Source organism: Vulpes vulpes, chromosome 11 (assembly GCF_048418805.1).
Source record: "Vulpes vulpes isolate BD-2025 chromosome 11, VulVul3, whole genome shotgun sequence".
Classification (NCBI taxonomy): domain Eukaryota; kingdom Metazoa; phylum Chordata; class Mammalia; order Carnivora; family Canidae; genus Vulpes; species Vulpes vulpes.
Window position 1 is genome coordinate 5,619,501 of NC_132790.1, and position 125,790 is coordinate 5,745,290.

The window sequence follows — 125,790 nt, forward strand, 5'->3', positions numbered from 1 at the left end:
AGGTGCAATTAGAATAGACAGGACTTGGGAAAACATGAATTTAAAGCTACTGTAACAGCTTCCTCAGGGGACTGCAGTACAGAGGGAGGTCCCAACTCAAATGCACTGGGGCGTAGACCACACCTGGACGCCTGAGGACCCTCCTCCACCTGTCACTCATTTGCATAACCCCCGCCCTTCAGATGTAGGATGTCCTTACTCATGAAAGGGGCTGCTTGTCATGCAGCAGCAACTACGCAATGACTAAGCATCATTCGTTGTCTGCCTCCCGCATAAAAATGTGATTTATTTATTTATTTATTTATTTATTTATTTATTTATTAAAGATTTTATTTATTTATTCATTCATGAGAGAGAGGGGGGCAGAGACACAGGCAAAGGGAGAAGCAAGCTCCATGCAGGGAGCCCAACATGGGACTCGATCCCTGGTCTCCAGGATCACACCCTGGGCTGAAGACAGTGCTAAACCGCTGAGCCACCAGGGCTGCCCTAAAAATGTGATTTAAAAAAATCTGATTGGAGCCTCTTTCCTGGCTCCTCGGTTGTCTATACCCCATGAAGAAGTTCATCCCTCAGGAAAAAAAAAAAAAAAAAAAAAAAGAACCTGTACTGTCATCTTGTCATCTTACCTTCTTTTCTTCCTTGTGGCCCAGTTCCTTCATTTTCTTTTCATCTCTGATTTGATAAATACATTCTAAGGAAAATGTTCTGGATTTAACAGCTCCTTCTTTCTTTCCAGAGCTGGGGCTTCTGCAGAGGTCACGAGAACCATGAAAAACACATGAACCTAAAAAAAAAAAAGAAAGAAAAAATAAAAGCATGGATGGAGGGATTTCTGGATTCACCACCACTGATTGACCAAGGAAGAGGGATGTCTGCCAGCAAATCGGAAGCCAGAGCACTGCCTGCAAGTCAGTCACCGTCTCACTCCTACATTCATTTAACAGACACATTATAAATGTTGATAAGCAGGACACTGTGCTCGTTACTGACTCGGACACAGAGATGAAAAAGACACACGTCCTAATTTACAGAGACTTCCAGTCTGACAAAAAGAGGCAGGCCTATCAACACATATCTATAACACAAAACCCAAAGACATAAAATATGGGCTAGAAGAGGGGCGTGGGTGGGGGAGTGGATGAAATAGGTAACGAGGACTAAAGAGTACACGTATGATGAGCACCCACTAATGTATAGAACTGCACACCTGAAACTAATACGACGCTGTATGCTACCTATGCTAGAATTAAAATGTAAAACTTAATAAAAAATAAAAAAAAAACAAACAAACAACTCTGCGATAGAGGTAACAGCCACATACTATGGAATATAGAGAGCACCGTTGATGTGAGCCTCCAAGCAAGAGCCCTGGTTGCATGCATGGGATGCAACCCATCCCATGGGGATGGGGAATGGAGTGCGGGCCTGCTGGGCTGAGCAACCAGCCTGGCTGCTGGGCGGAAAGGCTGCCCATAGAAGAGTCTGGCCAGGGCACAGAATGTCAGATCGCTGGGTGCTGTTAAGTCAAGGTGTATGGAAACGTCTACTAATAACTATCTTCGTTTCCGAGGGCTTCTGTAACAAGTCAGCACCAAGTGGTTAACTATAACAACAGGAACTTATTCTCTCACAGTTCCAGAGACCGGCATCCAAATTTAAGGTATTGGCAGGGCCGGGATCTCTCTGAGGGCTCTAGGAAAGAATCCGGCCTTGCTTCCTCCTAGCTGGCAGTTCTTGGCATTCCTTGGCTTGTATCTGGATCGCTCCCATTTTTGCTTTAGCCTTCATGGCTGTCTTCTCTCTGAGTCTCTGGTTTCTCTGCTTCTTTTTCTTATAAGGACGCCAGTCAAAAAAAAAAAAATTAAAAAAAATAAAAATTAAAAAATAATTAAAAAAATAAGGATGCCAGTCATTGGATTAGGGCCCCCTTAATCCAGTAAGACCTCTCCCTGACTAATTACATCTGCAAAAAAAAAAGAGTATTTTCAAATAAGATCACATTTTGAGGTTCCCAATGGACATGAAGTTTAGGGGAATACTATTCAACCGGATACAGTAATCGATATGATTTAGCATTTTTGAGGCGAAGGGTAGGATAATGTGTCACGGCTCCAAATAGGCAAGCTTTGTGTCTAACTTTTCTAGCTAACAGCTTCCTAATAAAGATAAGTTCAACAGCTGTTTTAAAAGTAGCATAGACTGAATAGCCAGGCAGATTTGGAAGGATGAAGAAAGAGGACCGATGACATCACTGCAGGTTTCCAGGAAAGGTCGATAGCGACACTTGATGCCAACGATAACACCACCAAACATTTGTTGAGTGTTGCCTCCGAGCCAGGCATCCTTCAAGCTGCAGGTACATCGTTAATGCTCGTAACAGCCCCGGCAAGAAAGATTTCACCAGATTGCAGGTGGTAAACTGTTTGCCACTTGGCAAGTCTTAAAACTGAGGCACAGAGCGCTTAAGTGTCTTGCCCGAGGACTTGGGCACGCAGCGCATCATTGTGAGAGCTGGAAAATGAAGCAGGGAGTCCAACTTCAGAGTCTGTGACTTCCGCCACTGCAGTAGAGCTGCCTCTCTAAGATGGTACGTCCTTAAGCCAAGCAAATTAAGGAGAAGAGTTCTTATTACAGCAGAAGATGAAGAGCGGAGGCAACAAGCTCGGCTGGAAGCATAGTTAAAGAAATGTTCCTCCCAGCACTTACTTAGGAATCTGAATTGTATTTGGTGCATCAGGATGCGCCTCATACCTCCCTAACAAGTCTCGAAAAATCCAAATATGCAGAATGAACACCGTACTACAGAACAACAATGCAGTGCCTCAGAACGTTGCAATAAATTATCAGAGGGGGAGACTAAATGTTGGAAAACACCCTTTTGCATTTCTCTTTGGACTCATTAGTCGTCTTTATCTCCAGGTCAGTCTGAGTCAGGGCCTCTGTGCTCTGCTCCTCCGTGACTCTGGCGGGAGGCTGCAGAGCCCTTGGGCCCTGGGATGAAGCAAGAGGGCATCGTGCCCCAGATCACCTTATTTCCTTCCTTGCTACTGATACTGCACAGCCAGATAATCACTATAGAGTGTTTCATAAGTTGCATCTTCATTAAAAAAAAAGTCTTCTTTTTTAAAATAAATTTATTTTTTATTGGTGTTCAATTTGCCAACATATAGAATAACACCCAGTGCCCATCCCATCAAGTGCCTCCCTCAGTGCCTGTCACCCAGTCACCCCCACCCCCCGCCCACCTCCCCTTCCACCACCCCTAGTTCCTTTCCCAGAGTTAGGAGTCTCTCATGTTCTGTCTCCCTTTCTGATATTTCCCACTCCTAAAAAAAGGTCTTCTTTAGGCATAGATCATCTTTAATTAGCAACCACTCTCCTCCTTTTACAATACCCCCCCCCCTTTTTTTTTTAAAAGTCACTTCTTCTCATTCTTTTTGTTCCTTGACTCTACACTTTTATCCACAGGAATCTGGACAACGATGCACTGCAATTGCCCCTGCCTGTGTTGCCAGTGATAGATCTGAGCGTGGCTTCTGATACCAACATCGTATTTGACAATCTTGACCTCTCCTTCCTTCTTGAAGCATCCTGGTTTTATTGTGGTGGTTTGGAGGACATTCTCCCCATTCCTGTTTCTTTCTTACCTCTATAGTTTCTCATGTCCCAGTTTCTCTTTTGATTTCTCTGCCTAGAATTTAAATCAGTGATTTTCAAATAGGGCATTATGATCACGTTGTAAGGGGATGTGATGGTAATGAGAATTTTGATAGGCAGCCTCAAAGATGACACCCGTGACTTGTTCCTCATGGTATTTATCCTTGTATGATCTCTTCCTCTCAAGTGCAGACCGGATTTACTCACTCATTTCTAGTGAATGGAATGCTGCAGATGACATGTGACGTGTCTTTGAGATCAGGCTATAAAAAGATTGTGCTGGGGTGCCTGCCTGAAGCATCTGCCTTCGGCTCATGTCATGATCCAGGGGTCCTGGGATCCAGCCCCCACTTCAGGCTCCCTAAACAGTAGGAGGTCTGCTTCTCCCTCTCCTTCCACCCCTCCTCCCTGCTTGTACTCTGTCTTGTGCTCTCTCAAATAAATAAATAAAATCTTAAAAAAAAAAAAAAAGACTGTGGCTTCCATCTTGAAAGAGTCCTCTCTTGCTCTCTTTGGATTCCTCAACCTGGAAGAGCCAGCTGCGAGGTCATGAGTGAACCGTAAGAGAGGCCCATGTGATGAGAGACAGACAGTGGTCTGCCCAAACCCAGACACGTGAACTTGAAAGAAAACATTCTTTTGGTCAAGCCTTCAGGTGAGACCACAGGCAAGACCAACAACTTGGTCGCCAACAACCTGAGAGACCCTTGAGCCAGAGGAACCCAGCTAAGCCTCTCCAGATTCCGGACCCAGAGACACTGAAGTAACACATGTTTATTGTTTTATGCTGTGAAATTGGGGGGTAATTTGTTACGCAGCAATAGAGAACTAATACAGGAAACTTGACTGATAAGCTTCACTGACTACCCACCGCTCCCTCTCCTACCACCGCGGTCCTCGCTCACAGCCTCCAGCCTGCACAGCCCCCTTCTCCGCCACTGTCAGAACCATTCAACCAGAGAAGTTCTGTCTTGATCTCTCTTATAAATTTATTCTTTATACAATTTTATTGTACTTACTGCACAACTTTTTCCCCAGCTAAAAATTGATTGGAACGCCAATGTTCTCAGTGTGGGTGTTTCTCAGGGTTCCATCCTTGGCATGTATCTCTTTTCAGATTTCCCACTCTCCCTTAAAAACCACACTTAAATCCATATCAATAACTACCTTTCTCTACTTCTATAGTTCCCAAAGGCACATTCCTAGACTTATCTCAAACCTTGACTCATCATTGGTCATCTCTGTTTGTCCCCCAGGCATGTGAAAGTCAAAATGTCCAAAACCGAACTTAATAAACTTTCTTACAAAATATGTTTTTCTCCTGTTATTTTCCACTTTAATTATTGGTGCTACCATCACTCAGGTCATCCTTAATTTCTTGTCCTCACTCCCCACCATTCTTTCAACAAACATTGAAAATCCTATAAAATCTCCTTCCTTACTGTGCCTTGGATCTATATCCTGTCCCTCCATTGTCACTCTTACTTTCAGGCCACCGTGGTTTCTGCCTGGATTATTTCAACTCTCATCAACAATCTACCTATATCCACACAACACAGGGGTGGAGAGCTCCGGTTGATGTTTCAGACTTATTTCTAATCTCAAATCATTTGAATTCCAGCTCTGAATACTTACTCACTGGGCTATATTGCATAAATCATTTAATCTCTCTCCTTGTAGTTATATCATCTATAAAACAAAGATAATAAGAATACATGCCTCAGAACGTAGTTCTAAATGCCTTAGGAGACTCATATGACGTGTTTAGACTGCTGCCTGGCATAGGGACAGCTCTCAATAAATGTTAGTGGTGATTATTGAAGGGCAAGCTAGCAGAGTGGCAAGGGCATGGACAGCCAGCCTGATGAGTTTGAATTCTTGTTCTGCCATTTATTATCTGAGTGGACCGAGGCAAGTTACTTTAGCGCTCTGTTCCTTCGCTTCTTCATCTGGAATACCAATACTAATCAACACACAAAATTATTATAATGTTAGCGCATGCTGAACACTCATCAAATGTTTCCTATTATTGTCCCTATTGTGCCACTTGTAGATCCATGCATTTCTCTACCAAAATATTTCTCAACCTCAGGTCTCAACATCATGACATTTCCCTGCTCTTTGAAAGTCCACCCATTACTCCTTAGCACAGCATCTTGCAACTTTCGTGATTTGGCAAACATCTCCAGCTTCATCCCTCTCCATTCTTTTCCACTGAAACTTAAACTCCAATCAGACTAAGATATTGATCTTTAAGTATTCCATATTCTCGCGAGTCTCGCCGTCATTGCAAATGCCATGCCTCCTACCATAAAGACCCCTTCTACACTACTCACCGGGCTAACTGCTACCCATCCTTTCAAAATTTATCTGATAATATCAAGTTTTCCAGGAAACTTCCCCAACTACTACTGATACCCCATGTAACACACACATACACGCACCCCAATACACTCACGCATATTGGTCAATCTTCCATGAGTGCCCATAGTTCTCTCTGCACATTTCTATATCTAATATCCAGAAAATCGTAACTAACCTTGTATATTTATGACTTTCCAGTAGACATGAGATGTGTGCTCCAGCAATGAGCAGGGACATATGGAACATTATAGGGACACAATAAATATTTAATCAATGAACAAATGAGGTCTCTAATCTACCAAGTCCTTTTTTTTATTTTAGAGAGTGCATGAACTTTCTGTATTATGTTCCTACAGTAGACTTTTGATAGAGTTTGGAAACAATTAGAGAGAGTCTCAGTTTGAGATCAAAAAAGTACATGGACTCTGAACAATGAGGAACCCCAAGAGGCTCCAGGGACTGTGTACTAATGTCTTCAACTGAGCCCAAGTGAATAAAGTCTTAACAATCTCTCTAAGCCTGTCTATTCCGTAGCTTCAGGCAAGTACATACCTGGTTAGAGTCTGCTATCTTTTACTCCAAAATTTCACAATACTTTTTATGAAATTCAAAGTTTTTGAATACTTCAGTTTCAGACCAACAACTCCAATAAGGTAGGACTCGTGTCCCATATTTTAACAGTTTTCTAAGTACAATTCTCTAAGTCAGTTGCTTAAACTGGGGCTCCATTAGCCAGTGTATTGATTTCCAATTGGTGGGAGGGCCAAGGTGTGAATCACTTCACTAGAGTGCCAAGAAAGGTAACTGAAGAGACCAAAGAGTTTCCTGTCTTTTTAGGTTTAATCAAGGAACTGCTAAGTTCCCAATTCTTAAAAATATGTAAGAATGAGGAAGCTATGCTTTTTTTCTTCCTATACAATTTTCTCTTTTGATATATCCTGAAGAAGCAAAATAACTATTGAGAAACGACAGGTTCTGCTGATAGAAATGGAAGAAATGGGAGAGATAGTCTTCAGGTCTCAACACAAACAAAAATGAGCAGTATCCATGTTACTAACGAGATCTCCTCCTGAACCCACTTATTTCATAAAGGGTCTAAATATGTGAGATGAGCAAAGATAGTTTTCTCAAACAGAACATTTTCCTGTAGCTAGGAAAGAGAATTGGAGGGAAAATTACACCTATAAAACTGATTGAGAGGATAAAGAAAGAACTCTTTATATTTCTTACATTTCTAACACAGAGAAATGGAATCATTTTTCCAGAATGTGTTTTCATTACTGGAGTAAGGCAGCAATGATCAAGGTAAGATTGAGAGTTTTTTTTTTTTTTTGTAATGTATACCTATGGGGATGTTTGGCATTTCTCCTGACATAAATAATTTTTCCAGAAATTTTGGCTGGAAGTTTCTGTGCTGCTGCAGAAATAGGAACTAGAAGAAATAAACAAGTGATAGGAATATGTAAGAATATAGAACCTATAAAAAGTAATGACCAATAACAGGCTAAAGTCTTGACCTGACTGGGAAAAGAGATGTCAGTTTCAATTAACAACTGAGAACCTATGTGTCTGCAAATGTGGGTCCAGTAGGGTATATCCAGGGCTACAGGGTGTAAGCTAACTCACCTTGTGCCATAAAACCACTCTAGACTTCAGAGGGAAAGTAGTAATGCTTTTTAAACAAAACAAAACAAAATAAAACAAAACAAAACAAAAAAAACTGCTTCAAAGTCTATCTTCAAACCTGTGATATATCCTTGTTAACTGATCTCTTAGTAGAAGATAGTGACTTTAGGGGCACCTAGGAGGCTCAGTTAGTTAAGCATCTGCCTTTGGCTCAGGTTATGATCCTGGGGTCCTGGGATAGAGCCCTGCAAAGGGACTCCCTGCTCAGTGGGGAGCCTCCTTCTCTCCCTCCCACACTGTGCACTCTTTCTCTCTCTCTCTCAAATAAATAAAATCTTAAAAAAAAAAAGATAGTGATTTTATGAAGTTATGTATTAACGAAAGCCCATCTTGTCTAGTAGAGGGTTTTCCCAAGATACTTACCTGCCAGGGGACTGATATCAAGGATGATAGGAAAAAAAAAAAAAAGCAGTGGAGGGATAGACAGGCCTTTGAATAGATAGACCACAAGGGAGGCCCATAGGCACAGGAAGGAATTGCTCATTAGGGAAATGCAAACTAACCAACAATGAGACGCCATTATGCACCCACAAAACACACCAAAACCTAAAGGAATGACTGTACTAAGTGCTGGTGAGGATGCGGAGCAACTATGACTCCCATAGGTTGTGGGAATATAAAATGATACAATCACTTTGGAAAAAAAAAGTTCTGATAGTTTCTCCTAGTCTCTGGGGGATAGTAGGTGCCCAAGTCTGGCGAGCACGAGCACCTTGCTACAAGTTGCAAGACTACATCCTGCCATAAACATGTGGGAAGATTGTTCTTCCTTCCAGTTAAGCCAATTAGCAAACACCAGGGAGCCTGGGACTTGCCCCGACTGCCTTGTAGTACTTTTCCCCTCGCTTCCCCCACCACTTAAAACCTCTGCCACTCTTTGTTTCAGTGGAGTTGAGTTGGGACTGAGTTCCGGCCCCTCTCCTTTATTGTTACAGCCTTTAAGAGTCATCCGCCTGTTCAAACTTTGTCTGGTCCATATGGGGTGACTGGGTGACGGGCACTGAGCGGGACACTTGATGGGATGAACACTGGGTGTTATACTATATGTTGGCAAATCGAACTTCAATAAAAACAAACAAACAAAAAACTTCACTCTCAAAAAAAATAATAGAAAAAATAAACTTTGGTCCTTTTTTTTTTTTTTTTTTTTTTTTTTTGCATTGGGTAATTGTTACACAGTCTTTCAGAGTCACCTTAATTGTCTGCTTTTTTTTTTAGGAGCTCCTAATGATCTCCAGGCTACTTTCTCACGCAAATATTTGGTTGTCATTCTTCTCAACTTCCACACCATGGGGGAGGTTCACACCTCAAATAAAACATGTTTCTCTTTGCTTATGTGTCTCATCTTCCAGAATGGGAGTTCCTTGATTTGTAAGTATGTCTTGCATCGTATCTCTAGCTTCTAGAATAACCTTTAATCCACAATGGACACCAATTAATGATGGTTAGATGAATTAATAATCAGATGGACAGAGATGATATCAGGTCCAGATCTTGCCATAAGATGAGGTTGAGCAAAGCATGGCCAACAGGCTACCTACTGCTTAAAGGATCTGAGGCAACCATGCAGAACTGATTATCTGATAATGTAACACACAAAAATCTCTATTAAGCAAGCGAGAGAATATCCCTCTTCCTCCTGGAACATATCTCTGTTTATGTCCTCAACTAGTTTCTAGCATTTGGGGATCTCAAATATCTCCAAATTCATTCAGCTAAACCGTTACCTTGAGAAACATAACGATGCTATATTTTTTTCTTTTGGATAAGGAATAACCATATTCCTTAACTCAACTGTGGAAACTGTAAATTTTGTGAGCTGAATGTTAGAATATTGTGAGTTTCATGTCAGCCTTGGCACTGTTTTGCTGAAAAAGGAAAACCATAATCTTGCTCTTTTATGCGTCAAGGCCTGTACATGCAAGGGCAAAACAGACCTCGGGGTTTGTAGAGCACTTCGATTCACCACCTGCCTGAGGAACACAGCTACCATTTCTTGGGTGCTAATTAGGGAAAACACATGAAGCTAACCACTCTGCAAGCGTTGTTTTATTTAAATACCAATTCTGTACTTGAGCTATTGTAATTATTTCCACTGGCCAAGCTCATCTTGTTGAAATCTCCCTTTGCCCCTTTGTCCCAGCAACATGACCTCCTTTCTATCTTTGAGTTTCCCATCTCAGAGCTTCTTGAAATTAGCTGCTTCCTCCATCTGAATTCTTTTCATTTCAAGTCTCTGCTTGGTTGGTTCCTTCTCATCCTTCAGGTGTCAGCTTAAATCTCACCTTCTCAGGGAGGCTTTTCTGGACTATCCAAGCTAAAGCCGCTGTCTGCCCCGCCCCGGTCACTCTCTACCTCTTCCTCTTGACTTATTTTCCTTATAGCGGCAGCTCTCAAAGGGTACTCTGCAGGCCTGTGGGGATCTCTGAGATCCTTTTAGGGACTCCCTGAGGAGAATGATATTTTCAGAATAATACAAAGATGTCATGTGCTTCCTCTGCTGCATTGACATTTGCATTAATGGTGTAAAACCAATAGTGGATGAGCTCCTTGGTGTCCTAGTATGAATCGAAGCATTGGCACCAAACTGTACGAGTGGTCATTGTACTCTTCCATACTATGCAGTCACAGGACACAGAAACAAAAAAATGAAAAGAAAAAAACAAAAAAGTCACTTAAGAACATCATTAATGAAGCAGTAAAATGTATTCTTATTAAAACTCTACACTTCAATATGTGCTCATTCAATAGTTTATGTGATGAAATGGGAAGTACTCATAAGGCACTTTTGATGTGTACCAAAGTATGATGATTATCTATCTCAAAGACATGCACTAGTATAACTGAACTGGAAACAGAATTAGCTAGTTTTGCATGAAACAGCACTTCAACTCAAAAGAACAACCGCGAAACTTGGTTGTTTGGCAGATATGTTCTAAAAAATAAAAAAAGTGAGCCTGTCACTTCAAGGAAAACAACTAACAATATTTGTTGCCAATAATAAAATTTGAGTTTTCCAGGAAAATTAGAATTTCAGAGAATTTCTATGTGCCATCAGGAGCCTGAAGGCTTCCAAATGCTGAAGACTTTTCTGATGAAAGTTGTGGTAATATCAACAAATGTGAATTTTTAAAAAAAATATATCATGCTATATGCCAATACTGGGGAGATGCACATGACTCGGTGAACCAATATTTTCCAAATGATCAATGCAATGCATGATATGACAATATCATGAACAGATGAAACCTCCATTTGAAGTGCCAGACCGGTGGCTTTTTCGGCAATGGTATGCCAAGTTCATGTATGATTTTAGATTCTACATCACCATGAACATTCAAGAATTTACCACTTCTTAAGTCCTCACCAGCTTGCATTCTAGTGTATATTTTTCATTATTGATTATTGTCTATACCTACCCATCAGATTGTTGGCCATGAGAGATGGACCTACCTCTGGCCTGTTTATCGACGTCTCCTGTGCCTATAAGAGTGGCACATACTAGGTGCTCAATAAATATTTGGTTGCATGAATAAATCCCTATTTGAAAGATGAAGAAACTTTAGTCTTAAAGACTTAAGGTTAAGTACCCAAGGTGACAGACATAGTGACTAGCTAAAGGATTCACATTCGACACGAATGTCAAAGCTGATGCTCTTTTTTAAAAAGAAATATTTTATTTATTCATGAGAGAGAGACACACACACATACACAGAGAGAGGCAGAGACACAGGCAGAGGGAGAAGCAGGCTCCATGCAGGGAGCCCAACGCAGGACTCGATCCCGGGTCTCCAGGATCACACCCTGGGCTGAAGACAGCGCTAAACCGCCGAGCCACCCAGGGATCCCAAAGCTGATGCTCTTAATTGAATCGCTGCACCAAACTGCCTCTGCAGCGAAGATTTATTAAGTGGTCTTGTCACATGGATAGCTAGTTTTAATATCGAAGGACTTCTAGCCTTTGTGAACTTTTCCAGTATCTTATGGTTGGAGTGAAATCATTATATTTCATTTTTTATGATTTTAACATTTATTTTATTACAAAAATTTTTTAAATTTATTTGAGAAAGAGAGAGAGCAAGCATGAATTGAGGAAGGGGCAGAGGGAGAGGGACAAGCAGACTCCTCACTGAGCAGAGAGCCCGACAGAGGGCTCCATCAGGACACTGCACTTAACCCACGGAGCCACCCAGGCACCCCTAACTGTTTTTTCAGTAAGCTCTACGCCCAACATGGGGCTTGACCTCACAACGGCATGATCAAGAGGCACGCACTCCCCCTACTGAGCCAGCCAGACACCTCATGTGAAGTCATTTCTATAGGACCCCTTCAAGGGTATTTCATCCAACCTCTCGCAGACTTAGCCCGGGTCACAGAGTTCCTTATTCATGTAGCTGGGAAACAGCCCTCGAGCTTCCATTAAGGCAATAGGTGAAGGCAATAGGTGTGGCACCACGGCCCGTGGAAATCACGGGAAGTTGCTCTCCTTTCTCCTGCATCATCCCCAGCACTTTCTTTTCTAAAACCCCAGATGGCGAGCAAGGAACCAAACAAAACAAAGGAACAAAAAAATCAAGAGGCGGTGGGGTGGTGAAGGAGGCCTGGCTCGCTAGTTGAGGTTGAGGGCTTTAATTTTCTGACCACAGCAGAAATTTTTCCAAAGTTGACAACTAGGTCACACGTCTTTCAGACTGACGTCCAGCTACACCCGGCAGGCCCCAGGCTATCCAGACTGCAGCACCTGAAGTGGGGTCACATTCGGGCATTTCCAGCACTTGGTAGAGGCTGCAAGTCTTTCCAGAACAAAGGCTTCGGAAAGCCCCTTGCCAGGGCCTTTTTGTAAAATTTAATTACTTTTCCTTTACTTATGACACTTAAGCCAACAACAGAAACACTTTATTGGTAAATCATTTAAAATGCTGCAAAGCAGATGTGACATCAAACTGTCACTCAAGGATCTGTTCAGGGGTGTGTTCGCAGGTAGCACAGCTGGGGAGTTGGCCAGGGACCTAAAAAGGGGTCATGCCTCCTACACTTCGCCCTAACAGTGCTCAGGGCCATACTTCTCTCACCCCAGGCCCAGTGCTCAGGGAAATTCCCTTGCTCAAGCCGTTCTTAAGTGCTGAGTGGCTACTTAGAGCGCTAAGCTCCCCAGCTTCCAGCACAGAGCAGATGATCAATACATAATCATCGAATGACTAATTTTCCAAAATGCCAGTACGTATTTCAGGCATTTACCGTGAGTACGGTTCCTCTAATCTGGAAACGTTATGGCTGTAAGGAAGACCGAACAAATCCTGCTGCCTGTGGCACAGAAGGTTAGATTTATAGATCAGGTGGTTTTATACACTTCTATGATATTTTGCCTTTAGAGAGATCTTATGTCCAGATCACAGCTGTCAGATGAAAATAGTGTCTTAGCCGACAGCCCAACGACAAAATGTAAAATATAACATGTATTTCTTCCGGAAGAAATGCAAAGGCAGTATCATTTAGTGGGGTGAGGAAGATATTAAAGAAGCCAGATACTTGCGTTATTAATAGAAGGCTTAAAATTATCCTAAATAATGCATTTGCTGATTATTTATTAGCCATCTGTGTTATATTCAGACACTGTCACAAAATAAGTGCTTAATAAATTTCTGTGCCATTCATTCACTACAGTGATTCCCAAAGTCTAATCTGAGGACTCCTGGAAGCAGTGGTGTGCTAGGGCAGCTTCTCTCCTCTCACAGACACCGAGGTTTGGAGAACTTTCTGACTCCTTGTCAAATATCATCTTAACATTGATGATATCAAATGATATTGTCAAATATCATTTCAATAATTACCATCTAATTATTAACATTAGATGGTAAAAACATACAATTAAACACATTATATTAAAATAAGGGTAATAAATACTCAAAACCCGTCACTTCCTAAATATTTTACTACATTTTACTATCTCTAGGTTATTCCCATCTATCGTATTTATATGGAAGAGACGTCATACCCTGGTATGCCTCCCTGCATTTCCTCCCGGCCCTGTGTTATCAGCCATGTGAAGAATATTAACACCAGGAAAATTGGCAAATGATGCACATTGGGTCCCCCGCACCCCCCGGGTGAGTTGGCTATCAAGATCTTTACTGGCACCCTTCTGAGGGTTCCCCAAACTCTCTCAGGCGGCCTAGCAAGTACTCCCCTTAATGTGAGAGGCCGGATCTTCTCCATGGACGCCAACTAAAACATCATAAAAGATTGAATGCAGAAGTAGCTATGAGTTAACTGCAAACCAGATCACAGTTTTCAAAAAGTGTTAAAACTATGCCCTCCCGCTATTTTCTTTCATCTTTTGCACAAAAATGTACCCTTAACATGTGCTCTTTTTATCTCTATTTTTAAATGGATCAATAAATATTTTTATTCTCCTAAGTTCTCATGATAAATATTGATGGATATGACGCACAAAAGCAAAAGCTCTCTGGCGTCCTTAATAATTTTTTGACCGTGAAGGGGTGTGAGATGAAAAGTTTGAGAACCCCTGATTGAATGGAGTAGAAAATCCCATATAGTGCTTTTTTTGACTTAGTGCGGCCCAACCAGAAAAGAAGGTCTGGATTCCTAGGCCTTTGTGAACCAGGGAAATGAATTCTTGACCTCCTCAAATCTTTCTTTTTCCCTTTGAAAAAACAGTGCTAGACAAGATGATCTCACCGAACCGTTTTCTAGCCCGTAGATTCTGTAGGTCTAAGAATTATACATGAGCTTGGCTCCTACTTTGAAGGCAGGAGAAATGTTGGTGCTTTGTCATCGTTTTCATACCTCCCGCCCAGGTCATCCCCGTCTTTGATAATCTTTTCCACCTAAGCTCCTGCCCCCCAAAGGACTTCCCTTCCCATAACATCACTGTAATTACAGAAGTCGCTGTGTCCCAATTGTCCAAAAAACAAAAAACAAAAAGAATCATACCAGTCTTGAACTAAAGTACATGCCTTGCAGCTGACCCCAAAACGCAGTGCAGACCCACAAACTGCCACGGCTGCGTGTCCCCCACCCGGTGGGTGGAAAATGAAAAGCCTGAAGCGGGCGAGTCTGACGTTAACACAGTGAACCGTCCTGGGGGGCCCGCTCTGCACCCCCACGGCCGCCCAGGAAAACGCAGGCGCTGGGGCCAAGGCCAGGGTGCGCTGGGCCCGGGAGCCCCGAGGGGAGGCTGAGCGCCCGGGCCAGGCCGCGGCGGGGCCCCCGGGGCAGACACAGGCCCCGGCCCCGGCCCCCCGCGCCCTGGGAGTCCGCGCCTCCGCCCGCCCCGCAGCCCCGAGCTGCCAAGGCTGCGGCCCCCCTCGCCCCCCACCCACCGCGGGGCGCCCCTCCCCCCCACCCACCGCGGGGCGCCCCTCCCCCCTCCATAGCGGGGTCCCCTCCCCATCCCCCCACCCAGCGCGGGGCAGCCCCTCGCCTTCCCACCGCGGGGCACCCCCTCATCCCCCACCCCAGCGCGGAGTCCCCCCCATCCCCCCACCCCAGCGCGGGGCATCCCCTCGCCCTCCCATCGCGGGGCCCCCCCCTCATCCCCCATCCATCGCGGAGTCCCCCCATCCCCCCACCCCAGGGCGGGGCATCCCCTCGCCCCGCACCCACCGCGGGGCGCCCCCATCCCCCATCCATCGCTGGGGCCCCCCCAGTCCCTCCCACCCCAGCGCGGGGCATCCCCTCGCCCCCCCACCGCGGGGCGCCCCCCATCCCAGGCTGCGGCCCGATCCCCGCCCGCAGGAGGCCTGGACGTTGCTGACGGGGCTGCCAGCCTCCCGCCGCCACGCCCCCGTGATCCTCCCCCCGCCGGCCCCGAGCGCCACGTGCACCCGCGTCGCCATGGCAACCGCCTCGCTCCCCTGCCCTCCCCCGCCCTCCCGGGAACCCCGGGGTGGGGGGCGCGGAGCCGTCCCGCCGGGGGCTTAGGTTCCTGCCGGGGCTCGGGCCCCTGTTCCCGAAGCTACAGAACCTGCGGGGCTCAGGGCAGGTCGCCCCAGGGCCCGGGCGGGGTCGGGACCGGCCTCTCCTGGGGGGGGGACCAGCTCGCCTCAGTGCCGCCACCCACCTTGGAACCCTTCTCACCTTGGGGGCCTCGGCTTGCTGTTTAAAAAATATTTATTTATTTATTTATTTATCTATCTATCTATCTATCTATCTATCATCTGTATTTTGTTATTGGAGTTGGATTTGCCAACATATACTGTAACACCCAGTGCTTATCCCTCCCGCAGGTGCCCCCCTCAGTGCCCCTCACCCAGTCATCCCCTCTCCCCCCCACCCACCTCCCCTTCCACTACCCCTTGTTTCCCAGAGTTAGGAGTCGCTCATGTTCTGTCTTCCTCCCTATTTCCCACCCAGTCCTCCTCCTTTCCCCTGTGATCCCTTTCACTGTGTCTTTATTCCTGGTATGAGGGAGACCAGGTGAGGATTGTCCTTCTCCGACTGACTTCACTCAGCATCAGGGACCCTCCAGGTCCCTTCACACCGAAGCAGACGGTGGGTGTCCGTCCTGACGGCTGAGGAATATCCCACTGTGTACACGGCCCACAGCTTCTTGATCCATCATCCGTCGGTGGACACTGAGGCTCCTTCCAGTCTGGCTACTGTGGACATTGCTGCTGTGAACATTGGGGTGCAGGTGTCCTGCCATTTCACTGCATCTGTATCTTTGGGGTAAATCCCCAGCAATGCAATGGCTGGGTCGTAGGGCAGATCTGTTTCTAACTCTTTGAGGAACCTCCACACAGTTTTCCAGAGTGGCTGCACCAGGTCACATTCCCACCAACAGTGCAGGAGGGTCCCCCTTTATCCGCATCCTCTCCAACATTTGCTGTTTCCTGCCTTGTTAATGTTCCCCGTTCTCACTGGTGTGAGGTGGGATCTCATTGTGGTTTGATTTGTATTTCCCTGATGGCCAGTGATGCGGAGCATGTTCTCATGTGCGTGTTGGCCATGTGTAGGTCTTCTTTGGTGAAATTTCTCTTCACGTCTTTTGCCCATTTCATGATTGGATTGTTTGTTTCTTGGATGTGGAGTTTAATAAGTTCTTTATAGACCAGCCCTTTATCTGATAGGTCATTTGCAAATACCTTCTCCCATCTGTAGGGTGTCTTGCAGTTTTGTTGACTGTTACTCTTGCTGTGCAGAAGCTTTCTATCTTGGAGGCTTCAGTTTTAAGAGATGCAAACCCTCAGTACCATTATTATATACGAAAAACTACATGAGTACCTTCGAGCTCTCTGCCACCTGTAGTTAATGTTTGAAGGTGAAATAATCTCTCTAGCCATGACCTCTCCGGGTGCCCAGCAGAGTGGCATTCAAGGAGCTAAATGGATAAAAGTGCTATTCCTTTCCATTGTGAGTGATTACCAATAATGACCCTGAAGGACAAAATTGTGTGTGCTCATTAACAATCGAAGAAAACGTAAATTAAAATAACAAAGGTGTGCTATTTTCTAAGGATTTTGTTTGTTTTTAATAATAGCCAGTGCTGACGAGGGTGTGGCGAAACATTCATAGGGCTGGTGGATGAATGGATTGGTACCATCTTCCTGGAGACATTTTTTTCAACAAATAATTAGACACTTGAACAAAATGCAGCTACATAATGCTCGTAGCAGCAATGTTTATAACAGTTTTTCTTTAATCCAGCTAAATGTAACCTAGATGATTGGATAAATCAATACAATGAAATAAAATAAAATGAAAGAATAATTTCTAGAAAGACACTTTTAATGATGTGTTGCTACGTGAAGAGTAGATATCAAATAGTGATTAATTTATCCTATTTTTATTTTATCTTAATGTATATAACAAGGGAAATGTTAACAATGGCTATCTCTGGGTGATGGAGTTACAGGTGACTCTATTTTGTTCCTTACTCTTTTGGTGACAGTGATAAGCATTATTATCTATTAACAGTAAAAAAACAAAACAAAACAACATAAAACAAAACATGTTGTATTTTTCATTGTGTCAGCAGGTCCAATCTATTTTATAAATAAATATACATATTTATAATAATAGAATTATAATCTATTTTCACATAGACAATTAAATATATTTTTCTCAAAGGAAAGTGTGAAAATTTTAATAGAGAAAAGAGCTCTGGGTCAATCACTCCGATCATTTGTTTTTTTCCCTTCCGTACTTACATTTGGTTTGGAAAGGAAATATTTCTTTAATTCTTTATGTCTATCAAAGGAAACAAAAATGGATTTCCATTTAAAACATAATGATATTAAGGAATACAGTCAAAAACATTTTAGTAAAAAAAAAAAAAAGAAAAAAAACCATTTTAGTATCATAAACCTTCATTAAGGATTAAGACTTTGATTTTGTTCTCATTCTCTGGCTGTAGCATCACACATTGAAAGGCAGTTGTTGGGGATCCCTGGGTGGCTCAGGGGTTTAGCGTCTGCCTTTGGCCCAGGGCGCGGTCCTGGAGTCCCGGGATCGAGTCCCGTGTCGGGCTCCCTGCATGGAGCCTGCTTCTCCCTCGGCCTGTGTCTCTGCCTCTCTCTCTCTCTCTCATAAATAAATAAATAAATAAATAAATAAATCTTAAAAAAAGAAAAAAGAAAGAAAGAAAGGCAGTTGTTGGTTTAAAGTGAAAATTCTTGAGTACTGCCAAGAGGGCAGGCTTCAGTGCAGACATGCTCATGATGGAATCCTTCCAAACTACCTTCTCTGCGGCCCCTGCACCCAGGCCCTGGGATAGCGGGGAATGGCCCGTCATCTCATTCACACATGAGGAGTTGATCCTTCAGGGAAATTGCTCTCTTCCTAACCTGGTGAGAATGATGCAGGCTGCTGTCAAGGAGTTTGTGGCGAGCTGCGCATCAGTGCACTCAAGGAACCTCATTTCAGAGGAAAGCTCGAGAAGAACCCAGGCCCAAAGGTCACAATGAAATCAAGCCTTGTGAAAGCTTGAGAACCGCTCCCTGTGAATTATCCTGAAGAAAATAAGTCATAGACCTGGGCAAAGACAGAGTTACAAGACTGTTTATTTTTATACTATTTTATAACAGTAAAGCTTTGGAATGTACGGAAATGTCCAGGAATTAGAGAAATCATATTATAGCTGGATGATAAAACTGTCCGCAGCTGTTAAAATTGAAAATAGAGAAAAATATTTGATGATGCAGGAAAGTGCTCACACTGCAGAGTTAAGTGAAAAGAAAGACGTGTTAAATATAGAATATGCAAGAGATCCTGCCTTTATAAAATTACAGTACACACAATATTTAATGTATTACATGCATAATTGAAGATTTAAGCTAAACAATTATGGATTGTCAGTTTTGTTTGTTTTTCTCTTGTCGTCTGTAATAAATCCATTAAAAATACGCTGTTAGGGTATTAATGGAAGACATACGTTTTATTAGAAGCCAGAGCAAAGTACTACAGATTCTGATCACTTTTCAAGTATGCATTTTACAGGCACCTGGAGACTCTTTCAAAGCATACATTTTATTAGCTCAGCAATTAAAGGATGATAAATCACTTGGGTCACATTACCCACTTCACTCTGTTCATCTGAACTAAAGTTCTGGACCCTGTCTTTCTCTCCAACCTAATTGTTGGAGCAGGTAAGACACCGTTCACCTTAGGGCATCTGTTCACAACACTGGAAATATCAGATCAAACTAGAGATTGCCCAGGCCCCGAGTAAGCACATGCTATACATTCTCATAAAATATACATGCTCTGCATTCTGGTCTGATTTTCCATAAACGTATCATTTATAAATAGAGAAATGATTGGCCACATGACCCTCTGATGGACAATCCATAAGGGCTAATCCCTCAGGGCGCATGGCCAAACTTTGCAGGCTCGAAATGCCTTCACTGCCTGCTTCCCAACCCACTGGAGCCTCAAGTCCCACCACACCTTTCCCATGTCCTGTGTCCAGCCATAAGGAGACTACAAGAGCTGACACAAATGGAATCCTATTATTTCCTGGACATTGTTCTAATTCTGCTATCAAACCTATGGGGTATTTTATAGATGAAGAAACTGAGGCACAGAGAAGTTAAGCAAACAGTTCCCATGATCCACAGTCAATAAGTATTAATTGATGAACCCAGGAAGCCTGGCTCCAGCCCTTAACTGTTATATTCCTGCCCAGATATGAAGTTTGACAAGTAAGTCATTAGCTTCAATTAATCTCTGCCTCAGCCCAGCTCTTCCCTGTATAGAAAGTCTTCCACTTAGCCAAATCCACGTTCCTTTCAAAATACAGGTGCAAAGTCTTCCTCAATCACCTCAGGCAGGCTTAAGGATTTTCCTCTTTGCCCCCATGATTACCTCAGTCATGGTACTTAACACACGGCTGTGAGGCGCATTTATTTGTTTGCTTCTACCACCAATCCACCAGGCCTTCAAACCAGGGTTCAAATTTCTGATAATCTTTATACCTCCAGTGCCCACACAGTATCTGACACATAAGTAGTTCTTAATAACTAATGAATGTATGAGTGGTTATGAGGAGTACTATCTAGTTCTGCTTGTCCAAAACTATGGTCTTCAACGTCCTACCATGACAGCCATCACCTCTCCATTAAGAGTTGGTGCTATGTAGGCAAACACTGGGCTGGTAGCCAGAGGACTGGAGAAATGCCAGCTCTGCTCCACAGGTTCAATCTGGGCCCTGCTGAGACTTTAAATGTTAAATTTGGACCTATCTTTGGGGAGGGAAGAGAGAATATCAAAAAGATCTCTTAAGGTATTACCAGGTATTAATTTTGACTATTTGCCAGCTGTTTTGTTAGAAAAGAGGGTCCCTTTTGGGATGGGACAGAGGGTGGCTAAGTCTGATCAAGGACTTGGGGCTCAGCATGTGGCCAAAAAGGTGCACACCTTGATGAATCCGCATAGTTGGTAGCCAGAAAATATACCAAGGTCTCTACTTTGGGCAGTTCCCACTTTTACCTCAGAAGTTTCATCAAGACAGTCAAGAAAATATGGTCATCCATGTCAATGTTCTTGAGTAGTAAAACATTATTTTTGCTGGTTACACAGTCCACTGTTGGGACAGCTTGAAGCAGTGGAAGGAAACTAATATTTCTGCATTAAATTGATCCATAATGAGTAACATAAAGTCATGTTTGTGTTTGCATCCTTCTTACTATTTGCACCAACATACTGTTGTGCCTGCATTTTATTAAGCTGTCTCAAATCTCTTTTGGAATGAACCTGGCAATAAATATATGCATAAGCTGAAAACAAACATACTGCTGATTCACTTTAAAAGTCTGTTTTGAACTTTGCTTTGAGCTTCTAGGTTTATGTGTGACCACATTCTTTGGGGAAGGTAGGATATCTTCAGAGATACCAAAACAAATGCTTTGAAAGAAAGCGCCAAAAACCCAGGAGCCTCTTGTACACTCATTTGGAGGGAAATAAAACCAATTTTACCCCAAAATGTTTCCTAAATTCTATTTATACATGTTGACGTTTGGCTATGTAGAGGTTCATTTGGCCATCATGGAAAAACTTAGTTCATGCTTAGTGCTATTGCATTTTTAACTATGAGTTCTTTTTTGAAGTTTTGCAAAGTTCTCATAGATATCTAGTGACTCCTTGTGGAGTTTTCTCTCTTCATGTAACAATTCACTAAAAAGTTAAGAAATCATAAAACATCAAAATTGAAGGGGCCGTGGAAGCATTTGAAGCTAACTCTCATCCAGGTGGGAAGCTATTTAGCAATAACCGTAAAAAAGGGTTGAAACCTCCTGTGACAAGAAGGCATCTTTGGATTCCTGCTTCCTTTCCTCACTTATGATGAAACAGACTTACAAACCAGATTGTAATTTTCTTGGGATTTTGCCACAGAGGTAACCATTTCAAGAGGGCTCAGAACAAAAGCAAAAAAGGGAAAGAGGAGAATTATATATTGGCCGAAGTCTGTAATGCTCATTGGAATTATCTGGAGGAGCTAATTCCTCAAGACAGTTGGTCTCATTTGGTGGCCAAGTAAACAATGTTCCAAATACAATAATGTGTCTCTTAAAAAAAGAATCCCTCTTATTCTGAAATTTCACCATGACTATATATTTTTGGGGTTTTAATTAATATCCAATAACCTTGATAGTAAGCATTTGTCATTTGGGTCTCAATATCTAGTGTCTTGCCCTGAAAGTACTCTATTTGTTTTTTGTGGAACAACTTTTTTCCTACATCGTGTGTAATCTATGTGAGATGCTAAAACTAGTTGTCTACTTCCTACTTTTTAAGGCTCAGTATAGTCAGGTGGTTATCAAAACCTACTAGACAGTTTTTTTCCAAGACATAGAATGTGAGGTAAGTAAGCAACAACCCAAGAAGCCCATGTGAGACTGCCGTGGCAGCAGTGGTGCCCCACCAGAGTCTCTCAGCTGTGAGCCATGTCTTCACCCTACAGTGCTATTTTGGATCTTGACTTGTTCCAAGTCTGGTTTCATCATTTCTTGACATCCCTAATATCGTTCTAATATATTCTCCTTTCTAAAAAAGTTATCCAGATTCTAAAATTGTGGTGATGGTTGCACAATTAGGTGCATCTACTATAAAACATTGAATCATGTACTTTAATGGCAGAATTATTTGGTAGATGAATTATACCCCAATGAAGCTCTTATTTCCCCCCAACAATAAAAGTTAGCCAGAGTTGGTTTTTCCACTGCTTGAAATATGGCAAAATTTAACTGATACAATCCTCCTGTCAAAATGCAAATATCTAAGCTATAAAGGATTACACATTTTCAATCTCTTTAACATTAAGTTTACCAAGAAAAAAATAATGGGCGCTAGTTTTGATAGGGGTTGAACAAGTCTAACAAATACAGTGCTATTCCAAGAGGGCAGGCAACAATAAAGCAACACATGGGGGGGGGGGTTGGTGTTCAGAGTGGCACAGAGGCATTGAATGTTGGGATATTAGAGACAGAGGTGGGTGTGAAAATGGGTAGTGGTAGTCCATAAGGCAAGTAAGCTTTTCTGTCACTGGTCCTAAATCCATATTTATCCAATGTCATAGACTTAACACTAAGTTTATTACCCCTGTCCTGCAAATCAATTGTTATCTACCCCATATTTTTAATAACAGGTGTTGTAAATGGGCATCCAGATCCAGGAAACAGAGAGAACTTTGATCAAAATCAACAAAAGTAGGCAAGCACTAAGACGTAATTAAATTTGCAGAATATAATGATAAAGAAAAATATCTTAAAAGCAGCAAGACTAAAGAAGCCATTAACTTATAAGGGAAAACTCATAAAGCTAGTTGGAGATTTTTCAACAGAAACATGGCAAGCCAGAAGGGAGTAGAATGATATATTCAAAATACTGAATGGGAAAAATTTGCAGCCAAGAATATTCTATCAAGCAAAGCTATCATTCAGAATAGAAAGAGAGGGACACCTGGATGGCTCAGTGGTTGAGCATCTGCCTACAGCTCAGGGCATGATCCTGGGGTCCCTGCATCGATTCCCATATCGGGTTTCCTGCATGGAGCCTGCTTCTCCCTCTGCCTGTGTCTCTGCCTCTCTCTGTGTGTCTCTCATGAGTAAATAGATAAAAACTTAAAAAAAATAATAGGAGAGATAAAGAGCTTCCCAGACAAATAAGAACTAAAGAAGTTTTTGACCACTAAAAAAGCCCTGCAAGCAATATTAAAGGGGACTCTTTGAATAAAAAAGAGAGACCAAAAGTGACAGTATAAGGCAAGAAACACAAAAGCAGTAAAAATGAATATTTCTGTAAAAAATAAATCAGGGAGCTCACAAAAAAAGACATAAAATATAACAATTTATACCTAAAATGTGGGGAGAAGAGGAGAAAAGAATGGATGAACATGGATGTAAAAATTCTCGATAGAATACTAGCAATCCAAATGCAACAGTACATTAAAAATCATTCACCATAATCAAATGATTGATTCCTTGATAAGTCAAGGGATTTATTTCTGGATTTCAAGAGTGGTTCAATATTCACAAATCAACCAATATGGTAGGTCGCATTAATAAAAGAAAGCATAAGAACCATATGATCATTTCCATAGATGCAGAAAAAGTATTTGACATCCATTCATGATAAAAACTCTCAACAAATGTTTAGAGGGAACATACCTCAACATAATAAAGGTCATATATGAAAAACCTACAGCTAATATCATCCTAAGTGGGAGAAAAGTGAGAGCTTCTCCCCTACATTCAGGAACAAGACAGGGATGTCCATTCTCCCTGCTTTTATTCAGTATACCATTGAAAGTCCTAGCCACAGCAATCAGATGACTAAAAGAAATAAAATATGCCCAAATCTGCAAAGAAGAAGCAAAGCTCTCACTGTTTGTGACATGAAATATTCATGAAAATCCCAAAAGACTAAGAAAAAATAAAACAAAATAAAACCCCTGCCAGAACTGATAAATGAATTTAGTAAAATTGCAGGATACAAAATCAACATTCAAAAATATGTTGCAGGGATCCCTGGGTGACTCAGCAGTTTAGCGCCTGCCTTCAGCCCAAGGTGTGATCCTGGAGTCCTGGGATCAAGTCCCACATCAGGCTCCCTGCATGGAGCCTGTTTCTCTCTCTGCCTCTCTCTCTCTCTCTCTCTCTCTCTCTGTGTGTGTGTGTGTGTCTCTCATGAATAAATAAATAAAATCTTAAAATTCTGTTGCATCTCTATACACCAATAGTGAAGCGGCAAAAAGAGAAATTACAGAATCAATCTAATTTACAATTGCACTAAAAACAGTAAGATATCAAGGAATAGACCTTGCACAGAGGCGAGAGACCTGTACTCTGAAAACTATAAAACACTGATAAAAAAAATTGAAGGTGACACACACAAAAAAGGAAAGACATTCCCTGCTCATGGATTGAAAGAACAAATAGTTAAAATTTCTCTACTAACCAAAGCAATCTATAGATTAAATGCAAATACTTATCAAAATACCAAGAGCTTTTTTCACAGAACTAGAACAAACAATTCTAAAATTTTTATGGAACCACAAAAGATCCCAAATAGCCAAAGCAACCTTGAAAAAGGAAAACAAAGTTGGAGGCATCACAATTCCAGACTTCAAGTTATATTACAAAGTTGTGGTAATCAAAAGATTATGGTAATGGCACAAAAATAGACAAATAGATCAATAGAACACAATAGAAAACCCAGATATGAACCCACAATTACATGGTCAATTAATATTTGACAAAACAGGAAAGAACATACAATGGAAAAAGACAGTCTAGGGCAGCCTGGGTGGCTCAGCAGTTTGGCGCTTGCCTTCGGCCCAGGGCGTGGTCCTGGAGTTCTGGGATCGAGTCCCACCTCTGGCTCTCTGCAGGGAGTCTGCTTCTCTCTCTGCCTGTGTCTCTGCCTCTCTCTCTCTCATGAATAAATAAATAAAATCTTTAAAAAAAAAAAAAGGAAAAAAGACAGTCTCTCCAACAGATGGTGTTGGGAAAACTGGATAGCAACATGCAAAAGAATGAAACTAGACCACTTTCTCATACCATACATAAAAATAAATTGAAAATGGATAAAAGACTTAAACGTGAGACCCTGCGATCATACAAATCCTAGAAGAGAACATAGGCAGTAACTACTTTGACTTAGGCCATTGCGATTTCTTTTTGATAGGTCCCCTGGAGCAAAGTAAACAAAATCAGAAATAAACTATTGGGACTACATCCAAATTAGAAGCTTCTGCACAGCAAAGGAAATAATCAATGAAACTAAACGGCAACCTACTGAATGGGAGAAGATATTTGTAAGTGATATATCTAATAAAGTGTTATTATCCAAAATATATAAAGAATTTATAAAACTCAGTATCCAAAAAATGAATGATCCAATTAAAAAATGGGCAGACAGGGGGTTCCTGGGTAGTTCAGTCAGTTGAGCATCTGACTTGAGGTTTCAACTCAGGTCATAATCTCATGGGTTATGGGATTGAGTCCCATGTCAGGCATCATGCTCAATGGAGGTCTGCTTGAAAGATTCTCTCCCTCTTCTCTTTCCATTCATACTCTATCTCTTGATTTCATAAATAAATGAATAAATAAATAAATAAATAAATAAATAAATAAATCTAAAAATTGGCAGAAGATGTGAATAGACATTTTTCCAAAGAAGACATCCAGAAGGCCAACAGACACATGAAAAGATGCTCAACATCACTCAGCATAAGGGAAATGTAAATCAAAACCACAATGAGATACCACCTCACACCTGTCACAATGGCTAAAATCAGCAACACAAGAAACAACAGATACTGTGGAGAAAGGGGAACTCCTATATCCTATACACTGCTGGTGGGAATGCAACCTGGTGCAAACACTCTGGAAAACGGCATGAAGCCTCCACGAAAAGTTAAAAACAGAACTACCCTTTGATCCAGCAATTGCACTACTAGGTATTTAGCCAAAGAATACAAAAATACTAATTCCAAGGAAGACATGTACCTCCATGTTTTTAGTGGCATTACCTACAATAGTCAAATTATGGAAACAGCCCAAGTGTCCATTGACTGATGAATGGATTTAAAAAAGGTAGTATATGTGCAATGGGATATCAGCCATAAAAAAGGATAAAATCTTGCCTCTTGCTATGACATGGATCGAACTAGAGTGTATTATGCTGAGTGAAACAAATCAGTCAGAGAAAGACAAATACCATATGTTTTCACTCCTAAGTGGAATTTAAGAAACAAAACAAAAAGCAAAGGAAGGGGAAAAAAAGAGAGAGTGGGACAAACCAAGAAACAGACTCTTAACTATAGACCAAACTGATTCAAGTTACCAGAGGGGAGCGGGGTGGCGGGTGGGCCAAACAGGTTATGGGGATGAAGGGGTGCTCTTGCTGTGATGAGGTGTTGTATGGAAGTGTTGAATCACCATATTGTAAATCTGAAACTAATATTACAGTGCATGGTAATTAACTGGAATTTGAATAAAAACTTACTTTCTGTGTGTCTCTGCCTCTCCCTCTCTCTGTGTGTGTCTCTCATGAATAAATAAATAAATTCTTTAAAAATAAATAAATAAATAAGTAAATAAATAAATAAAAACTTAGAATAAAGCGAAAACTGACAAAATTACAAAATGGGCATGCACACAGTAGGCATTGCCCTCTTCCTTCATGGTGTTTGGGTGCTTCGTGAAGGTTGGCCGGGTGCCCTCCATCTCCTTGGGGCCTCATCCGGGGAAGCTGGTTGGGATTGTCCATGCTATTGGTCAGAACAGGGCTTGGGCTGATGGACCTTGCAGTCTGGTAAGAAGACAGGTCATGCCTTTCAAATCCATGGAGCTCACTGACTTCATTCTCAACTTCCCACACGGCACCGGCCAGAGGTACGTCGGACAAGCCTGGCAGAAAGCAGAGATCAACACAAAATGGGCAGCCACAAGATGGGCCCTGCAGACTGAAACCAGAGACAGAAAAGCCGAGATGACAGATTTTGATCATTATAAAGTCAGGAAGGCAAAGAAAATGAGGAACAGAATAATCAAGCTCGATGTCAGGAAGCTGCAAAAAGCACCAAAAAAGCACCCACTGCTCAGGGTGCTGCTGCAGCAGCTGCTGCAGAGTTTCCAGCAAAAACGATGGTCGCTTTTTTGCCTGCAGGCCAGCATGCAGCACCTCCGAAGTCTCAGGAAGGTCAGAATGCTCCAGCCCAGAAAGCACCTGCTCCAAAGGCATCTGGCAAGAAAGCATAAAAGCCTAAGAGGCTATTATAAATACGTAATAAGGGCTCTTTCTCTTTTGTACATGTTTAAAAAAAAAAAACTGACAACATGACAAATTTAAAAAAAAAACACGTAGAATTTGAAGATAGAGGACACTCGTGAAAAAGGCATAATCAACAGCTAGCATCCATTGCAGACCTCAGGATCATAGCTTTCTGTTTCTTGTACTTACAGCTCATAACAACCTTGGAATTTCAACTTTGAACTATTTAGTGGTTTTCTCAAGGTTACAGAGCCAAGAAGTAAAGGAAATGAAATTCAAATGCAGATCCAGCTGACTCCAAAGGGCATGCTTTCCCTTCGTGCCAAATAGAATGCCTGCTCTTTCAGCGTTCTGAGGTGTAACCTCTCAATCACAACTGCAGGCAAGTAGAAATATATATGTATATGTATATATGTCTACTAATAAAATATTAATTTTCCATTAAATCTACATGGTGAAAGACTTTTTTTTTTTAGATTCTCACCCGTGTGTGTGCACATGTACACACACCCCCAAGAAGCCCCATGTTTTCTAGGAATAGAAGATTTATTTAATCTGTTTCTAAATTACCTCTTAGTCTTATCTCTTCTTCCTTATACTCCGTATAACATGAATTATTTAAACACCACGTTGACCGAACTTTATGTAGACTTTCCTCTCTGTTCAAAGTACCAATCCTCGGGTGCCCCATTTTTGCCTAATCATTTCAAGGAAAATGGCTCAGTTCAACCTTCCCTCAATTAAACCCTAACAGTGAATGAACTCAATACTCCCTATCTTACAGACTTCTGAAGTGTCCCGTGTCTACCTCGAACACAGGACACTTCAGGCTGGATTACATTGGTGCCTCACATCTCTCTGCCACTAAATGGCAAATTACTTGAGTCTAGAAACTGCATCTATTTGTCTTTAAGCTTCAGTCCCTACCAAGTTCCTGGAATATATTAAGTACCCAACAAATGCTTGTTGATGAACTAAACAATCATTCAGGAGTTTGGAAAACTGAAACATTTTTCCCCCACATCTAATAAACTCAATTTAGTGTATGATAGGATGTTCTGGTTCAATACATAACTTACTTGAAAGATTATCTATAGCATAAATATTATCAAAGAACCATGATATCATGGGATATCTGAAAACCCCACTAAACATAACAATTTAATATTTCCTTGATGAAATAACTTTGGTTTTTATGATGGGGGCGTCATAGGCCCTTATGGGTTGTCATCAGTAATGATGCTTCAAAATCATTTAATAAAGAGATCCGGTTAGGGTGTTAAAGGCCAAGGAGCTTATACACAGTGGTGTCACTGTTTTTATTCCAAATATTGATCCAACAGTATTTCTAATCCTAGGTGTAAAAGCTTCTTTTGGAAATAACTGTAGAAACCATATTCAGTAATTTTCTGGCCATCTTAATCTCCTGATACTGTCACACTGGCGTACTGACCTTGACAAGTATGTCACCAATATTAAAGTTATCCTAAGCAAAAACTCATGCTTGGAGGCTAAGCCCATGACCTCTTGCCTATGTATTCCCAATTTACCAGTTCTATTTTTAACATCCATGTCCCATTCTTGCTTTGATATCCTGACTTGATACCCCTATCTTGCCTTTTCATGTTATATAACTTTTCAGACTCTGTCCCTGGCATTTAGGACTTCAGCAATCAGAAGGCTTGGGGCTATAGCCCCCCTTTAACTTTTACTGTTCCCTATTGCCTGTGGTGGGGACCTGACTTCAGCTCCCAGTGGACTTTCCTTCACCTGGGCTACTCCCCAGCATCCCCTAGAGAGAGTAGAAGAGTAGAGGGACTAGACAGACAAAATTTTGACAAGTTTGCTATTCCTCTTTGCCACCACAAATGTTATGACCAGCCCTTTATGATAGGGACCCAGTTGAGACTTGGCAATTTGAACAACAGGCATTTAACAGTGAACTTTGTGTGGGGAAACACTGGTCTCAGCATTTCCTGAATTCTGATCCTTACATTGAACATTGTGTGTGTGCACAGGCAAGACAGTTCTCTTTGGTGTCTCAAAGTCCCTATCTATAAAACTGATTGTAAGAACTGGGTGACAGGCACTGAGGGGGGCACTTGATGGGATGAGCACTGGGTGCTATACTATATGTGGACAAATCAAACTTCAATAAAAAATATATTAAAAAATAAAGTTCATATTCCTTTCCAATCAAAATAAAATTAGTTTAAAAATGAAACAAAACAAAACAAAACAAAAAAATGAAACAAAACAACAACAAAAGAATAGTCATCTCTTAAATAAGTTGAGACCTAGATCTAAGCTTTTGTTTGCAAAGAGTTATACTAGAGTTAAAAGGGCCTCTATCTACTAAACTGATGGTTTTCCCCTGTTTTACTTGGGGGAATACCAGGAAATCTTGATGGGATTTTTAGTGTGTTGTGTGCAAATGTGTGTAGTGCATAGAATGTTTATATATTAAATTATGTCATTTGAACTAGACATGATTTTTAGTAGAAATATGACTTTATTATATGTTTGCCATAAATTCACAACTCTGGGTGTCCTAGGCTTGGGAGTGGGGGCAGACAGGCAGTCAAAGCAAGCATGCATTTCCATTTCTCAGTTTTCCTGAATGCTTGTTTCTCGATCATTCCTTTTTAAAAGACAAGCTGTAGAAAGTATCAAATATCAAGAAATATATATGGAAGAAATTTTAAAATGTGAGCCAATACTTGTCTCAGAAAAATCATTGCTCGCTTTGGAAGCAGAACACTCCAGCTTGGTTCACGGAGCTCCTAATCTCCAGACCAGCATAGTTTCAAAACCACTGTGCTCACATCTCAAGAAAAGCCTCTAAAGCAACTGTTCCCCCCTCATTTTTCCTTAAAATGAATTGCAAGTTAAAATAAGGTGGTTTTGCCCAGATGGAGGTTGAGATGTTAATATTTCCAAAGAGAATGAACCCAGAGTTTAGCATAAATACATAAAATGTACATTTCTCATTTCTAATAATCTTTTACATTTTGACATAGACCATTCACACTGCACTCACTCATGGACTCGGTGCCTAATTTGAAACATATTTTCCATTGGAGAGATGATTTTATATGGAAAAGGAAATAACTCCTGTAGTCCCTCTGTGTATATTGAAAAAGAAGTCTGGAGCCACTATATAGTTTATGCTTAAGTTTTGATTAAAAGATACCATGAAAATCCCATGAGAGCTCAGGCCAAGGTAAGGGATTTGATTTGAACATATTGAAAAAAGATTGGGTGCCCAAATACCAGTTTTAAGTATCTTTTCTTGCTGAACTATATAATAAACAATCCACATGAATGTAAAAACCAGCAACTTCCTGAATCATGGTCACATCTGTTTTCCAGCCAAGCTTAAATCCCCTATCTCTAAATTTAGTGAATAATTCATTTTAGATCTGGAAGAGAATTTAGTCCAATTCCCTTCATATTACAAATGAGGAAATTGAGGCACAGAGAGATTTCTCCTCCATAACCCCGACTAATCCTTCCAGTCTCAGCCTATGTGACTCCTTGGGGAAGCTTTCTCTGATTCCTGCCACCATCAAAAATGAGGTGTCCCTGACATATACTCACAAATTCCTTTGTCTTTTTCTTTCAGAGTGTTTAACATAACTCGTAATTATGCAATTGTTTTTATGGCTTTTTGGTTTAGAACGTGTTGTCACGACGGAAAGCTCCATGAGGCTCCATGAGCTGGATGCTCATTGACTAGCTCAAGCCAGGCACAGAGAGCCAGCCCAAAAATACTTAATAAATCAATGTCTAAGTGGCATGCAATGACACAAATATATGTAGTACTTCATTTATAAAATGAGAGGACAGCCTAGATGATCTTTAAAATTTATACCAACCAAAATAAAATTTATGAATTCTCGGTTAGGTCTCCTGTTCTTTCCGCTCTGCTAGTAATGTCAGAGAAGACAAGTCTTGTTGCTATTCATAGTTTCTCCATTTCCTGTTGGCATAACTTGGGACAAATTTTTCTCTACACTGAAGCTCAATTTCTTTAATAGAAAAATAATAATAAAAATCTCTCTTCCAATTCATTTTTTAATTTTGTTTTTTACCTGTGGTAAAAATACAGGTAACACAAATTTTACCATTTCAACCATTTTTTTTAAGATTTTATTTATTTATTTATTTATTTATTTATTTATTTATTTATGAGAGACACATACAGAGAGAGAGAGAGGCAGAGACACAGGCAGAGGGAGAAGCAAGCTCCATGCAGGGAGCCTGACATGGGACTCGATCCTGGGTCTCCAGGACCATGCCCTGGGCTGAAAGCAGCGCTAAACCACTGAGCCACCCGGGCTGCTCCCCATTTCAACCATTTTTAAGCATACAGGTCAGTGTCATGGAGTACATGATCACTGTGGCCCACTGATCGCCACCATCCATCTCCAACATTTTTTTCATCTTCCCAAGGCATTTATATTTATACGCCCACCTTACCAACCCTTCCCTCTTTCTCTGACCTCCAATCCATTTACCTTTCCTCACCATCCATCACTTGTCCCAATTATCTCTTGCTGTGTAACCGACGATGTATTGGGCTCACAATTCTGTTAGCTGGTTCCTCTAGTCTAGTCTGGGCTCAGATTATCTTACCTGAGTTTGTGTGGGGGTTTGCAGTCAATTGGTTAGTTGGCTGGGCTGTGGCTGGTCTTGGATGGCCTCACTCACACGTCTAGCAGTAGGATGGCTGTTGGCAGGTGTGACAAAAATGACCATGTAATTTTCATCCTGCAGGAGGATAATCAGAGCTTATTCATTCTGTCGTGATGTCAGTATCCCAAGAGCACCAATAGGTCGAGGCCCAATGCTCAAATGCTTTTCAAGCCAAATGGCCATTTTCAGTGTGGAGGAGACCATGACGTGGGGACATTGCTACAAAAATATATCACACCCTTGTTAACCAACTGGATTCCATGCTCTACCACATGATCATTCATTTCTGTACATTATCAACTCTCTTCTTAATCCTCCCTCCAGTTTGGGAGGAGATACACACAATCACATGGATTTGGTATCGTTTCTGGTATCTGACAAGACTTGCTAATAGATTCATGAGGGTCTAGTGAGAAAGAGGAAACAAGAGTGACTCCCAGGCACTGACTTGAGCAACATGGCTAAATGCCCTTATCAATGGAAGAAAACCAGAAGAGAGATGAACCAAAATACTCAACTGGAAAAAAAATCCAAACTCTGGCCAAAGCTAACAATCTGCCTATTCCGTCCTGCATTGGAGCAATTTACATGGCTGAAAAAATCACCCAAACAGGCTGGAGATGCAGTCGCTTGTAATCATGACTACAGATCCCATCTGGACCCTGAGGTGTCACTTACAGGTCCCACTTACTTTTCTGACTGATTCACTTTGTTATTGTCCTCGAGGGTGATCTTACTTCATAATATCTGTCACATAGACACACATGGGGAGGGGGGAGACAGAATGAGAGAAGCATGAGGGTGTTTCCTTCTCTTGATGATAGACCTCTCCCGCATCTGAGAGCACAGTCCTCGCCCTCCTTCTAGCTGCCTCTCAAATCGATTTCTTCGGGCTTCATCTGTTTCTTGTGCTCCCTGCTGGATGCCCAGCTGCCTCCCTGGCACCTCACTTAGATGTCTGCCAGGAAGCTCACACATGACAGGCCCAAACAGAACACTGGGTTCTGTTTGTTTCTTCACCATCAGCCTCCAACGCACAAAGTTCATCTCTCTTCTGGTTTTCTTCCATTGATAAGGGCATTTAGCCATGTTGCTCAAGTCAGTGCCTGGGAGTCATTCTTGTTTCCTCTTTTTCACTAGACCCTCATGAATCTATTAGCAAGTCTTGTCAGATACCAGAAACGATATCAAATCTGCGTGATTTTGGGTATCTCTGTTTCCAGTGCCCTTGCCAGGCTACCATCGCCCCTCATCACCTGCGATGCCTTCTTACCCACTCTCTCCGCTCCCCTTGGACACTGCAGTCTACTCTCTACCAGAATCTTTTTAAAACACAAATGATTATACTGCTCCTTTGCTTAAAATTCTCTAATGGCTTTCCACTACTCATTGAATTAAATCCAATTTCTTTATGGTTGTCTGCAAGGCTCTGATACGGCTGCAGCTACTCCCTCCCCAGCCTCACCTCACATTGCTCTTCTCTGTGTTCTTAAGCCTCAGCCAGTCTGGCCCACGTTCTAGGGCTTGAACACACCAGGCCTTTTCTTGCCTCAGGAGCTCTGGCACTTGCTGTATTCTCTGCCTGGGGTGTCGTTCATGTGGTGGGACTTTCACGTAAATCAGGTCTCACCTGAGATGTCACCTGGCCATCCTTTTTAATGCTGTTTCCCCTTCACCTCCTCCTCACACCTCACCATACATACCCCTGCTCACTCTCCATCACATCACACCCTGACTTTTTCTCATAGCGTTTGTATTACTTGAGATTTTTTTTTTGTTTATTATCTATTCCACTAGAACATAAAATCCTCCATTGCTGAGGACGTGCTCATTTCGTTCAGTACTTTATTTTCAGCTTTTAGGACAAAGTATGAAAAATAGTAGGTATTCAATAAATACTTGCCTTAAAAGGAGAATAGCTAAGTCCTTTACATTGCATGGTTTCTGTGGAATTTTTTTAATGCATTTGAAACACTCTAGTGTATCCTAGTCACTCAATCAATGTTGATCATCTCTTTCCTCACAGTTGAAAATGAATATTTTTTCCATCTTGTTCCCTTGAGACCTTGTAGTTTCTAGAAATAGTATGCATGTAATGGTTTTTTTGTGTGTGTGTGTCACATCAATGATTCCACAATAAATGCACTAACTTTGGTCACTATGGATTCCATAGGATATTTTGATCAAGATATTTTTGGTGACAATGAACAGAAATCCACTTAAACTAACTTGTATACAAAGGAGTAATCATCATAAGGGTAAAGGTGTCATCTTACAGAGGTGCAGGAAGTACAGCCGTGACCCCCCTCAGGCTTGGAATCCGGAACTAGAAAATTGCCATATACAGTGGTTGTTTCTCCAGAAGTGTCATGACATTTCTGTCTGGATCATTCACTCTCTGCATTTCAAGTCTTTCTAGTGTTTCAAAAAAATTTCCAACCCCCAGCCCTGGCATTATATTAGCTTATAGTTCTAATGACCAAAAGGTAGTAAACTAGTGTCTGAGAATTAAATTTCCCATTCCTGTGAAGAACATCTGACTTGTCCAGATTGGGTCAGATACTCTATTCAAACATGTATGGCCAGGAGTCATGGTTATATATTATCAGATGACTTCAGAGGTCCACACCTCTGTGTGTGTATGTGTGTGGAGGTGGGGGGAGGGTAGAGTTTTCAAAAAATGAAGAAACAGAGGAATGGACAAATTTGTCAAAATGCATTTACCTCTCAAGGTCCATCAGTTCAACCCTCAGAGCAGTGGAGACTCGGTCTCCAATGGCAGCTTTGGTCTTCAGATCTCAGCTGATTTTCCTTAACCATGTCCCATTCAAATGGTGTAAAATACATTGTTAGGGAAACTTGGCCTAAATATATGAGGAGAGTTTGCCTTGTTTCAGCTACTAGTGGGACTACACACCCTAGAGGCTTTCCAGTAAATTGATATGTGTAAATTATAGGTTGTGATCCTGGGGTCCTGGGATGGAGTCCCACATCGGGCTCCCAGCAGGGAGGCTGCTTCTCCCTCTGCCTCTGTCTCTGTCTCTCATGAACAAATAAATAAAATCTTAAAAAAATAAATTATAAGTCAGACACACAAAGTACTCACAATATGGGGGCAAGAAGTCTTGTCTGATAATGCTGAGCAAACAAATGTAATTGGCATTTTGATCAGAGTACACAGGTTCCCAGGAAGACCCATTCTGAAGCAAGCTACTGAGTAGAGATTGAAACTGAGATGCAGAGACACGATTTCATCTTTGACCCCCAGAGAAACGTGATTTATTAAGAGTGTAGGAAAACAGAATGATTGGATTCCTGGTGTTAGCATGGGCATTGCAGTAGAATCATGGAAGGAAAGGCAAGTGGATTTGTTTTAATCTCTTTTTGCCTCACCCTCTAAAGGCAAGCCTCCAGGTCTCCCATGTATAAGAGAGAAGTGTTATTGAATTTTAGGACATAGTCCTTCTACCTGCCACCCCCCATTCTGTGACTCCTCCATGAAAAATAAATACCCTTTGAATTGAGAGGTAGGCAAGAGTGAGAAAATGGTGAAAATTGGACTGACTTATTTGAACATGGAATAAAAGTCAGAAAGATAAACATAAGGACATGCACCTGAATGCTGCCTTGTATTTTAGACAGTCCAGATTACAAGGAAAAAAAAAATTGTTACGCTCTTTAAGTCAAGTCCAGCTATATTTTAGCAATATGAGGGGGGATAGGAATTAAGAAGGTACAAATGTTGGATCTGCAAAGGCTACCTCTGCCGTGAGCAAAAAAAAGAGAGATTGTAGTATTTATCACTCATTCCTCAGATTCCAAACTTTACTTCATAACCGTGTATTAAGACCTGATGTCGGGCTAAGTCGGTTAAGCATCTGCCTTTGGCTCAGGTCATGATCCCGGGGTCCTGGGATGGAGCCCCAAGTTGGGTTCCCTGCTTGGGGGGGGATCAACTTCTCCCTCTCCCTCTGCTGCTCCCCCTGCTTGTGCTCTCTCTCTCTATCTCTCTCTCAAATAAATAAATAAACAAAATCTTTAAAAAAAAAAAAAAGACCTGACATTATGGACCAGGGCAAAAACAGAATGTACACCAGACTCCATTTATCATTTATCTGATGTGCCATCCAGCCAAATCCTTTGGGCTCCCCCATGCCAGCCATTTTGAACAGTCCATATATCAGCTCTTTGCTGGCAACTACATTTTTATTCATTTATTCTTGCATTTCTTGACACATTCATTTTCCCAAAAGATTTTTTGAGAACTTTTCAGATTTCAGGTACTGTTCTAAAAATATAGGCTATAATAAGGCAAAGAAGAAGGAGGAGGGGGAGGAGGAGGAGAAGAAGAATTAATCAGGACTTTGCAGAGTACTTTGTTTTGCTGAGCACTTACTCTGTGTGGTAATTTTATGTGTCAGGTTGCCTAGGCTGCGGTGCCCAGTTGCTTGGCCAGACACCAGTCCTGATGTTGCTGTGCAGGTGTTCTATAGTCTATCATTTAATATGTAAAAGATCACCCCTGATAATGTGAGTGGGCCTCATCCAATGAGTGGAAGGCCTGAGGAACAAAAACTAAGGTTAACTGGGAAAGAAGGAATTGCCTCAAAACTGTAACATAGAAGCCCTCCCTGAATTCCCAGCCACCAGCCTGACCTACCGACTCTAGCCTGAAGACTGCACCGTCCCCTGTCTTCCGAGTTTCCAGCCTGCTGACCTGCCTTGGATTTTGATTTGCCAGCCTCCACAATCATGTGAGCCAATCCCTTAAAATTGCCATCTCATCCCCCCACCCCTCCTCTCTCTTTCTTCTCTATATTGAGCACATTCCTAAAGCTTTATATTTACTTAATATGGCATGTCATCTCTGTAACCAGAGGCGGATCCAGATATTATCAGGCCCGAAAGTAGTCAATTTGGAAGGCTCTTTTTAAGGAAAAACAATACAAAATTACAAATACAAAATTAGATACTGAATTTGGAGAAAATTTGTATAAGCGAAGCCTTGAAACTTATCCTTTATTAATGTCGTGGTAAAGTCACCTCTCTTTATAACAAACAACCCACGAGACAGGCACCATTATTTTTATTTTTCCCAGCTGACATACGGGGGAATTGAGATTTAAAAGAATGACTTGCCCTGTGCCTTACAGCTTGGGATAAGAGAATGTAAAATTCTAGAATAAATCCTACGTCATGCTTGAGGCTTAAGACAATTTGTGTACGTATATTAGGTACCATTGCAAACAGGAAGTTTCTATTTGGGGTTGAAGAGAGACAATTCTGAGAGGTCTGTACTTTCCAATTTAATGTACTTTTTAAATTTCTAGATCCAAGTTCTACCACCACCACCACCACCGCTGACCAAACACAGAAAACAGAGCAACATGCACCATGTAATCAAAGCTTTGAAACCCACATGGTGCTGGCATATTAGGATGATTCATGGTCACAAAATAGTAAAAGTGCATTTAAAAAAATGTACTAGGGGCGCCTGAGTGGTGCAGTTGGTTGGGCAACTGCCTCTTGGTGTTGGTGGAGGGCCTGATCTCAGGATTGTGGGATGGAGCCCACACAGGCTCCGCCCTTAGTGCAGAATGTAAGACTCTCTCTCTCCCCTTCTGCCCTTACCCCTGCTTGCACTCTCTTTCTAAAATAATTAATAAATCTCTTTTTAAAAAGTGAAGCAAAATGGAGTGCTTTTAGTGCTTATGGATTTTAAAACATATTTCCCTTTTTTATTCTTTATTCTCAACCAAATGTCATATATTATATTCAGGATACTGGCTTAAAAACAAATCTCAGGGATGCCTAGGTGGCTCAGTGGTTGGGTGCCTGCTTTTGGCCCAGGGCGTGATCTTGGAGTCCCAGGATCGAGTCCCACGTCAGGCTCCCTGTGGGGAGCCTGCTTCTCCCTCTTCCTGTGTCTCTGTCTCTCTCTCTCTGTCTCTCATGAATAAATACATAAAAATTTTAATTAAAAAATCTCATTGGACCTATACTAAGCTGCTGCTTCTTCTTCTTCTTCTTCTTCTTCTTCTTCTTCTTCTTCTTTTCTTCTTCTTTCTTCTTTTTAGAGATTGGGAGAGAGAGAGAGAGGCCAGATGAAGTTGAGAGAATCTGAAGCAGGCCCCATGTCCAATATAGAGCCTGACATGGGGCTGGATCTTACAATCCTGAGATTGTAACCTGAGCTGAAATCAAGAGTCAGATGCTTAACTGACTGAGCCATCCAGGTGCCCCCAAACCTATAATAAGCTTTAAACAAATCTTAATATTTTGCCATATTTGCTTCAGATTTTTAAAATAAAAATATTGTATGTAAAAGTTAAGCCACCATTGTTTCCCTCCTCAATCACATCTCTCTCTCTACTTCAATATTTACTAGTAGAATAAATAAATAACTGAACTGATGAGCAAATCCAGTTGCAATAATATTTTCTTTCCTTTCCTTCTCAACAAAACCATAAGTGTTTCTATCCTATACTCTAAAAAACACCAACAAGCAAACATTCCATGAAGATTTGAGTGAAGAAACTAGAGATGAGTATTCTGATCCACCTAAAATGTCAGTAATGTCATTGGGTAATACATTGAATTGGAATGGAAAACCCTGAATCAACTCAGACTTAGTCCATTCCTTAATCTTTTATATTAACTTACAGGCACTGGATGCATCTGTCTTTTAAAAATTTCTATCAGAATCTCTCCACATCCATTTTTAGAATCATAGAATCACTTTTCTTTAATTTCTAGTGAGATCTATAGCTTTAGGCGAGGACTAACACCACCAAAGTTAATGAAAAAATCAGCATCCATATGTGAAAGTCACTTTTAGCATGAAAGGTGTGATATTTTATACTCTGTTGGAAAGAGAGAAATGATATAGACGTAGGTAACAGAATCACTTCAAAGTTGTGTGATCTATAACATCTAAAGAATTCCTGTCTTTGAGTTCTGCTCTGGCTTTCTTCTTCATGGCTTGTAATCTCTGGCTGGCCCTCAACACTGGGGAGAGAGAGAGGGGAACGCGCTGTCCCCCCAACCCCCAGCCCCCAGGGTTCAGAATTCTTCTGCTCCCTAAAGGGAAATAGAAATCTGGTCTTCAACTGAAAAGAGACATTTATTAAATTAAATGTCCCTAATAGTCAATAGCTCAAACTAAGCTAGGCAAGCTTGGTTTGGTAACCAGGCTTTTCACCTTACTCATTGTATGAAGCCTGAACAAGTGACCACTTCATTATAACTTTGTTTCTTTGTCTATAATATGGAAATAATAATAGTAACTACTTCGTTAGGTTAACATTTAATGAGATATATCATCTAAAGTTTGTTGCATTTTGCAAAAAAACATTGAAGATGTGTATCAAAAATATGTACCTTTTTTAAAGATTTTATTTATTTATTCATGAAAGACACACACAGAGAGAGAGAGAGAGAGAGAGAGAGAGAGGCAGAGACACAGGCAGAGGGAGAAGCAGGCTCCATGCAGGGAGCCTGATGGGGGACTCGATCCCGGGACTCCAGGATCACGCCCTGGGCCGAAGGCAGAAGCTCAACCGCTGGGCCACCCAGGGATCCCAAAGGTATGTAACTTTAATTATTAGTATATATATATATATACTTTAGAGAGAAAGAGAGAGCAGGGGAGGAGGAGCAGGGGAGGAGGGAGAGACAGAATCTTAAGCAGGACTTGATCTCACAACCCTGCAATCATGACCCTGAGATCATGACCTGAGCTGAAATCAAGAGTCAGATGCTTAACCAACTGAACCACCCAGGCACCCCAATTAGTATTTTTATAAACCAGGAACTGAACTGTCTCTCCAACTCCCAAAGTCACTTCAGGAGCCACCATGTGTATACATTATGACCTTACTCCCTGACCACAGTTGATGGCTTTGGGGTGGGCATCTGACCAGTCCTTTCCTAGTAATTTTGGAACTTGAACTGAGAGAAGCAGACTCTCTTTGAATAAGTTCTGCCAAAGATATAAAACTCAGAAGTTTACTTCTTGGGCAGCCATGATCATCCATTATGAATGAAAAGCTGGTGTTTGGTGGAAAGGAAAGATAATGTCAACATGCAAATGGAAATAGATATGAAAAGCAATAGTGTCTTAATAGCATTTGAATTTCTAATTGCAGTTGGTCCTGAGATGCAGTCACACCCCTGCCCTCTGTAAGGTCTTCACGTCCTATACATCTCAATAACCTTCCAATACATTGCCCTTTAGACTTAAATTAGTTGAAGTTGAATTTCTATCTTTTGCTAACAATGGAAGTACTTCAAATACATTATCTCATTACTTTTCAGTAATGTTGACAGTAAAAATTTTTACTGATAAGGAAACTGAGGCCCTCAATTTTCCTTGAGTGGCTAATCAAGGTCAAACCACTGATGAAAAGTTGAACCCGGTTGCAACATCTTCCACCTCCAAGTCTTTGTTCCTGCTTCTCTCTTTGGTCCATCATGTTCTTGTCTTTTCTTTGTGTTCTCCTCTCTCCCTTCACCCAACTTCTCTGTTCTTCAGGTACCAGCCTACCATTCCTTTAGGAAATTCCTCTTGACTCGAAGAACAAGGTAAAGGTTTTCATCCTATGCTCGATAGCATCTATGCTTCTCCTTATTGTTGTATTTATCAACTTGTGTCCTGTCTCTCTTCCTTTCTGTAAACTGTCTAGGAGGAGGGGCCTTTTTTCCACCTTTGTATCTCATGACAGGCATAGCCTCTGGCATAAAGATCCTGTATACATGTACTTGGAATTGAATGAGTAAAGGATATATTTACAAGAGGAAGAAGAGGAGTTCCCCATATCTCCAAAATCACACAACTGAGGAGGCCACCAAGTTTCTCACATGGAAGATCAGTCCAGCAATCAGAACCTTCTTTTCCTGGGCTAGAAGCTCCTATCTCATAAAATCACACAAATCAACCTTTTGCTTAACAGTCCCTTCTTCCACACCTCCCCCATTTCCCTGCAGCTTTGCAGCTCTGCTCTAATTGGGAGGTGAGAGTGAAAATAGCAAATAAAGACAATTTAAAAACTCTGAGCTATCACATGGCAGTTCTACAGCATGGAAAAATGTATCTTGGGCTAATAATGTTCATAACATTTCTGGCTTTAAATGCTGTCCTGGTAATCTCCAGGAATAGAAGCTGTGATTTTTCATTAAGCTTTACTTCAGAATGTCAAAAATTATCTGGTTTTCATATTTTTTTCTTGACATCCAAGGAAATATGTGCATAACTGTAGCATGCATGCGCACACAAATACACACACACATAGAAAGGAATTTACGTTTTAAATAAAATAATTAAATCTAACTATGAACCTAATATTTGATCTAATAATTAAATCTAAAATAATTACAATACTATCAAAGATTCTTCAAAGTTGGATCAATCATAATGAAGAAAGTTGAAAGAATAATATTTACAGAGGTAAATTTTTAATGAGCATGGTCTGCACCTAATTAAACTTTTCTCTCCAGAAATGATCTTAGGTGAAGGAAGACCAATTGGAATTGATGCTAAAATGAGCTATCAGATTTAAGACTTTTTTTTTGGTATTTGACTTGGTGAGCCTCATGTCTCAGCTTGATAGAGAAGACAGCATGCCTTTTTGTAGAGACCATACTGAAGTGGTTTTAAATTATTAGGGCTTCTGGGAGATTGTGCCTATTTTGGACAGGTGAACTGTTCTGAAGCAGTGAGTCTATCATCATCCTCATTAAACAAAATCCTGAAAGATCAAATCCTCACGCAGGTTGGGTCCAGAAGCTTTCAAACAGCTCCTGAGCAGTGAGGGGTCTACTTTGTGGCATAGCCATCCAAGTTGTTCTTTGAAAGCATTGTCTCCTAAGCAGATGGAAGGAAGGGGACAAGAGCTCTTCAGCACTGCAGAGGACACAGCAAACAAAAAGATACATAGTGTGAGTGCTTTCAGAGTAGTGCAGTTTAGCTCTGGAACATGTAAGACATTGACTTTCTTCGTGCAGGATGAGGGATGGGGAACGGAAGAAATCACAGAAGCAGAGAGGGTTAACACGATTAAACCAAAGCCCCCATAATGTGGGGAATCGAGTTTGAGTAATGGAACATATTCCTCAATCACTGTCAAAACTATTTTCCACGGGAAGCTTTTTGGTTCTCAAGCCTGTAAGTCCTATTGCATTTAAAACCTTCTATGGACTATGTTCACCACCAATGAAATTTTTTTTTTTTTGTGAAAGTTGCTATTTCTGAATTTTGGTGTGATGGAACAATCTGTTCAGCTGTAGCTCTTCATTTGCTGATTATAATAAGGAAAGGGTTAGTTGTTTCACAAATACAATTTATCACGAAAGGTGCGAACTCAAAGAGATAAATTAAATTGATGTTTGTATTTATTGCCATGAAGATGAAAAGAGTTACTTGGAAATAAGCTGCAAACCCGTTTCAACCAGGATGCAAGTGAAAATCAATAATTCATTCTCATACATCTTCCTGCACTTTGCTGGCAATTGCAGACAAAATTAACAGCAACTCTGACAACCAGAAGGAATGGCTCTACCATGTTTCCCCAGGAGGGCTGAACCGTTTCAGTCCCAGTGACACGATGAGCAATTGGCTTTGGGATTTATTGTAGTTAGAGGGAGGGGCCCAAGTGAGAGTTCTCAAACAAGGTCTTGCATGGTTTGGACTTCCCACCAGTGTCAAGGGAGGGAGTGCCTGGGCTTTCCTACCAGCCTGCTGAGATGTGGAGCAGAAGAGAAAGGAGGGTGCTTGAAAGCTACCAACAACCAAACACTAGAAATGCAGTCAGATCATCTAATACACTCTCCATCTCCTATTGGGCCCCAATACTCTGTGGTCTCAGACTCTCTCTGCACATCTGCTGCTTAATCTTCTTTAAGAAACTGCTCTCTCTCTCTCAGGTTCTAGTTTTTGTGTGTGTCTTTGGGGCCCTGTTAGGCAAAAACTGTAGCCATAAGTTTCAATGACCTGTTAATGTTAGTGCTTATCACCACAGAAATGACAAAACCTCTTTATCTAAATTCAGAAGTGAGAGAAAGAAAGGGAAACAGGGAAATAAAGAGGCAAAGATGGAGGGAGTGAATCCTCTGTTAGGATTTCCCCTAGGCAAGGTATCTACTCTGGCCCATTTAATTCTGTCCAGTAGGGTTAAGTCATATGGTCCCAACACGGCTACTTATGGCTACTCAAATGCCCTCTCTTTAAAGGTCCTCTGATTGAGGTAAATGTTAATAAAAGAAGTGCTGAAAGGAGACTATTTTGGCATCTTTAATACACTAAGTCAACACCAAAAACTGCATTGTGAGATGAAATCGGATGAATGTTATATGAGTATTGATCACAAGAGATGGGAAAATAGAAAAAGATATGGTCAACTAAGGGCATGATGATTCCAAACACAACATGATATGCTGTACAAATTAAGCTCACAGATAATTGATCGATTGTTGATTGAATGAAGTCATAAATAAGCAAAAGTTAGTCATATTAGTAAAGAGAAACAGATCCATCATTCATTTGTTAAATGCTAATTGAGCACCAACTATGTTCGAGGTATTGTTCTAAGCACTAGGGATACATCCATAAACCAAATGGAAAATAGCTTGCCTATGTGGAGCTGTGGCCAGAAAAGGGGAAAGAAAATATATAATTTGTAATATAATGTGTCATAGTGATAAAAATATTTTTATAAAACATAGATAACAGAATTCTAGGTAAGGCTAACACTTTGTTTATTGAGCACTTACTACATACCAGGCCCTGCCCTAAATCCTTAGTGCATTCTCTCATATTCAATCTTCACAACCACTCTCGTGTGACTGCTCCGATTATCCCTGTTTGATGAAGGAGGTTTCTGAGACACCAAAGAGGTTTTCTGCTCAAGACACATGGCTTTGAAGTGGCTGAGTTGGTAAAGGAGCATGAGTCTACTTGACAGGAGAGACGATGTGCCTAAGTTCTGCATTCTCTTGTGGGTCAAAGAAGGTGTCAGTGCACATGTCAATTACCAGTTCATCCTAATGAAAAATGTGTGGAAACTCTTAATCAGGAAATATTCTCTTTTCCAATGGGGACTGGATTTCTCTTCTTTATTCCCATTGTTTTTGCAAAAAAAAGAGCCACAAGACTAATTGTGCAATTTCTCTTGATCATGACTTTACAGGTGATACCATTCACATCAAGTGGGTTTGAATAATGGCTGAACTTTAAACTGTCTGTCTTAATCAAACCTTTCTTTTAAATATATGCTCTTCTCTAGCTTTTGAAGAGCACATGTTGCAGTGGTGGGTAAGCTTATCAAAAGGTCACACCAAGATAAATTACAAGTGGAAAAGGGGAGAAATGGAAAGGGAGAGGAGTGGGGATTTGTAGCAAAGGGAAATAGCAGACCCAGCAGGAAGACCTTTGGATCAGTAGGGGGATAGTCAGGGTTGATGAATGTAAGGAGGAAAGTAATCTAATTCCTACAAATGCCCTATAAAAAGGGCAGGTCCAAAGCATAGTCCCTCCAAAGAAGCCTTTCTTGGAGTCTAGGCAAGGATTCTACTTGAAAAGACTCTAAATCCCCCACATTAAGTCCTATCTGTCCCTTACCAGACAAGGTGTTGCTTGGGAGGAGCTGCATCTTACCACAATCTGAGGCTTTGAGTAAGAAGCCTGGCAAACAGCAGTCTTGCCATTGGGATCCTGGCTACTTTATGCATTATGCCTGGATTTCTCTGAATCTGATGGTTAAGGACTTTTCTCTCAGACACTTGACCACAGCCAAGTTAGCTCCTGCATCTGTCCATCTGAGGATCTTTTCGCCTAGTGAGTAACTCATTTCAAATTCACAGCAAGAGTCAATATGGTTTAACCAACTCCATTTATCAATGTAGAACAGTATTCTGAAGAGTTCCTTCACTCACTCAAGACTTTCAAAGTCATCAAATCCACCTCATAGATTTTTTTTTTAATCAAGAAAGGCAATTTTAACATAAGTATATCCAATAAACTCTAAATAATGCACAGTCTGGATTTAATTTTAAGTTTTTTTTTCCTTTTCCACTACTGTTAGTTCTGGTCCTACCTGATTCCTTCTGGTTCTTTCTCTTCCTATTGCCCAGCATCTTTTCAGTGTTTTGTCTAATGCTCTTTAATTGCTAATGCCCACCCCCTCCTTTTTTTTTTAATAACAGAAATTTTAGTTGCCTATGTGGTCACCCAGGTAAAGACTACATTTTCCAGCCTCCTTTGCAGATATGTGTGGCTGTGTGATTAGGTTTGGACCAATGGAATTTGGTCAGAGCCATGTGTTTAACTTCTGGATCATGCCTCTTCCTGTAGACTGGCATATAAAAGTAGGGGAAGGCCATCCATGAACATGCAGATAAAGGCAACACTCTCAAGACTGAAGGGCAACAAAATGAACAGGCCTTGCTACTCAGTACTGTCAACTCATCCTACCGGCCTTGGACTCCTTTCTCTGAGATGAGACGCAAACTTTAAACTTGTTTAAACTATTCAACCCACTATGCTTTAGAGTCTTTTTCTTAGAACAGGTAAGCCTACATTCTAACTACCATACTCTGCTCATGTCAAATCATGAGCTGTAAATAAAACTGACTCCACCTGGGATCCAGGGATAAAACCTAGGTCTGGTTAATTAAAACATCACATTTTTTTTTCTCCAAACAATTATTCAAGCAAAGGAGAGTCTGTGTAAGAGTGGTTAAACCCTAGAAAAAGCAGAAGAAATCTAAAGCAATTTGGGTTAGGCTTCTGTCTCTTTCAACAGAGTCCCAACTAATAATAAATATGGAGACAAGCAGGGAGCAATTCAGGTTTCATCGATTCAAAGAGACATCACCCCAGAAAAAGAAAACAAGACAGGGTCTAGGAAAGAGCAGAACATATAGAAAATGAACAGATTTTTAAAAATAAAAGTATTTCTTTTTTTACTGAGCAATGCAGTAAACTCAAAGAATAAGGCAAAAGAGGAAGCGTAGTGGATCAAGTCTGTTGTAGAGAAGATAAAGTCTCAAAGTCGGTCCAGTAGTTAATTCCAAGGTTATTGAATATCTGCCATGGTTTCCTTGTATGAACAGCCAGAGAAGCTTCACCAGCTAAAACACAGGGACATTCCTTCAAGTGTCAACAGAGCTACTTTGTATATTTTTGTGGACAGATTAGGTTTTCTGTCTCAGGTTACAAAAAAATGTTTAATGGGGTGACTCAGTTTACCCTGAGCAAAGGTTGGCAAGAAGATCAGTCACCAAATGACCAGGTAAAAATGATTTCCCAGAGAAAGCTGTGGAAATGCAAAGTGGATTCCCTCCTGCCATCATCTCTGTGCATAGATACATTCCTGGGTCGTGGGCTTGGGAAGGGCTTTCTTCTCATGTAGACTCCCAGGAGAAGGGGAACAGGTGAGAGCTGACACTTAAAATCCGGCTGATATTACCTGTAGAGTGTTTAAACCTTGATGAAGAACTTGTCACATTACTTCTTGATTACGCAGGAGGTGGGAATGTATACCTTTGTGGTGCAACACTTTTTGGTTCTTGGAAAACCATACAAAGGGGTCATTTGCTTATGCAAGTTCTTCGTAGTAATTATAATCAGAAATAGAGACGTCTTAGAAGCTGTGGAATTAAGGTGCCAACCTGCTTTGACGGGCTAGCGTGAATGTTTGTTGATGGCGGGCATAGCTACATCTCTGAATGTGAGGTTTCCTTCAGAGAAGGTCAATTTCCAAGCATGGATTTAGAGCGTTGTGCCTCCAATATATCTTATGGAGGTCTACATTCTCCCTTTGGACTCTTCTGTCACAGGAGGACATTTGTCAACATCACCAGCAATTTCCAATGTTGTAAAATCTAATTATCAATTTCTGACTTCTTTTAAATTATAAATAGTAGACTAGAGTGGAATCTTGTAGTCAAAATAATGTCATGCACTGCTTAAGGCAGGGCAACCAATCCAACTACTGAGTCAAGGGGAATGAGATTATCCTGAAACATTCATACTAACTGGGGTACTTTCTATGGGGTGAAGTCAACCCCACCCAAATTTTACAACCGTAGTACCAAGAAAAAGGGTGAAATTGATGATGGTTAATCAAATACAAGCTTACTCAAATAAAATTTTGGTGAGATAGTCTCCTATCCTCCCAAATCTATCTTAGTGTTTATCACTGGCTCTTCTCTGCTATTCAAGCTATAATTTTTTTTCCCCCACAGGCTGTAAATATTGGATGCTCCAAGGCTTGACCCTATTCTCTTTCCTATACCCTCTCCCTGGCTGATCTCACTTTCTCATATTTTTAAATATTATCTATTGGTTAAGGACTCTCCAATTTATGTCTCTAGCCCTGACCACAGCTTAATCTTTGGTCTCATTTTTCCATTTTTTTAATGTAACATTTGCACTTGAATGTCAAGTGAGTATGTCATATTTAGTATGTCCAAAACAGAATTATTCATTTCTCTGCTTTAAACTTTTTCTGTTTCCCACTTACTCTATTAACTCAAGGTAGTTAACAGCATAATCAGCTACTCAAATGTGCAAATTCCTTGATTCCCTCTCCTCATAATCCAATCCCTCAAGAAACTTGTCAGCTTTGGCTTCAGAATATTTTGCAACTCTGACAGCTTTTCATCTTTTTTGTGGCTACTGTCCCAGTCCAAGTCCCACCATCTATTCACTGAATACTGCAGTAATCTGACTAGTTTCTTGCCTCTAGTCATGTTTTCCCTACAATGTCCTCAGATCCTATTCGGAAATCTAAGGCTGGTCATGTCACTGCTCACTCAAGAACTTAAAATGACCTTACCATAGGATTTACACAAAATTCATACAGGTCTTAGTTACCCATCTACTTCTCCAGCTACATTTCACCCTGTGCTCCACATTCCCACTCTACTCCAGAAACATTGGCCAAGCTTGTTCCCATGAGCCCTTCCTTCAGCCTGAAATACTCTTCCTCTAGATATTTGCATAACTGGCTACTTCTTACTTCCAGAGCCAAGCTCAAATATCACCCTTGATTGTGAATATGGTGGGTGCCTACCCATATTCCCTTTGCTATGAGGGTGCACCCATCCCCAATTGTTGGGTATATTCGTTATTAACAGCTCACACTTGCCAACTTTTTCAAAGAATTGTCCTCAGCTCCATGGCTTAAAAAGGTCATGCTCTCCTCACCAGGGGGAGGACTGAAGCCAGTGACTGACAGACAGGGAGATAAGACCAACCCTCTTGCTTCAAGGTGGCCCCAGTTGTGTGGTGTATTCATGTTCTAAAGCTCTGGTGGGACTAAGCTGAAGGGCCCCACATCTGAGACCACACCCCTGTTTCACTTTCCGTGACCAGCCTCTTCTTCCCCTAGCTCCCCTTCCCCTAAAAACATACATTCAGTAAATCACTCAGGAATCCCAATCTCTAGTCTGCTTTGAAGAAATTCTATTTAAGTTTCCTCCTCAGAGAGGAAACTTTCTTGACAACCAAGTTTAAGGTAGAACTCTACCCTCCCACCATTCTCTATCTCATTACTCTCTTTCGTTTTTCCCTAACACATACCATTCTGAATTTATTTTATTTGTTTATTTGTTTGCTTATTTATTTATTTATTTACTTTTAAAAATCTGTCTCCTAGATGTGCAATAGACTCCATAACACAGATCCATATGCTTGGAACAGTACCTGCCTGTGCTTGATCACACAGTCAATATTGGTGGTGTGAATGGTATACAGACTTTAATGGATGAGGAGGGAAATGCTTTTTCTGTCTGGACTTCAATCTCTAAAGGCTGGCCTCTGAGGTGGGTAGATGCTTTTGAGCACAGCTGCAGATGAAGGGGGAAAGATGATGTATATCAGTGGGATATAGACTAAGGGCATGGCAGGGACTTATTCCTAGATCTTGCTAGTAAGTCAGGCCTGAATGAGTGTGAGGCACCTTATAAAAGAAGCTTGAAGAATTCTCAAGTCACACAGCCTCTAAATTGCCAGCCAAGAGACTTCCAAGTGAGAACCTCAGGGCCAAATTGGCTTGGAGACATTCTGTTTAGCTCACATTGCTTGTTAATTTGCCATTATGTTTGTATTAAAAAAAAATAATTCTGCAATGCCACATAGATATCTCAATTTTCTGACTCTCAGAGAAAGATGGCACCATTTCCACTGGGCCGCAATCAGCTGGAACTGAGGAACTGCTGTGCCCCTTCCATTGGGTGGGAATTCTCTGTGTCACCACATCCCCACCAGCCTTTATCCGTCTTTTGTGTATTATGCTTAAACCCTGTAGGCCTTTGAATAGTAATCCTAAGTAGTAATCAGTTGAAAATCTTCTTCTATAATCCTGGATTCCATCTTTGATCAACCTTTGTAGAATCTTCAGCTTGTTTTGAGCTGTATGGTTACGGAGGGAAAGACTAGAGTGGTAAAGGGACAACAGGTCCAGGTGCAGGGAAACCCTGGGGCTGGAACTCTGTGCCAACAACTGAAAGGATGGTGTCCTGTTCAAATCTCCCTCTTTGTAATTCACTGGCAAAGGGCAGACCACATGTAGAAGTATGGCCATGAGAGAGCAATAGGGCCTCAGGCTGGCAAGGTGGTAGTGGGAGGAGTCCCTGCCTGAAGCTCTCAGAGTAACATTATGTTATGTGATCTCATTAGGACCAAGAAGCAGAGGGACCTCGAGGGATTCGTTTTTGTTTTTGTTTTTGTTTTTTATTTTCAGGCAACTTTATCAGTCTCACATACTCTGCAGGTTTCACATTGAGATATGTACAGTTGGCTCGTGATATTTACTCCAAATAATAGTTCTACCTTCTGCAATGGCTGAGGTTGCCATTGCATGGAATAGATCCACTGAATTTTCTGAGTAATGTTAAGCCTAGAGTAAGATGAACAGCCAAATGGAAAAAATCAGACTCTTGAGTGATTTGGGATACCGGTCACACAGCCAAGTACATTTGTTTTATGCCCTCGTCTCCGGTGCTCATTTCATTTCTTGCCCTTTGATCTAGGTCTTCAGCCATCTGATTCTTGAGGGGATCCACAACGTGTCTTATCAGACTGACTCCTTGTCAGCAGAATGGCCATGTAGTGTCTCTGTGATGTCTTCCTCATTGTCTGGAATGCGTGTTTACTCTCCATTTCTGGCCATGTCGGACAATCACGTTCCTATATGTCTTGGAGAGAATGTGAGGTGACCAATGCCCACAGTAAGCCAAGGGTTATCACATTTTGCAAGTCTTTTATTACCCATACTAACTGGAAGAAATAGAGAGGTTATTAGAATAGCTGCTTCGTGGTCCCCAACGGAACAAGCTCGTGTACACTGGTAGATTTTTAGGTTCTCTTAGGGCCAGAGGGAGGTTGTCATGGCTTGAATTATGCACCTCCCCAAATGTATATGTTGAAATCCTAACCCCCAGGACTTTAGAATGTGGCCTTATTTTCTTTTTTTAAAAAACAATTTTATTTACTTATTAATGAGAGAGAGAGAGAGGGAGGGAGGCAGAGATACAGGCAGAGGGAGAAGCAGTCTCCATGCAGGGAGCCTGACGTGGGACTTGATCCCGAGGTCTCCAGGATCAGGCCCTGAGCTGAAGGTGGTGCTAAACTGCTTGAGCCACCGGGGCTGCCCAGAATGTGACCTTATTTTCAATATTACACCTACACCTACCTGTAAGTGTAATGAGTTTGGTGAAGATAATGTCATAGTGAACTAAAGTGGGTCCCTAACCCAATATGACTGGTATCTTCATAAGAAGAAGGGTGCATAAAAAGACAGATCATTCGTTAGCACCTTTTGCAAGACCATGGCCCCGCCAACACCTTGATTTCAGGTTTCTGGCCCTCAGAACTGTGAAACAATAAATTTCTGTTGTTCTAAGTTACTCAACTTGTGATATTTCTTGGGACAGTCCTAGGCAACTAATATAGAGGTGTTTTGAGCTTCCCTCCATTTGATTCTGTATTAGGTGAGAGGAATAGTTTGGGGCCTGGGAAACCATGAAGAGAAATAAAACATGATTGCTTCCTTCAATAACTTTGCTGGGGAGCATAAATAATAAGACAAATAGAAATAAAGGTTATGTGAAAATAGAAGTAACTTGTGTCAGTGAGCAAAACAAAACATGACGCCTCACGTTTCCAGAACCATTCCCTTCCTTTTCAGTGCCCCTCTCTCTTCACCCCATACAGGGTCTTCATGTAGTCATGCTCCTGCCCACCCCTAGCAAAGAATGTCCTACTAATCCTGACTTCCAGCCCCGGATTGGACAAAGCAAAGACTAACCCTGGGTCTTGATTTCTTTTATTTGAAGAAAATGAGAATAATGCCCCTTTTCCATTTTGTCTCATAGCATCAGAGTGTGGATAAAATTAGGGAGGATAACTGAAGGCATTTTGAAAACCTCTGATCTATCATAAAATATTCATAGTTATTAATGGTCTAATATGTTTACATCCAGGTAAATATGTCCCTCTTACTGGGAGCTATTTGCAGAGCTGCTACCTTTCACTCAAATGGAGAAACTCGAAATCACTGCCTTTGGTTAGCCCCTTCTAGAGATTTATGCAGTTCACCAATCAAATCATCTGACTTAATTTTTATCACAATTTAGTGAGTTATGCATTTTATGCCCATTTGGAAAATGAGCATACTAAACTCAGAGAAATGAAATGGTTTGCTCATAAATAGTTGGAAATATATGAGGCCAACTCCAACATTGCATTTGGCAACTTCTAGTAAGGGGGATACTTTGGATCGCCCATCCTTTTCTGTGCTTTTAAAAATCAACCCTTAATGTAAGCAACTATAATGTCCACCATTACTGATGAAGAAGTGCGATTTTGATTTTGAAAGCCCTCTGGCGATACTTTAAGATTTTATTTATATTTCCAGACATATCATAAAGAATGATGTTCTAGCAAGAAAAAAGATTTGTTAAAGAAATACAGTTTTTAAAAAGCACAGAAAAGGATAGAGTACGGTCAAAACTTAACTTGAATCTACCATTTGAATGAGCCTATTGTTCTCGGAGTTGAGTGCATCAATTTCTTAGAGAAAAGAAACAATTTGAGGTTACTTCTGGAACAAATATGCTCCGAGATATGAGAGAGAAAACAAAGCCAAAATTGAGACACTTTGTCTTGTCCTTGTGAAGAACCTTGAGTTTCAGATAGGATTTTGAGAGAGAAAGAGAAGAAGTATTATCTCATAAATAATTGTGCCTGGTTCGTTCTGTCTAGAGTTGTGAAAGCCAGGGACAAGTGGATCACTCTGCCTTGGACTCCTTCTGCAAGGTGCAGAAAGCATGAGTAATGTATTTGTCAATATATTTTGATTACCCACATCCTGCTCTTGGGTTTGAGTTGTGAGTAGGTGGATATGAAACAATGGAAAAGCCAAGCTTTTATCTTAACATCTAGAAAGATACTGAGATTCCCAGAGTACATCACCTTCCCCCCACACCGTGTCTGCCTTGGCCCTCGTGTGCAGAGCCTGCTTCCCGCCCCTCCCCAGTCCTGTGCCACATCCTCTAGGATGGAAATGCTCACTCAGGCTTCACAAAAAATTCCTTCAAATACAACAACATCTGAAAAATGTAGTCTTCCATCTGAGGCCCGGCGTGGCCAGCCTAGTCACCCCATCCTGCCTCCTGCCTGTTCCCGAGCACACTGGATAGTTCATCTGCACCACCTTCTCCCTCCTCCAAACACAGCATGGTGGCCACACCTCCATGATCTGCCAGTGATGTGGCCTCTGCCTCTGTGCCTTTCCGCCCCTTATAAGGTGGGCAAACATCCATTCCGCTTTCAAAGTATAGTTCAGTGTCTTCTCTCTGTCACTGACTTCCCTTCCGACAAGAATTAATTTAATGAGGAGGATAATGTCGTTCTGTTTGCACATCACCTATGACCATGCAGTCTGCCATCGATTATTTGAAGGATTCCTAATCTATATCAGGCCTGGGGTGCATGATGGAGAGCAAAAGATATACCTCTTAGGACTTACAGCTTAGTGGGGAAAATGAGTTAATATTAGAGTCACCAACAAACATCTATGCCTAATTGCCAGTGGTGATAAACCATATGTAAAAAGTGAAACTGTGCAGTGGTGGCTCATGCCAGGAATGACTGTGAATGTCTGTTGATATGTAGAATTTGCTGCCCATATGAGAGGTTCTATGTACATGAAGTTCTTCCCTTCTTTTTTCTTTTTGCTCTGAGGACGTTCTTTCTATAGCTCTTTCTATTTCTATTTGTCTTCCCTTCTAAACCACGCTCTTCTCAAGAGCAGAGACTATGCCTCATTCATTTCTGTATCACCATAGTAGAACAAAAGGCCGGCATATAGCTCAATAGATGTTAAATGGAGTAATGAATGGGCAAGTCTTGTAACTTCTAAAAAAAAAAGTTTTAGTATGCTAGACGTAAGCTTAGCCGATTGGCATTTCTACATATTAAATAAATCTCACTTATTCTGTGTGCATATTCACTAACATTTAGGTAGTGCTGAAATACTAAAATTGATTACCAGGCTCTTTCCACCTTAGGGTCTTGGCACACACCATTTTACCTTTTTGAAACATTCTTATCGTGCTCTGTCAGCCTAACTCATACTCACCTGTGAGGGCTCACATTTTATGTAAAACCCCTGAGAAAATTTTCCTCCGTCCATAGAAATGGTCAAGTCCCCCATTAGAACTTTTCAAAGTACGGGTACATCTCTTTCATGGCATCTGTCAACAAACATAAGTGATTTTTCTGTTCATTTCTTTATTATCAGTCACCTCCATGTATTAAGAGCTCCAATGAAGGCAGGATCCATTTAGCTATTTTTCCCACCATACTTCTAGTACCTGACACGTTACATGTTCTTCTTCTTTTTTTTAAGATTTATTTATTTATTTGACAGAGAAAGAGGGTGAGCACAAGCAGGGGGAGCAACAGGCAGAAGGAGAGGGAGAAACAGGCTCCCCACTGAGCAGGGAGCCCGACTCTATGCTGGATTCCAGGACCCTGAGACCATGACCCAAACAGGAGGCAGATGCTTTAACTGACTGAGCCACTCAGGTGCCCCCAGGTAGTACATTCTCAATATATAGGTACTTGACAAACTGCTTAACTTACTGAATGAAAGAGTGGTTCTTCATTACCTCAAAAGCTCTGTTGTGAATCCCAAGATGTAGGTTAACATTACCCTTCTGCTACTGACTAGCCGGGGAGAATTTGACCAGTCACTTCATGTTTCTCGCTGAGCCTCCTCATCCATAAAATCAAAGGGTTTCGAGCATGTGTTTTCTTCCTTCCCAGTGCCAGGAATATAATATGTCCCATTAAACCGATAAGTGACCTATTATTAGAAGGTAGACTTGTGTTTTTCACCCAAGCATGTCAACTCTCTGCAGGACATTTACTGAATAAGGGGTTCCCACAAAATTCCCAAATCCAAAGTTTTGTAAGGATATGTAAGGTGTTCCTTAAAAGAATCAGAAAGAAAGTAGAGTCACAGAAAGAAGCCCCCCCCCCCCCCCGGATGAAGTGAACCTCCAACAACCGTCAAGATTTTAAAAATGTTAATAGGAATGTAGGCAGAAAGTCAAAATTTAGGGGCACCTGGGTGGCTGGGTCAGTTGGGTGTCTTCCTTTGGCTAGAGTCATGATCCCAGGGTCCTGGGATCCAGCACAAGGTTGGGCTCCCTGCTCAGTAGGGGAAGCTGCTTCTTCCTCCCCACCCTTGTCCCCCCACCCCCACTTCTCATGCTCACTCTTTCTGCTCTCTCTCTCAAATAAACAAAATCTTAAAAAAGAAAAAAGAAAATAAAAATTCAGTCTTACATTTAACGGAATTCTGAGAACAACTTTACTTCTTCAAGTGGACTTGAGGAACTCAGCTATTTGTCAGTAGGAATAAAGACAGAAAACTTCAGGGCTTCAGAGTCAGAAGGATCTTTAGAAACCATCAAGACTAACAAGTTCCTTTATTTTCCAGACTGGGAAGCTGCAGCCCACAAAACTGAGATGACTTGCCTCGGATTATGTAAAGAGGCAGTAGTAGATTTAGGGATTCAATCCACATAATTCTGATTTTTCTACGATCTCATTGCAACTGGAACGGAGGATTAATATGCCTTTAGAGTAATGGTGATATACTAATTTCCACCCTGCATTCAAGGAGCTAGGTATCTTCCTCAAACCCCTTTTTTAATCTTTGAGAAGCAGTCCAAGAAACTGATGAGACCTGTCAGAAAGAAGGCTTTCATCTGTGACATTTATTCTCATGCACACTTTTGTTGGCTTTGTGCCCAAGAACTTCATTTGGATTCATAAACCTGTTCATAAATGTGTATAATTCTACCTTTATCTTGGCTTTATAAAGTAAAAACATTTCTCCCCAAGCTGCTGCGTTAAATGCTACGGCTTTTGAAAACTGTCAAATGCTCTGGAAGATCATGACAATATCTTCATTGGCAGCCCAAAGATTTAAAAAAAAAAGCAACCCTGAAGAGAAATAAAAGACTTGTGTTCTCTAGGGAAAATATCATATAGGGTTTGTTTGTTTTATATTTCACAATATAGAAAATTGTTTGAAAAATTAATAAAAAGCCATATATAAACCCCAGAATAAATAGATATTGGTATTTTATCATATTTGCTCCAGATCATGTTTCGAATTTAAAAATGACAAATTTGAAGTTTCTTTTATGCTTTTCCCAAATCTATTCTCTTTCTTCCTTTCCAACTACAACTCCTACAAATACTTTTGTGTGTTTTCTTCCCATCCATGTCTTTATCCTCTTACTACACAATATACCATCTAATAAATATATATTTATCACAAAAAGCATCCTATGGTGCCAGTTATTCTGCATTTGTTTTCTGTCACATAAAGTTGATAAGCTATACATAGAAAAATAATTTAGATAATCACTGTGATTTAATTCACTTTTAATTTTAGTAAAAATAAACTTATCTGCCGATAGTTTCCCAAATGATCCGCTGTGATAAATCTGACATGGAGTTTGTACTTGAAGAGTCAATGCCTTGTATTTCTGTAACATGATGGGCAAAAGTGTAAGCAAAATGACCCTTGCTAAACACTAATGTGCAAGTTTTTGTGCTGCTAAGCACTTTATCTGCTATTTTATTTATTCACAATCCCAGCTACAAATTAAGTATCAGAGTACCACATTACTGGTGAAAAAACCTGAGCTTCAGAGAAATTAAATTCCTTCCCAAAGTGACACAGCTATTTAGAGGCAGTGAACTGTAGGGATGATGAGTACAGGATCTAGAGCCGGAGGGCTTGCACTCACATTCAAACTTTACTCCATAAATTGTAGGATCTTCAGTAAGTTACTTCACTTCTCTGTGCCTACTTCCCGTGACTTACAAAATGGAGTTAACAATAGTATCTATACCAAGGGTAATTTTGAAGGTTTTTTAAAAAGATTTTTATTTATTTATTTATTTATTTATTTATTTATTTATTTATTTATGAGAAAGAGCGAGAACTCACACATGAGCAGGGGAAGGGGCAGAGAGAGAGGGAGAGAGAGAGACAATCTCAAGCAGACTCCATGCTACACGGGCCTTGACCTCAGGATAATGAGCTGAAATCAAAAATTGGTCACTCAACCGACTGAGCCACTCAGTTGTCCCACTAAGGGTTATTTTGAAGGTTAAATGAGTTACAGATTTATATGCAAAACCTGGAGAACCCTTGAATTTCATATTTCTATTAGCATCATTATCATTATCAGATCCCTCTCTCATGTCCTCCTTTAAAATAAAATCAAAGGTAGTAACACCTAAACAAACAAACAGTGAGAACCGGAAACTAAATGAAAATGAGGGAGATAAAAACAGCAATGGAACCAAACAGCGCGTCTCTAAGCTTCTCAAGGAGACAAAGAAGGAGACCCGCAAGCCCCACGTCTTGTCGTTTCTAATTGCCCACGGTGCACTAATGAGTCAGGAAAAGCATCCCTCAAACTCTCAGAAATGCAGGGATCTGTATCTAATGCATATTAAGCAAAGTAATAAAACACATCCTTAAATGCGATTTAACAAAACTGAAGAGGTTTCTTCAGTTGGTTTGCTCTTGCTGAAATCTGATGGTATCAATCAATAAAAGCTGCTGAATTTGGGCAAAGCACAGGGTAACAGGTCCAGATCCTGGAGCCTTTAGGTGCCTGGCTGCATTCGTGAGAAAGCTCAGAGAAGCCTGAGCATTTTAAGGGACTGTGTAGCACAAAGCAACCTTCACAAATGAAGGGTTTCTGACAAGAGCTGAATAAAAAAATAAATAAATAAATAAAGTCAGGTTTGAGGTCTTGTGTGAAGATGGAGAAAAAAGAATTAAAAAAAACAAAACAAAACAAAAAAAAACCTCTGCTCATTATATCACCCTGGTAAGAATTAAATTTCAATAGCCACTACATGTTGTTAAGACTGACAAGGCAGTGTGTACAAGGAAAAAAAAAAAAGGAAAGATAAAATGTACAGTTCATTCGAAACCCAGGGGAGGAACAGAAACAGAAAGAACTGTGAAGACCTGGGAACTGAGCTGAGAGGTTCAGCTCATCCGTCTCCCCATCCGTCTCCCCTCCTGTGGACACTCAGGCCCTGGGGGGAGCAGACGCTGATCCTGCTGCCACCTGGCCTCCCTGCAGCGTGGGGATCTCTAAGGCTGAGAAAAGTCTCCTACCTAAAACTTAAAAAAAAAAAAAATTGACATGGGGAGCACCTTGAAGGCAGACCACGTTTGGGAATTTGGAGGATTAAGACAAACCTTTTCTCGAGGAGGGGCTGGTGTTAACGCCTCTTCCCTTCAGTCATCTCTGCATGGCCTGTTCGGGCAGCTGGGGGTTCTGCAAACACCTCTGGGAGGAGATCGACTTCAGGATTTAAAAGAGCAGGGGCTGTTTTCTCACCACGGTATCCACGATGACTTGCACAGAGTCGGAGCTTAATAAACATTTATTGAGTGAATATGTAAATTAGCAAATGAACCCCAGAAAAGCCCATTGCCAGCAGCACTCTTGGTAGACAAACAGGAATGAGAAGCTAGGGACAGGAACTTAAATATCCATCATGATTATAGAAATTAAAAGTGCATATATGTGACTTTGCATTTCCCAAAATCAGCCATGAAAGCAGAAAGTTAAAGGGGAAACGGTGCAAAGATAGAATTTTCATAATCAAGGTACTGGATACATAGATTAAATACAGCTCATGCAATAGAGTGTTAGACTCTGGAACTCTATGGTTCAAATAGAAAAATACACATGCTGTATTGTTAAACAACAACAAAAAAATAGTTTGCAACAGTAGATGAGGTATGACTTCAAATTTGAAAATTGCTAAATAGTTTCTGTGTATTTTTCTTATGAAAGATGCCAGAAATGTTAAACAGTGCTTATCTCTGGATAGTGAGATTATCATTGCCCTCATATTTTTTTTAAGATTTTATTCATTTATTCATGAGAGACACAGAGAGAGAGGGGGAGGCAGAGACACAGGCAGAGGGAGAAGCAGGCTCCACGCAGGGAGCACGACGTGGGACTCGATCCTGGGACCCCCAGGGTCACACCCTGGACTGAAGGTGACGCAAAACTGCTGAGCCACCCGGGCTGCCTCTATTCATGGTTCTTAATACTGTCTTTAGCTAATGAAGCTCCCCTCCCTCGAACTACCTTTATAATCGGGAGAGTAATACAGTGATTTAAAGATAAAAATAAATCACTCTTGCTGCAGCCAAATGGTCTGTATCTTATTCTAATCCTGCCTAGGGAACCTTTAGGAAGTTAATTACCCTCTCTCACCCCCACTTCCCTTCCTTGGAAAATACAGCTACTAATATTGATATGTGGCCTTTCAATTGTATAAGGCAGCTGCGTGGATGCAGTAGGGGTAATGCATTAGAGAGCATTTTGCAAATTGCAGACTACCTCAAACATGAAACACGGCAGATGGGGCTAGGCATCGGGATGAGGAGGAAAGGGAGGGAAAAGGGTGAGTGTGCAGAGAAAGGGAAGGGGTGCCTGGGTGGCTCAGTCAGCTCAGCTTTGGACTCCTGCCTGATTCCAGCTCAGATCAGGATCTCAAGGTCTCAGGATCGAGCCCCATCTAGGGCTGTGAGCTGAGTGCAGAGCCTGCTTGAGAGTCTCTCTCTCTCCCTCTGCCCCTCTCCCTGCTCCTGCACTTTCTCCCGAAGGAAGAAGAAGAAGAAGAAGAAGAAGAAGAAGAAGAAGAAGAAGAAGAAGAAGAAGAAGAAGAAGGAGGAGGAGGAGGAGAAGACAGCCAGTGGTAATATCTGGAGACATTATTAGAAGATTCTTTTACAGGAACTGTAAATTTTTGCATTATCGAATTGGGGAAATTATAAAGTATTAGTTCCAAGACGCTTTCATTCCTGCCAAAGTTATGCACGAATGGCATGTGGGGCCCCAAAAGAATTAGGCTGAGTCTCTGGCTGTTGTTGCTTTGTGCAGAGAATTTCAGTGAGAGAAAATACATTCCCTCACCTCCCACCCCCCCTCCGCACACACTCTGAGCTTGTGTGACTCGTGGATATGGGGTAGTGATTGAACTGATAAATAATCTTCAGTTAACTTCCCAAATTAAGCCCTGACTAAAAAAAGAAAACAGAAATAAAAACAAAGCCCAGCTTATCCTAACAACTTCTTCCCAATTCCGTAACGTGCTCTGTGTCCTCTGGATCCAGTTAGTTTCTCCTGTTGAGGCTCGGTGTCCTCGTTAGTTATGTAGGGAGTGTCAGCTAAATCATCCCAAATGCTTTTTTGAGCAGCAAAATCTGGAATCTCAGATTCCAGTGCTATATAATTATGGTCTTCCCTTTCTGCACATCTGTAAAGTCAGGAATCAGAGGGAAATGATCACTTTTCCAGTGACACAGACATTCCATTGGCTGCTACGTTGATAAATCCCGCTCCCTGCTTGCTGGTTTGGCCGACACGTTATAATATAATGACGTTACTCTATTTGACCTTGGGAAAGTTATTTAATCTTTATGAGCTTCAGTTTCTTCCTTTGCAATCTGGGAATAAAGGGGATACCTACTTAGGGTCGTTGTGGAGTCATATGAGACACTCTACATAGAATGGTTAGGACAGCGTCCCCCACAACCTACACACAGAGTCTCAATTAGATGGGTGTCCTTGACCTGATAACTTTTTAATTTTTTCCTATTTCTTTAAACTGAGCACACAAATCATGAGAAGACTCCCATCGAAAGATAGAGTTTGATTCAGAGACCTATTTCTTGATGTAAAACTCTGTCCATGGACCCATACAATCTAAAGGGTGCCATGTTCTTCCGGTAAATCTCAAGTAGCTAAAGAGGTTATTATCCTTGAACCTAGATTTGGCTTCACGGGAGCACACAAAAGCTACGTTTACATTCAAGCTGCAAACTAAATAAAATAAACCCAAGTTAAGGTATTATATTTTTACAAAAGGATAAATAGAGCATTTTATTAACACTTTTTCTTTTTGCAGCAACAAAATGGTAGTCCACATCTTCTCATTCAACACAACAAAAGCTATGATCACATTAGATCACTTTGAGACACAAAGCAAAGGATGTTTTTATTTTCTTAAGGTCAGGGATGGTTTGCATCTTTAAAACAAATGTCATGTTTTCTATTTGCAGTAGCAGGGCTTCCGGTCACTAGCACAATACAATGAACAGATCAAATATCCAGAATAGACAAATACACCAATGATATTTTGCATTGAATTGGGAAATGCATTATTATCATTTAGAACATTATAAAGAGGTCTGATGTTAACTTTTCAAAAGAAAAAAAAAATCATTCCAACCACCCAGACAGCTACCACAAGCAAAATGAAGGTAATATACAGACAGGAAATTGTATGCATTGCACTTATTGCTTGGAACACAAATGTTGCAATTCCTGTTGAGATATATTAAGAAATGACAAGCAAAATGCCTCTGCCCCATCTAAAATTCTAGACTCTATGAAAGTAGAAATTGCAGTCCCCTAACCCAACATTAGGTGTATGCTATTTTTGGTTTTTTTGTGAAGATTGTTTATTATGTTTTTGTGTATGGATATGTATAAGATATACAGATATATATAGGTATAATTTTAATATAATTTATTGTCCTATATATTTAAGACAAATATCTTTTAAATGGGACTTTAAATAATAAAATTGTCTACTTACAATATCTCTATTAAGTTTATCTTTTCATATTATATATAGCTCTGTGGCACAAGTTCCATATAGTATTTAGGAAGAAGAATATCTAAACCATTTTCTATTTCTTTTGTTGTTAATATTGCATTTTAAGGGCTATATCTCCATAGTAAATTTATTAGATTCTTTATGGTGTATGCATCTTTTTTTTTTCTAATGCAAGTTACAACCAGTACAAAGTTGTAATAAAAAATACATTAAAGTCTATTTACTTTTTAAATATTTTTTTGCAAAAAAGTTATGTGATATGCTACATGAAAAGTCAGGTTTTTGTTGAAATATGAAGTGTTTTATACTGTTAGGTAAATGAATGGAAGAACATGAAGCATACCCCTCACTTTACAAGTTCTCTTTCACAGATATAAGTATATGTGCACGAGCATTTCATATAAAACACTGCAAGATATTTCTTTTCAGAACCAACAAAATATTTCACATTATGTAATGACAATAATTATTTAGTACACCTTGCTAGTTGCTAGCCCACAATAGTCTTCTCTATTTGAGAGATATATCAACTCCGTAATTTATATTCAATAAATGTTGCACACACCTGATGCAGCCAACATGACATCTTCAGGTTTCTTAACAGGATTTCTGCATGATATCTTGCAATACAGTGTAACAAATATATAAGTGCATTTTGCATGATCAAGTAGCTTTGGCTTCCTAACCTTTGTAGGATGGGATGTGCCAACTGTTTTAGTTGTGCTTTATTAAATGGTGATGAGTTTTAGCTCATATGAATCCAATGAGTAACTACTCGCTTCTACAATTTTGACCAGTCAACCTTTAAATCACAAACGCAAAAATGGATGACCTGAATGGAAATGGTGGCATTTCACAACTTCTACAGATTGCACTTGATGGTAACTTCATGAGTTTGTTTTGATTCATTTTTACAGCAAGACTTGCCTGGTTGATATGTTTATGTGTTTACACCACTTTTTTTTTTTAATTTTTGTGCAATCACAATTAATTTAATCACAAACACTAAAAATAAATCCAGCAATTAGCTTTGTTATGAATAATCATTTCGGTCCTTATAGGTGTATGAGTCTTGTACTTCTTCTTGTACAAATTCCTCTTTCTTTTCCCAACCATTGGGCCAACCTCCATTGGCCTGTGTTGTGGCCCCGTAAGACTTGGTAGTACCATAATTTATATAATTCTGAGTAATGTCCCCTGTTTCTTCATCAAGCTCATCTTCATGGATAAATCCACACTTTTCTTCACTTGTTTCCTCAGGGTCTGCCCAGGGTTGCTTCTCTCCTGAGGCAAATATTGCATAAAATATAACTCCGCCGTAGTGGACCAAGGCAGCGATCAGGAAAACATACTGCCACTCTTCACGTGACTGCAGTGACAAAAAGTGGCACTGTGAAAACCAACTCCCCTTGTTTGACAAGCATAACCTCTTCTTTGAATGCTCCACCATCACACTTTTCATACAATGCTATCTTTAGAGGAAAACCCTGTTCTGAATATATAAAGCAAATACTGTCATAAAAACCTTCCATAATCCTACAACTTTCATTAATTAAATTTCTTTAAATCTCAGGTTCTGAAATAAAACTCCAAGTAAAACTCTGTGGTCGGCTCATCTTTAAAATGCCCATAATCTCTCTTTTAATTTCCATTGATTGATATATATTTTTCCTCCTACTTCTTTTGTTTATTTACTTTGGGTGAACACGAATTGTGAAGCTCTACCTATAAGGACAAATAGCTAATAATAATATCCTTCCATTGATGACTGCAGAGTCTGAATTGACATTTCCAAATTAGCTCCAAAAACTTCTACTTGGGTGTTCTAATAAGCTAAGAGAAAAAAGGTTTGCTGTTACTGTTTTACCACACAGCAAAACTACAAGAAATATTAAAAGGTGTTGAAAAGTGCTTATTGGTTGGGAAAGAAGACTTCCTTGGAGTTCTTAGAGATTTTCTTGTGAGTCTCAATTATCTTCCTTACTCAGAGATTTGGTGGCTGGAACTCAGAGATGGCCCAAACAGAACAGAGTAACCCTTCTCTACCACGAGACAGTTCACAAAACTGAGCATTTCTTTTGCTTCATCTTACCTTATTCTTTGTCATTGCACCAACAATTATAGGACAAACCATTCCTGACAATGTGCCAACACCATTTGAAATGCCCATTAAGATACTGGCATATCTCGGAGCAATATCCAAGTGGTTAACATTGAAACCTGAAATAGACACAACAGCTTAAAGTCAGAGAATCCTAAACCCCTTACAAGTGGGTGATTGTGGAATATTCTCTACCACATTCACCACCCTCCTCAGAAGGTACCAGATATGCAGCATGTGCGCGGTAAGTACTTTTTGATAATTTAGCTCAGGGATATGATTAGAGCAGAATGCAGTATGGTTTCTTATCCAGTACTTAATATGCGATGCTCAAATCACAGAGAAATGTTTTCTTAAAAAAGAAGAAGAAGAAGAAGAAGGAGGAGGAGGAAGAGGAGGAAAATGAGTAGCAATAAATCCAAATATCCAGCAAAAATAAGGACATTACATGTATAAATTTTAAAACATGTATCTTACCAGAAATAGCAAATCCACTGAATCCCACCGCAAGTACCAAGAATGAGATAGCTACCCCTCTGGTATGAGAATAGCCAACCACCAGAAGCAGTGTTGCTTCCATGCCAAAACCTTCAGGAACAAACAAATGGAAACACTTAGAAATTTGTGGGCATTTTTCCAGTGAGCCAAAACTGCTGAGACTGCTTATGCTCATCTGACCTAGCAAACCTCTTCCAGGAGTATATCTTAAAAGCAATAATAACAGGAGCATCTGGGGGGCTCAGTCGGTTAAGCTTCCAACTCTTGATTTCAGCTCAGGTCATGATCTCTAGGTGGTGAGATCAAGCCCTGCATGGCCTTGCACTCTATGCTCAGCAGGAAGTCTGCTCAAGGTTCTCTCTCCCCCTTTCCCTCTGCCTCTCCCCTCCTTCTAAAGTAAATAAATAAGATCTTTAAATACGAATAATAACAATCATAATCTACACATAGAGATTACCAAATCCTTCCATTTTAATAAAATCATTGAAAACAATCTTAAGTTTCCATGGTGAGCAGGGACGAGTTGGTTATAAAGTTATTTAACACCAGGAGTTATGAAAATTGGAAGATAGAGAAATGATTATAAATGAACAATGAAGACACAAGTTTAGCTGCATCTCTGGCATGCACAGTAGAAGTTACTCACTCACATAGGTCAGCACTTTGTGAGCCAAAATCATGTCCTTCACGTCATGTACTTACCACCACAATTCATGATCTTTCTCACTGTAGTAGTTGAAAGAATTTGCTTGCTTCTTAGAAAATCTGCAATCTGCCCTCCAATGGGCACAATAATTGTCATTACTAAGTGTGGCACAGCAGATAGCATGCCAACCTGAAGAAAAAGAAAAAGAGGAAAAAGAAAAAAAATGGTCTTGGTTTTTTGAATCCATCCTAAATTCTTCATGGAAAAAGAGAGAAAAAAGTACTATCTCCAAATGACCACTTACTTATTCCTAGAATAAGCAACAATATCCACAGAAATAAATGAGAAAAGCTAAGTATGTTTACTTTTTATCTTTTAGAAGAGAATACTTTTTTCTGTGTAATAAGTCAGTAAATTTTGAGTTTATGAATAAACTGTCCTGAATCTTAACACAGAATGATTCACATTTATCCCATTTTATATTCTTAAATATGTTTGCAAAAATTCATCATTAGTGAGTGAGAGACAGAGACTGAGTCAGAGGGACAAGAAATATATTTGACAAGCCTTGAAGAGGCTGTATTTTTAACTTTATTTTTTTAATTTTTAAGCAGGCTAAAAACCTTAACTGGATCTTAAATATGTATCTCTTATAAATTTTATATTTAGTTTCTAAGTTAAATTAACCCAGAAAATGCAGATCAGTTCTTCAATTTTAGGTATTTTCTATGTCAAATATCAGTATTTGGATACATTGTCACACAGTGGTATAAAGTCTCTGTATTAATTTCATACGAAAAAGCTCAACTTAACATCTAACCTACCAGCATCAATTCAACACACACTTTTTGGGCAATAATTATGTGTAAGACACTCCTCTAGGCATCATGAAGGCAGGAAATATGAATAAAATGCATTTTTTACTGTGTAAATAGACTTAGATTTTGAACATAGACATCTAAGGAAGTTTTTAATTCCTAAGTGTAATTAGAAGTACACTTCCTGGCAAATTAGAAGTACTGGGAAAATGTATTATTTGTATATAAAAATGTCTTCCAAATTAGATTATTGAAGGTTTGAGACAGATTGCTTGATTTTACAATGGCATACAGCATGGTGCCATGCCCCCGGAGCTGAGCTTTCACCACAATTAATTAAGTAAGTGAATGACTCCTAAGTAGCTTACACATCTCAGTTATGTAATTTTCTCCCTTTTATCCTGATGAAAGTTTATTATATTATTACTCTCTTGTATTGATGAATAAAGTCTAATTTAAAAATGATTTCCAGGACCAAATATTGAGCCATTTTTACCTGAGTCCAAAAACGGGGCTTTTGACCACTATGCTTAGCTCTACCACCATGTGAGAAAGAAAAATCAAATAAAACCAGATAATGCATGTGAATGTTCTTGATTTAGTTCAAAACCTGGTATTTAGTATAGGCTCACCAAATGTGAGCTAAGTAAAAGTATGAGGTAAACTGACATTATTGCTTTTCAGAATAGCGTCTTGAAAGAGCAGAGTGAGTGGTTCTTCATTCTTAACTATAGAAGATCTCTTTAAAGCAATCAATCTGTAGAAAGAAACCATCAGACAAGAAAATATCCTGAAATATGCCATGTTAGGATTTGTGTAGAATTGCATATCGTGCATTTGATAGAGGCAAAGAAAGCCTGAGAATGACCTGCGTTTCCTAAGTCCACAAACTGGCCTGCATCTTGACTCAGTGTTTGAGATATCTGAAAAGTTCATAAATCGAACATACTTTGCTATTCACTGTCTACTCACATAGACATTTTAATTCCTTTGGGTAAGTGAAGAATAAAACTATGATTATTAGTTATCACTTCCAACGAAACACAATGGGAACTGCAAGGAGCTAACAATCTGGAAGTTAAAGAGACAGACGTTGGGAATATTCTAGCCCACTGACTTAATACTTGCAGTACTGAATCTCCCAGGTCCCTAGGCAATATGTGGACATATTTGAATGTGATCTCATCAGGGTCAAGTTGCAGAACTTTATGAAAGTTATTCAACTATCTTCTTAGCTTTTGGTGACTTACCATAATCACTTGTGATCACATGTGATCAGAATGCTCAAGACTTTTGGGGAGAATCATCATCTATGATAATCACACAGTACTTTGCTCATTATCTTAAGGTTTTACAAGAGTTAGGCTAAGTGTGTGGAGCCTATAACTGATGGACTCTTCATAGAAACTCTAGGTCATTAGACTTTGTGCACCCTCCTCTTTGCTTCTCTGGGTCACACTCTGCATTTCCTCTTTCCCCACCCGTGTCACATTCTGTTTAGAAATTGGCAGGCTGTTATGCAACAAAGAGAAGCCTCTCAATATTTCTCTTCTGCCCCTAAATGTAAAGCTCAGAAGAATTGAATGCCTTCTCTCATTTGGTTGTCTCTTGTAACCTCTCAAAGTGCCAGTTTATCCAAGGTCATTTGATAGGTCATTTTAAAAAGGCTAAAAATGTTTCTTTATAAGCATTATACATATAGATATTATATTAATATATTTATTATAATTTATATAATTTTTAAGTTATACAAAATATTAAAATATAATTTCTATGTTATATAGAAAGATAGATAGACACACACATCCCTCTGTATATATTTCTGCTTTAACTGGGTCAGTCTACCTGAAATGAAGATTGTGGTTTAGTCTGCAGGATACTCAATTTAAGGTTGGAGAGAACCATCCCCCATTTAAATATTTTAGTTTGCTTACACTTTGCCGCAGTTCTGAAAGAGGGCATTAATACCATTATTTATAGAAAAGAAAATCAAAGCTGGCAATTATTCAAAAGCCAGCCCCAGGCTACATATCAATAGTCTATTATAGAGCTTGGATTCGGAGCCATGCCAGCCTGGATCCAAAGCCCCTGCTCTATTTCCTTTACTACTTCCTTTATACGTTTTTCAAGTAAGTCAGTGATTTTTTTTTTTTTTTTAACCAGTATAATCAAAATCTTCAAGCCAATCTGCGTGTGCGGAATATATCTACAATTGTAGTTAAAAATATAACAAGTGAATCAAAACAACCCATCTGGTTATTATATTTGGTTTTTGTGAAATATCATTGCTTTTACTCATTTTCAATTAAGTGGAGCTACAGGGTCAGAATGGCCACACAGTTTCATTAACATCAGTTGGCTCCTTCACTTCCCCCCTATGAGACCTGACTTTATTAATAGCCTCTCAGTGTCATATTTGTCCTAGATTATGAAAATGGACTCACACCTCCAGCAGCCTTTGTTGAGAAGTATAACACCTCTCAGAGCTCCCAAAGGCTACCCCGCAATGTTTGATCAGCTCTAGAGAGAAGAGCCCTATGGAAAGCAGCCATTCTTCTCAGGAATGGAGGAAACAGTTTCCTTAGAAACAGGGACTACAAAAGAGCTCTTAGAATAGCTTCTCCTAAACTCAGGTTTTCTTCAATTCCAGGCCTCAGATAGTCTTTCAAGTAGAGACATAATATGAATAGGGAGCCCAGCTGGATGTATGTAATGACATGAAGAGAAATGGCAAGTCCATCGCTAGCACAGACAAGTGTATTCAGTACTCAGCAAAGGGCTTGGCAGAGATGGTATTCAACAAATACTTGCTAAGTGCTTAAATGAATATAGGATCTACCTGAATTTGAATAGCAGAGTAAAGGGAATTGAATCATAAATTAAAGAATCGGGGCTTAACCTGCTTCTGGCATATATTACCCTTGGCCCTTAGGCAATTTAAATACCTTCCCTAGTTTGTTTCTCCATCAACGGAAATGATGAGAGTTATCCAGCTGGTCAACCAAACAAGGTTGTTCATGCATATGAAAGGACCCTGTGAATTCCAAACTCTTCTCTAAATATAAAGTAGTATTTTTATGGTCATCTTATCCTTATAGAAAACCTCAAAATGATCACATCTTCACAACTATGAACAAATGTCTGTAGCGTTTTGCATATTGTGCTGTAACTGGCAACTAATTGCTTTCGTCTATGCCACCAAGCTGTGAACTCCTGAGGACAGGAACCACATTTTTATTTCTGAATCAAACACAAAGCTTCATATATCCTATTCAATAAATGCTTGTTAAGTGAATAAATTGAATAAATTAAATGCAAGAATGTTTTCAGATTTTTTTTGCTTTCTCAAATCTTTTAGCAAAGACCATTTTTTTTAGATTTATAGAAAATATTTTTTTTTTACTTTATTATAGTTAGTATACAATGCTACACTAATTTCAGGTGCAGGACAGAGTGACTTGACAAGTTCATATGCTAACCCATTGCTCAGGACATGTGTAGCTACCATCTGTCACCATGCAACACTATTACAATATCATTAACTATATTCCCTATACTGTGCCTTTTAGTCCCATGACTTCTTATTGCATAACTGGAACCCTGCATCTCCCGTTCCCTTTCACCCATCTTGCCCACTCCTCATTTCCCACCTGGTTACCTTCTGGTAACCACCAATTTGTTCCCTGTATTGACAGATCTGATTCTGCTTTTCATGTGTTTATTCATTGGGGTTTCTTTTTTTTTTACATTCCACCTATGAGTGAATCACACGGTATTTGTCTTTCTCAAAGTCTGACTTATTTAATCTAATAGAATACTCTCTAGGTCCATCTATATTGTTGCAAATGACACAATCTCATCCTTTTTATGGCTGAGTAATATTCCAGCATGTGTACGTGTGTGTATGTGTGTGTCTGTGTGCCCGTGTGTATTACATCTTCCTTATCCATTTGTCTATCAGTCAGGACTACATCAAAATAAAAAGCTTTCACACAGACAAGATAGCCAGACAGATTTTTGAAAGCATTGAAGAAGAGATTGGTAATTAGATAAATACAATTCCATTTCAATAAAATATTTTTTTTGTTCACCGTTACATTGTCTCTGACCTGAGACTTAAAGGATGCTATGTTTCTTTACAGGAAAAAGACTACAGTCCTGTCCACCCTAATTGAGATATAAACTCCTTGAGGGCAGAAGCGAGGTTGATTTTGTCTGTATTTCCATCAAAAACATGCAGTTTCTAGCATTGCTAGAAATGCAATGCAATTCAGGCAGCTGAATGCAGTAGACACTCAAACACCTTACTTAGTCTCTGTTTCCCAGAAGTTATTTGTTAAGTGGTTAAACAAATGAATGAGTAACAAAAAATTTAGAGCATAAAATATTGGCAAAGGAACTTAATATGCCATTGAAGACAAAAATAATGCACTAGTTAAACAAGGATAATTTTTACATACCTTGCTGATTTCAAATCCAAAGACTTCCTCAAAATATGCTGGCTGGCTAATAAGCAGTAAGTAGAAAGTCCAGCTTCTGCAGAAGTTTGCAACAATTATTGCATAGACAGGCATAGATGTAAAAAATTTCCTCCATGGAGTCTTGAATTTCTGAAATCCCAAAAAAGAGCCATTCTGACCATTTAAAATATTTTCTAACTTAAATAGAAATAATAGGTTCTTTGCATTTTCAGGATGCACATGTTGAGGCATGAGTAGGAGGTAATGAATAGTTAATTGCAACAGTCTAGTTAATCTTAGTTGCATAAATTATTCTTGGAAGAAAAAAAAGATATTAGTCTCTTCTTCTGATTAAATGGCTCCCATTTGCGAAATGTATAAGATCCTATGTTAATAGAAGCAATTCCAAAAGCACAGATCCTAGTTTCTAAGAATTTTTTTTTATTTTTTTTATTTTTTTATTTTTTTGGGGGGGCAGTGACAGATGATGCCTCAGCTAACGATCATTGCCGTATCAGTGACCTTGTTGGTATCCAAGATATTTTATCTAAAAATATTGAAAATTCAATATAGTCAGGAGGAGAAAAATAAGAAAAATTAAGAGTGCAATACTCTAGACCCTACTAAAGTTAATAATACCACTGTCTATAAATTCTCTTGATAGACATGGATAGCAATATAAATTCTGTGATGCTGAATTGCCAGGTTCTGTAAAACTTACATGGTATACGGCTGGGTTGAGGTATTTAGCTATTCAACACACCATGGGCACATCACAATTATTTACGATAGTCACCACCTTCTGAATCAACCACTTAAATGTGATTGGCTTATGGTATCCATTTAAGAAATATGTCTAGTGTACTTAGAGATCCTGCATATGCCTAAATATAAAGCAAGTATCTTCCTCCAAGACTAAGATTTTTAGACCTGACAATGCCTCTTATACTCTGTTTTTTTTTTTTTTAAGAAAAAAGATTTTATTTATTTATTTGAGAGAGCGCACTAGAGGCACAAGCAGAGAGAGAGGCAGCTGGAGAGGGAGAAGCAGACTCCTCCCTGAGTAGGGAGCCCGACGCGGGGTTCAGTTCTAGGACCCATGGATCATGACCTGGATCATGAGCCGAAGGCAGGTGCTTAACCAACTGAGCCACCCAGGGGCCTGTCTCTCACATTCTCATTTTCTCAAGGACTTTGTTTTGAATGGCAAAATACTGTTTGGCGAATACTGTTTGGTGAAGAAACAATAGCTTGGAATAACTGTTTAATGCTAGCTTGGGATCCCTAACCTAACTAAATTAGTAAAAGGGGAAGCAAACATTTTTCACAGAGATTTGGTAATTATTCCTGGAGGGAGAGCCTCATAATTACTAGTATTTATTGTGACTGTAATCAAGCCTTCCAAGATCACTTTAAAAGTAATGTAGCAGGGATCCCTGGATGGCTCAGCGGTTGAGTGTCTGCCTTTGGCCCAAGGCCTGATCCTGGAGACCCGGGATGGAGTCCCACATCGGTCTCCCTGCAGGGAGCCTGCTTCTCTCTCGGCCTGTGTCTCTGCCTCTCTCTTTGTGTCTCTCACGAATAAATAAATAAAATCTTTTAAAAAAATAAAAATAAATAAAAGTAATGTAGGAAGAAGTTATACCATTGGGATCAAAAATATGTATAAGACAAAAGGAAAAACAAAAACAAAAGCATGTCCGAGTAACATATAATAAGTACTGCGGGAAAAAAAAAAAAAAAGTACTGTGGCTTTGAATAAAAATATCCAGTGACAACATCACAGATGGATTCAAAAAGTGCATTTTTAAAATCCTATATACTCTGGGAAAATAATGCCAGATAAATATGCTCATTTCACAGAAAATAAAAATTGTTGAATACAGGGATGTCAGCATTGTAGTATTATGTTTGTATAAGAAATAGCTTCAGAATATTATTGAAAGTAAATATCTTTGTCCTGCTGGGAAAATGTTTCCATTTTTCATGAGGGGATCATCTCTACTAAGAACTTTATTCTTCTGGTTGTAAAATACTTCCTCAAATGTAAGATGTTAGTATTTAATTTTATATCTTAAAAAAATTGTTCGGGGTCCTGGGAGGGCTTATAGTCCATCTATTCACTGACCTGGTTGTTCACTTCACACGTGTGAACAAAAATTAGGCAAGTTGTTCACTTATGCTTTGTGCATTTTTCTGTATACTATATTTAATTTTTTTCAGAAAAAAAGACTTAAAAGGCACACAGTCAGCTGCATTGTGTGATCCTTAACTGGATACAGACTCCAAAGAAATAGCTACAAAAGACATAATGAATATAGACTAGGTATTCAAATTAGGACTGGGCACTAGGAGTCTGAATATGATCTAGATATTAGATAATGTCAAGGAATTATTCTTAATTGTTTTAGATATAATAACAGTACTTAGATTGTGAAAGAGTATTTTTATTTTTCTAGAGAGGCATGTGAAGTATTTGTGGGTAGAGTGTTAGGGTATCTCCTCTACTTTGAAATCATTCAGCAATAAGAAAACTGAAGTAAATAAGGCAAGGGGTTGACCACTGCTGCATCTATGCAGTGGACACATGGATGCTCCCGTTACTATGCTTCCTGCTTTGCTGTATATTAAATTTGTTCATAGTAAAAATTTAAAATAACGTATAAGCATTATAACTAAAATATGGGGATCCCTGGGTGGCGCAGCGGTTTGGCACCTGCCTTTGGCCCAGGGCGCGATCCTGGAGACCCAGGATCGAATCCCACATCAGGCTCCCAGTGCATGGAGCCTGCTTCTCCCTCTGTCTATGTCTCTGCCTCTCTCTCTCTCTCTCTCTCTCTCTCTGTGACTATCATAAAATAAAAAAATAAAAATTAAAATTAAAAAAAAATCTCTTTAAAAAAATAACTAAAATATGATCTCATTTTAATTTGGTTTCAAATTACAGGCAAGTATAAAACATCAGTAAGAAGTAAAATATTATGTTTAGAAAAGTGGTAAGGTAAGGAAATGGGGAGTTTGAGACTATCTATGCTCTTTAATAAGCCACCAGCTATTCTTCCCAAGGTCATTTCCAGAAACTGGTTTTCACTTAAACTAAGTTTCTGATTGTTTAAAAAATTCATGCTTGATTTAGATACACAACCTTTCAAGAACTCGTAAATAAAAGAAATATATTTAACTGATGAAAGTATAGTTTGATTGGATTCCTTTGGGTTAGAAATTGAGGCTAAATGCTGAACACAGATCAGCCTATATTTAGTTTCTGCTCACAGTAACCACGGCTGGTGGGAACCAGAGCACGCTGCCAACACCCGCCCCATCCCCACATAACCACTTATTTCCTCAGTAGCCACTGTTGGAAAGAAACTATCAATCCACGAACAGAAGGAAACAAGAAGGGGGACGTTCTAATCCCAGGCCATAGTGTAAGAATTTTTTTTTTTTTTTAAGTAATGAAGTTTCACTTCTGAATGATATCCAATGTGAGATTTTTCTTATTCATTGATGGCCTCAACAACAGCAGGTGATAGACATTTTTACCTAGGATGAGATGTCAAAGACAGACCTTTTCTAACAAACTAAGTAGAGAATCAGAGCTGGAATGAGATATAATTAGAAAGAAGGGAGGAGCCTTCAAAAGAAAGAGAAGCATAATGTATAAGAGACACTGGTTCTCCAGCCGTGCATGGTACCTTCCAGCTCTCAGCACAAGGAAACTGAGTTACTATTAGGTGCTGAATTGCTAAACCTGCCTTAATATATTAGTTTTGCTTCCCATTTTTAATGATATCAAATGGCTATTTGTTAATTAATATGTATGATATGTTAATGTCACACAGACGAAATAATTTGCATTGACACAGTTTCTCTGTGTCAAATATTGCAGTTTCTCTTTATATAGAGCCCCTGCAAGAAATCAAATTAGAATCAGAAAAGGGGTCCATGTTTATATTTATATGATACTTTATCTTCATAATAAGAATCCTGAAAATGATGAGATTTTATCAGTAACAAGATTATATTATATTAAGAATATTTTTATGTCAGCTATTACCGACATTCTAATGATTTCATATTTCTTTAACCACATCTAGCATAAATACACATGTATAACAAGTATATTTAGACAATTCAATACACAAAAGAGTCTTTTTCATGATTGTATTAGGTGATCTGGCATTTCCTACAGTCTGAAATTAACAACAAATGTTCATTGAATTTGTTTAATTATGGACCATATTGAGCTGTTTATAAAAGCTTATTTAGTTTTATAGTCATAGCTATAGTCCATGGCAAATTTGAAGATTATTAGGAAAAGATAAAGAAAAAAAAAAGAAACTATAGATGGGGGAAGTAGCAATCATTCCTAAGTTAGAAAGTATGGATGGAGGAAAGAAAATAATCATGATTGACACCAAATTGGTTTTGTCGAATAAGGACTCAGATAGCAGTTTGATTGGTCAAAGAGAGGTGAGATGAGGAATAAGAACAGGAATATACACCATAATAAAGTTCTTACTTCCATTGCACCTAAAAGATTTGCACTCTCTCCAATGCTTTCTTCAATGTACCTACGTTCTTCATCTGTAATAGTAGGATGCTTTGCAGGACTCTCATAAGACACCAAAAGCCAAAACATGTACCAAATCATTCCAAAGCTCCCTGCAAGGAAGAGTTCAAAAGGAGAAAGTCAAAAATCTATAAGTGCCCCCATTTAACTGTCATTTGCTGGAATAAAAATTACAGGAATCTTACGACAAACACATTCTACAGAATGCAAATTGCAGTTTATGCTTCTCCATTGACTTCAGCCAGTTGTTGTGCTATGCTACTAAACTTCAAGTTTCAATAAATAAATAAATAAATAAATAAATAAATAAATAAATAAATAAACTTCAAGCTTCCTGAAGGCTAGTCCTGGAGTTTTATCTCTTTGTCTCCAATAACGCGGATGCACAGCCCTGGATAATTATTGAATGGTATGGTTTGGAACGTGTTCATACGACCGACAAACATTTGCTGAGCACTTATTATTCCAGCCACTCTGCTAAGTGAGAGGAATATGGTGAACTAGACAAAACTCCTGTCTTCAAGGAATTTTACAAAGGGTGAGTCATTTTCTTATTTGCCTTCCTTGAATATATGAGAGTGGCCTATACTTCCACAAAAAGAAATACTCATTCTCTTTCTTGTTAGCGCTTCCAGATTTAATAGTAAACAGACTATTAAATAAAATCTAGATTATTGTAACCTGGGTGGTTATCATTCCTTAAAAAATGGGGAGGGGGCTTCTGGAATTCATGTAGTAAGATCCAACACTTTATGTGACTATATGCCATTATTATTTTCAGTATATATTACCTATTGATCGTTCTTTGGGCAAATGAAAGCTATAAATTCTAACACAGTAGACTGTTTGCAAGTTCTTTTGCATCTCTTTTTTTATTTAGCACTCTCGCTATTTAAACATGCCCTTATTGGGTAATGTAAATCTAAAGTATTAATAAAAGAAAGAATTTCAAGGGATTTATTCTTGTTTCCCATTTTTGGCCTCTACTCTTCTTTATCCCTGGGGTAACAGTCTAAGTGCTTTTGATCTCTATAATACTTTTTTCTTGCTTGTTCAATCTCTAAGAATTATTTCTTAATACCACAGATTTTGATGTGTCATCCTCCTTTTCACTACCAAACAGGAGAGCAAACATAAATAGGGGTTAGATAGTATGTGAAAATTTGGGATAGTGTAGTGGTTATGGAGTAAAGCTCTCCCAGATTCAATTCCTGGCTGTGTCACTCATTAGCTACATGCTCCAGTCAGTGACTGAATCTCTGTAAATCTCCACTATAAAATGAGACAATTTCTTTTCTATAAGATTGTGGCAAAGAAGAGTTTAAGGAGATAATGCATGAAGCAACTAGCATGGTGAATGGCGCAAAATAAGCACTCGATAAATGAAAGCTCTTGCAATTCAGTAGTAATTATCATTACCGCTAACTAAAAGCATCTGAAGTGCCAGACATTCAGCAGATTGCTATATATGCATTATCCTTTTTTAACATAAGACACCATACAGTCCTTATCTTATTAATTTAAAAAATATTAGTGTGGAATGTGTAGCTCAAAGACCTATTTTTTTGTTATACGCAGAAAGTAAGCAAATACTATGGGGATGTGACTTTTTCAGATTATCTAATATTTAAACTTTGTATCATTCAATGGTAAATATTAAATGAGATACAACTTGACATAATGAGATTGATTTTCATGAGTGCTTTGTGTAAGCTAATACTTTAAAAAAAAGATTATTTATTTTGGGAGAGAAAGAGCATGTGCGTGCACACCACACACATGAGCAGGAGGAGGGGCAGAGGAAGAGGGAAAGCAGACTTGCCTCTGAGCAGGGAGCCTGACTCTGCTAAATCTCAGGATCATGACCTGAGATCATGATCTGAGCCAAAACCATGAGTAGATGCTTAACTGACGAGCAACCCAGGCACCCATGAAAATTAATATTCTTACTTTAAAGTCACATTAATTTTCAATTAATTAATGGATTCAATTAGGGCACAAATCAGGGGATTTAATTGCCCAGCATCCCAACGTGTACTGTACACTCTATACCCATTTGCTTTAAACTTCTTTGAATTATGGACTCTTGAAAATCTAGTGAAAGACATGGATTAAAATCTAATAAAAATATCTCCCCAGGAAAAAAATGTATAAATGGATGTATGGCTTATAATTTTGGACATTCATTAATCTAAAACCCATCCATGGCTTTTGAACCAGAATAAGAGCTCCTGCTATAAAGTATATTTAATAATATTCTGCAAACATAAGAATTTGCTCTGATGAGAACATTTTGAAATGGGAATGGATCATGTCAAATTCGGAAGCAGCCAGATACTGTTCGGTCCTACCTCATGACTTCATTAATATTTCACATTCTCCTGCCCACATCCAAAGACGTTATTAATCAGTGACATCAGTTGGAATCCAGCTCTCTTATATTTCTCTTTTTCTCATGGCTAAAAAAAGGTCTCCTAGAGAGAGATTTTAGGGGTACTCTCAAGAGGTAAGCTTTCTGGTTCTGGTTAAAAAGTGATCAGAAAGAGACTTCGGACTTAGGGTTTCTTGGCCTTTTTAATTTCTGCTTGAGGGTTTCATCTCATTGAATCCTGGAGTCATGAGGACTCAACTGTGCTGTTGCTGCAGGTGACTATTAATATTTTGTCCCAAAAGTGAACTGTTGCATTTGCGCTACTATTGCCTTCCAGCTTCCTATCTCTATCCAGTCTTGACAAAGTTGGGGAAATAAATGAGGAGGTAGTAGCAAAGAGGTGCTGCATAGCTCTTTCCTCTTAATTGGCTATGAAGCAAGAGCTAATTTATTTTTTTTCTTCATAATAGAGGACAATATATGAAATATATCACAAAGTTTCCACCAGCAATATAGTTCCTTTTTGAAATAAATAACAAAGTAGGGAGAATCATAGAAATAGAACATTTTTCTTGATCTTCTCAAAATATAAGGAAAGGATTCTTTAAGGAAAAAAAATGTGAGTAAATGCAGAAGTACATCCAGTGATCTATGTCACTGTTTTAGTTTATACCCATTTCTTTTAACTTTACTGCAGATATGCCACATACCGTAGACATAGAATACTGAAGACCAACCAGTATACTGCACAAGAATGCCAGCTAAAGGCATTGCAATTACAGCTCCAGCATATGAGCCTAAAGTAAAAGGGAGAGTGGAAAGCAGGTAAGTGAAATAAACAGAAATTCTTGACTTCATTTCACGTTTCTTGGCAGGCTCTCACAAACACACACTTACACACTCAGGTGCATGCACACTCACGCCTCTATATCTCCAAATACATATATATGTCTATATACATAACCAGTGATACAGGACTACACTAGTGGATATGACCTACTTACCCAAGACACAAAGAGATCTAAAAATAACAAGACTATAATAAAAAAATAAATTTCAAGGACTCATAAAAATTATTCACAAATATCTGAAAACTTAGATTGGATGAATGCCTTGAAAAATACAAAACATGGAAGAAAGTAATAGAGGATTTATGGAGACCAATGAGAATTAAATAAATTGAAATGGTAGTCAAATGCCTTTCCACACACACACACACACACACACACACACACACACAAGCACACACACCAAATAGTTTTACAGGTAAGCTTTATCAACTTTCAGTTCTTATCTAAGTTATTCCTAAACGTTCATCCAGCATAACTATAACTGCATGCAGTACTCACCACAAAAGGAAGTGGTTGCCAATCTACTCCTCTCTAGAGGAGGAGCCCATTTACTCCAAATCCCATGACATGCTGGGTAGGTGACGCCCTGTGACGGGGAAGACGCACATCACCATTTAGGATACAGGGTCACGGAAAAATGAGCACATTCCCTTCTACGATGCTGTCTACTTAGAATAGGTACAAGGTATTAGGGAAACCTGCTACTCATAGATCTTTGCTAATTCCCTGAAATTCCACTTTAAAGCCTTTCAGCCCAGATCAGGTTAGACATGGTTTCTTTTCAGTGACCTGTCCAAATGCTCCCCACCCTTCAAGTCTTCCTTCCACCTCAGTTTTCCTCTGATGAAGGGAAAAGACCCTCTAGTACTTCACTCATCCGGAACTCTGAACAGTTTGAGAAATGTGGGAGGTCTTTTTGTGAGGCTTTAAACACAGTGATTCCTAAATATAAGGAATCCATACAGAGGAAGATAAAGCTTAGGTCCTTGAAGCTCACACTTCCTGGAAGTAGCATCCAGAACTTAAGACCTATAAAATAATTATCTATTTTATGTATTTCTATCCTATCACTTTTTTTATTTCTTTTTGGAGAGAAAAGAGAGTGTTCTCAGTGCCTTAATACTTTATTGGATTTATCTTCTCCCACTATACTTCCGGAGAAGAGAAGGGCAAAAGTAGGCGAATCCGAAGTTTTTAAATGATATTTTTTCAAAGACTATAGGGTGATGAAGCAAAAGTCATTCATTAGAGTTTTATTCCCAAAGAACATAGTCAATGAAATATTTTGATGAAAACTCAAATCATGATTCAAGTCCAACAGGGATTTGGTATAAAACTCCCAAAAGGTATTAATTCAGGGTTATCATCAGCAAAGGACAGACTCAGAAATTATCATCACAGCACATTAATCAAACTGTGTGTCCTTTTTTTTTTTTTAAAGTCAAACAGTCATTAAGCATTTTTTTTAATACTATTCAATTCTAAAGAAGGGGAGGCAAGCAGTCACAATCGTACTTTAGCATTATTTAAACACAAAAGATCTAATTGCCTAGATTTTCCAATTTTTTAAGCAAACTATGTAGACACAACCTTATAAAATGTTTATCTGTAGATCAAGTCAAAGATAATCTGCTGGTTCTAATCAACATGCCAACCTTAAGATGACACCATCCTGCAGTTTCATACCTCAACAAGGCCTTGCAATATCCTGACAAAGATGACACACCCATAATGCACTCTGGCTGCTGATGGGATTAGCATATTCAGAGTAGAGGTAAGAAGTATGGCAGCTCCAAAAACCCTGAAAAAAGAAAAGGAGTTAAGGGATCTAATTTTCTCAGGTCAAGTTATTATGCAATTTTAAGGTAGATTTTTTTCTTTTTCCTATAAGAATAAAATGTGTTTTGGACTTGCTTGGTTGGTCACTACAGATAGATACTTCGACTATCTTGAAATGTTACATTATTGAAACGTGAGAAATAAAAGAAAAATTTAATAAATCCTGTTATATGCACTTGTATTTATTTTCTTCATAGATCTAATTACAAAGTGCAAATGTTTAACGAATCATCATCCGCTGCTTGGGTTTATAGCTCAGTCTGCAATGTAAGCTGCTTTGGGGCAAGAGTCTGTTGTTCAGGGAGGGACACTGTTGCATCCCTAATACAGCACGGCGCCTGACACATAGCAGAGATTCGCTGAAAAGTTGTCAGAAAAAGAATAAATGCCTGAGTGGAGCTATGTCTCACATTATACGACTACTTGCAACTTCCCTAGAAGCTGCATATACATAAATATTTTATGAATGGAATTATACTTTAAATGCCCCCAAGAAATCTCATGATCAGACCCCATAGCACAAGGATTTGTAGTGAAAATAACTATTATATATATATATTTTTTTTCTTTCTTTCTTTCTTGTGGATGTGGGTGGGGGTACTGTCTGAGGCACACCTCTGGCTGTGCGCCATACACAGGGTGATTCAGAAAATAATTACTGAAAATATGGTTCTTGCACCTTCCTCCACCTGCAAGCAAAAATTCCATTCTGTTTTTTTTTTTTTTTTTTTATCTTCCATAATGTTCATACTAAGTAAGAAAAATAGTCCCTTAACTGGTTAAATTTAGCAATATCCTCTTGCAGAGGAATTTGGTGACACATTATCTCGAATGAGCTAAAGCTGTGTGTCCTGGGCAAGTTTTCTCCAGTTGAACACTGAGCCTCGAATTCAGGGAAGATCGTTGCCTCGTAGAAGGTCATGGGGCACATTTAAGTGTAAGAGTTAAATGACTGGAGTTCCCAAAAGGGTCCCTGGTCATTATTGATCAGCTATGGAAATTTGAGAAATGATTTTATGAAGGGCTGAAGTGGATCAGCTGTTTTTCCACGAATCATAGACCAGGTCAAATCCTTTTGTTTACCTGATGTAACCTAATACCGCCTGTCCTCAGTGGCTTCTCTCCACTGAGATGGGTCACACAGGACATAAATATCCTGTCCTGTACTTCCCCTGTGCTGTTTGCAAAATAGGTATTGTTAGGTTTGAGTCAAAAAATAACGTATCTCCTAAAAGTCTATCGCAAAATAGAATCTTTCTATTTCTAAAAATGATTACTCCCATTACAATGCCACACCTCCAGTGACATTAAACTTCTGCTGAATATGAATTTATTTTTCCAGAAAAGAAATGCAAAATCATATAATGTGTCTTTGTAAAATAAGAACCCAAAATTGTTATAAAAACTGACTTAAAATGTGTTTTTATTGATCATTACTTTTACATTGAAAGAATTTTCACCTCTCTTAAAAATGCAATCCAAATGTTCTTGTGTGAAAGCCCAGGATACTTTGGAGGTTTCCTTTAAGGCTGAAAGGAAATAGGAGAAAGTGCATGGAGCATGTTTCCTGGACCTAGTGGTGAACGGTGCAAGTTCCCAAAGGCTGCGAGAAGAACATGTTTACGCTGTTCTGGGAGTAGGAGTGTTTTACCCATGTCTCAGGGAGGATGAAGGCAGGAAGGACAGATGACACTGGGGTCTTGGTCATATTGAGAGGCTGCCTGGGTACTGCCAAACTCGTGTTGACTGTATTTTCTGTAGATGAATCCCACGTTGCTTATGATCTTCAATAATAAAAGAGACTGACTGTGCTTCAGGCTTTAAGGATAATGAGAACCAGAGCTACATGATGCTACAGAATTTTTGAAAGTGTTTATAGGAGTTAGGCATCCACGTCATTTAGCTCTTTGGAAGAATCCCTTCAAACTGTTGTCCATGAACCAGCTGCAGGAGAATTCCCTGGAGTGCTCATTAAAAATGCAGATTTTTCACACCAGAGTTTCTAAATCAGACTATGCTGGGAGTGAAGCCTGAAAATCTGTGTTTTATTAAGAAATCCAGGTGATGGATGCCTGGGTGGCTCAGTGGTCGAGCGTCTGCCTTCGGCTCGGGGCATGATCCTGGGTCCTGGGATCGAGTCCCACATGGGGCTCCCTGCAGGGAGCCTGCTTCTCCCTCTGCCTGTGTCTCTACCTCTCTCTGTGTGTCTCTCATGAATAAATAAATAAATAAATAAATAAATAAATAAATAAATAAATAAAAAAAATATTTTAAAAAAGAAAAAAAAAATCCAGGTGATAATTTTTTTGTATGCTAAGGCTTGCAAAAAAGCCCACAAAACGTTCATATCCAAATTTATCTAACATGCGTGTCTTCTTTTCCAATAATTTCTTGAAAGTATGATGCAGGAAGTTTATTTTCTATGAATTTAACTTTCATCCCTCACTCTCTCCATTTGAAGAGTTTTAAAATACTGCATTTCTAGATAGGCCATTGAGACATGAATTTTAACCATTTTATAGCTCCGCATTTCTCAGTCTCTACTCTACTGATATTTCGGGATGGATAATTTTTGTTGTGAGACGCTGTCCTGTGCATTATGTGTCTAGTGGCACCTATCACCTTTCCGCATTAGAAGCCAGTAGTGTTTGCCCCCAAGTTGTAACAACTAAAAATGTCTACAAAAATTGCCACATTTCCCTTGGGGAACAAAATCACCCACCAGCAGAACCGAATCAGTCATGAACTATTTGTCGAGCACTCAATAGAGTTAGACCTAAACCTAGTAAGTGCTTCTTCAACTTGCTAGACACCATGAAAACACTTCACATGCCATAAAATCCACTTCACAACCAAATGAGATGGATATTTTTCATACATCCATTTTATAGACGAAGAAACTAAGCCCAAGACAAGTGAAATCACTTGTACGTGTTGTTCATCAGTTCCGAGTAGAAGAGCCTTGGCTCCAATCTATTCTCTCTGACTCCAAAGCCAGTGGGTTTTACCACTAGGGTCTTCATCTGACTATGCACACGTGCAGTTAGTAATGTGTTTCGGAATTCTAACTGTAAATTTATGTAAATTTAACTAATAGTCTTCACAAAGCTACTCGAACTCATCCTACTATTCCTGAAATAAAACACCAACAGGTCACTCTTAAAGTTTATTTTCCACCCTTGCCCTGAATTAGTGTTTCTAATTATGCCATTTTGTGACATGTCTAAATGCTTCCTACTTTTAAGCTCCTAAATTCTTTTACTTATCCCTTTTTCATTATTAGTTGCTATTGGATCATAGAAATGCATTGACTTTTCTTCTATTTAAGAATAAATCCATCGTAGGGCACCTGGATGGATCAGTCCATTAAGCATCTGCCTTTGGCTTAGGTCATGATCTCCGTTCCTGGGACTGAGCCGCACATCTAGCTCCCTGCTCAGTGGGGAGTCTGCTTCCCCCTCTGCCTCTCCTCCCTCTCTTCATGCTCCCCCTCTCTCTTTCTCTCCAATGAATAAATAAAATCCTTTTTTTAAAAAAAAGAATGAAATCCATGGGATTTTTCAGAACCTCATCTTTTTAAAATTTCATATCATTGTTATCCAAGTCAATATCCAAGTAATTAAAATTCTGATTATCAAAATTCTTGCTCAGTACAGGAAGCCTTCAAGCTTTCTCTTGCTGTGCTACACACAGCCAAAATTAAAGCAGCCGCTTCATTCAACATTCATTTATGCATTCACACTCCAATTCTTTGTGAGACTATATTTAGAGTAGGGTACTGTGCTGAGGAAGAAAAGGGAGCTAAAGCTTACAAAGCGCTTACTATACTCACTCCACCTACCTTAATTCATTTAATCCTCACAACTACTCTCTGAGCCGCACATTCTTCTCATTTTACAAATAAGAAACCGGAGACAATGATTGTGCAAGACACAAGCAAGCATTAAGTGGAGACTGGAATCCAGGGCTCTCTGACATGAAAATCTGTGCTCTGTCATTGGTACGATGCTATTAGGCACTTAGTAGAAAAGATAGGATGGCCCTTGGTGTGGTAGGGGAAAGGAAGGGAAAGACAAGTAGCAAGAAATAACTTAAGCCAAAGGTCATAACAGAAGTACAAGTGAAAAGCAAGGGAGGAAAAGACCCAATCCAGCTGGAGTGACCAAGTAGTGAGCCCTTCACAGGAAGTATTTTCACACTGGGCCTTGGAAGATGAATGTTAAAAGGAAGAAGTAAGAACTTCCAAAAAGAGGAAATGGATCAGCAAAGGTTCAAACAGTGCAAGAGATTTCATTCTATGTCAGAAACTAGGTCAGTATTTAAAATGGCTGGACATGGTGGTCCCTGTACCCTGAGTAGGAGAAGTAAGACCACCAAGAGTGAGATTATGAACAAGGAAGGTGTGAGGAAGACTTGAGGAAATACAGATTGAACGAGGGGAAGAGCAGAGTCTGGAAGTCCATGGCACCCAGGAGATGATGCAATTTAGAGTGATCGTAGAAGATAAACAATGATTAAGCCTTCTGAATGAAGTAAGCATGAAGCTTACTAGGATTAAGGGGAGAGGGAACTGTGAGGCCAGTGCGACAGAAGGTGATCAAGAGCCATGTAAATTTAGGCAAGATGATGGTTTACAGAGGAGCAAGGTGCCAAAGTCACCAACGGTGGTAGAGGGGGAGAAAGTAACATAATTATGGTACAGAAATTTTTATAGGACCCAAGCTCTGTTCCTTAATAACTATGTGACTTGAAAATTAGTGAACTTCTCTAGGCTTCTGATTCCTTGCCTATAAGACGGCAGAGTCACATAATGGTCAAGAGCATGGCTTCTAAGACGAGACTGCCTGGCCTCAAAGTTCATTTCTGTCATCTATTACCCGAATGATCTTGAGTAGTTTGTTTAACTAACTACACTTCATTACTTGCCAACAAAATGAGGATTTTTTTTTTATAAATTTATTTTTTATTGGTGTTCAATTTGCCAACATGTAGAATAACACCCAGTGCTCATCCCGTCAAGTGCCCACCTCAGTGCCCGTCACCCAGTCACCTCCACTCCCCACCCACCTCCCCTTCCACCACCCCTAGTTCGTTCAAAATGAGGATATTAACAGAACCTACATGTTATTACAAGTAAAGCACCCAGAAGAACACCTGGCATACATTTAAGGAGCGTTAGGATCTGTACAATGATGATAAATTCATGTATTACATGTCATAGGGTTGCTGTGAGGCTAAAAATAATACACTTGAAAATACACGTAAAAATAAATCCATAAATGTGAGCCAGTCAGGTAGAAATAATACTAAATCACCAGTGGTTACTGGAAGTGTTAGTGTGTGTCAGTCCCTGTTCTAGATTCTCATTTTAAAGTAACGATAGGATCAGTTTGCTGTAGGATTGCAGCTACTGCTGTAATTATTTCATAGAATAAGTACAAGTGAGTTTAAATAGCTTGCTACAGTCACATAAATATAAGTGGAGAAGTATGGTTTGCATTTACTCAGGCTGGATGTAGATCCTAGACACATTCCGCTAAGCTCTCCTCTACTGTCGCAGCAGCAGAACTAGTACTCACACAGTGCCAGCAGCAGCAGGTAAAATGGCAACAATTTGGGAAGACAAAAACAAGTTGGATAATGGATGATAGCAGTGAGGAGTGAAAGAGGATTCTACTCCTGCCCTATGTTTCAAAGTAGTCAAACTGAGGAGCTTATTTAGGGAAGGTTTGGTCTCCTTATCAGCCAAGTCTAGGTTTCAAAAGAGAAATGGAAGAAATAGAACTAAGTATGGAGTAGGAGTCCCAGAATACAAAATAGTTCAGCATGGTGATTTTTCAGATTTCACCCTTCATGATCATCGCCTTCAAGGGTTTGTCCAAACACTGCTGGGTGCCAGAGCTTCTGGTTCAGTAGGTTTGTGTCAGGACCTGAGAATCTGCAGTTCTAACTAGGTCCCAGGTGACACTGATGTTACTTTTCCTGACTTGAGAATCATGGGCTTAGCAGTATTATGCTAGATTTTCCCCCCAAGACAGCATGAAAAGGGCAGGGCTGGGGCAGGGCTGGGGACAGACCTAAAATGGACAGAGGTAGACACCACTGCAAGAGGGAGTTTACCCTTATTTATAGAGGGGAGGGGCAAGAATGGTACGGAAACACCTGCTAACAGGGGCGATATCCTTTACAAAACAAATTGTCATTTGATGGTTGAAACAAGACCAAAGTGAAGTTCTCTGGCCTCTTTTGGATGGAGCGCCCTCACTGCCCGAACCGACTGAGCAGCTGCTGTATTTCTCCTGGGGACATAGAAACAGCACAACATAATATTAAGAATAAAAGCTGTGGTTACGGTGTGTGAATTCAAATTCCAACTCTGATTTCCTTCTAGGTATAATGTTGGGCAAGCTGTTATTAAGTTCACTAAGCCTCACTTTTTCCATTTGTAAAATAGAAGCAGTAAGTTTTCATACTTCAAAGGACTATCACGAAGATTAAACAGATTAGTTATGAAAAGGGACAGTGTCTGGTTCAGTGTAAATGGTTTATAAATATCAGCTATCACTATACAGGAATTTCCCAACATTCCTTAGAGTTTTCAGAGAATTCTTCTTCTTTGCCCTTTTTTTTTTTTTCCCAGAGTGCTTTTGTCCTGGTTAAATAGTACTGTTTCTGCAACAATGGATTCAGAGTTGTTTCGTGTCATCTTGAAATCCTATCAGCCTAAAGTGCATGAAGACATAGAGAAAAAATTCTATCTCCCAGTCCGAAGGCCTACAGAGTGGATTGCACTGCATCGGGCTCCCAATCTGTGCCTCAATAGACAATCTAAAATATCTGGCGGGAAACAAAATATATATATATTTTTACATGGACAGGCATCATCCAAATGAATTATATGTGTCTTGGTAATAGCTTTGCCTCCACCCTTATCCCTAATACCTACCCCCCGCCACACACACACACACACATACACGTACACCTCTTTTTTCAGCTAATCACGTCTCTCAGATACTCCTCAAGCACTGTAGATTGCTTTTATAAGACTTAATTCAAGACATCACATATTCCCCTAACCCTGCATTGTTTGTGCCCCTTGGGGAACACAGTCTGGGTCTTTATTTCATGTTTTCAAACCCCATGTTGCTATCAGAATGCTTTATACATGACATGCTCTTAGGAAATGGCTACCCAGTTACTTTTGTTCGAAGACTTTAAAACAGAAGGCAAAAAATAAAAAATAAAAAATAAAAAAATAAAACAGAAGGCAATGATAACTTCCCTTTCTGAGGTATATGTAGGTGATAACAGATCTTTCTACTTTGAACCTTTGTTATCCCAATTTCTTTTTCAATCAACTGATCATTTCTTTGTTCTTGAGCTTTTAGTAGAGATGAACTGCTGTTCTGGGTATCCTAAAAATCCTGGGAAGCTGAGTTACTCTCATAGAATAACTGTAGGATGGAGGCTATGGACTAGACTTTAGAGTATTCTTGTGGATATTTATCAAATCCTCACTTGAGATAGTTGCTGAGTTCAAGTACGTGGCCCAGTCTGGCCTCATCCTTGTCTTCCCAACAACACTGTAGAATCTTCTGAAACCGACTGCCATTTACATTCTCTGTTTATCACAGCATCCTCATCAGCCTTTGAAACCACTGTCACTAAAGCTCTGCTTTCAAAATTAAATTAGGCGGTAATGCTTCAGAGATGACATATTGTCCTCTTAAAGAATCCCACCATTTATCAATATTTAATGTCATCATGTATATTGTATTATGCTTGACAGTCATTCGTTTCGTTTGGCCTGATGTCAACCAAAACAAACAAACAAACAAACATACGCATCGAATATATTTTTGATATCGCAACAGAAGGAAATAGATTGTATACCAAGAAATATTTAATATTCTTGCGAATTTCATTATCTCTAGCCCTGGTTTCAACACTGACACACAATTGCATTTCATAGCACTGCTGCCCTGAAAGCAATCTCTACCATAATAGGTTTCCAAGTTTATTCTGATTGGAAGGCTTGTCTAAAAACCAGAATCGTGAAAAAATGTTTTAAATTATTCCACAGCCATGTTCTTCCCTATGAGCCTAGCCTAGCACTAAATAATACAGTGAATTTTTTTAAGAAACTGTAAAATAAATGTTTTAAAGAACACACGCTAAAGTTTTTTTTTTTAATAGGAGAAATGAGTTTTTTTAAAAAAAGGAGAAATGTGTTTAATAAATAAGCACATCCTTTGAAATCAGATATACTGGGGCTGATACTCCAGCTTTTCCTATTATCAGCTAGTGATCTTTGGGAAAATAACTGCTATTTTGCCTTCAGTTCTCTCATCAATAAAACAAGTGTTAAGAACGTCTGCCTTACAGAGTATTTATGAAGAAGAAAGATGACGTATGTAAAAAGTTTAGTGATAACATATATTTAGTCTTGTAAATGAATCTGTCTAATTTCATCTGTCTCCTGAAATGGGGAACTAAGGCAATTACAAAAACAATTTACAACTCATATCCTCTCTCTTCCCACCCCAATACAAATGTGCTCTTTAGGGAGAGGTAGAAATGTTATCCCTGAATGATCTACTTCACATTGATTGAAAAGCTTTCTGATACTCACTCACCCCTCTCCACTGTGCCTGGTTAGAGTAGCTCTTCTATGTTTCCATTCAGTTGAGCTGGCTTTGTTTTTCCCCATTTTGATCTAAAAGCTAGATTTCTAAACTCTTTTTAACTACAGAGAAGGAGAAGGCTGTCCTTTACTCCATCATATAAATTAAGTAATCATGTCACTGCTTGACTTCAATAGAACTAAGAAGAGCATCAATGCTGCTTTTTAGGTTCATTTTTACTATCTTAATTGTCTTTTGAAATTTCACTGTGGATTTCCTCAGGTACATTTTCAATGTTTCTCAATAGGCCGAATGCTAAATTTAATGGCAGACAAATAATAAAGTAGTTTGAGAATGTTTTCATGAATGCTGATTTAGAATAGAAATTTAAGACTCTATTCAATATAAGTAACCAATTGCACATTTGTAAAATTAAGCTGACTTCTGGTTTATATTCTGGGTTTTGTGTTGTTGTTTGTTTTATAACTCATGTCAGTTAAGAAGCTCACTTATGGTCTGATCCACCACTTATTCCAAGTAAAGGTGAATAATGTATAGGTAAATTGAAAAATATTATACTTTACATTTAAAAAAAAGATTTTCTAGAAACAAATCTCCCCAAGTAAATATTTGCCTATTTTTAATATATATATATATATTTACTTTCTAAATTATAAATCTAAGTTCTCTAAAATATAAGGCAGTGTTTATATCAGCATGTATAACATCAGGCAATATATTCATATCAGCACCACATATAAAAATAAACCATCAATGAAAATTCTGGCTGAATTACACAAAATTTTTCAGCAATAAAGTAAACTAAACCATTTCTTTCACTGAATAATCAAGCCATGTAGTTATTAATTAAATAAATTTTGCCAAACTTGAAGTCCCCCAGAGTAAGCTGTATCTCTACAGCAATGATATTTCTTTTCGCCTAATGTCCTTCTCCTTATAACTGGCAGCTAGAGTTCCACCTGAAAAACCCACATGTATAAATATAAGTCAGAGATGAGTGTCAGTAATTGCACCAGGGGGAAAAAAAGGCAAAAAAAAAAAAAAAAAACATGCAAACTAAATGTGAAAAATCTTAACATTTCAAATGCCTTAGGAAGAGGATGAAAAACTGATGGGTGTTCTCCATTTCTCAGGGAACATCATAATCTCTGTGAAATAGAATAAGGGCCATTTGCTTATTAAGATTGCTTTTCAAAATGATAAACCACTTGAAAGCTACTTAAAATTGTTGTTTTCCTCATGATTTCTCCTGCAGCAAATGAAATACTAAAATGAATTCAATTTGCTTATTTTCAAGTTAAAACCTAATTTCAACTTGTTTTTCCTCTACTTGTTACTCTCTCTCTCTCTCTCTCTCTCTCTCTGTTCTTGTCTTCCAGTGTGAAATTACTATATTCTCTTACGTAGAGTGACTTCAAGAACAGGGGTGTGTGTATGTGTGTGTAGGTGTGGTAGGAGGCTCTATATTACTAAACAGATTCCCAAAAGGGAGAAGCATATAGTGTCCCTGCTTCAGAAATGTTTGGAAAAGCAGATGTAATTGCTGAAAACCTGCATCGCACCCTGACTTATGATTAACATTCGGTGTGGTCCAGGGTGAGTTAGCTGTGAAATTCTCAGTCGTATTATTTCTCTATGACCCGGAACCACGAACACCCTCAGCTACCAAGCCCACCCCAAAAGGCTTTGCCTGCTGGAGGTGACAGGAACACTGGTGACCTGTCACTTCTGCAGATGATATTCATTTTCCCCAAATCAATCAAACCATTTCCATTTGGACGATGGCTTGTCACTTAACAGGGAACTAGTGTTCCTCACCCCAGGTGTGGCACTAATCCTGTCCTAGAGGGTCTGTAGGAATAGACTGATGCAGGCTGTTTAATCTATTTAATCTAATCAAATCAGGGCTCAGGCGCCTCCCTTTGTCACATCTGATGCCCCATTCCCATATTTTAAAAGGAAAACACAGGCACAAGCCAGCCCTCTGGGTCCCTTGGTACATCATTAAGTTGTAAAAATGACTTCATCACTCATGACAGAGAAATTAGACAGCCCCAACAGTGGCATATGGCAGCGGGAGAATCATTGTACCAGCTGCCCACCTGACTCTCTCCTCCCTCAGAATCACGTCCCCCCCCCCCCCCCCAAGGCTGCCTCTGCACTGCAGTAGTTGGATGTGGCGGCCGCAGGGGAAGCCAGAGCTAGTAAAGGGTGAGAGGAGAGGAGGATGGAAGGAAAGAAGCTCCTGTCAGCAAACCACGTGCAAGCCCTTGGGGACCCCTCCCCCTCTCAATCCATTTATTCATCTTGTGGAAAGGGTATTTTCTTTTGTTGGAAAAAAGGAAGGTCTCTTCCGCACAGTCCCAGACACCTAAGGCATAGAACCCACAATGAGGAGGCGGTGAGATATCCGATAGGCTGCCAGATGAGTGAAACAGTCACCTCTGGCCCTACAGGACTGGATGGTGAGAAACCATTTCCACCGCAGCAGGAAGGTGGTCTCTTGCCGCAGCTTTCTGTTCCCAGTCTGAATTATTTTCTCAGACAAAAGGAATTTGCAAATGTTTCTCACTGGAAGGGTTAAGGAACCTCTGCTTGAGATAGATGCTGCAATGGATAAGTAAATGAGCGACAGATAATAGATAGATGATAGATAGATTGATAGATAGATGATAGATAGAGATAATGTTTGCATTTGTGTTTAGTAATGTCACTTAAGAATTCATTTCCAAAGCTTATTCCAATAAATAAAGTGCATCTTCATTGTTTTATTTCTGTGAAGGGAAGGGAATAACACCAAAAAAAAAAAAAATGTTCCTTTCTGGGCTTAAAATATGAAGATGTTATGTTTAAAATATCTTCATCCCTCTCTTTCTGAAAAAATCCCTCTGACAGGAGAATTTTTCAGAATCAGGAAGGCCAGAGTATTTACCTAAAGTATACTTCATTTCATTTTTATAAATGCAAAGTCACATTACTTGTTTTAAAATCCATGCATTTGAATTTATTGCTTTTTTTAAAAGTATAAACTACTTTCTCTCTCTCTCTCTCTCTCTCTCTCTCTCTCTCTCTCTCTCTCTCTCTCATGATGGTGGTATGAATTGAGTTGTATCTATCAAAATCCCAAGGAAGAATTTCTTCTTCTTCTTCTTCTTTTATTTTTTTTTTTGAATTTCTTCTTTTTTGCAGATAAAAGGTCTGAACCACCCCAACTACCTACCCACCCACACCCCTGCCCAGTGATGCTCAAATCTCTGAAATCTTGCAGGAGACCACACTAGTAGGTTGGGAGAAAAAGTTCTAAATGCCACATTTTCTCCTGTAGAAAAATCACACTATATGTTTAAGCCATTATCATGTTTGGGTTTTTGTGTCTTGTAGAGAAGGGAACAGAATCATTCCTGAAGCCGAATCATTTGGGAGTCCCTGCCTACACACACACAAAATACAGTATGTTTCTCCTGCCACCAAAACCGAAGGATCCCATGGGCCAGCTAAAGGCTTCTCTTTCTAATTCTTGGATTTTTGTCCTGGATTTGGGGCATGATGGATTGTAGGCACTCATTGAGAGAGCAGATGGTTCAGCTCGCTGCTAGAAAGTGAACTTCGCCGTGAAGCACGTAGTTTCAGGCAGAGATATTAAATTTCAGTGTAGAGATAACCTGAGGTCATGCATTACTGGATATCTGAGTTTTGGTGCCAATCTCTTTGTGATCTTGGGCAAGTCACCACCTCCCTGACTCTCTAGTTCCTTTCCTGATCCCTAAGTGAGAAGATTGGATTAGATGAACCTTATCTTTCTCTAATAGGGACTTTTTTTTTTTTTTTTTTTTTTTGTTAGCTGAAGTTCACCACGTGCTACAGACACATGGGCTCCTCAATCTCTTATGCAAATAAAGAACTCTTTCTTTTTGTTTTACTTTAGCAAAAATCAAGTTAGAAACCCAAGAAATACCCGAAAAGACAAAATGCGGTACCAGCAATTAAACCCTTTTTAAATTAATGAGAGGAGTAGAGGGAAATAAACTATGACTTTCAACAGGGAAGTCTAATCTCAAACTTAAAATGGATTTCTCTAAGTGTTTTTCTGGTGCCTGACTAGAATTCAAAGACTGAAAGCACTGAATCACTAGCACTCTCTTTACCCTTGGCTAAAAAGCTTTGCTAAGACAGTCCTTCAAATGAGACTTAAGGCCTTTGTTATTATTTTGAACAATAATGTGTAAATAATGTGTATGGGAAAATAATGTTCAAGCTAGAAATCCGATTTGCATTTTTTAATCACAGTAGAAATAATCCTTTTGTATTACTAATACCAAAGACCAACTTAAACATAAGGAATATTGAATGGCCTCAAGACGTTATTCATTCTTTCATTTTTTTTCTGAATTTAGGACCTTATTAATAATAAATGATAACAGCCAATAACCAATGAGGGCCAGGCACTTGTAAGAACTTCACATGTATTCTCTTATTTAGCTGCCATGATACTCATATCAAATAGGTAGTTTGATTAGTCCCCTCTTCCAGAAACATAAACTGAAGTTCAGAGGAGTTAAATAATGTTTTATAGCATTCAGTGATTAAGTACTACATTCAAGAGTCTGAATCCACATGGTTGGTCTTTAGAACCTGTCTCTTAGACACTCTGCTCTAGGCTCTTTTTAAAAAGCCCAAATGCTTTGTTGGGGGTGTTCATTTTATTTATTCAACAAATACCTGTCTTGGGCCAGGCTCCCTATGATGCTAGGGTACAACCATGAAAACAGCGTAGATACAACCACCTGCTCTCAAGGAGCTTACACTTAATTGGACAAAACAAAAAGATAAATAATTAAAATTCTGATGTGACAGCTGGCAAGAAGTGCCTGTGAAAAACTAAATCAGCATTGGCAGATCAAGGAAGCATGAGCAGAATGGGGAAAATTTTTAAATAGGGTTTATATAATATTGCCACCTAGACAGAAGGAAGAATAGTCTTGTGAAGACAATATAGTCCATTAAAAACGTAAGGTTGACCAAATATCCTTTGGTAAATCTGGCCATCTTTCGTTAGGCCTTTTGCAAAAATTCTGTTGTTTCTCCTGTTAAGTACTTGCCTAGGTCCCTCATCAGTCTAAATGCAAGGTAAAAATAATCCTTAGCTATTTCACATGTGTAATTATCTGGATTACTATTATAAGCCCATTGTCCGGTCCTGTTTAAAGACAAATTGATCTGCCCCAACACATTGTTATCACTGGAGTAAATCTGTTCTCATCTAAAAAACACTGCAGATTTTGTCAGGAATCTTCCTTGACTCCTCATCCCAAAGCCCTCCAGGGAGGTAACTAAATTCTCCTGCTCACAAAATGCAATAGCCCTTTAAGAAAAGACAAAGGAAAAAATGATGCAAAGGTCCTCCTCTGGGACTGAGATTTCTCTCCCCGTGACTCCCCATTTTTTTTTCTCTCAATGAGGAGGAAAACAAGAATACTCAAAATCCGACCAGAAAAGGGACCAAGGATCTGTATTCTGACCAAGGGTTCAGCTGCTTTTGCTGAAAGCATAAAATAGAGAAGCCACATCGTTGCCAATGGTTTTTCATTGAGACACTAGCCAGGAGGTGTATCCAGGAGCCCTTCTCTCTAGAGGAGCAGTCTCCACACACCTCAGTTCCTCTACTCCGCTTCCTCCCATACCTGTGATGGCAAACACTTTCCAAAGTGAGCTTTTTTTTACACCTAGAGGGAAAGGAATCTGTCCCTGGTACCCCACCCAAGGGAAATATTGTTCTATGATTAGATGATCTACAGGGAGAAGTTTATTTGAATGGGCGCACAATATTTGCAGGTGGAAAACTGGTCTTGTATGTTGCTTTTAGTTTTTGAAAACCAATCGTAATGGGAAATACATAACTTTCAAACCAATTCTAAAAATCTCTCAGATTTTATGTTTAGAACTTTATCAAGTTCTAAGATAAAATTCTAGATAGCATACATAGGGCTATTTGGATATTTACCAACATGTTAACAATAAGGTCTCTGTATAATTTATGATTTTTATTATATTCTATTTTTATATATTTTTCTTAGGATATGATACTTTCATCATGACAAAAGGGAATATTATATATTTCTCAAACCTGTCTTCACAGGAGGCTTCAACTGTATTTGTAATGTTTTGTTATATTCTTTTAAATGAGGCAAATATGTCAACGCGCTAAGATCTGATAAGGAAGTTAGTCTATATTTTCTATATGTTGTCATATTTTATAATAGATTGTAGTTTTCTCAGTCTTAGAGAACACAAGACATTGAAAACATTAAGGTTCCCTCTCTTGAATATTTGTATAAAGGTAAGGTGAATTCAGACCCAAATATGACTTCTAAAGTTCACACTTTTTTCCTTTAAGGAAAATCTACCAAATATATCAGAACCTGAGTTAGCATCAGTCTTTATTAAACATAATACAAATGATAGAGAGGAGCTTGCTTTTTTTTTTTTTTTAAGCCAGGAAAACCTGTTTACTGACCTCCTAGTGTTACAAAGAGGGAAAAGCTGGGGCATCCCTGGTGTTTTTTCCTGGCAGGAAAATGTTAGCATTTTAACAATTGGCAAGCTGAGGGTTTTGACTGGAAAAAAAAAAACAAAAAAAAAACAAAACCTTAAAGGCACAGCCATTATCCTTTCTTTTTTTTTTTTTTTTTTTTACTTGTCTTTTTTTTTTTTAATTAATTTTTATTGGTGTTCAATTTACCAACATACAGAAAAACACCCCTTTCATTTCACATTACATAGTTTCCTATATCATTTTTTTGTGTGTGTTTGAATTGTTGCTTGTTTTCCCCTGAAGCGAAAATAGTTCATATACATATATCTGGACTATCTTTCTGGGAAGTTTATTTTGTTTTAGAAAAGAATTTGAAGGGAAAAAAACTCAACTCGACCTTATGCCTTAGGGATATGACAGCCAAAAGTGTAACATGTTCATTACCAGGACTATTTAAGGAAATATTTCCCTTTATTTGAGTTATCCCATCCATAGAATTGGCTTCTCTAAAGAGTTTAATGATTTTCATTTTAAGCTAACTCCTTTTTTTTTTTTAAAAGAATAGTTTGTCTCCTGTTGGCTCTGAGTACAAACCATCATGATGTCAGGGGAAAGATGGTATTCAAAAGGCACCGTTCCTAATCTTTTACTCTCTTCTTTTGTCATTTTGAAGGACTGTCTAAAAATCCTGGCCCAAGGATTCTGAAGCCTAAAATAAACTTGCAAGAATTCTTCCCTGGGCTTTGGACAGGAGAGGGCGGAAACATCTTGAGCAGGAAGTCACCGCTGGTGAAAGGGATCCTAGATGACAAAAGCCACTGAAAGAGGCCTCCTCGGAGATTTTACTGAGAAATGAGGAGGGACCAGTTTACAAAAAGCAAAGAGGAGAGAGGTGCCCAGGTCAAGATCCCTTCCCCGGAAAATCCGGCTTTGGAGGGGGCGAGGGAGGTGAAGTCACAGGTACAAAGTCCGAAGAAAGACCCCAAGTCCTCTGGGGGGGGGGGTCTCTATGAAGCAACACTTGAAAAGAGGAGTGCGGGCATTCTGTCTCAGTTTTATCCTTCAGACTTAAGGAAGATTAATTTAGTTTTATTTATCTTCATATACACAGAGTGAAGCAAATGCAGCTGCCCCTCCTCCTGCAGTGGCCAGGTGTGCTCCTAGAGCTGCGCACCCCCTGCGTCCTCACGCCCCCTACTCCGGGGGTGTCTCCGCAGGTGACCCCGGCGGCTTTCCCGGAGCTTTGCTGGGACCTGGGCTGCGGGGCTGGAGGCCTCAGGTTGCCTCGGGGTCGGGCCCCGCCCCCGCCCCACCCACTGGCTCAGCAGCAGGTGGACTCGCCCCGCCCGCGCCGCTGAGATCCCGCTGCCCCCCTGGAAGCGCGTCCTCCAGACCCCGAGCACCGAGCACCGTGCAGGCGGCTCCGGGGCCCGCGTCCGAGGAGCCGGGGCCGGAGGGATGCTCTGGCCAGAGCCGCAGGTGTCACCCCCGCCCCCCCAGCCGCGCACCCCGGCGCCCCTGTGCACGCAGCCCCGCGGCCCGTCTGGCTCCTCCCCGCGCCCTGGGGGCCTGACTCTGCGAGGAGGCACCTGCCAGTGCGGGCCCCGCGGGGAGTCCCTGCCCGCCCCTCCCGAGGCGCCAGCCCGAGCGCCCTTACCTGTTGGCCGCCAGCCGAGACGCGATGTAGCCGCCCGGGATCTGGGTGATGATGTAGCCCCAAAAGAAGGACCCGTGGATCATCCCCACGGTTTCCGGGTCCCAGTTGAATTTGGCTTTCTGGGGGGGAGGGGAGGAGAGGGAAAGAGCATCGTCAGTGCTCGGGCCGCAGACCCCAGGCGGGGCCCTGGCGCCCCGGGGTGCCCCCCGCGCTCCCCAGGTGGGGGTGGCCGACTTTTCGTTTTCTAACAGAATTGAACGTAGACCTCCTTGCAGAGGGAGACACGCTGCTTTGAACTGCTTGTTGGAAACGTCTGGCAGTTAAGGAGGGAGCTGGGCCCTGGCCTTGCCCCCCCCCCAGCTCCCCCCTCCCCATCAGGCGGGTGCGATCACCCCGAGGCAGGAGCCTCCCCTCTGAGCTCCAGGTGTGGAGGTTAGGGCCCTCCGGGGAGACAGTCGCCTGCGGGCTGCGGGCTGCGGGCTGCGGCGGGGACCCCTGAGCCCGGGTCCCTTTGGCTAAGGCCCGCCAGCACTAAGGCAGCAGCTGAGGTCGTTTCCAGAATGAAATCAAGCAGGGCGATGCTGAGAAAGGGACGTGGGGCCCTTGGGACGGAAGGTGAGGACGTCGGAGGAGCCAGAGGAAAAAGCATCGTCCCTGCAGATTGGGGACGCGCGCAGGCCGCAGAGACCCGGGTCGCCCGGGGACCTGGCAGAGGGTGGGCGGCCAGTGGGGACGGGAAGGTCCGGGGGGGCCCTACAGTGTCCGAAGCCCAAGGCCTGACCACCCCCCCCCCGCCAGCCCGCGCCCCCTGGAGAGAACCTTCGCTGCCGGCGCCCCAAAGGCCCAGGAGCGCTGAGCTCGCCTGGGCAGCTGAGGAGCGGGTTGCTCCCTTTGATTCCTATTTTGAAACCAAACGCACTTTGCAGGGGGGGGGGGTGTCTCCTCGGCCCCGGCCGTCCCAGAACCACCCCCCTCCTCCCTGCACCCTGGCTCTGCCCTGCTGCAGCTCGCCCGCCCCGAGCGGGGAGCGAGCCCCACAGGTGTCGGTGGCTCCGAGGTCAGAGTCTCCTGTCCCCAGGCCCCTCCGCACAGCCATCAGGAGGGGGCGGGCCTGGGACCCCGGTGGCCCGCTCCTCCAAGCCCTTAGGCTTCCCGTTGGTTTGATTTTGGATTTGTTTCGTTTTTTTTTTGTTTTTTTTTGTTTTTTTTTTAATTACTGGGAATGTTTGGCCGGAATTGGAGGACACCAGAGGGACCCCATCATCACTGACACGCAGCCCTCCTCCTGCGAGTGACCGGAAAAGATTCCGATTGACATTCAGCGGACGTTAATTAGGCGACTTCTCGTATGAAGTCATTCTTCAGAAGGGAAAAAAATATATATATAGGGAGCTCGATGCTGTTTTGCACCTGGCAGGTGCGCAGAGGAAGGCCCGGGGAGCGGAAGCGCAGAGGGAGCGACTCGGCCCCCAGGTGGGTCCCTGTCCTAGGAGGGCGGCGCCGGCGGGGGCGGTGGGGACGCTGGGGCTCAGGCGGGTGCCGGGCTGCCCACCTCCTTGATGACCTTGCCCCCGCGGTGGATGGTGCTGTTGTTGACCATGTCCACGATGGCCACGCCCAGGTTGCAGCGGATGCCGAAGGAGATGCAGAAGCCCAGGCCGCTCATGATGGCGATGATGTAGCGGCGCGGCAGGCCGAAGCAGGTGCAGTCGCACAGCGGAGCCTTCTTCTCCGGCACCTCGAGGGGCTTCCCATCCTCCGTCAGCTCGATGGTCTCCCCGGTGTCCTGCTTCTTCTCCAGCACCCTGCGCGGCAGAGCGGGGGGGGGGGGGCAAGGATGCGCGGGTTAGGCACCCCGACGCCCAGCACCTGGCAGGGTCCTCCTTCGGGGCTTGGGGTGCCAGGGCGCCACGCGGCTTCGGGACCTCCCCGGCTCTCCAGCCTCCTGCCAGGCCCCCTCCTTGCACGTCTTCAACTTTAACACCACCTGGCTGGGGGCGCCCCCCCCCCCCCCGCCCCATTGCCTCGGGATCCGTCCCGCAGCGCCTGCATTCGCCCACACAGGCCTAACTCTCCCGCGGGGTCTGTAGCTTGTGGGGAAACGGGGAGCGGCGCCAGGTGGGCCCCGGGGTGGACGCCCCCCGCCCGCAGCGCCTCGCCCCCCAGCGAAGGCGGCTGGACCCCGGGGCCCTTGGTGCCCCGCAGGCTGCAGCTGTCCGGGTTAGGGACGCGCGCCCCGCCCCGCCCCGCCCCGCAGCTGGGCCCGACCCCGAGGGACCCTGCGCCTTGCTCCAGGCCCGGTGCCGCCCGACGTCCGCCCTCCCGTCACCTGCCTTACTTCCCTCTCCCCGTTCCTCGAGTTTGAAACAAAGGCCTCCGCAGCATATGGCCGACACCTAAGCTTCCCGCTGCCAGAACATGAATAATTAATTATTCACAATCTTGCGTCATTACTATCTCGGTTACAAACAGCGAAAAATGTCACGGGCAGGTTTCCAAAGGCGTCAAATGCGACTCCCCAGACACACAAACGTGCCCCCCAAAATCGACTCTGGTAAGGCGTTCCACCAAAGTACATGCTTTGTTTTGTGGTTGTTGTTGGTTTTTTTTATCTTTCTTTCTTTTTAATTTGCATAGTGTTTCACAAGATTTCTGCCGTCTAATTCAGTGCCTTTTAGGGTTTCGTCCTTGAGGGAAGGGGGAGGGGAGGAGGAGAAAGCGGGGTGATGGAGTGGTTTGACTAAAAGCTGAGGGTGCTGCTCTAGTTCACAATATAGCCGTGAAATCGTGAAATGTCTACTAAAAAAGAAGAAGAAGAGAATCAATGCGAAGAGGACAGTCATCGTGGACTCTTGAGACGGATACTTCCGATATTTAAACAAAGAACCTCTCCTTTTCCGATTTGCAGAGGTTTTTCAACCCACCGTGTAGTTTATTTTCCTGTGCGCCCCTTTCAATGATATGTTCACACACAATCGTTTTCAAACACACGAGTAAAGCAAATGAAATTTTAAGATCGATTCCAAGAATGCACAGGTCGGGAGCTGACTGCCAAGCAATTTGAGGCTACCAGAAAAACAATGTCAGACTTCCAAATTCTACAAAATATCACCTGGAGGATAGGTCATGGAGGTTTTTGCGACCATGTTAATTCTTATTTTTTAAGTTCAACCTCAATGTCAGAACACATGGCAAATTCTTTATTCTGGGAGAAAAAAAATAATGTGATTTTTTTTTTTACATTGGCTTATAGCTGATATATGCAAAGTTAGACTTGACACCTGAACTCCCCACCTGATGGCAATTGAGCTGGGAAAGAACAGCTCTTTCCAGGGCAGCTGCGGGACTGCAGGGCCCTTGCGGTATCTACTGCCGCATAGGTGCATGATGGTGCCTACATGAAGCCCACCAGATCCAAGGAGATTTGGAAAATCGGGAAGTGCATTGCTCATTTTCTTTACATTTTCCATACACTTCTAAAGCCTTCAGTATCCCAAATGTGAAAATTAGCGCTCTCTTGGAATCGTTTTATCCTTCTGTCCCTGCCCTCTCTTCTTAATTTTGCTCATATTATTAAGAAAAGTGTACTCATGTAGTATTCTTGAGATGATTTAAAGTTGTAGAATTTTCAGCATAATTACTACATTGACTACAGGAAGGTTAACAAAATGAAATCATTTCTAGTACTTTCAAAGTCATTTTGCTCGTTATTATTATGGCTTTTCTTATAAACACTGTGACAGGCAAGAAATAGACTTCTGGGAGAAGTCAAAGAATTAAAATACATGTACATTGTTTTAGGTTCTGAGAGAGGAGCCGCTTTAGCTATTAATTATTGATATATTTTGATTCTTCTTCCTTCAGCACAGAAGGAAGATTCCACTGGGAGATTCTGTACTTGAGTGGTTTTGAAGCTGAGATCTAAATTTCCTTCTGCTATTACTCTTTGGAATATCTTGGTTAATTTTTTGAAGGTTGTATTTTTAAAAAAAATTCATTTGTCTGCATCAAAGGAATTTAATTTGTTGTCACAATAAACACCAAAACAAAGATTCTTTGAACAGGTGCTGATCATTTCTCGGTTGTAAAGAGGATAAATCCTGGGTGAGAAAGGATGAGAACCTGCAGGTACCAAAACAAAAACCCCCCACACACATACACACAAAGCAGACAGGTTCATTTAGTGCAACATTCCTGAATTAATAAGCAGGTTTCCAGAGCAGCCCCGCTTGAGCAATGAGCAACAACAACAACAACAACAACAACAACAAAGACTTTCCGATCATATTACAATGTCTCAAAGCAACCAGGGTTTACGGAAATAGCCCTGCAGATTTTTTTCATGCTGAGCCCCAGGCAAACACGGGTTTGCTTTCTCTTACCTGTAGATCTGGCCAAGGGATTTTCCAGCAAAATTCTTTAGCCCCTCTTTTCCTGGGGTCAAAATCCTTTGTTTTACCGACTCCATTCTTGAAAAGACTGGTGTTGGCTCTCGCCAGATTTAAATAGTGATCGCTAAGAAAGGCGAGAGTTGCGCATATTGTCTTAATCGCTTTAGGTAGTTGTGGGCTTTTTCTCCTCGGCAGAATGGTACTGGTGTGCCTCCAGCAAGAGTGTGAGTGAGAGAGGGGAGGGAGTGAGAAAGAGAATACAACAGAATAGCTGCATGCAACCCACGGGTTTCCTAATAGGAGAGTTGGTAGACACAATCAGAAAGTCTCATTGGAAGGGGAGGATCCGGTGGCAAAGGGCGCACCAGTGCCTTGGTATTTGGGCGGGTGCAGAGGAGTCCTTGTCCTGGAAGTCAGTCCACTGAAAAGCAATGCAAATTCCCGGTTTTTGAAAACCTGATTGCTGTCAAATCTTCTGGCTTTTAAACGGAGGAGCAGACATATCACAGAATCTTTGTGTAAAAGCAGAATCAGAAGAATAGTATTTTATTATTATTATTATTATTTTTTAATGGTGTCTTTGCTGTAGGGAGCAGAGCGCTTCCAAAACTCCTGGGAGCATCTGAGGTCTCAGGTGAGCGATGCTGCTGTTAGTTTTTCCTTCTTGCCCGGTGATCTCCTCCCATCACGCCGGCGCAACTCTGCTCTGCGGTTGTGTCGAATTAAGATGGAGAAAGCTTGCTGCTCTTTGAGGACGTGAGTAAATCGCGGATGCACAGTTGTGGGGCGGGCCCCGGCAGGGATGCTCTCCTGAGCGCGGCGGGCAGCGCGGCCGCACCGTTCAGCACCACGGACAGAGCAAGTTTCCCGGAGACGCAAAGCTGCTGCCGGCTGGCCAGGTGGCCAACTTTCTAGGGGAGCTGGGTGGATCGCCCTGACCGAGGACCCCCGTGGGCATCCCCAGGAATGGATGCTATGGAAACCGAGCCTGTCATCATCGCCAGAGTTTGCAGAGAGGCTGGGTGCATTTGGCTCTTCGCGGGAGGAAGGCTTGATTAAAAATTGACAAGTGACTCCTCAGTCTCCTACATTCTGCTCAGCGCGCTACCGCCAGCCCTGACAGTGTGTGTGCTTCAGGGAAGGAAGCTTACAACATACTGCATTTGTGTTTCTGGAATTCTGGGGGGCACTTGGGCTCCCTTGGATGGAGAACATATGTACACAGAATGCATAATTATATTGTTCGTGTATTGTGTCTTAATTTCTCATAAGAAGGAAGGAAGGGGAAGAAAGAGAGGAGGAAGGCAGGAAGGGAGGGGAGAGAGAGAGAAAGAAAAGAGGAGCTGCAACCTCAGTGCCCTTGGTTAAATAAAATACAGGCGGTTTAATATAAATTCCTTAGGATTTTATGATTCTTTGCCTAACTGAGTTACGGCATACTCTGATAATATCAATATACTGGCAAAATTTGCGGCTGTATCTTGTCCTTGTTAACAAATGATCACTAAGGATATTTCCAAGATTCATTTGAAGTTGCTTATATTCCTTTAAAATGTGATATTTTTCTTTGTACCATCTTCCCCTAAAGTAGAATTACAGATAGACATTCATGTAAGACTTTCGTTGCCACATACATAGGTATAGCATCAATGAATCTACTTCATTAAGCAAAGCAAGAAAGCCATGCTAGCTCTATATTAATTATTAATGTCTTTAACATGAATCACAGACCTCTTAGATGCCATTCAGCCAAGTGATTACAAAACCGATTGCCCTTGAGCCACATTGTCAAGGTCAAAATCCTTGGATTTTATTTAAGCCAACAGGGGGAGTAGATTTTTCTTAGGGATTCTGAGACCAAATCTCAAAAGTATGGATCTAAATACAGAACCATGGAAGAATGTTCCCTGAATACGTCAAATAATACAATGTATATGTATGCATTGAATGGATAGCCAAAAAAAGATAATCAAAGTAGCTAAAACCATCTGCCATTATTAAATTTGATAGTTGTTACATAACACATCATTATGAATTATTATAAAGAAAAGAATACCAGAGGCATCTTACTCTCATTTTAATAAACGTGTATTAAAATATACACCCCTATAGAACAGTGAACCAGGTTTTTCTAAAACTCTGGAATGCTTTAAAATAATATCCCCAAAGATGATCAAGTAGAAAAAGGACACACACACACACACACACACACATAACTCCTTTCAAATAAAAGGTTCGAGTTAATCAGAACTTTACTCATCTAGGGTGCTTTTCAAAATATTTATATTTTTCAATTCTTTAGTGTCCAAATTCATTAGATCAAGTTCATTTAGGGATATCTATGATTTTTAAATTCTGGGAAACTATGCCCAAACTAGAAATAAGATAAATATCTGTGGTGCTAAGAGGGTGATATAAAACTGATTCTTCTCAGCACTCCTGCTTACATTTCAACTCAAATAATTGAAGATCTAAACCACCAATAAACCTAATTGCTAACTCTGCACTGTAGATTATCTGAGAGTGTACCAAGCAATACAAATCCAACATGAAAACATTGTTTCTATAGTAAAATAGCTGCATTCACCTTTATTGAAATTCATGTCATCTGGCTCCTCCATTCTCTTGATAACAGGGCCAGGGCTTGAATCAGAATTATTGCTAATATTGATTAACTCATTCTAAAATTACTCACTTAGTGCCAAGAATTGCACTAGCTTCTGGGAATATTCCCTGAAAGATCTCAGAAGCTATGGGAAATAGACACATAAATACAATTACAAACAATTAGGGATGCAATTGGACAAGTAAATAACCCAGCCTGGGAGTAAAAGAATACAGAAAAGATCCCAGGAAATGCTGTTTCCTTATCTGTCTTCATACTTGAATAGAAACTTAGCTCTATGGAGGTGCTGACCGCCCGTGGAATTGGATGAGGAGGGGCAGTGATACTGGGAGAGCATCCCAACCAGAGGGGACATCTTGAGCAAAGTCATAAACAAAGGAAAATATCGTATGTGGAAAATTACAAAAATTGTTACTAGGCCACCTGAAACCAAAAAATGCCACTTAGGCTTTTCTTAAATTAATAGCTCCCAATATAAGACACATTATTCAGGCACTATTTGCACATCCAACAGATTTTGATCTGATCCTCCAAACCAGGCACTGAAAAATGTACTTTCGCCACCTTAAGATCACCAGACTTATCTTTATGCAAAGAAATATCAGTTGTTCTACATATAGTATTAATTTAGTGATATGAAAAAGGCTTTTCTTTCTCTGGACACCTCCCTTACCCTCTTACTCCCAGCCATACTTGCTTACCTCCCTTAGGCCTTACACCCTCTTCAATCCAATTTTAACAGTGTCTTAAATTGAATTATTAGACAAGTCTTCCTATAGAAGAAATGTCCCCTCTACCTAAGCAATCTTAAAAATAAAAGGAGGTGGGATCCCTGGGTGGCTCAGCGGGTCAGTGCCTCCCTTTGGCCCAGGTAGTGATCCTGGAGTCCCAGGATCGAGTCCCGCATCAGGCTCCTGGCATGGAGCCTGCTTCTCCCTATGCCTGTGTCTCTGCCTCTCTCTCTCTCTCTCTCTCATGAATAAATAAATAACATCTTTATAAATAAATAAATAAAAGGAGGTTACAGAAATTTATTCTATGTCTGTAGCACAGTACAAATCATGAATGACTTTCATTTATAGGATCACATTTATTCCTTATAATTATTTTTTCAAACTAAACTAATTTCATGCCATTGCATTGAGGAGAAAAATTAGATTGAATGAATTGCCTGAAAACATACAAACAGCAATGAAAAAGGAGTATGAGTTAGAGTAGTTGGTCACCATTTAAGATCTTGTTAAAACACAGATTCTGATTCCATAGGTCTATAATGAAGCCTAAGATTCAGCAGTTTTAACAAGTCTTCAGTACCACTTGCTCAGGGATCACACTTCAAATATTGACAGCATTACAGTATGAAAATTGAAATTGGCTGACCTGTGTTTGGGTCCTGATTCTGCTGCTTATCAACTTTGTAACTTTTAATTGATCATTTAACTTTAATGAACTTCAGTGCTTTACTTGTGTAAATGAAGTGTTATAGTAAGTGATTACTATATTTCCCCTTCTACTTGTAAAATTTTATGACTTTTTCATTAATTTATTCATTGATGTAAAGCCACAATTACTTTGTTTATTCCACCATGAGATTGTTCTATTGTATTTGCGCTAAATGGTTAATAATGAACAGAGGAAAGTACAAATAATATGAGAGAAATGTGCTTCTTTCCAGAAAATTGAATCTTCTTACATATTCAAGGAAGAACTAATTTATTGCTGGCTTTACTATGAGTAGACATTGAGTTTTATATGCAATCATTTAAATAATTGTCTTTGCAGTATTCTTTGAAATTTACAGAAATTATTACCCAATAACAATGTGATAGGTTCGCATTTGTTTATACTCTCCTGTGAGGAAATAGTTTTGAGATATCATTTAAATGACTTGCAAATATTGCCCTCTGCTGGAAGGACATACAATTATTTATTTTAGAAGCAATTGTAGTCCCTAATTATGTAATTAAAAGTACAGTTTCCTTCCTTTCTGTTGGTCTCTTGCTCCCTCTGTCCTTCTCTCCCTCTTTCTCTCCCCTTCATTCACTCTCTCTCTCTCTTTAATACTTGTTAAATTAATATCTACAACTAAAAATATGAAGTCCATTTTGTGAACAAACACTTCAATTGCCTGACCAAGTACTAAATATCTTTAGAAGTAAGTTGACTGTCTAAAACTCAGTTAACCAAAGAGTTATTATAAAAACATTTAACTCTATCTAGATTTATAAATGTTATGGTAATCACATGGGGGAAATGGGTTGAAGTGTCTAATCTCAATAGAATAAATTGTGATAATTTTATAAATACTTTGAAATAGTGATGTAGGTTTGATGCTTCCTTCCCCATTACCAAAATATATATATTTTAAAAGCATCATACTTAATGCTATTCATAAATCTTTACTAGCTCATGTTTATGGCAAATTTATTTCAAAAAGTTCTTCAAGGTGTCTAATTCTGAGGCTATTTTAAATGCAACTTTTTCTATTGTTTTTTTTTCAACAAATATCAACAGATAATTTACACGTGTAGTGGGCTAGGCCCTTTTCTGGAATGTAGTAAACCAGTGAACTCAGGACAGTATCATAGCTTGTTATAATAGATGTAGGGAGTGTATATTCCTGAAGAAAAAGATGCTTTGAAAAGCCTTTAAAAAAAAGAAAGAATCACTTTTTATTATTTGACTTGAATTCCTAAATCAACATTCACTCTAATAATCACACATTTCTTTCAGGTTGAGTCTATACAAATAAGCTCTAGGATTCATCTGTGACTTGTTTCTTATCAAAGCTTTTTAAGTGGACAATTTTAGTTCAGCTTTATTTGACTTTACTTGGCAGTGTTAGCCTCAGAGACATTTCCAAGAAATTATGATTATACAATTTCTCGAGTGCCAAAGATAGAAGAAATAACTTCGTTTGTCTTATCCACATCTGTGTACATAACCCAATATGCTGCACTGCTATATTTAGTGACCTAGAATAAAATACCTTTTGATTTCTCTGTGATCTGATCTGTCTGATTTAAAAACTGGAAACTGTAAGTTTTCAATAAAGCACAATGTAATCTTAATTATATATTTTAACTACCAAAAATGAATGTATATAATCATTTATGCTATGTGTTCTTCTTTTGGTGTGTATCTTACTCTGTATAATTTACCACTAGAAAGATGTATACATTTTATTCCTGCCCCTTCTTTTCTGTACTCAAGGAAAAGAAAAACCTTTTTCACTACAAACCATTTTGCCTTAGGAAAATCCAAGTTTAAAGTAAATGGAGAACAAATACTGTAGTTTTAATGCCAGAAAAGTATTTCTAACTTTGAATCCTACAGTATATGTAGACAGTAATGTGACAAATTACAGAAGGACTTTGAATTCTCTTTAAGCTCTCAAAAATTTTTCGTAATGTGAAAGATGTGATTGTAGAAGGGAATGTTGGGAGAAATTAGGGCAGAAAAGAGATGCAACTTGTAAAAAGAATAAAAGAAATATATACTTCAATAGGAAGGAGACGAAGGCAGAGATCACCATGACTTAAGATATTTTATAGATAAACAGATTGACAAGTAATATATAATATTCTCCAAGTCTGATGAAATCTTACTAATTGAAATCTCTCTCTCTTTCTCTCTTCTGGGTCCTATAAGGATCCTATTTAACTTTCATCAGCCTAGGTTACTGATCTCTTTGAATAGCATATGCTTGTCATTCCAGCTTGTGGAATATTATCTTCCTTGAAGGCAAGCTTCTAACATTATAGAAATCTCCCACTTGGCTGCAAACAGCTAACTATTTTATGTTTAAATTGTTCACATTTCCTAAGTTACTTAAGCTATTAGAGACAGAAGGTGGGGGAATTTCACTTCTAGAATACTTACACGTTTTCCAAAGTAAAGATATGGGTGCATAGTTTTTTTTAATAGGAAATGACATTATGATACAGAATATTTCACTGCTGCAAGCACACTTATCACAATTTTGGAGAAGTAAAAACAACAGCAATAAAAATAGCGAATAAAAAATTAAAAAATAAATAAAAATAGCAAATAGATGTAATGAAACACGGAGGCAGCTATAAATCTTTCCTAACTGCTGCCCTCTAGTGGTGAAAATGAAAAGGATGCCTTTGAGTTAAAAAGGCTAAACCTAACGATTTAAATTATTTTAAAATCAGCGGGTAAACGTCTCAGATCATATTCGTATTATTTGTATGTTTTCTCTTAGCACAAAGAATAAAGGGACACTGATTAATTAGCACTTAAGAATGTGCCACAAACCAAGTGGGATTTATCCCTAGGATGCAAGGTTGGTTCAACATTCATAAAACGATCAACATGATAGATCATATTAATAAAAGAAAGACAAGAACCATATGATCCTCTCAATAGATGCAGAGAAAGCATTTGACAAAATAGAACATCCATTCCTTTCAAAACTCTTCAAAGTGTAGGGATAGAGGGAACATTCCTCAATATCATAAAAGTCATCTATAAAAACCTGTGTGAATATAATTCTCAACGCTGAAAAACTGCCAGAAATCAGTGGCATTTCTATACACTAACAATGAGACTGAAGAAAGAGAGATTAAGGAGCCAATCCCATTTACAATTGCACCCAAAACCAAAAGATACCTAGGAATAAACCTAACCAAAGAGGTAAAGGATCTATACCCTAAAAACTACAGAACACTTCTGAAAGAAATTGAGGAAGAGACAAAGAGATGGAAAAACATTCCATGCTCATGGATTGGCAGAATTAATATTGTGAGAATGTCTGTGCTACCCAGGGCAATTTACACATTCAATGCAATCCCTATCAAAATCCCATGGACTTTCTTCATATGGTTGGAACAAATAATCCTAAGATTTGTATGGAATCAGAAAAGATCCCAAATAGCCAGAGGAATATTGAAAAAGAAAACCAAAAAAAAAAAAAAAAAAAAAAAAAGAAAGAAAGAAAAAAAAAAAGAAAGAAAGAAAGAAAGAAAGAAAAGAAAAGAAAACCAGAGCCGGGGGCATCACAATGCCAGATTGCAAGTTGTACTACAAAGCTGTGATCATCAAGACAGTGTGGTACTGGCACAAAAACAGACACAGATCAATGGAACAGAATAGAGAACCCAGAAATGGACCCCCAACTCCATGGTCAACTAATATTCGACAAAACAGGAAAGACTATCCATTGAAAAAAGGACAGTCTCTTCAATAAATGGTGCTGGGAAAATTGGACAGCCACGTGCGGAAGAATGAAGCTGGACCATTCTCTTACACCAGACACAAAAATAAACTCAAAATGGATGAAAGCTCTAAATGTGAGACAAGATTCCATCAAAATCCTAGAGGAGAACACAGGCAACACCCTTTTTGAACTCGGCCACAGTAACTTCTTGCAAGATACATCCATGAAGGCAAGGGAAATAAAAGCAAAAATGAATTATTGGGACTTCATCAGGATAAAAAGCTTCTGCAGCAAAGGATACAGACAATAAAACTAAGGGACAACTTACAAATGGGAGAAGATATTTGCAAATGACGTATCAGATAAAGGGCTAGTTTCCAAGATCTATAAAGAACTTATTAAACTCAACAGCAAAGAAACAAACAATCCAATCATGAAATGGGCAAAAGACATGAACAGAAATCTCACAGAGGAAGACATAGACATGGCCAACATGCACATGAGAAAATGCTCCACATCACTTGCCATCAGGGAAATACAAATCAAAACACAATGAGATCCCACCTCACACTAGTGAGAATGGGGAACATTAACAAGACGGGAAACCACAAATGTTGGAGAGGATGTGGAAAAAGGGAACCCTCCTGCACTGTTGGTGGGAATGGGAACTGGGGGGCAGCCACTCTGGAAAAATGCATGGAGGTTCCTCAAAGAGTTAAAAATAGACCTGCCTACGACCCAGCAATTGCACTGTTGGGGATTTACCCCAAAGATACAGATGCAGTGAAACGTCGGGACACCTGCACCCCAATGTTCACAGCAGCAATGTCCACAATAGCCACACTGTGGAGGGAGCCTCGGTGTCCATTGACAGATGAATGGATAAAGAAGTTTTGGTCCATGTATACAGTGGGATATTCCTCAGCCGTCAGAAAGGACGAATATCCACCATTTGCTTCGACGTGGATGGAACTGGAGGGTCTTATGCTGAGTGAAGTAAGTCAATCGGAGAACAATCATCATATGATTTCACTCATCCACAAAATACAAGAAATAGTAAAAGGGATCATAAGGGAAAAGAGGGGGAACTGAGTGGGGAAAATTAGAGAGGGAGACAAACCATGAGAGACTCCTGACTCTGGGAAACCAACATAGGGTTGCAGAAGGGGAGGTGGGGGGGGGTATGGGGTATTAGGGAGGGCACATGATGAGATGAGCACTGGGTGTTATACTATATGTTGACAAATGGAATTTAAATACATAATTAAAAAATTAAAATAAAAATCTTTTAAAAATGAAAAAAATGTGCCACAACTTAAATAATGTTTTGTATCTGACGATAGAATTATGGCAATGGTAAAAACACCTTAATACTGTAGTGAGAACCAAAGTGAGTAGGTCTTATTGTGTAAGAAAAAAAAAAAAGAGGTATGGTCCTTCCCTGACACTGGATATTGAGCGCCATTCCCTTTGCTCATTCATTGTGGAGAGACAGACTCAAATCTGATCAAACCACACCTGAAACCTACTCCCCTAAGTCAATTGACTTCCCAAAATTTGAGAAATTGAGTCCCTTTTAATTAATATTTAAGTCAGTTTGAGTTGGGGTTTTCATTCCTGGTAAGAGAGAATCCTGATTTATCACCTTAAAAGCATTTTGTGGATGGATAAATGGATGAATAGGAAAAAAAAGGATGAATAGATAGATTTGAGATCTAGAACATAAACCAAAAACACTGGAAAGAGAAGGAATATATAAAAGTAATTATAGAACAAAATATTAGAAAGGAAGAATAGGATAAGACAAAAGAATTTCAAGTGATTCAATTACATCTTTATTCAACATTTCTAAGTTATGATTAACCTACGTCTTTCGCTAGATACGAGGTGAACAGAAAAAATAACACAAAGATCTTGCTTTCAGCTCAGATTTCTCTCAAGAAAGTTAGACTTTTTTTTTTCCTTATAAATAATCAGGGTAACATTCTTAGAAGTTTAATCATGCAATAATGTGGTAAACTGTGGAGACAAGCTGGAAGCAAGGTTCTCAGCTCAGAAGACAACTACTGCGGTCGTGTATCAGCTGACAAAGTGCTTTAAAGATTTGTCTTTTTCCTATATCATGATCCAGTTGTTGCTAAAGATAAGAACAGCTAAAATTAACATTTTCAGGAGGCTGTTACTACTTTTAGTTTTCTTTCTGTCCCTGTTTTTCTGTTAATTTCCTCTTTTCCAGTTTTGTTTTAGATTCTTTGAGAGTCTTTCCTCAAACACCTCGGGGTCCTCAGCAGTCCACCTGTATTCAAGAGGGAGGCACTGTGGGACTGTGGGGGTGCCTGGGTAGTGCAGTTGGTCAAGGGGCCTGACTCCTGATTCCCCCTCAGGGCCTTGTGAGATCTAGTCCCCTGTCAGCCTCCAGGCCCTCCATTTCTCTCTGCCCTGCCCCGGCTCTCTCTTTCACTTTCTCTCTCAGAAGTAAATAAATCTTAAAAAAAAAGAAAAAAAAAAAAAAAGAGGGACACCTGGGTGGCTCAGCGGTTGAGCATCTTCCTTCAGCTCAAGGTGTGATCCTGGGGCCCTGGGATTGAGTTTCACATGGGGCTCCCCGCAGGGAGCCTGCTTCTCCCTCTGCCTGTGTCTCTGCCTTTCTCTGTGTCTCTCATGAATGAATAAATAAAACCTTAAAAAAAATAAAGTAAGGCACTGTTGGGAATGGAGTTTACCCACTGAGATTAATCACACAAAAACTCAACCTTTCAGTTGTGAGCCTTGGATAGCAACAACATGTCTTTTATTTTTCTTGAGCCCATGAGCTTCCCTACATAGGAACCCTCCAATCTCTTTCCTGAAGAAGATTATGCATATGGCAACCGGGATTCTAGAAGCTGAGTAGAGAAAGGAGCTAGAGAGAGAGTCTTGCTATTCAGTATGTAAACTTTCACTTTTCCCCCTGATTTTAGTAAGGCATCTCCTCCCCTCAGACCTCAGCCGTGCCTACCTCCCTTGAGAGCCAGGCCTATATGATTCACCCTGTAGGGATAAATCTCCATATTCTGCAAGAGTGAGGTCTGTTGACCTGTCTGAATAGGGTAAGGTAGATTGAAGTCCTCCTGATACACAATTGCAGCAAACCATCTTTTTAAGCCCATGATCCTGCTTTCAGATGGACCTGGTCATTTCAACTCCCAAGTTTTTTCCGGGGTTTGCACATGAATCAGATTGCCTCCCATTGGGTTTCCACGGAAAAAGCATTTAAAGTTCATCTCTCCCCACCATCTAGGCCACTTTCCACTTGTCTATCAGCTTCCCATCTCCGAAAATCTTGTTAACATCCTCTAAATATAAGAACCTCCTGTTCCATTCCCTTTATCCTTGGGCATTTATACCTTTAAAAAATGCTTTACTATCATTTTGTCCAGAAAGTGGACATAAGAAAGTCTTAGGAGAAAAGTGGACGTAAAAGAAAGTCTTAGGAGAAAGTGGACATAAGCTATATGTTCGATCATCCAGATTTCATTGGAAATCAGTGTCTATTTTATAGTTTGAAAAAACTCAATCAAAAACCGTACCCACACAGAAACCTACACATGGCATGTTATAGAAGTGTATTTATAATTGCCAAAACTTAGAAGCAATTGAGATGTCCTTCAGTAGGGGGATGGATCACCAAACTGTGGTGCAACCAGACGATGGAAAATTATTGAGCACTAAAAAAGAAATGAACTATCAAGCCATGAAATGACATGGAGGCACTTTAACTGCATATTATTAAGTGAAAGAAGCTGGTCTCAAAAAAACCACATGTTGTGGGATTCCAATGGTATGACATTCTGGAAAAGGCAAAATTGGGGAGAGAGTGAAAAGATCAGTCGTTGCCAGGGGTTGTTGGGGTGGGAAGTTGGGAGGGGAGGGATGAACAGGTGGATCACAGAGGATTTCCGGAGCAGTGAAAAGGCACCATACTGGTGGACGTAGGTCATTATACACTAGTCCAAACCCATATGATGTACAACGGCAGGCGTGAACCCTAATATTATAGACCTTGGGTGGTTGGGATGTGTCCACGTAGATCAGTTCTAACAAATAGATCCCTCTAGTTGGAGATGTTGGTGTTGGGTGTCAGCTAGGGAGTATGTGCAAATCTCTGTACCTTCCCCTCAATTTTGCCATGAACCTTAAAATCCTCTAAAAACTTTAGGTATCATTTTTTTTTAAAAGAATATAGTATAAATCTTGAGGCAGGTCTCATGTTTCTCTTTTCCAGGGATAGAAAAAAATAACATGCTTATCACAGAAAAAAATCTAATGTTTCAGCTTATCCCATTCTGATTAAGAGCAGCCGGATGCTTCCTAGCGAAGCCCACCTCTTCACCTTCATCTTACCTAATCTCATTCTTGCTCTTTACCCACCATGAGCACAGGGCAAGTGTGTTTTTGTGTTAGGACCTGTTCACTGGCTTACTAGCATATATCTTTTTTACAAAACCTCTTCATTATGAGGAGCCTGGGTGGTTCACTCAGTTAAATGTCTGACCTTTGATTTTGGCTCAGGTTATGGTGTCAGAGTTGTGAGATCCATTTCCGCATCAGGCTCGGTGTTGGATGTAGAACCTCTCTCTCCTCTCCCTCTGCTCCTCCCCTCCCTGACTCCCTCTAAATAAATAAATAAACAAACAAACAAATAAATAAATAAATAATAAAATTGTCATCATTCTAGATCTATCATTACCAAAAACTATCTGATTAATTTTCTACTTCTGTTTTAGTTCACTATTGCCATTGTGACAAGTGAACACAAGCTCAGTGGCTTAAAATGGCACACATTGGGACGCCTGGGTGGCTCAGTGGTTGAGCACCTGCCTTTGGCCCAGGACGTGATCCTGGAGTCCCGGGATCGAGTCTCACATCGAGCCCCTTGCAGGGAGCCTGCTTCTCCCTCTGCCTGTGTCTCTGCCTCTCTCTTTGTGCCTCTCATGAATAAATAAAATCTTTAAAAAAAATAAAATAAAGTGGCACACATTTATTATCTTAGAGTTATGTCACTAGACGTCTGACATGGGTTTCACTAAGCTAAACTCAAGGTGTCAGGAGGGTGGCATTCTTCTGGACACTTTAGGGGAGAATGCGTTCATTGTCTTTCCCAGCCTCTAGAAACTTCCTGAGTTCCTTGGCTTGTGGCCCTCAGCCACCAATCAAATCCCTCTGACCTCTATTTCCATCATCATTTCTCCTTCTCTGATTTGACGGTCTTCCTCTTCCATCCATAAGGACCCTAAGGATCACATTAGTCTCACCTGAAAAATCCAGCATAATTGCCACATCTCAACATCCTTAACTCAATCACTTCTGCAAAGTTCCCTTTGACACATAAGAAAACATATTCATGGATTCTGTGGATTTTGATGAGAACATGTTTGGACTTGCCTGCCACACTATCCATTGGTTCTTTGTCTTGTTGCCCATTGCTAAGTAAGCTAGAGAAAACTCCTGAATGACAGAAAATGTGCCTGTTTTACTTTCAATTCTATCCTGGGCACCCAGAATACTCCTGCTACAAAGAAGGCCCTTAATAGGTTTTTGTTGTTGTTGTTCCTGTTATCTGTCTTTTTTGGAAAACACGTTTATTTTCAGTCAACCATATTTTCATTTTTCTGCATTAGAGCCTATGGAAGAACAGCTTGAGACCACTTGATGGCCATCCCTATCCATTCATGACTTGTGTTCCAGTCACAAGGGCAGGCTGAACGCTCCAGTCCTCACCAGGGAACTACTGGATAGGCACACTGAGCACCTGCAGGCCTTCAGACCTCAGGCGGAGTAGCAGTCAACTCAGGAGCTAGAGCGAGCAGTCTACCCCCCTTGAAACCCCTTCTTGGTCACAGCCTTTTCAGCATCAACTTGATCTCCGTTTTCATTCTCTCCAGGATTTATAGAGAAGTAGAGGTCAGGCATGACCTCCCATGGGTTCTTACATGGCACCACACATTCTTGAAACTTCTAGGTTGGCATCTATCACATCAGACCCCCTGCTGTTGTACAGAATGACATGTCCACCTAGGGCAGTCTGTGTTGCATAGAGCCATGGAGACAGGTTGGCATAAGACATGTCTTTGAGAGGCTGGTGGTCATCCCTAGGATCAGTAAGCATCAGAAAATGTGTCTCCTGGGAAGCCTCCTGGATCTGGTTAGTGAAGGTTCCAGAAGCCAAGCAACCAATAGAAAGAGTGGTTCTGGCAGCAGCAGCAAACATCAGCCCATCTCCATGGCCAGCATTCCTGGAGGATGCGACACTGACATCAGCCACATTTTCAATGGCAACAATGGTGTGAGCCATCAGCAGAAGCTGCTTCCAGGTGCTCTTCAGATTTATGGGGTCGATGCCATCATATCACAAATTTCCTTCTGTAAGTAAACGGTTGTTTGCAAATCAGTGTTGGTGCCGCCGAAGCAGTTTCCGGCTGCAAGAAATTTGAGGACATCTTTCTTCACTTGCAAGATATCTGGGTTCCAGACACTGTGACCATTTCCCTTTCAGTTAGGACAGAAAACCGGGACATTGTCATAGAGACAAAACACTGTCTGGATAACACAGAAAGGTTCAGCAGATATTTTTTAAGATGTTATTTATTTATTCATGAGAGGCAGAGACATAGGCAGAAGGAGACGCAGTCTCCCCTTGGAGAGTCTGATGCAGGGCTCCATCCCAGGACCCCAGGATCATGCCCTGAGCCAAAGGCAGACGCTCAACTACTGAGCCACCCAGGGGCCCCCAGCAGGTATTTTTGAATAAATGAGTAATTGCTGTTTGAATTTAGTGTTGTTTTCTGAAGAAACTGAATGGATTTTGTCCTCTCTTATGACATTTGGCTCCTAAATGGATTCCTGGTCACCAGTCTCTCCCAGGCTCCAATCCATATTTCACATCCCTGTGGGATTTATCTGCCTGAAGCAACACTCAGATCTTTCCACTTGTTTTTGCAAAATCTTTCAGAACTTCCATCTCTCTCAAGAATCATTTCACAGTTCCTTCTGACATCTGCTCGTTGGTCAATAGCTGGTCTGTACCTGCCATTCCCAGTTGATTTCCCACTTTTCCTTTTCAGTGTTCTACACGTTCCAACAAATTGGAGCCTGTATTACCCACAAAAGCCCCACTTCTTGCTCCTCTGGCTCACTCCCACTCACCCATAATGCCATTGCCCTTGCCTCCATTTACCAGTGCCCTGCATGGATCATCATTCCAGACCCCAATCAAATGCATGCTCTTTAATGAGGTTCCTTTCTTTATCCCCTCCCTGGAAAGTGAGATCCAGCTCTGTCATAGGAAGAAATGAACAACCTTGAAGAAGATAATTAAAACTCATCAATAAATAAATAAATAAATAAACAAATAAACAAATAAATAAATAAATAAAATTCATCAAACGTCAGTTTCATTATCTGTTAAATGGAATGAGTTATATCTATCTTTTGCTAATTAAATGAAATAATGCACATTAGCCACCTCTCATAGCGCCTGGCATATGAGAGTGATCATTAATATGATGATGATTTTTCTAAAACTCTTAGGTGAAATCAAAACCACGATGAGATACCACCTCACACCAGTGAGAATGGGGAAAAATAACAAGGCAGGAACCACAGATGTTGGAGAGGATGCGGAGAAAGGGGAACCCTCCTGCACTGTTGGTGGGAAGGTGACCTGGTGCAGCCACTCTGGAAAACTGTGTGGAGGTTCCTCAAAGAGTTAAAAATAGACCTGCCCTATGACCCAGCAATTGCCCTGCTGGGGATTTACCCCAAAGATACAGATGCAGTGAAATGCCGGGACACCTGCACCCTGATGTTCACAGCAGCAATGTCCACAATAGCCAGACTGTGGAAGGAGCCTCGGTGTCCACCGACAGATGATGGATAAAGGAGCTGTGGGCCACATATATAGTGGGATATTCCTCAGCCGTTAGAAATGACAAATACCCACCATTTGCTTTGACGTGGAGGGACCTGGAGGGTATTATGCTGAGGGAAGTAAGTCAATCGGAGAAGGACAAACATTATATGGTCTCATTCATTTGGGGAATATAAAAATTAGTGAAAGGGAATAAAGGGGAAAGGAGAGAAAATGAGTGAAAATATCAATGAGGGTGACAAAATGTGAGCAACTCCTAACTCTGGGAAACGAACAAGGGGTAGTGGAAAGGGAGGTGGGCGGGAGGTTGGGGGACTGAGTGATGGGCACTGAGGGGGGCACTTGGTGGGATAAGCACTGGCTGTTATGCTATATGTTGGCAAATTGAACTCCAATAAAAAACAAATAAAACTCTTAGGTGAAATGTCATTTTCAACCCTGTGGTCTTTGAAAATGGGGTTCATATTTGCATTATGTTCATTTTCCATAACTCTTGCCTGCCAGGGAAACAGTAAATAAGATTGAATAAATACATCCTCCTCAACTTTATTACTCGGTTCTGCTTGTGGCAAAGGGTACTGTATTAGTTTCCTCGGGCTATCATGAGTGACCACATACCGGGGGTGGTTTAAAATAACAGAAATTTATTCTCTCACAGCTCAGGAAGCTAGAAGTCTAAATTCAGGATGTCAGTAGGGTTGGTTCCGTCCAGGAGGGAGAAATCATCTCATGTCTGTCTCCTAACTTTGAGTGTTTGGTGGCAATCCTCGTCCTCCCTTAGCCTGTAGATGATGGGTCATTTCAATCTCTGCCTCTGTCTTCACGAATTGCTTTCTTCTCTGTGTCTCCGTGTCCCCTCTTCTTAGAAGGACTCTGATCATTGGACTTAGGACCCACTCTAAATTCAGAATGTTTTATCTCGAGGCCCAACTAAGATCACATCCTGAGGTTCAGGTAGACATGAATTTGGAGGAGACACTATTCAATCCACTACAAGTAAGTCCAAGAGCTCCTTCTTTCTTATAACAAATTGCAATTAAGAATTTAAATTTTAAAACTACACTGCGCTGGCCCAGGCCTTGCCCCTTTACAGGGTGTGTGGCTTCGGTTTTATTACTTAACTATACCCAGTTTCCGTTTCTGCATCAGGGAAATGAGGATAGTAATAATATCTATCTTAAAGAGTTTCTGTATGGATTAAAAGAAGTAATCCTTACAAAGGGCTTAACGTTGGCTTCTTCTTTTATTTATTTTTTCAGTTTTACAGAGCACATCTCTCAGCCTGGAAAGCTCACCCCCCACTTTTTTTTTTTTTTTTTTGCTCACCCCCCACTTTTTAACTGATTAACCTGTAAACATTCGTGTCTCAGCTGAAGGTTTACTTCCACGGGGAGGCAATCTCCGATATCCTCAGTGAGCTCTGATCGTCCTCCATAGTCCTTCTTTCAGTCCTTATCCCAATCATACAATGATGAACTATTACAAACAATAATTGAATGCACTTTAGGGAATTAACATTTGATACCTGGCTCCCCCCCTGGAAGTAGACACTCCACAGGGAAAAGAACTCTGTCCACTTTGATAAGGACTCAGATGGCCTGGGACGAGATCCTGGCCCCTTCACCCTTCCTCCTTGCCCAAGTTCCTCCATCTGTGCAAGTCTGTTTCCTTACGGGAAGTGGCTTTAACATCATGACTTAGCCCAAGCAGTTGCGCGGATTAAGTGAAATCCTGTGCATAAAACCCATAGCTCACAGGGTCTCTCACATGCTAAGTACTTAAAAATTACTAATTGGAGTTTTGTTTTCAGTTCCTGGCATTTCAGTTGGTTAAATAAAAAAAAAAAAAAGAGCCATGAGCCAGGTTATGGGTCAAATCTAGGAATACATTCTGCCACAGAGCAGTGTGGCAATTCGATAGTTTCCAGTGACCTTGTCCTCATTAGAGATTTTCTCTAACTAAAGGAGCTAGAAAGCCCAAGGGAAGAGCTGCTGAACACCACTGACCCTGGATAATTTTCTTTCCTATAGCCCGTTACAATCCCATTTAGAACCAGAATTAAAAAAAAAAAAAAAAGAAGAAGAAGAAGAAGAAAAAAAAAAAAAAAGAAGGTTCAGAGAATCCAATTTCTTTCTAGCCCGAGGGTGGTCTTTGGGAGGTGGAGAAAAACCTCTGGAAGGGCAGTGAAAAAGATCAGACTAAGCAAGTCTAGTTCTTTATTGTAACGTGAGGCTGGACGCAATAACACTTCAGTGGAAGGAGGCACAGAAACTCACCCAGACTCTGCAGCTTTTAATGTGCTTCTCTACAGTCGAGGGAAACAACAACAACAACGCTGTGTGGACACAAAAAGGCAGCTTTCAAATTTTGATTATTCACTACCCTAAGAATAAATTGGTCTTCCGGAATCCAGATGCCCACCGAAGAGCATTCAATATTATTTCTGCCCTTTTCTTTACAGCAGTAGAAGCAATTTAGTGGTACAGTTTTGCCATCGGACTGACCTGGTTTAAAATTCAGATGGAAATGTCACTTTTTTTTTTTAAAGGAGTCATGAATCACAGAGGTTTTAAATCTACTTTTTAGGGGCTGACAGTTTGATGGCTGAAGTCACTTATATGTCCTTAAATAGAGGGAGCTGAAACAATGATAATTTTTTTTTTCCTGAGACACATAATTTTAGAACTTGAAGATTATTTAGTCACTTTCCAACTATTCAGTAAAATTGATTTTTGTGTATTGACCTTATATTCTAGAACCTTGCAACATTCAACTATTGATTCTACTATCCTTTTTGCATATTCGTTAAAAAGTTCTACATACACAGTCATGCCATCCACAAATAAATACAGCTTTATTATTTCCTTTCCAAACTCTATGCCCTTCATTTATTTTTTTTTATTGCCTTATTGCACTGATTAGGACCTTCAGCATGTTGAATAGAAGTGGATTAAAGCAAAAACCCTGGTTTTGTTCCCAAAATTTTCCCCAGGTCTGATGTTAATGTAGTTTTTTGTTAATTCCCTTTATCAAATTGTAAAAATTCTCTCTCATTACCAGTTTGCTGAGAGTTTTTGTCATGAATGGGTGTTGAATTGTTTTTTTTTTTTTCCCTCCAAAATTTTAAGCAATGTGATTGCATGATTTTTCTCCCTTATTGTTTAAATGTGGCTAATTATTTCAATGAACTTTTAAATATGAAACCAACTTTGCTTTGCCACTTTGGGATAAACCCCATTTGGTCATGATGTATTGTAATATTTGTATGTTGCTGATTTGGTTTGCTAGCATCAATTTAAAGATTTTTTTTCTATTTTTGTAAGGAATATAAGCCTGTGCTTTTGCTTTCTTTTAACATTTCCTTTTGATTTTGCAGAGTAATGCTGGCCTCAAAAAATGAGTTGGAAGCAACCTCTCTTTTAAGTCCTTGGATAGACAAATAGATACTAGATATGGAGATATTAGCCAATTTAAAGTCAATGGCCAGTAATTTAATCATCTCTGTCCCTTCTGCATCTGTTTGTGCTGAGTATTGGCTTCTTGTTATGGATCATAGTTTCCCACTTCACTACGTGTCTAATAATTTTTTTATTATATGCTGAGCTTTGTAAATGTCACACCGTTGCATGTCTGGATTTTTCTTTCCTCCTTTGAAAACTGTTTTTGAAATGCAGTGATATTATTATGAACCCATCTGATTCTTTCATGACTTCTTTTTAAGCATTGTTAAGTTGCCTTAAGAGTAGCCTATACTCTAGGGCTAGTTTAAATCTCTCTCACATGAGACAACTCTAAGGTGTCATACTGAGCTGTGGCCTTCCTGGGATCTCTACGGATCATCACAGGTGTTCACATGTTGTTCTTTCCACCATACGTGGTCAGAACTCTGCCTTTCCCCAAACCAACAGGAGCTTCGAGAACTGTTCAGCTGATAGCATCTGGAAGTCATTCGCTTGGCCTCACACAGAGTTTAGCAGTTGGCAAGAGAATCAAGGGAATTCCCGTGCACATCTCTGGAGCTCCTTCTCTACATAGGTCCTTCCTTTCCAATAGTCCGTCCTGCAAACACCTGGATCCCAAGTTCCCTGAGCTCCAGGATCTGTCCCCTCCAGTCAACAAGCCCGTCCCTGCTTGGGCCTCCTTTCCCTACTATTCAGCCTTGAAAGTGCCTCCAGGCAGAGAGCCAAGTGATAGGAGAGTTCTCCTCATTCCTTTCCTTTCTCTCAAGAAGCCCAAGCCAATGAGGTCCAGTTATCTACTCTTCCGGGGCAAGTCCAGGACCAGTTACTCTGACAGGCCAGAAGCAGAAGTGCACTTCACAGGGTCTTAATAATACATGAGTATTACATTGGAATTTAACTCTCATTTATGTGAGTCCTCTAGCACGAAGTCCTGACTAGTGGTGCTGATAATTACTCCTCTCCCTCACCTGCCCACCCTTCAGTTCACAGTAGCAATACATCCATGTTTAGGAAATTATTTCATTATCACGTATCTGCAAATACACCAAAATCCACCGAATTGTACATTTTAATTTTTTTTATTTTTAAAATGATTTTATTTATTTATTCATGAGAGACACACAGAGAGAGGCGGAGACACAGGCAGAGGGAGAAGCAGGTTCCATGCAAGGAGCCCGATGTGGGACTCGGTCCCAGAACCCCTGGGATCACACCCTGAGCCGAAGGCAGACACTCAACTGCTGAGCCACCCAGGCGACCCTGAATTGTACATTTTAAATGACTGAATTATTTACGATGTATTTATATGTATTTATATTTCAGTAAATCTGTATTTTTTTAAAATGCATTTGGTTTCCATTTGCAAACCAAGAGCTAAGCTTAGAAGTGTCACCCAGAGAGTTCTTTCAGTACAGAGAAAAAACTATCTCCGTTTGCTATTTAAAAAATCTTACGCAAAAATGATTTAGTACTGGGGAAAAGCAATGTATGACAAATGGGAAATCTCACTGCTTTGGAGGATGGTGACAGCAAGATGAAATCAAAAAGAGGAAAGCACGTTAATTAGACATGAACTTCAATTTCCCCTTCAGCCCAGAGAGGAATGTGCATTCTAATAAGGTGAGGGGGGGTGGGGGGGTAAGCAGATGCCAATGGCACCCTACCCATTGCCCCTCACTCTCCTAGAGTTTACTGCGGCTTCAGCAGACAATTTCCATAAAGACGGTGGCCATTCCACCCCCAAGTGCCTGCATCTCTTTCCCTTAATCAGAATGGTTTTCCGGGCTGCTGGAGTGTTCTTGGCTTGCGACGACAGGTGGGAAACTTCACAAGACTCCTTCCTGGAAGCAACCTTTAATCAGTGAATGATGAGAGTTGGTGGATCAAGACCCCTTCTTGTCCCTCCCTCAGGGTAAGAATTCTGAACTTTGTTTCCAACAGGGTCTGTGGGGATGCTTGGTAAGGCCGAGCTCTGGTTTCCCTATAACGGTAGGCCCCTGATGAGCCCGGTTTTGTTCTCTGTCTCCTCTTCTCCCTCCTTGCAATCACATCCTCATCCTTACTGCATTCCCTGCACCAAGCAGGGGGGACACTGCAGGCAGGAAGCACGTGCCTGATACCCGGTTGAGGTCTCAAGGGGGGAAACTAGGAAGGTAGACAGAGGACTCTGTGCTAAGACGGACCAGCCTAACGTAACAAAGCATGGATGGGCGTCATCGGACCAGATACCCAGTTGTCCTCCTCAAGCCTCCTTCACTTTTTGTGCATGGTGGGTCCTAAGCTGATAATCCACTTATCCACTTAAAACTGCCACTTAGTGCACTTGGAAGACCCCCAGCAGAGCTTGCTAGCAGGCCACTGGGCCAGGGGGCTAGATGGGGCCGTGACATAAATTGGGAGGCAGCTAGCTAGGAAAACCTGAGGGCAAATAGAGCTAGCTGGGAGGGGTAAGGAAGTTGCTCCCCCTGAGGTGTATCATCCAAGCCAATGTCACAGGTTGACTTGCCATAGGATGCCACCAGGGCTCCAGGGGCCAGACCCACAGGGCCATCTGCCAGAGAATGGTGGGGAATGGTGCCCACACACACCTTCCAAAATCAGTGGGAACCAGGGACCCTTCTCCCACGTTTCCCTCCACTAATAAATCGCAGCCCCATCTTTGCTGTAGGAGAGGGAAGGTAAGCTCCCTGGGGGCTGAGCATCTTTATCCGGGAGTGACTGAGATGAACCTAAGCACACTGTCTACTTCTGTGGGTCCCACTAACTTGGCGACCGGGTGATGGTTAAAAATTCTATTTCTCCTTGCTACCAGCAGGCGGCGACCAAGGTAAGAGGATTCCCACACAAAAATCCTACTCTCCTGGCTTAACCTGTTTCCCACCTGAGTTACATGGTGAACTCAACTGTGTACAAATGGAACGGCTGGTTAGTAGACTCTCCATTTAATTTTAACAAATAGACTGTGCTATCTCCCAAATGTTCGCTTATTTTTGACTAATTACTTTCAGGTTATTTCCAACACTTACCTATTATAAACTGCTCCGGTGAGAAGAACATACCTGAACAATCAACTTTCTACACAAATTTCTCTATCTGCAGTTTACAAGGTTGTTGTTGTTGGTTTTTTTAATTTCTGTAACATAAATTTCTAGAGTTACATTGCTGGTCAGTTTGTAGTTTGTTGTTTTTGACTGTTAACTGTGAAAAATTTCAGACATACACAAACCTAGAAAGGATAGATCTTAAAACCTGTATGTCCCCATGACTGAACTAGAACAAATGTGAACACCTGGCAGCCTGGGTTTATATCTCCTCCCGTTTAACTTCCCCTCCCCATCAGGAATTATTTTGAGGATATAATCACTATGCCACTTCAGCCACATATATTTAGGATGCTTCTTTAAAAGATACATACTCTCAAAATTATAGCAATCATGCCATTATCTAAACTTTGAAAATGATTTCATAATCCATTTTGAGATGAAATAAGTAGTTTTCTGAACTTTTTTTTAATATTATGAATGGGTGTTGGATTTTGTCAAATTCCTTTTCTACTGATATGATTATGTGATTTTTCTTCATTAACTTGTTGGTCTGATGGATCAACTAATTGACTGTGAAGACTGGGCCAGCGTAGCGTTCCTGGGATGAGCCATTTAGCTGTGGTGCATAATTCTTTTCCTGCATTGTTGGATTTAATATCTTGTTGAGAATTTTTACATATTTTTTCAAGATTTATTTATTTATTTATCATAGAGAGAGAGAGAGAGAGAGAGAGAGGCAGAGACACAGGAGGAGGGAGAAGCAGGCTCCGTGCCAGGAGCCCGACGTGGGACTCAATCCCGGGACTCCAGGATCGCGCCCCGGGCCAAAGGCAGGCGCTAAACCGCTGGGCCTAAACCAGGGATCCCCAAATTTTTACATCTACGATCAGGAGAGATATTGCCTGCACACCAATTTTCCTGCATATTAATGAAGCTGAGCACTTTGTCAACTTCATTATGTATTGGCCATTTGGATTTTTTTTTAAATATTGTGTGTTCAAGCCTCCTAGCCATTTTACAGTAATAGGTTGTCCAGCTTATAAATCTGTAGCAGTTTCCAAAAATACTGTGGATATGTCTTTGTCAGAAATACACATTGTTGTAAATACCTTCTCCTATACCATGGTTATAATTTCAACTTTTTATTGATGCATAATGTTCACAGAGTACAGTGAACAGATATGTACGGTCTAATGAATTCAAAGTTATGTATGTACCTGTGTAGCCACAACTCAAACAAAAATATAAAACATTTTCAGTGGCACAGGAAATTCCTTCATGTATCCTTCCAAACGACAACTCCCCCCAGAAGTAACCATTATTCTGACCTTTACTGTCATAGGTTCATTTCGCCATAATTCTTAACTTTAGGCACATCAAAAACATGTACATGCAAATATACTCCTTTGTGTTGAGCTTCTTTTCTGCTCTATGAAATTTAATCATGATACTTCATTATTTCACTGCAGTTAGCATTCATTTAATTAATATAGTGCAACCTAATTCTCCATCGCATTGCAGTTGGATTTTCAGATTGGAGCTAGCTTGGAGTATAGTAAATATAGCTGCTATCGATATCCTTTACATGTCTTCTGATGGAGTTGAGCATTTAAAAGTTGTTCAGTCATAGGGTAAACTAAGGCTTAGACTTAGTAGCTCATATCAATTTTCAAAGTGTTGGTAATAATTTTCAGTTCCATCAGCAGTGGATGAGAATTCCACTGGCTTCTCTCCTTTCTAGCACTATGTATTGTCAGTCATTTCATATTTGCCATTCAGGGAGGGGTGTACCGGTCTAACTGGCATCCCTCTTAAAACTAATGATGTTATTTACTTTTCCATAGTTCATTGGTAATTTGGACTTCTTTTGAAAATGTCTATTTAAGGCCTTTTGCTTGGGCTCTCTTTTTTATTTCATTTACAGAACTTATTCATATATTTTGGGCATGAGACATTTTGGAAATGCCTTTTTTTTTAATCTGTGGCATATATTTTCACACCCTTAAGGTTGTCTTTTATTGAATAGAACTTCCTAGTTTTAAGGAAGTTAGTGTATCTATCGTTTCTTTAATGGTTATTGTGTTGCCTATCCCCAGTCATGAAGATATTCTCCTGATTTGAGTAATTTGTGATTTCTCTTTCTCTTGATCATTTCTTGCTAGGCATTTTGTTAGCTTTTTCAAAGAATGAGCTTTTGTTTTTGTTAATTTTCTCTATTGCATGCTTGCTTTCTATTTTTATTATGTGCTCTTTTATCCATCCTTTGGATTTATGCTGCTAATTTTCTTCCTATATATTTGAGATAGAAGCTTAATCTATTTTCATAATTTCATCTAATATATGCATTAAGATCCAGATGTTTTTTCTTAAAACAGTGATTTAGCTGCTTCCCAATAATCATTTCAATATTCATTTTCATTTAAAAATGTTATCTGATATCCACTGAGATTTCTCCTCTAATCCATATGGCATTGAGAACTGTATTACTTAATTTCCAGGTATTTTAAAAATTTTCTAATTATCTTTCTGTTGCTGAGGTCTAGTTTAACCCACTATGGTCAGAAAATATACGATTTCTGTCCTCTGAAATTGTATTTGCTTTATGGTCCAGGATACATTCCATTTTAGTAAATGTTTCATGTGCACCTGAAAAGAATGTGTATTTTGCTATTTTTGATGTAATTTTATCTATATATCAGTTCTCATGTTGATTGATTGCATTGTTAAATATTCCATATTCTTGTTGCATTTTCTTTTTCCCACTTACTCTATCAGTTATGAGAGTGT

At 40.2% G+C, this 125,790-nt stretch overlaps 1 protein-coding gene and 2 pseudogenes across 1 annotated transcript; 1 reads left to right on the forward strand and 2 right to left on the reverse strand.

The window, feature by feature from the left end:
* The first annotated feature begins 26,856 nt into the window (after positions 1 to 26,856).
* LOC112934710 (large ribosomal subunit protein eL14 pseudogene) lies at positions 26,857 to 27,434 on the forward strand (annotated as a pseudogene).
* A 33,194-nt stretch (positions 27,435 to 60,628) lies between these two features.
* SLC17A6 (solute carrier family 17 member 6) lies at positions 60,629 to 101,962 on the reverse strand. Its single transcript, XM_072725386.1, has 12 exons — positions 100,773 to 101,962; positions 97,943 to 98,195; positions 96,391 to 96,509; positions 79,404 to 79,518; positions 78,216 to 78,303; positions 77,577 to 77,663; positions 74,445 to 74,587; positions 69,923 to 70,072; positions 64,701 to 64,833; positions 63,978 to 64,088; positions 63,492 to 63,619; positions 60,629 to 62,768 (listed from the first exon to the last, which is right to left on the reverse strand). The coding sequence occupies exons 1-12, from the start codon at positions 100,856 to 100,858 to the stop codon at positions 62,433 to 62,435; spliced, it is 1,749 nt and encodes a 582-aa protein (XP_072581487.1). The 5' UTR covers positions 100,859 to 101,962; the 3' UTR covers positions 60,629 to 62,432.
* A 12,290-nt stretch (positions 101,963 to 114,252) lies between these two features.
* Positions 114,253 to 115,786, reverse strand: LOC112934726 (small ribosomal subunit protein uS2-like; annotated as a pseudogene).
* Positions 115,787 to 125,790: the final 10,004 nt, after the last annotated feature.

Bases quoted from the DNA above. Each gene is read 5' to 3' on its own strand.
- SLC17A6 (XM_072725386.1), bottom strand. From the start codon at position 100,858: ATGGAGTCGGTAAAACAAAGGATTTTGACCCCAGGAAAAGAGGGGCTA. The intron at 63,620-63,977 runs GTAAGATACATG...TGTCTATTTCAG, and splicing joins CAGTGGATTTGCTATTTCTG to GTTTCAATGTTAACCACTTG. The intron at 62,769-63,491 runs GTAAGATGAAGC...TTGTCACTGCAG, and splicing joins GTGCAATGACAAAGAATAAG to TCACGTGAAGAGTGGCAGTA.